Below are 116603 nucleotides of genomic sequence, written 5' to 3'. Positions count from 1 at the left end.
AACAGGAAGACGACTGGGTGACCGTTTCCGAGAATACCTTCGCGACGTAGAAAGGAATAACAAGGACGCGTCAAAACCAGTTGCTAGACACTTTAATTTACCTAATCATTCTAAGCAACATATGGCAATCTGCGGTCTTTCCTTACATTTAGGCAGCACGGAAAGCCGCAAAACTCTCGAGCAAAAGTTTATCTTTCAAATCGGCACTCTTGATCCCACAGGTATCGACGAACGCTTTTCATTCCACTAATTTATTCGTGTTGTTTTCGTTGCCATGTTCCCACCAATAGCGTAGCTCCGCTTTCTACATATATACCCAAGCACATAAGTCATCTTCTAATTATACGCCGTAACCGTGAGAGGTGAAATCCTCGTCATCGTCTCCTATCCCACAGTAACGCTAAACTATGAGGTATCGAGTAATGGCAGCCACGCATGGAGTTGCTTCGTACGCTCTGCCATTTTCTGGTCAAGAATATGAGCAACTTCCTACATCAAACAGTAATTTTGCGGTTCTTGTGAGTAAACTCGGCTATCTACAAAAAAATTATCAATTTAAATGGTTTGGAAACTTTGAAGAACTTATTTGTTTAATCAAGGTTCTTCTTGAAATCAACGATATCGGCGAATTCTCAGAAGACCAAACCCACAAGACGCTCACTTTTAGAGTTGGTGACATAGTTATAAAATAGTATTCGACCACTCACACGATGCAAACCTAAGGCTCTGATTCTGCATCATTGCGAGCAAAGCTGAAGAAAGCTTATTCGTCGAAAGATGAACTACTCGCCCTACAAGCTAACAACCTGAACGACTCGAACGTGCCTTCGGTTGAACTCGCTAATTCAGAGAAGCCTGCTGCAGCGGCCGTTCTTGACATCTCTTCAAATGGATCAAGTCCTCTGGTTTCCTGTGGATGCTGTTCTACGGTAAATTTACTGTTACTGCCTTCAAAAAATCCCTGCTGACATAGCAATTGCTTTTTGTTATAATTTTAACGATCTTCTTATTTTAGGATTTATTAGCTCTTATTTTATGACAAGTTGTAGTATTAGTTTTTAGTTTTAGCATTGCTGTTGGTATATAGTATTGGAATATTAGTATTAGCATAAGTTGTATAATTGTATTAATCAGTAGAAATTGTGCTGTTTTTAGACTGGTTATGAATGATTATTTGTATATTTAAGTTACACACGACTCGATGGAAGAGCATATTTTACATGAAATTGGTGCCGTGTATAAATAAAGCTGAATGTATGTATAGTATTTACACAGCCCTCAACTCCTCCATTCGCTCTGACGAAGGGCTAACGCTCGAAACGTCCGCCTTTTAACTCCTTACGGTGGCCAGTTTACAATCTCAACTTAGTTGATACAACCAAATTCTCCGTAAGAACCTTGTCTCATTTTTTTAATTTTCGAATGTGATCCCCATAACAAGTCACATAACGTCGACAACCTTACTATACGCAAGTTTTGAAGGAAGAGTGTCTCAGAGTTCTGATCTTTTTTCCCCAACCATCACATACATCGTTTTTCTGAGCCGCGGTGCTAATGGGTCAAAACAAGGTAGAAAATTATTTTTTTCAATGCTAAGTTGTGCTCAAAGACAGAAAGAAAACGTTCGAACATTGTTAGCTGAGCTATGAGCTCCAATTTGAAAATGGTGCAATATTAGACGTGGAATGAGGTCAAGATGATAGCGAGTATGGCTCCGACTACTGGTGGCGAAGGCATATGCTCGTATCTCCACCTTGACGGGATCGCGGTGCGCTTCAACTTAGACACTGCAAATATGATCAGTGCTGCTCTTCTTGAGCCAATGCAGGATTATAGCCCGCTTGCGTGTCTTCCTCCATTTTCCAACAACTCTGAAGTCTTAACGATCAGCCCATCAAAGGTCTTTAAGCTTCTTTGAGAGCTGAATCCGATAAATGCCGGTGGCTCTGATGGCATTAGCAACTGGCTCCTTCGGGAATATGCTGACTTTCTAACTTCCCCGGTTTGCGAGATTCTAAACTCATTATTCGCCGAGCAGAAGCTTAGTCGGTCGTGGAAGGATGCGATTGTTGGGTTGCGCATTCAGAGCGGGGTTGCTCGTTGGGTCTGTGACTTCCTTATGGACAGGCAGCAGCGAGTAAAGCTTTCAAGTGACTGTTTCTCGGAATGGGGAGCCGTTCCATCTGGAGCGCCTCAAGGCACCAAACTTGGACCCTGGCTCTTGACCCAAATGATCAATGATCTTCACACACTCGACTTCGAGGCTTGGAAATATGTGGATGATACAACACTAGCTGAGGTGGTCCCAAGGAGAGGAAACTACGTGCAATGCAAGTCGCTGTTACAGCTGTGGAAAAATCGTCTATCACAAACAAATTTTAGCTGAACCCAGATAATGGTAATGAAATACAAGAACACAGCACCAGTTTGATGTGATTACTGTCAACTCTAAGGAAGTTGAACGTGTAAACAGTGTTAAAACGCTAGGCGTAACAATAGCCAGCACCCTACGATTGAACTGTCATATTTCTGAGGTACTAACAAAGGCCAAAAAGCGGATATTCTTTCTCATATTGCTTAAGCGCGCAAAAGTTCTGGCTCGTAATATCATCAGTTTCTAGCATACTTGTATTAGACCTCTACTCGAATATTGTGCTCTTCTTTACCATCATGTACTTCCTGATTATTTAAGCAACGACATAGAACGTGTCCAAAAACGCGCCTTTTCTGTAATTTCACCTGACCTATCATATCTTGACAACCTTTCATTGTTTAATTTTACCTCACTGAAGAATAGACGTATCGGGCAAAGTAATAAATGTTTCGAGGCTGATAGTTTCTAAAGAAACGGTTTGGGGCTGCGTCGGTGGGGGTAACGAAATAATTTGAATATATCAACAAAGTTGAAATGGTAAATTGGCCACCGTTACGATTCTAAAATCTGACGTTGCTTTTCATTCCACTAATTTATTTGTGTTTTTCTCGTTGCCATGTTCCCACCAATCTAGTAGCTCCTTTTTCTGCCTTTAAAAGCACACACAACCCACAATTCCTCTATTCGCTCCGACGAAGGGTTAACGCTCGAAACGTCAGCTTTTATAATCGTAACGGTGGCCAATTTACCATTTCAACTTTGTTGATATATTCAAATTAATAAATATTTCGAACCGATAGTGTCCAATACCGAGCACAAAACTCATTTTTTTTCCACGAAGAACCATATTACTGAAAATCTTAGAAATAAACGTCTGTTTGTTAACCCAATAATGCGCACCAAGCGTTTCTCCCAGGTCTGTGTGTATGCATTATTCTTGTATTATTCTTGTAAATAATATCCTATGTGAACTGATAATTTAAAATTTTAGCCAGTATTCAATTGTAAATATTCATGCAATTCAGCCTCATTAGGCTGCCATCTGATTTTTTGATAAAGCTATTTATCTATCTATCTATCTATCTATCTATCTATCTATCTATCTATGTATCTATCTATCTATCTGTCTATCTATCTTTAGATTCGATCTATCTGTAGAGTCCCATGCATCCTATGAAACATAGTCTCCTGTCTTCAATTAACTAGATATCCAGTGGTAGCTTTATCTCTTTTTCCCGTTAATTTGATGTAAAAATATAACGCTTCCTAAGTAACACTCAATAACTGTAGTGGGTCAGAATGCTAGCTGGATTCGGCATCGTAGGATGGTCAACTTTGACATTCAGCGCTATCTTTCTGCAAGATTAATCAGCGTTTTTAGCAATCTCTCCTGCGATATGTTATTAAAATTGTTCCTTTGTCTTAAAAGATTATCCTGGATGTGAACACTGTTCACATTTGCCAGATGACTTGACATATTGGCAGATTATCCACATGATGTAAGAGAAACTCGCCTGCCGGAAATATGATGTATGAATCGTGGTCGACTTTACACGGTCTGAGAAATTCGGTTATAATGTTGCAAATTTATCTAAAAAGAGGATGTGCGGCTTTGAGGGTGATTTGCATGTTCAGTGGAGCACGTAGTAAAGAATTAGAATTAATTGTCGTAATTGCGAATTCGCCTCGACTACGCGCGGCGGGAAAATTAGGTCATGTGACTTATAATTTAAAAGGAACAATTTATGTTGTAACAGCATTTGAAGCTGGTCATCAACGGTCGTAAACGCAAGCATCAAGATCAAGCGTCGAGATAGCGAATCAAGGGTTCCAACTACTCAGAAACACAAATTGTAAGTTACGAAACCGTTTATCATTTCGACTAAGAATATTGTAGATAATAATGTATCCCGAAACTATTTAATTTTCAGTTGACTACGACGTAGCCACGGATGTAACGAGCCGTGTCTCACTCTAGTACAAATATAATCTGACAACGTTGATCCATAGTGGGCTAATCTTTAGAATAAGTAGCCCCTTCAACCATAGGAGCGAATTAGAGGGTATTGACGCACAATGAACTATATCCAATGAATTCTGATGCACCCTTGCGTACCATATACACAATATTTTGTTCTTCCTTTCAGGTTAAAGGGAAAAACCCCAGGAACATGCTTTAATAATAATAATGATAATAATAGTAATAATAATAATAATAATAATAAAAGTATCATTTATATATCGCTTTATACAGAAGTTCTAAAGCACTTCATATAAGAAATAGACAATAGAATAATAAAACCTACAATACCTAGGAGATAAGATAAGATTTAAAGAAATAAGTTTTTCGAGATGACTTAAAAGCATCGACACCGAGACTATGCCTAATATAGCTGGGGCATATATAAATTTTTAAAGGGAAAAAACCCCAGGAACCTGATTTTTCAGTTTCCTTTGTATGTATACCTGCAATCACTTTGGATTATTGTTTTCTTCCGAAGAACAATTAAGCACAGTTGGGAACTTTTAATTTAATCAACCATTAGTATAGAAGGTAAGGATTTTCGTCTGCTGATGGTGACAGTAAAGGCACAAAAATCTGCATAAAGGCAAGTATATTGATAAGCACTACAGGTATGCTTGCAACGAACGGGTTATACAAATTCGCTCCAGTAAAACCCTTAAAAACCTTTTGAAAACATTCGAAAACACCCGCGCTTCTTCAACTGTACAAGCTCTTGGATATATCCTTTTTGAGGGATCATTACAGATGTGCAACGATATCTTCGCCAAGCTTTCAGTACTAAATTAAGAGCGACTCTTTTTCAAGACCGCGTGAGAGGTTGCACATCGACCGAAAAGTGTCTATCCTCATATTTCAATCAGAGACACCTTATAGTAAACATAGAAACGTGGTAAGGTACTTTTTCCAGGACTTACTTCTTTGTCCTAGAAAATTCACGAAACTGAAGCGAGTGTCGGTAGCCATAAAATAGCGGAAATCAGGGCCCCGAGTAGAGGCAAATGAACTTTGTTCATGAAAATCAACAATGTTTCAAAATAAAAATATCACATTTCGTAGCAAATTTTCAATCATCATTTTTACCATGCGGTATAACCCAGAATCGGTTCAGGTTAAGCTCATGGTAAGTGAGAATAATGTTGTTTTCGGAGATGTAAAAATTAGTTTGGGGCTTTTCATTACCGCACGGAAAAACTAGGCAGAACTTTAAAAGAATCGCAAGATGGGCAATTACGTCACGACATAATCTAGTTAGACACCCTGTGGTTAACTCTAGACTTCCAAGTACATTTGAGCAGTTCACACTCTGTTCGATCAGAAAATCAATACAATAAGCTTGCCTAGTTTTAATCACTGCCTTCGTGTCAAACTTTAATCCATTTTCCCATGGCGAAGTTGTTTACAATATCGCATTCCGTAAGCCAGCAGAGGACGGCTGTTTTTCTTGGGATATTCGAACATATTTAAGTTTTAAGAAAGTTCTAGGGTAAAATTGAGCCTCATCGTGGACTTGAAAGACGACAGTTTAGTCATCGGTTGATCAAATGTTGTTTGCCGAAGACTTTGAAGACGGGAAGCATTCTGATATTGCGGTAGATGAAACACATTCAAGTGTTTGTCACGCAAGGCTGAAATTATTTCAATGTTGTTTCCATCTTGTAATTTTACAGCCACGAATAACCGTGAATAAGGTTTTAACAAACTTGTCAATGTGATCATTTTTCTTATTAGTAAGTCGTCACATGCAGAATTGAATGTAACTGAGTGATATCACACACTTAGAAGAGTCAGGAAGCAGAACACAAAACAACAAAAAACTATAACACAGCAAAGAAAAGAAAGGAAAATTATGATGAAACTAAACGCATAGCTGCGTGAACTTGGGCTTTCAATATCGCACATCTGGAGTGACCTTCAGGGGACTGCCATATTATCATTGTTATTATCTTCATGAAATTTCGTCATTGCTGGTCATAAATAAGTCTACTTGTGTTTATTTTTGTCAGCTGGAGTGTCATGAATTTTGTGATGGTACTAGACAACAATCAAAATAACATATTGCCATATAGGAGTAGGTTCCTACAGATGCCAAAGGTTGAAATTCAAAGACTTTTCAATGACTTTAAAGGCCAAGTTTAAGAAAATTGAAGTAATCTTGATGAATAATACCAGTGTAGCTCTTATTGTATTGAGGTTCATAGTCAGTCTCCACCACATTTTAAAGTGTGGCTAATTCTGTCTGCATTAAAAATGATTGTCTGGTTAACTGAGACAAATTTTGATACGACTGATTTCCAATATTCATTATTGTTGAGGCTATTCCTCAACAAGGTTTTATGTTTTAGTCCGTTCCATTTTTAATTTTTTTTTTTTTTTTTTTTTTTTTATGTCACGTAGACCACAATCCTTCAGTAGTAATTTTACTCGCTACCCCTTTTTCGCACGTGGTGAAGTGCTTGTAAAATTTTAGGTACGTAAAACTCTTCCTGTTCCTTCGCTTACAGCCCTTCACCGTGTGGTTTTTACGGCTCCCTGAGTCTCGTAATCTTTGATGAAAGGGCGACCGGATCGTTTTGTAAATATTAGTATTCTTCGCCGTCATTGAACTTGTTGGTCGAAGTGCTGTTCTGTTATTATTCGACATCTTCGCCGCTTTACGTGTCCAACCCTGATGATTATTGACACGAGATCATTAGCAGAATTAAGGCTGATAGTTTCGAAAGAAACTGTTTGGGGCTGCGTCGGTGGGGGTAACGAAATAATTTGGATATATCAACAAAGTTGAAATGGTAAATTGGTCACCGTAACGATTATAAAAGCTGACGTTTCAAGCGTTAGCCCTTCGTCAGAGCGAAAAAAGGAATTGTAGATTGCGTGTGCTTTTAAAGGCAGAAAATAGAGATACGTTATTGGTATAATAATAACGTAACTCCATTTTCTCCCTTTAAAAGCACACACAACCCACAATTCCTCATTTCGCTCCGACGAAGGGCTAACGCTCGAAACGTCAGCTTTTATAATCGTTATGGTGGCTAATTTACCATTTCAACTTGATTAGCAGAATTGATTCCTTGTTTGTTATTGTAAATCAAAGAGCAGAAACTCATTGCAACACATTGTTTTTCTGAGTTTGTCCAAATACCAACTCATTAGCTTGGCTATATGACGCCGCTACTGTTTTGCTAGGGTCGATGTACATTGGAGTAGGACCAGGGTTTTTCTCTATATCTGAACTCAGTTGAAACTTACAGTACTTTGGTAGGTGTGGTTGACTCTTATAAAGACACATGGGTCTAATTACAAGAAAACATTGATAAATACCCACTTGCTCTATATGCCTTTACAGAACAATTCAACAAATACTTTTTCTCGTGTCGTGTAACTTTATCTAATCTTACTCTCTTCGTATTAAGCTTACAAACATTCCTTGTAACTCTTCTAACCTTCACATAACGACGTAGCTAAGAGGACTTCGGTATGCTTGGACGAATACGCTCATAAACAAATTCGATTCCTTCAGTTTTCTGCCCTTTCTTCTGAGATGTTTTAGAGTAGCTTCTGGTACTCTTCTGGGTTCTCGTTCATATTTAAATACACGGTTGTGTTTACATGTAAACAGAATATGAAATAGCTCGTTTGATAGAGCAGCTTTCGTTTGATATTTCTCAATACAAGGTTCACTCGTCAAGGTCGCTCGTAAATTGACCTCTCGTAAAGTTCGCGGACCGACTAGTTCCTAAGACGTTCCACAAGTTTTAGCGTGGGTTTACCGCGAACAGTGTGTGACTTTGTATGTATATTGAGCGTAATAGCCATCGAATTTCTTTCGCGTGCATCAAGCAAGGAATTGTCCACGAAAGCAGCCATTGCTTTAAACCATGCACTCTGGGGTACATTCTACGCATACCCTTACACTTCGCGCATGCGCTGTAGTGGAACTGCGATTTTGTGACTGAACACACAGACACACACACGAAAAAAAACAACAACAAAAAACAACCGATTCTATACCTCGGGTGTTTCCTACGGAAAGCTCGAGTAAAAAAAGATTAGGGAAAGGATCAAAAGTTAGAATACAGAAGAAACAGAGGCAAAGTACCAAATAATTGAAATAGACTACCAAGGTGAACTAGAATTGAAGATAAATGTATAATGAACGCTTTGAAATTTGTAATCCCAAATATAAACAAAGAATCTTAGCTGAGTTAAGAAAGTTCTTCCCAAATTGGAAATTGTTCGCAAACTAAAACAACTGTATGGAGAAAAATATTATGCCTTTAATACTTCAGCTAATGTTACTTTAGCTAAATTCGTGCCGTAAAGTTATATCTGAACACCTAAAGGTTGTCAGCAATACCGATGTTGAGGCCCTAACAGATTTCATTTTAGATCTACCGCCAATTCCCAACACACTTCCAGCAGTCGGACTAGATCACCTGTTCTTTAGGCGTTGGATGAAGGAGAGGTCACAAAGATGCGATACATTCTAGAAGGGTTACTAGCCCTAGTAAGGCATCTTTTTAGGACAATTATTTAGCTAACCCTTTTTTCAGGTTTTTCTCTTCTAGAATTATTATTCTGAAGACGTTTACCAAAGTGTTGCAAAGCGCTGGTCTAGTCAAATCTTGCTCAAGATTTTCTTTACATTTGTTATTTTGCTTGTAAAAGGCTTTAGGAGGCAGCTTTCTTTATTACGGAGGCTGCGCTAAGGAAGAAAAATAAGCAGTTACCACAAAGAATAACTTCTTACTAAATTAGCGCGAGGGCCGTACTAAGGATTATTTCCCCGAAATCGTAGCAGTACGGAACGAGCGCAAAGAGGTGTGTACAGAAACTACCGAGGGCGGTATAACTCAGAATCGGTTCAGGTTAAGGTCATTTCGCCATGGGAAATTATATTGATTTTCTGATCGAACGCGGCGTTAACTGCTAAAATGTGTTTGAAATTCCGGAGTTAACCACAGGGTGGCTTATAGAATATGTCTTGACTTAAAAGCCGACTTTGCGATTTTCACAAATTTCAGCCTGGTTTTTCCGTGCGGAAATGAAAAGTCCCAAACTAATTTCAACAATATTTCCGCTTGCCATGAGCTTAAACTGAACTAATTCTGAGTTATACCGCATTGTGAAAATGATAATTGAAAATTTTCTACGAAATGCGATATTTGGATTGAAATATTGGTGATTTTCAAAAGCTTTCCGCGAACTCCAAATTAAATGAAATGGTCCCATTTTAGACTTGCACCATACCCCAGTCCTACTGATACAAATTCGTAAAATTGATGCGAGTTTGCTTTCTTTTGAGCTTTTCATGGACCAAGTCCATTTGCCTCTACTCGAGGCACTAATTTCCGCCATTTTACGGCTACCAACGCTCGTTTCAGTTTTCGTGAATTTTCTAGAAGAAAGAAGCAAGTCGGGGAAAAAAAACTTTACCACGTCATTATGTTAACTACAAGGTATCTCTGGGCAAAAATAGGAAGGTCTTCAATTAGTCGACCATGTGCCACACTTTTCGATTTTCACTCGGTCAATTCACAAAGGCGCTCTTAATATTTAGATTTTTCAGATTCAATCTATAACCTAAAAGAAATGGCAGTCAAACCCTGTAGTTGAGCTGATTATGTGCTGGTTACGCAAAACGCACCTAGCAGTTGTTATGACACTGCTCTTTCCACTTCTGCAGCTTTTCTTTGGTCCTTTCTAACAAAAGTAAGGCATCTTCAACCCGGTCATTGACTTGCAATCCTCTAGCACCTTTAGTTTTGGTGCTCTGGCTCATGGCCTCTGGGTTCTGTTGTCCATTAGATTTTAATCCAGGAAGTTTTGAATGCAAATCTTTTGGCCACCATCGAATCGATATTAAGTGCAAAGGAATATCGCAGTTACAAATGAAGTAGGCTTGGGGTAAACTAACAATTAAGGCTGAGCAACTTGGAACGTTATATCTTTTATCTTCGTAAAAGTATCGATTGGAGCAAAACAAGTTCATTAACTCTTTTGAAATTCGCTTTTCGTTTTTCAGACCGTTCGATGAAAATAAATATTGATATTAGCGCAATATAAGTTAATATTGATGATTTTAAACTAATTAGGCAGAATAATATTTGTTTTGCAACTTTAACATCGCCTGAAAGCAGACCCACCCAAAGCTTTACAGAGGTAACGTTTTTCTTTTCTTTCCAATTCTGACTATTATTACTAACATGCAGTGGTGGGTAATTTAGTCGACGCTTGAAATTACTTAATGCGGAAATGTTTTCCTTCGTTTAAATATTTGAATAATGACCCAGTTTGTTAGAAAGGACCAGAAAGAGCTTCATCCTATATTTCCATTCATCAGCAGCCTTCAAACACGATTTTTACAATCAATTCGTATTATACCATAACGTACATAACACAGCCGTCTCGTTTAACACCCTATGCTGAAAAAACTTTAAACCTATTTACACGCAGCAAATATACAAATTCCCTGAAGGATGGGAGGTCTTACATTTGGATCAATATGGTTTAAATAGACGTTCGAACAATACAGGTTCTCCCCTGGCATTTTAAACTTGCCTTAGCATACATGTATCTCGAAAATCATACATTATGCAGATAGTGGATAATTCATTTGTTAGTTTTCACTGGACATATACATGTATTTTTGTTTAAATTAAACAGATGAGCAAGGCATCTTCAATCCGGTCATTAACTTGCAATCCTTTAGCACCTTTAGTCTTGGTCCTCTGGCTCATGGCCTCTGGGTTCTGTTGTCCATTAGATTTTAATCCGGGAAGTTGTTGGTGCAAACCTTTTGGCCACCAAGGAATCAGTATTAAGTGCAAAGGAATTACAAACGTACCGCGTGAGCTTCCCCCCAATACGGCAATACTGTAAGTACCTTCTTGCAACTACGTTCTTGTATTAGATCCTGTTAGGAAACTGAAAGACAAAGACAATCGATAACCTTCGTCTCAAGTCAATCCTTTTGTACTACACTGCACCTTTATCAACTTTTTCCTCTTTAGGCATTTGTCAAACAATCAACTGAGCTCCTTGTGGGCTGAGGCCGAGGAAAATTTTTGTATCACACATCACACTGTAACATAAGAAGCAATCCTTTGCATAGCTGAGAGGGCTGAGCAAATGTTGTAATGTTTCGATCAATAGCGTAATCAATCCCGTACCCCTTGCCTGTTTCTTTGATTTTGTTGGCGCGATAAGCTTTTTTTGGACAACAAATCAAATCTCAAGTGTTGTGTTCATTTTATTAAGCTTCGAAGATACGTACCATTAAACAGGACTACGTCGTTCTTTGTGGCGTTTGTTATTGAGATGGCATTTCCAAGTTTTTATATATTTACTTATTTTCTTTGTTCCTAAGTACCAGCCTTTTTTAATAGTTCTAAATCTAAATCTATATCCAAATATCGTTATGTCGGCAAAATCGTTTAATACATCACGCCAACTCTAAGATAAAAATAAGTGAAGCTATACTAAATATACAACACTATTAAAAACGATTGAAAATTATTAAAAACTATTTAAAACTACTGATAAATAAATTTAAGTTAGTTTGCTTTTAAAAATACGGAGGGATTGGTTGGAAACAGTTTCTTTTGGGAGTTTGTTCCATTCAGTTATTGCCCTGGGGAGAAAAGAAAATCTAAAAATATCTTTATGTACTTTCAGTACAATGAATTTAAAATCATGGCTTCCTCGGGTTCTCCTTTCTTTGTTTGTTATCAAATAATCCTCCCAATCCCATCTAGGAGGCCGTGGCACATCTTGTACATAGTGGAGAGCCTTCCATGTCTTCTCATTGTTTCAAGTGCGTCCCACTGTAGATCTTGCAGCATTTCCGTCACGCTCGTTGTTCGATCGTAATTTCCAGTGACAAAGCGGGCTGCTTTCCGCTGTACCCTTTCTAGAGCGACTCTATCTTTCTGGTAATGTGGGTCCCATGCGCTACAGGCATACTGGAGTTTTGGCCTCACAATACACGGTTTCTTTCACTGACTTTGGACAATTCCACAGGTTTCGCTCGATAAGTCCCAGGACCTTATTTTCCCTAGATGTGATTGTTTTAATGTGTGGTGACCACCTCATTTTGTTATCGAGCATTACCCCCAGATAAGGGTGAGATTCCACTTCTTCTAAGATTTGTCCACAGAATACATATTCTCGCTTTGGATGATCTCTCTTGGTTGTAAAAGACATGATGTTACACTTTGAAGGATTAAATTCCATCATCCACGCTTGTTGCCAGTCTTCTAATCTATACAAGTCTTCTTAGAGATCGGCTGTGTCTTCATCACAACAAATTGTGCCCTATAACAATGAATCATCAGCAAAAAGTCTAACAGTAGATTTAAGAGTATCAGGTAAGTCATCTATATACATTAAGAACAGTAGCGGTCCTAAGACTGTTCCTTGGGGAACACCAGATGTCGTAACTACATGGGCAGATGATGCCCCCTCAATTACCACTGATTGGGTACGCTGTGTTACGAACGATTCAAACCAGTTAAGTAGTGGGCCACGAATTCCGTAACAAACAAGTTTCTTCAAGAGTCGGCGATGGCGAACTTTGTCGAATGCTTTTGAAAAATCAAGGATTGCGACGTGAATTGCTCAGTCACTTATTATTAGAAGTCAAAATTTGAGAAAGCTATTCTTATTTTTCTCACCTATAGCAATCTCTTCTGCCATAGCAATCTCTTAAGCGTGCCCAGGGCTGAACTTAAAGATTAATAATAACTGTACATCAACATTTCTGGACTTCTATTTTAATAGGATAGCAAATTTGAAAACTATTAGGGACTATAAACCCGAGCCTTTCGTATTTTTAGTCAATGATTCCTTTGTTAGTGGTAATTTTCCTGTGAAATTAAGATTAGCGAGGATTACTCCTGTTTTTAAGAAAGGCTCAAGATTTGACATAGAAAATTATAGACCAATTTCTGTTCCTTCTAACTTTAGTAAACTATTTGAAAAAGCTATGTGCCATTGCCTCTACACTTATTTGGAAGAATTAAAACTACTTTATCCACTTCAGTTTGGTTTCAGAGAAAAAGGATCAACTACCCATGCTCTTATAACACTGAATCTATTCGGCAGTCCATAGATAATAATGAATTTGGCTGTGGTGTATTTATAGATCTGAAAAAAGCATTTGATACTGTTAATCATACAATCCTATTAACTAAGTTTAACCATTGTGGAATAAGGGGTGCATTATGGAATAAGATGTGTTTTTTGCTTGATTGGTTTAAATCTTACTTATTCCAAAGAGAACAATTTATAAATGTTAATGGTTATAACTCATCTTCATTACCAGTGACTTGTGGTGTCCCACGACGATCTATTTGAGGACCCCTTTTATTCTTCTTATAAGTAAATAATTAGTCCAATACTTCTGGCTTACTAACATTCCATCTTTTTGCTGATGATACTAAAATTTACTTTTCTAGCAAAAACCTTGCCAACCTTGAAACAACCCACACACACACACACACTTTATACACTTTATTTTTCTTTTTCTTACAAAATGATTTAGATTATGTTGACCCGCAGATAGCAAATTTGCTATTCGAGGCGGGTCAATCATCAACAAACATTATTTACAATATATAAAGAATATTGAAAACTAAATAATTAGATATTGTTAAATTATAAAAAGAAGCATAGCTGGCAAATACATCAATAGTTGTTCAATAAAGTATAGAAGCAAATACATTAGTACTGAAAGCAATCGGATCAATTTGTTTTAATTATGCAGTCCTTAAGTTTAGAGGAGATCTTTTCAACATCAAGATAAGAATCTTCATTATCTAGTATCTGAAATAAAGACGTTTTAATTTGTTTATTAAAGGAATGTTTTGATAACGTTTTGAATTCTTTCGGTATCTTATTCCAAATTTTGACACCAACACGCGAGAAAGCCTTTTTTTGTAGGTTAAGTCTAGAGTACTTTGTACTAAAGAGCTGCGATTTGGATGATCGAGTATTGTAGGTATGAATATGAGATGTTTTAGTAAATAGTTTCAAAATATTAATGGGAGCCCTCTGGTTGTGCACGTCAAACATAAGTTTACTTACGGCTTCATAATATAGGAACGTAACAGGCAGAATTTTTGCTTTGGCAAATAAAGGGATGGCATGCTCTCTTCGATCGGTGAAATAGATTAAGCGCAAAACTCGCTTTTGAAGAACTAAAATCTTGTTTAAATAAGCATTTGACGCATTGCCCCAGGCAAGGAGTCCATAAGTTATATAAGGTAGAATTAATGAACTGTAAATATTTACAAGGATAGTAGAGGGAACGAAGTACCTCAGCTTTGCAATCATCCCTATTGTTTTACTTATTTTTACGATAACAGAGTCAACATGGTTTTTCCATGACAAATTTTGATCAATTAAAACGCCTAGATATTTGATATAACTTTTTTGCTCTAAACTAACTCTTCGGTTTGTCTCACAATCTAAAACACCTATTTGTGGAGAAAAATGCATTTTTTTCTGATGAGGACGAAAAATTAAGAAATTTGATTTTTTTGTATTCAATGTCAACCTATTTGTAGTTAACCAGTCATGTACGTTATTCAACTCTACATTAACCGTTTGCTCGATCGCCTTAAGATTCTTATCAGCATAAAGTATACTAGTATCATCCTGCAAAGAGATAAAATTTTAGTTTATCAGAACAAAGGTGAATGTCATTTATGTAAAGTAAAAATAGAAGAGGTCCAAGGACTGATCCCTCAATCGTGAACTAAAATCTGTTGCCGGATGGATAAAATGTAATCGATTAGCACTTATTAAAACAAAACCTAACTTTTTTTTTTTTCATTCCAGTAAAATTAAACCTAATCAGTCATTAAGAATTAAAATTGACGATGAACTAATTAATAAAGTTGACTCCACTAAGTGCCTAGTCATAACTCTTAACGTGATTTTGGATCGATACCAGCCTTGATTTATCAAAAGTGGTTTCAATTTTAAATCCTGAAAACAGCAAGCTATATTGTATATTGTTGTCCAATTGTATGAGGCAGAGAATAGTTTTGGTATCACATATCATACAGTAACATAAGACGCAACCATTGACATAGCTGAGAGGGTGGAGTTCAAATTTTTTCTCCTTAGAGACGTGTCAAATAAAAAGTTAAAACTTATTCTGAGAAAGCGTTCCAGAATCTGACGAGTTTAAACTACTTGTAAGTAGACAAAATATAACAAAGGGTAGTTATGCCTATAGACGGTTATACCAATCTATAGATTCCCATTAATTTAGAGTGACTTTCCATCGAAACTAGCCTTGATTTATCAAAAGTGGTTTGAATCTTAAGTCCTAAAAACAGCGAGGCTGATTGCACATTGTTGTCCAATTGTATGAGGCATAGAAAAGTTTTGGTATCACATATCACACAGTAACATAAGAGGCAACCATTGGCATAGCTGAGAGGGTGGATTTAAAATTGTTTCTCCTCAGAGACGTGTCAAATAACAAGTTGGAGCTTATTCCTGGGAAAGCGTTCCAGAATCTGACGCGTTTAAACCGCTTGTAAGTAGACAACATCTAACAAAGGGTATTTATGCTAACAGAAGGGACTACAAATCCCCTGATTTCCATTAATTTAAAGTAATTTTAGATCGAAACCAGCCTTGAATAGTTAAAAGCTGTTTTAATTCTAAATCCAAAAAACAGCGAGCGTGATTATTTATTGTTGTCCAATTTTCCGCAGTAGAGAATACTTTTCTATAACATATCACACATTAAAATAAGAAACAATCATTTTCATAGCTGAGAGGGTGGAGTTAATTTTTTATTTCCTTAGAGTCTTGAAAGGGAACATGTTGAAGCTTATTCCCGAGAAAGCGTTCGAGAATCTGACCAGTTTAACCTATTTGTAAGTAGACAACATATAACAAAGGCTATTTATACCTATAGAAGGAAATACGAATCAATAGATTGCCATTAATTTAGAGTGACTTTCCATCGAAACTAGCCTTGATTTATCAAAAGTGGTCTCAATTTTAAATCCTAAAAGCAGCAAGCTTATTTGTACATTGTTGTCCGATTGTATGAGGCATAGAATAGTTTTGGTATCACATATCACACAGTAACATAAGAGGCAACCATTGGCATAGCTGAGAGGGTGGAGTTAAAATTGTTTCTCCTTAGAGACGTGTCAAATAACAAGTTGGAGCTTATTCCTGGGAAAGCGTTCAAGAATCTGACGAGTTTAAACAGCTTGTAAGTAGACAACATCTAACAAAGGGTATTCATGCTAACAGAAGGGACTACAAATCCTCTGATTTCCATTAATTAAAAGTAATTTTAGATCGAAACCAGCCTTGAATAGTTAAAAGCTGTTTTAATTCTAAATCCGAAAAACAGCAAGCGTGATTATTTATTGTTGTCCAATTTTCCGCAGTAGAGAATACTTTTCTATAACATATCACACATTAAAATAAGAAACAATCATTTTCATAGCTGAGAGGGTGGAGTTAATTTTTTATTTCCTTAGAGTCTTGAAAGGGAACATGTTGAAGCTTATTCCTGAGAAAGCGTTCGAGAATCTGACCAGTTTAACCTATTTGTAAGTAGACAACATATAACAAAGGGTATTTATACCTATAGAAGGAAATTCGAATCAATAGATTTCCATTAATTTAGTGTGACTTTCCATCGAAATTAGCCTTGATTTATCAAAAGTGGTCTCAATTTTAAATCCTAACAGCAGCAAGCTTAATTGTACATTGTTGTCCGATTGTATGAGGCATAGAATAGTTTTGGTATCACATATCACACAGTAACGTAAGAGGCAACCATTGGCATAGCTGAGAGGGTGGAGTTAAAATTTTTTCTCCTTAGAGACGTGTCAAATAACAAGTTGGAGCTTATTCCTAACAAAGCATTCCAGAATCTGACGAGTTTAAACCGCTTGTAAGTAGACAACATCTAACAAAGGGTATTTATGATAACAGAAGGGACTACAAATCCCCTGATTTCCATTCATTTAAAGTGATTTTAGATCGAAACCAGCCTTGAATAGTTAAGAGCTGTTTTAATTCTAAATCCAAAAAAAAGCGAGCTTGATTGTTTATTGTTGTCCAATTTTTTGCGGTAGAGAATACTTTTCTATCACATATCACACAGTAACATAAGAAACAATCATTTTCATAGCTGAGAGGGTGGAGTTAATATTTTTATTTCCTTAGAGTCTTGAAAGGGAACATGTTGAAGCTTATTCCTGAGAAAGCGTTCGAGAATCTGACCAGTTTAACCTATTTGTAAGTAGACAACATATAACAAAGGGTATTTATACCTATAGAAGGAAATTCGAATCAATAGATTTCCATTAATTTAGTGTGACTTTCCATCGAAATTAGCCTTGATTTATCAAAAGTGGTCTCAATTTTAAATCCTAAAAGCAGCAAGCTTAATTGTACATTCTTGTCCGATTGTATGAGGCATAGAATAGTTTTGGTATCACATATCACACAGTAACGTAAGAGGCAACCATTGGCATAGCTGAGAGGGTGGAGTTAAAATTTTTTCTCCTTAGAGACGTGTCAAATAACAAGTTGGAGCTTATTCCTGAGAAAGCATTCCAGAATCTGACGAGTTTAAACCGCTTGTAAGTAGATAACATCTAACAAAGGGTATTTATGATAACAGAAGGGACTACAAATCCCCTGATTTCCATTCATTTAAATTGATTTTAGATCGAAACCAGCCTTGAATAGTTAAGAGCTGTTTTAATTCTAAATCCAAAAAAAAGCGAGCTTGATTGTTTATTGTTGTCCAATTTTTTGCGGTAGAGAATACTTTTCTATCACATATCACACAGTAACATAAGAAACAATCATTTTCATAGCTGAGAGGGTGGAGTTAATATTTTTATTTCCTTAGAGTCTTGAAAGGGAACATGTTGAAGCTTATTCCTGAGAAAGCGTTCGAGAATCTGACGAGTTTAAACCGCTTGTAAGTAGACAACATCTAACAAAGGGTATTTATGCTAACAGAAGGGACTACAAATCCCCTGATTTCCATTCATTTAAAGTAATTTTAGATCGAAACCAGCCTTGAATAGTTAAAAGCTGTTTTAATTCTAAATCCGAAAAACAGCGAGCTTGATTGTTTATTGTTGTCCAATTTTCTGCGGTAGAGAATACTTTTCTATGACCTATCACACATTAAAATAAGAAACAATCATTTTCATAGCTGAGAGGGTGGAGTTAGTTTTTTTATTTCCTTAGAGTCTTGAAAGATAACAAGTTGAAGCTTATTCCTGAGAAAGCGTTCCAGAATCTGACGAGTTTAAACCGCTTGTAAGTAGACAACATCTAACAAAGGGTATTTATGCTAACAGAAGGGACTACAAATCCCCTGATTTCCATTAATTTAAAGTGATTTTAGATCGAAACCAGCCTTGAATAGTTAAAAGCTGTTTTAATTCTAAATCCGAAAAACAGCGAGCTTGATTGTTTATTGTTGTCCAATTTTCTGCGGTAGAGAATACTTTTCTATCACCTATCACACATTAAAATAAAAAACAATCATTTTCATAGCTGAGAGGGTGGAGTTAATATTTTTATTTCCTTAGAGTCTTGAAAGGGAACAAGTTGAAGCTTATTCCTGAGAAAGCGTTCGAGAATCTGACCAGTTTAACGTACTTGTAAGTACACAAAATATAACAAAGGTTATTTGTACCTATAGAAGGAAATACGAATCAATAGATTTCAATTAATTTAGAGTGACTTTCCATCGAAACTAGCCTTGATTTATTAAAAGTGGTCTCAATTTTAAATCCTAAAAGCAGCAAGCTTAATTGTACATTGTTGTCCGATTGTATGAGGCATAGAATAGTTTTGGTATCAGATATCACACAGTAACATAAGAAGCAACCATTGGCATAGCTGAGAGGGTGGAGTTAAAATTGTTTCTCCTTAGAGACATGTCAAATAACAAGTTGGAGCTTATTCCTGAGAAAGCGTTCCAGAATCTGACGAGTTTAAAGCGCTTGTAAGTAGACAACATGTAACAAAGGGTATTTATGCTAACAGAAGGGATTACAAATCCCCTGATTTCCATTAATTTAAAGTGATTTTAGATCGAAACCAGCCTTAAATAGTTAAAAGCTGTTTTAATTCTAAATCCGAAAAACAGCGAGCTTGATTGTTTATTGTTGTCTAATTTTCTGCGGTAGAGAAAACTGTTCTATCACATATCACATATTAAAATAAGAAACAATCATTTTCATAGCTGAGAGGGTGGAGTTAATTTTTTTATTTCCTTAGAGTCTTGAAAGGGAACATGTTGAAACTTATTCCTGAGAAAGCGTTCGAGAATCTGACCAGTTTAGCCTACTTGTAAGTAGACAACATATAACAAAGGCTATTTATACCTATAGAAGGAAATACGAATCAATAGACTGCCATTAATTTAGAGTGACTTTACATTGAAATTAGCCTTGATTTATCAAAAGTGGTCTCAATTTTAAATCCTAAAAGAAGCAAGCTTAATTGTACATTGTTGTCCGAATGTATGAGGCATAGAATAGTTTTGGTATCACATATCACACAGTAACATAAGAGGCAACAATTGACATAGCTGACAGGGTGGAGTTAAAATTGTTTCTCCTTAGAGACGTGTCAAATAACAAGTTGGAGCTTATTCCTGGGAAAGCGTTCCAGAATCTGACGAGTTTAAACCGCTTGTAAGTAGACAACATCTAACAAAGGGTATTTATGCTAACAGAAGGGACTACAAATCCCCTGATTTCCATTAATTTAAAGAGATTTTAGATCGAAACTAGCCTTAAATAGTTAAAAGCTGTTTTAATTCTAAATCCGAAAAACAGCGAGCTTGATTGTTTATTGTTGTCTAATTTTCTGCGTTAGAGAATACTTTTCTATCACATATCACATATTAAAATAAGAAACAATCATTTTCATAGCTGAGAGGGTGGAGTTAATTTTTTTATTTCCTTAGAGTCCTGAAAGGGAACATGTTTAACCTTATTCCTGAACAAGCGTTCGAGAATCTGACCAGTTTAACCTACTTGTCAGTAGACAACATATAACAAAGGGTATTTAAACCTATAGAAGGAAATACGAATCAATAGATTTCCATTAATTTAGAGTGACTTTCCATCGAAACTAGCTTGACTTATCAAAAGTGGTTTGAATTTTAAATCCTAAAAACAGGGAGGCTGATTGCATATTGTTGTCGAATTGTATGAGGCATAGAAAAGTTTTGGTATCACATATCACACAGTAACATAAGAGGCAACCATTGGCATAGCTGAGAGGGTGGAGTTAAAATTGTTTCTCCTTAGAGACGTGTCAAATAACAAGTTGGAGCTTATTCCTGGGAAAGTGTTCCAGAATCTGACGAGTTTAAAATACTTGTAAGTATGCAACATCTAACAAAGGGTATTTATGCTAACAGAAGGGATTACAAATCCCCTGATTTCCATTAATTCAAAGTAATTTTAGATCAAAGGCAGCCTTAAATAGTTAAAAGCTGTTTTAATTCTAAATCCGAAAAACAGCGAGCTTGATTGTTTATTGTTGTCCAATTTTCTGCGGTAGAGAATACTTTTCTATCAGATATCACACATTAAAATAAGAAACAATCATTTTCATAGCTGAGAGGGTGGAGTTAATTCTTTACTTCCTTAGAGTCTTGAAAAAGAACATATTGAAGCTTATTCCTGAGGAAGCGTTCGAGAATCTGACCAGTTTAACCTACTTGTAAGTAGACAACATATAACAAAGGCTATTTATACCTATAGAAGGAAATACGAATCAATAGATTTCCATTAATTTAGAGTGACTTTCCATCGAAAATAGCCTTCATTTATCAAAAGTGGTCTCAATTTTAAATCCTGAAAGCAGCAAGCTTAATTGTACATTGTTGTCCGATTGTATGAGGCATAGAATAGTTTTGGTATCACATATCACACAGTAACATAAGAGGCAACCATTGGCATAGCTGAGAGGGTGGAGTTAAAATTGTTTCTCCTTAGAGACGTGTCAAATAACAAGTTGGAGCTTATTCCTGAGAAAGCGTTCCAGAATCTGACGACTTTACACCGCTTGTAAGTAGACAACATCTAACAAAGGGTATTTATGCTAACAGAAGGGACTACAAATCTCCTGATTGCCATTAATTTAAAGTGATTTTAAATCGAAACCAGCCTTGAATAGTTAAAAGCTGTTTTAATTCTAAATCCGAAAAACAGCGAGCTTGATTGTTTATTGTTGTCCAATTTTCTGCGGCAGAGAATACTTTTCTATCACATATCACACATTAAAATAAGAAACAATCATTTTCATAGCTGAAAGGGTGGAGTTAATTTTTTTTTTCCTTAGAGTCTTGAAAGGGAACATGTTGAACCTTATTCCTAAGAAAGCGTTCGAGAATCTGACCAGTTTAACCTACTTGTAAGTAGACAACATATAACAAAGGCTATTTATACCTATAGAAGGAAATACGAGTCAATAGATTGCCATTAATTTGGAGTGACTTTCCATCGAAACTAGTCTTGATTTATCAAAAGTGGTTTGAATTTTAAATCCTAATAACAGCGAGGCTGATTACACATTTTGTCCAATTGTATGAGGCATAGAAAATTTTTGGTATCACAAATCACACACTAACATAAGAGGCAACCATTGGCATAGCTGAGAGGGTGGAGTTTAAATTTTTTTTCCTTAGAGATGTGTCAAATAACAAGTTGGAGCTTATTCCTGGGAAAGCGTTCCAGAATCTGACGAGTTTAAAGCGCTTGTAAGTAGACAACATCTAACAAAGGGTATTTATGCCAACACAAGGGACCACAAATCCCCTGATTTCTATTGATTTAAAGTAATTTTAGATCGAAACCAGCCTTAAATAGTTAAAAGCTGTCTTAATTCTAAATCCGAAAAACAGCGACCTTGATTGTTTATTTTTGTCCAATTTTCTGCGGTAGAGAATACTTTTCTATGACATATCACACATTAGAATAAGAAACAATCATTTTCATAGCTGAGAGGGTGGAGTTAAATTTTTTATTTACTTAGAGTCTTAAAAGGGAACATGATGAAGCTTATTCCTGAGAAAGCGTTCCAGAATCTGACCAGTTTAACCTACTTCTAAGTAGACAACATATAACAAAGGGTATTTAAACCTATAAAAAGAAATACGAATCAACAGATTTCCATTAATTTAGAGTGACTTTCCATCGAAACTAGCCTTGATTTATCAAAAGTGGTTTGAATTTTAAATCCTAAAAACAGGGAGGCTGATTGCACATTGTTGTCCACTTATATGAGGCATAGAAAAGTTTTGGTATCACATATCACACAGTAACATATGAGGCAACCATTCGCATAGCTGAGAGGGTGGAGTTAAAATTTTTTCTCCTTAGAGACGTGTCAAATAACAAGTTGCAGCTTATTCCTGAGAAAGCGTTCCAGAATCTGACGAGTTTAAAGCGCTTGTAAGTAGACAACATCTAACAAAGGGTATCTATGCTAACAGAAGGGACTACAAATCCCCTGATTTCCATTAATTTAAAGTGATTTTAGATCGAAACCAGCCTTGAATGCCAGCCTGAAAAGCTGTTTTAATTCTAAATCCGAAGAATAGCGAGCTTGATTGCTTATTGTTGTCCAATTTTCTGCGGTAGAGAATACTTTTCTATCACATATCAAACATTAAAATAAGAAACAATCATTTTCATAGCTGAGAGGGTGGAGTTAATTTTTTATTTCCTTAGAGTCTTGAAAGGGAACATGTTGAAGCTTATTCCTGAGAAAGCGTTCGAGAATCTGACCAGTTTAACCTACTTGTAAGTAGACAACATATAACAAAGGGTATTTATACCTATAGAAGGAAATACGAATCTATAGATGCCATTAAATTAGAGTGACTTTCCATCCAAACTAGCCTTGATTTATCAAAAGTGGTTTAAATTTTAAATCCAAAAAACAGCGAGGCTGATTGCACATTGTTGTCCTATTGTATGAGGCATAGAATAGTTTTGGTATCAAATATCACACAGTGACATAAGAGGCAACCATTAGCTTAGCTGAGGGGGTGGAGTTAAAATTGTTTCTCCTTAGAGACGTGTCAAATAACAAGTTGGAGCTTATTCCTGAGAAAGTGTTCCAGAATCTGACGAGGTTAAAGGACTTGTGAGTAGAAAACATCTAATAAAGAGTATTTATGCTAACAGAAGAGACTACAACTCCTCTGATTTCCATTAATTTAAAATGATTTTAGATCGAAACCAGCCTTGAATAGTTAAAAGCTGTTTTAATTCTAAATCCGAAGAATAGCGAGCTACATTGTTTATTGTTCTCCAATTTTCTGCGGCAGAGAATACTTTTCTATCACATATCACACATTAAAATAAGAAACAATCATTTTCATAGCCGAGAGGGTGCAGTTCATTTTTTATTTCTTTAGAGTCTTGAGTTGGAACATGTTGAAGCTTATTCCTGAGAAAGCGTTCCAGAATCTGACCAGTTTAACCGATTTGTAAGTAGACAACATATAACAAAGGGTATTTATACCTGTAGAGGGAAATACGAATCTATAGATTGCCATTAATTTAGAGTGACTTTCCATGGAAACTAGCCTTGATTTATCAAAAGTGGTTTTAATTTTAAAGCCTAAAAGCAGGAAGCTTAATTGTACATTGTTGCCCGATTGTATGAGGCATAGAATAGTTTTGGTATCACATATCACACAGTAACATAAGAGTCAACCATTAGAATAGCTGAGAGGATGGAGTTAATGTTTTTCTCCTTAGAGACGTGTCATTTAACAAGTTGGAGCTTATTCCTGAGAAAGCGTTCCAGAATCTGACGAGTTTAATCTACTTGTAAGTAGACAACATCTAACAAAGGGTATTTATGCTAACAGAAGGGACTAGAAATCCCCTGATTACCATTAATTTAAAGTGATTTTAGATCGAAAGCAGCCTTGAATCGCTAAAAGCTGTTTTAGTTCTAAATCCAAAAAACAGCGAGATTGATTGTTTATTGTTGTCCTTTTTTTGGCGGGAGAAAATACTTTTCTATCACATATCACACATTAAAATAAGAAACAATCTTTTTCATAGCTAAGAGGGTGAAGTTAATTTTTTTTTTCCTTGGAGTCTTGGAAGTAAACACGTTGAAGCTTATTCCTGAGAGAGCGTTCCAGAATCTGACCAGTTTAACCTCTTTGAAAGTAGACAACATATAACAAAGGGCATTTATACCTATAGAAGGAAATACGAATCTATAGATTGCCATTAAGTTAGAGTGACTTTGCATCGAAAGTAGCCTTGATTTATCAAAAGTGGTTTGAATTTTAAATCCTAATAACAGCGAGGCTGATTGCACATTGTTATCCAATTGTTTGAGGCATAGAATAGTTTTGGTATCACATATCACACAGTAACATCAGAGGCAACCATTGGCATAGCTAGGAGGGTGGAGTTAAAATTTTTTCTCCTTAGATCCGTGTCAAATAACAAGTTGGAGCTTATTCCTGAGAAAGCGTTCCAGAATCTGACAAGTTTAAACCGCTTGTAAGTAGACAACATCTAACAAAGGGTATTTATGCTAACAGAAGGGACTACAAATCCCCTGATAACCATTAATTTAAAGTTACTTTAGATCGAAACCAGCCTTGCATCGTTAAAAGCTGTTTAATTCTAAATCCGAAAAACAGCGAGCTTGATTGTTTATTGTTGTCCAATTTTCTGCGGCAAAGAATACTTTCCTATCACATATCACACTATAAATAAGAATGAATCATTTTCATAGCTGAGAGGGTGGAGTTAATTTTTTATTTCCTTAGAGTCTTAACAGGGAACATGTTGAAGGTTATTCCTGAGAAAGCGCTCGAGAATCTGACCAGTTTAACCTCTTTGTAAGTAGACAACATATAACAAAGGGTATTTATACCTATAGAAGGAAATACGAATCTATAGATTGCCATTAATTTGGATTAACTTTCCATCGAAACTAGCCTTGATTTATGAAAAGTTGTTTGAATTTTAAATCCTAAAAACAGCGAGGGTGATTGCACATTCTTGTCCAATTGTATGAAGCATAGAATAGTTTTGGTATCACATATCACACAGTAACATAAGAGGCAACCATTGGCATAGTTGAGAGGGTGGAGTTAAAATTTTTTTTTCTCCTTAGAGACGTGTCAAAAAACAAGTTGGAGCTTATTCCTGAGAAAGTGTTCCAAAATCTGACGAGTTTAAACCACTTGTAAGTAGACAACATCTAACAAAGGGTATTTATACATATGATGCACGATCCTCGCAGTAGATAGCGCTATTTAAGGAATAGCGAAAATCAGACCTGAAATAAATCAGGCCTGTACGGGATTCGAACCAATGACTTCTGCGATACTAGTGCAGCGCTCTACCAATTGAGCTATCAAGGCAACTGGGAGCAGGCCTTTAAGTTGATTTGTAATAAACCCGTGAAAGTGATAAATCAGATACAATGAAATATATGAAGTTCATATATTTTGAACTGCGGTATTAGATACATATGATGCAGGATCCTCGCAGTAGATAGCGATATTTAAGCAATAGCGAAAATCAGACCTGAAAAAAATCAGGCCTGAACGGGATTCGAACCACTGACCTCTGCAATTGGTAGAGCGCTGCACTAGTATCGCAGAGGTCAGTGGTTCGAATCACGTACAGGCCTGATTTTTCTCAGGTCTGACTTTCGCTATTGCTTAAATAGCGGTATCTACTGCGAGGATCGTCCATCATATGTATCTCATACCACAGTTCAAAATATTTGAACTACATATATTTCATTGTATCTAAATGGTATTCATGGTAATAGAAGGGACTAAAAATCCCCTGATTTCCATTAATGTAAAGTGACTTTAAATAGAAACACAGCCTTGAATCGTTACAAGCTGTTTAAATTCTCAATCCAAAAAAAGAGAGAGCTTGATTGTTTATTGTTGTCCAATTTTCTGCGGCAAACAATACTTTCCTATCACATATCACAAATTAAAATAAGAACCAGTCATTCTCATAGCTGAGAGGGTGGAGTTAATTTTTTATTTCCTTAGACTCTTCACAGGAAATATGTTGAGGGTTATTCCTGAGAAAGCCTTCCAGAATCGGACCAGTTTAACCTACTTGTAACTACACAACATATAACAAAGGGTATTTATACCTATAGAAGGGAATACGAATCTATAGATTTCCATTAAATTATAGTGACTTTGCATCGAAACTAGCCTTGAATTATCAAAAGTGGTTTCAATTTTAAATCCTAAAAACAGCGAGGCTGATTGCACATTGTTGTCCAATTGTATGAGGCATAGATTAGTTTTGGTATCACATATCACACAGTGACATAAGAGGCAACCGTTGGCTTAGCTGAGAGGGTGGAGTTAAAATTGTTTCTCCTTAGAGACGTGTCAAATAACAAGTTGGAGCTTATTCCTGAGAAAGTGTTCCAGAATCTGACGAGGTTAAAGGACTTGTGAGTAGAAAACATCTAATAAAGAGTATTTATGCTAACAGAAGAGACTACAACTCCTCTGATTTCCATTAATTTAAAGTGACTTTAGATCGAAACCAGCCTTGAATCGTTAAAAGCTGTTTTAATTCTAAATCCGAAAAACAGCGAGCTTGATGGTTTATTGTTGTCCAATTTTCTGCGGCAAAGAATACTTTCCTATCACATATCACACATTAAAATAAAAACCAATCATTTTCATAGCTGAGAGGGTGGAGTTAATTTCTTATTTCCTTAGAGTCTTGACAGGGAACATGTTGAAGGTTATTCCTGAGAAAGCGTTCCAGAATCTGACCAGTTTAACCTACTTGTAACTAGACAACATATAACAAAGGGTATTTATACCTATAGAAGGAAATACGAATCTATAGATTTCCATTAATTTAGAGTGACTTTCCATCGAAACTAGCCTTGATTTATTAAAAGTGGTTTCAAATTTAAATCCTAAAAACAGCAAGGTTGATTGCACATTCTTGTCCAATTGTATGAAGCATAGAATGGTTTTGGTGTCAAATATCACACATTAACATTAGAGGCAACCATTGGCATAACTGAGAGGGTGGAGTTAAATTTTTTTCTCCTGAGAGACGTGTCAAATAACAAATTGGAGCTTATTCCTGAGAAAGCGTTCCAGAATCGGACGAGTTTAGACTCTTTGTAAGTAGACAACATCTAACAAAGGGTACTTATGCTAACAGAAGAGACTACAAATCCGCTGATTTCCATTAATTTAAAGTGATTTTAGATCGAAACCAGCCTTGAATAGTTAAAAGCTGTTTTAATTCTAAATCCGAAAAATAGCGAGCTCCATTGTTTATTGTTCTCCAATTTTCTGCGGCAGAGAATACTTTTCTATCACATATCACACATTAAAATAAGAAACAATCATTTTCATAGCCGAGAGGGTGCAGTTTATTTTTTATTTCTTTAGAGTCTTGAGTTGGAACATGTTGAAGTTTATTCCTGAGAAAGCGTTCCAGAATCTGACCAGTTTAACCGATTTGTAAGTAGACAACATATAACAAAGGGTATTTATACCTGTAGAGGGAAATACGAATCTATAGATTGCCATTAATTTAGAGTGACTTTCCATGGAAACTAGCCTTGATTTATCAAAAGTGGTTTTAATTTTAAATCCTAAAAGCAGCAAGCTTAATTGTACATTGTTGCCCGATTGTATGAGGCATAGAATAGCTTTGGTATCACATATCACACAGTAACATAAGAGTCAACCATTAGAATAGCTGAGAGGATGGAGTTAAATTTTTTCTCCTTAGACACGTGTCATTTAACAAGTTGGAGCTTATTCCTGAGAAAGCGTTCCAGAATCTGACGAGTTTAATCTACTTGTAAGTAGACAACATCTAACAAAGGGTATTTATGCTAACAGAAGGGACTAGAAATCCCCTGATTACCATTAATTTAAAGTGATTTTAGATCGAAACCAGCCTTGAATCGCTAAAAGCTGTTTTAATTCTAAATCCAAAAAACAGCGAGATTGATTGTTTATTGTTGTCCTTTTTTTGCGGGAAAAAATACTTTTCTATCACATATCACACATTAAAATAAGAAACAATCATTTTCATAGCTAAGAGGGTGAAGTTGATTTTTTTTTCCTTGGAGTCTTGGAAGTAAACACGTTGAAGCTTATTCCTGAGAAAGCGTTCCAGAATCTGACCAGTTTAACCTCTTTGTAAGTAGACAACATATAACAAAGGGCATTTATACCTATAGAAGGAAATACGAATCTATAGATTGCCATTAAGTTAGAGTGACTTTGCATCGAAAGTAACCTTGATTTATCAAAAGTGGTTTGAATTTTAAATCCTAATAACAGCGAGGCTGATTGCACATTGTTATCCAATTGTTTGAGGCATAGAATAGTTTTGGTATCACATATCACACAGTAACATCAGAGGCAACCATTGGCATAGCTAAGAGGGTGGAGTTAAAATTTTTTTCTCCTTAGAGACGTGTCAAATAACAAGTTGGAGCTTATTCCTGAGAAAGCGTTCCAGAATCTGACGAGTTTAAACCGCTTGTAAGTAGACAACATCTAACAAAGGGTATTTATGCTAACAGAAGGGACTACAAATCCCCTGATAACCATTAATTTAAAGTTACTTTAGATCGAAACCAGCCTTGCAGCGTTAAAAGCTGTTTAATTCTAAATGCGAAAAACAGCGAGCTTGATTGTTTATTGTTGTCCAATTTTCTGCGGCAAAGAATACTTTCCTATCACATATCACACATTAAAATAAGAATGAATCATTTTCATAGCTGAGAGGGTGGAGTTAATTTTTTATTTCCTTGGAGTCTTGGAAGTAAACACGTTGAAGCTTATTCCTGAGAAAGCGTTCCAGAATCTGACCAGTTTAACCTCTTTGTAAGTAGACAACATATAACAAAGGGCATTTATACCTATAGAAGGAAATACGAATCTATAGATTGCCATTAAGTTAGAGTGACTTTGCATCGAAAGTAACCTTGATTTATCAAAAGTGGTTTGAATTTTAAATCCTAAAAACAGCGAGGCTGATTGCACATTGTTATCCAATTGTTTGAGGCATAGAATAGTTTTGGTATCACATATCACACAGTAACATCAGAGGCAACCATTGGCATAGCTAAGAGGGTGGAGTTAAAATTTTTTCTCCTTAGAGACGTGTCAAATAACAAGTTGGAGCTTATTCCTGAGAAAGCGTTCCAGAATCTGACGAGTTTAAACTACTTGTAAGTAGACAACATCTAACAAAGGGTATTTATGCTAACAGAAGGGACTACGAATCCCCTGATTACCATTAAAGAGTCTTAGCAGGGAACATGTTGAAGGTTATTCCTGAGAAAGCGCTCGAGAATATGACCAGTTTAACCTACTTGTAAGTAGACAACATATAACAAAAGGTATTTATACCTATAGAAGGAAATACGAATCTATAGATTGCCATTAATTTAGATTAACTTTCCATCGAAAGTAGCCTTGATTTATCAAAAGTGGTTTGAGTTTTAAATCCTAAAAACAGCGAGGTTGATTGCACATTCTTGTCCAATTGTATGAAGTATAGAATAGTTTTGGTATCACATATCACAGAGTAACATCAGAGGCAACCATTGGCATAGCTAAGAGGGTGGAGTTAAACTTTTTTCTCCTTAGATCCGTGTCAAATAACAAGTTGGAGTTTCTTCCTGAGAAAGCGTTCCAGAATCTGACGAGTTTAGACTCTTTGTAAGTAGACAAAATCTAACAAAGGGTATTTATGCTAACAGAAGGGACTACAAATCCCCTGATTTCCATTCATTTAAAGTAATGTTAGATCGAAACCAGCCTTGAATAGTTAAAAGCTGTTTTTATTCTAAATCCGAAGAATAGCGAGCTTGATTGTTTATTGTTATCCAATTTTCTGCGGCAGAGAATACTTTTCTATCACATATCACACATTAAAATAAGAAACAACCATTTTCATAGCTGAGAGGGTGGAGTTTATTTTTTATTTCCTCAGAGTCTTGACAGTGAACATGTTGAAGCTTATTCCTGAGAAAGCGTTCCAGAATCTGACCAGTTTAATCTATTTGTAAGTAGACAACATATAACAAAGGGTATTTATACCTGTAGAGGGAAATACGAATCTATAGATTGCCATTAATTTAGAGTGACTTTCCATGGAAACTAGCCTTGATTTATCAAAAGTGGTTTTAATTTTAAATCCTAAAAGCAGCAAGCTTAATTTTACATTGTTGTCCGATTGTATGAGGCGTAGAACAGTTTTGGTATCACATATCACACAGTAACATAAGAGGCAACCATTAGAATAGGTGAGAGGATGGAGTTACATTTTTTTCTCCTTAGAGACGTGTCAAATAGCAAGTTGGAGCTTATTCCTGAGAAAGCATTCCAGAATCTGACGAGTTTAAACTACTTATAAGTAGACAACATCTAACAAACGATATTTATGCTAAGAGAAGGGACTACGAATCCCCTGATTACCATTAAAGAGTCTTAACAGGGAAAATGTTGAAGGTTATTCCTGAGAAAGCGTTCGAGAATCTGACCAGTTTAACCTACTTGTAAGTAGACAACATATAACAAAGGGTATTTATACCTATAGATGGAAATGCGAATCTATAGATTGCCATTAATTTAGATTAACTTTCCATCGAAACTAGCTTTGATTTATCAAAAGTGGTTTGAATTTTAAATCCTAAAAACAGCGAGGTTGATTGCACATTCTTGTCCAATTGTATGAAGCATAGATAGAATAGTTTTGGTATCACATATCACACAGTAACATCAGAGGCAACCATTGGCATAGCTAAGAGGGTGGAGTTAAACATTTTTTATCCTTAGAGACGTGTCAAATAACAAGTTGGAGTTTATTCCTGAGAAAGCGTTCCAGAATCTGACGAGTTTAGACTCTTTGTAAGTAGACAAAATCTAACAAAGGGTATTTATTCTAACAGAAGGGACTACAAATCCCCTGATTTCCATTCATTTAAAGTAATGTTAGATCGAAACCAGCCTTGAATAGTTAAAAGCTGTTTTTATTCTAAATCCGAAGAATAGCGAGCTTGATTGTTTATTGTTATCCAATTTTCTGCGGCAGAGAATACTTTTCTATCACATATCACACATTAAAATAAGAAACAATCATTTTCATAGCTGAGAGGATGGAGTTTATTTTTTATTTCCTTAGAGTCTTGACAGGGAACATGTTGAAGCTTATTCCTGAGAAAGCGTTCCAGAATCTGACCAGTTTAATCTATTTGTAAGTAGACAACATATAACAAAGGGTATTTTTACTAATGACATATGTTTCATATGTTTGTTGTTGTTTGATTTATCATCTACGGGTTTATATCGAATTAATTTGATGGCCTGCTCCCAGTTGGCTTGTTAGCTCAATTGGTAGAGCGCTGCACTAGTATCGCAGAGGTCAGTGGTTCGAATCCCGTACAGGCCTGAAATTTTTTTTTTTTTCAGGTCTGATTTTCACTATTGCTCAAATAGTGCTTTACTGCGAAGGATCGTGCTCATATACGTCTCATAACCGCAGTTCACACATATGTTTCATATGTTTGTTGTTGTTTGATTTATCATCTACGGGTTTATATCGAATTAATTTGATGGCCTGCTCCCAGTTGGCTTGTTAGCTCAATTGGTAGAGCGCTGCACTAGTATCGCAGAGGTCAGTGGTTGGAATCCCGTACAGGCCTGAAATTTTTTTCAGGTCTGATTTTCACTATTGCTCAAATAGTGCTTTACTGCGAAGGATCGTGCTCATATACGTCTCATAACCGCAGTTCACACATATGTTTCATATGTTTGTTGTTGTTTGACATTAGATTTTGTTAGACATTTAAGAATAAACACTAGCGAGAAAAAAACGTTTCGATGACTCCATGTCATCATTCTCAAGTGAGAAGAGAATAAAAATGAATAGTTAATTTATACCGTACGAAGGTGGCAAACGTAAAAAGTTTAAAATATTTAAAATATTTAAATAAATAATTGCGCGTGTTGAGTTCATAAATGTAAACTATTAAATAAATAGTTTCGCGCGTATGGAATCCGATTGTTTGTTCAAAGAGGGCTTCATCTTCTTTATGAAAAGCATTTCATGAACTAAACAGTCCAGTTTCCCGGTGCACTTTTTAAGTACGTTGAAATGCTTGGTCAGGTCGCCGATGGTTTGTAGGCCGTGGTCGTTCTTTAGATGTTTGCCGATGGCCGAATTACGGTGCTCATTAATACGTTGATGTAAATGCCGGCTGGTGTACCCAACGTACTCTGCATCACACAGATCACATTTATAATTATATACAACGCATTGTTGGCTAACTATAGGAGGTTTAGGCTCACGAACTCTGAGATCTTCACAGATTTTGCGACTCTTGAACACGGGATGAAGGGTGTGATCGATTTTGTTGCCTAGATCTGATAATTGCCTTTTCACTGCGTCAGCTGACTTTTGATCTTTAAAAGGCAAAACCACTCGGTGAACAGCATTTTCGTTGACGGATAATTGAGCTTGCACTCCAGGGTTTTCCGACCTAACTGAGGTGACAAAGTGAGAGATGGTGGAATTGATGAGGTGGTCGGGATACTTGAGGTTTGTAAACATCATCTTTAGATGATCACATTCAGATTTGAAGGACTCCCATGTGGACGACAGGCGGAATGCACGATTCAACATGGTCTTAAGTAGTGATTTCTTGTACCTTTTATCGACGTGGCTCTGGTGATGAAGCAATAGGCCTGTGTTTGTTGGTTTCCGATAAACACTAGTTTCTAGTTTACAGCCTTTCTTGAGCACTTCCATACCGACAAAAGGTAACTTGTTTCCAGATGCTAGCTCCATGGTGAAGTGTATGGACGGATGGCAGTTATTTAGCGTTGATAATAAATATTCTGCCGCTGGTACACTTGTGACAATAGCAAACGTGTCATCCACGTACCTTCTGTAAAATTCAGGGAGCTTGTTGTTTTGATCTAGTTTCTCTTCGATAGAACAGAGAAATGCGTTTGCCATAAGTGGGCCCAATGGAGAACCCATGGCCACACCGTCGGTCTGCTCGTAAAGATTGCCATCAAATTGGAATAGTTGATTCATAGTTGCAACTTCTAGAAGTTGAACCAGTTCAGGCTTTGTAATGCTGAGGTCGTGTGTAGTATTAAACCAGTTGTTTCAACTTCTAGAAGTTGCAACTATGAATCAACTATTCCAATTTGATGGCAATCTTTACGAGCAGACCGACGGTGTGGCCATGGGTTCTCCATTGGGCCCACTTATGGCAAACGCATTTCTCTGTTCTATCGAAGAGAAACTAGATCAAAACAACAAGCTCCCTGAATTTTACAGAAGGTACGTGGATGACACGTTTGCTATTGTCACAAGTGTACCAGCGGCAGAATATTTATTATCAACGCTAAATAACTGCCATCCGTCCATACACTTCACCATGGAGCTAGCATCTGGAAACAAGTTACCTTTTGTCGGTATGGAAGTGCTCAAGAAAGGCTGTAAACTAGAAACTAGTGTTTATCGGAAACCAACAAACACAGGCCTATTGCTTCATCACCAGAGCCACGTCGATAAAAGGTACAAGAAATCACTACTTAAGACCATGTTGAATCGTGCATTCCGCCTGTCGTCCACATGGGAGTCCTTCAAATCTGAATGTGATCATCTAAAGATGATGTTTACAAACCTCAAGTATCCCGACCACCTCATCAATTCCACCATCTCTCACTTTGTCACCTCAGTTAGGTCGGAAAACCCTGGAGTGCAAGCTCAATTATCCGTCAACGAAAATGCTGTTCACCGAGTGGTTTTGCCTTTTAAAGATCAAAAGTCAGCTGACGCAGTGAAAAGGCAATTATCAGATCTAGGCAACAAAATCGATCACACCCTTCATCCCGTGTTCAAGAGTCGCAAAATCTGTGAAGATCTCAGAGTTCGTGAGCCTAAACCTCCTATAGTTAGCCAACAATGCGTTGTATATAATTATAAATGTGATCTGTGTGATGCAGAGTACGTTGGGTACACCAGCCGGCATTTACATCAACGTATTAATGAGCACCGTAATTCGGCCATCGGCAAACATCTAAAGAACGACCACGGCCTACAAACCATCGGCGACCTGACCAAGCATTTCAACGTACTTAAAAAGTGCACCGGGAAACTGGACTGTTTAGTTCATGAAATGCTTTTCATAAAGAAGATGAAGCCCTCTTTGAACAAACAATCGGATTCCATACGCGCGAAACTATTTATTTAATAGTTTACATTTATGAACTCAACACGCGCAATTATTTATTTAAATATTTTAAATATTTTAAACTTTTTACGTTTGCCACCTTCGTACGGTATAAATTAACTATTCATTTTTATTCTCTTCTCACTTGAGAATGATGACATGGAGTCATCGAAACGTTTTTTTCTCGCTAGTGTTTATTCTTAAATATTTATACTAGTAGAGGGAAATACGAATCTATAGATTGCCATTAATTTAGAGTGACTTTCCATGGAAACTAGCCTTGATTTATCAAAAGTGGTTTTAATTTTAAATCCTAAAAGCAGCAAGCTTAATTGTACATTGTTGTCCGATTGTATGAGGCGTAGAATAGTTTTGGTATCACATATCACACAGTAACATAAGAGGCAACCATTAGAATAGGTGAGAGGATGGAGTTACATTTTTTTCTCCTTAGAGACGTGTCAAATAACAAGTTGGAGCTTATTCCTGAGAAAGCATTCCAGAATCTGACGAGTTTAAACTACTTGTAAGTAGACAACATCTAACAAAGGGTATTTATGCTAACAGAAGGGACTACGAATCCCCTGATTACCATTAATTTAAAGTGATTTTAGATCGAAACCAGCCTTGAATCGTTAAAAGCTGTTTTAGTTCTAAATCCAAAAAAGAGCGAGCTTGACTGTTGGGGAAGTTGCACGGCTTTGGTGCTAACTGAAAGTAAGAGATCAAACTGAATGCGCCTTAATTTTTAATAACTGTTACTTTATTGTCTCTCTGACTCCCTATACGAAGGTTCCTTCATGGAAACAGAATAAAGCGAATCCCTGATAGCGCTTTTAATTACCTCAAGAACCTGGAAATATTGTGAGTTGTTTATCAGTTTAAATGATCTAATTTACAAGGCTTCGCAAGTTTTTTTCCAGCTATACATTAATCATAGTCACGGCATGAAACCCACTGACGCATGGGTTACCTGTGCTTATGATAGGCTGTTAAATTGGCTTTCTTACCTTTTGGCTCCTTCGTAGGACACTGTTTTCGAACCCCATTGAGTCACTTCAAAATGGGACGTTTAAAGGAGTACCCACCAACGTCCAACTGTGAGTACATGCATCACTCAGTTTCTACCAGCGCTACATGATTAATTGGTCTTTTTTCATCGGGCTTCAGCTTTTGGATGAAGATGATGAACATAAAAAGTTGAGTACCTGAAAGTATCTCAATCTCGAAAACCCTGATAATCGCAATTCCTAGATGTCACATTCGTGGCTCAGCAAAATTAAGACATTTTAAAAAATCTTTCGCTTTCCTGACATATGTGCTCGAACTAGGTTTTCCTTTGTAACCAGGTTGTAATTAGCCAAGTTTGCCAAGGTTGAAAGCCAGCCTTTAAACTAGTTTATATTTCCCCGTTTTAATTACTGGGAATTTCTCTGCTGGGCCGATGGTGCTCTGTGTGAGTAAGGGTAAATATCATCTGAAGATTTGAATCTTCCATTGTTTTATTTTTTGCAGGCTTATTTCGTGTAAAAGTCTTCGTAAAATCCTCCCAGAGGCACACGGCCCTTTAATGTGAGTGACTTATTGCAATCCGGGTTTTCTGGCCCTGCTCACGTCATTGCGTAGATTCCTAGGTCGAGGATTTATAAATGAAAGTCTTAATAAAGCGCGTGCAGAGCCGTATGGATCATATGGCGAAAAGAAGAGTATTATGGCGAAAAGAAAAATTTAGATTTATATACAGATGGAGCATTCTACGATGCAAGTACCGCACTGACGTCTAACGAAAAGATAAATGAATGAATGAATGAATACTAGAGCATGTCCGTCGCAGGCTTATCTATCAAGTGAGTCTCGTTTTTTATCATTTCGTTGTTTATTCTGCAGTCAATGCGCTCCATCACCTTTAACGTATTCACTTTGCGGTGGTAGAGCGGGAGAAGCTGTGTTTGGCGGAGGACTACTTGGCTCAAAGTGCAGTCAGACAACCAAACTCAAGCCCAATGCAAAATGTTACAAATGCAGTTTTTGTTCAGCAGGCACCCGTGGCACCATCCGCTCTTGTTTAAATTGTCCCAAAGGTATAACCATGCACTTTTCATTTATATAATAATCGAGAACGATTTGACATTAAGGTCGGCACACACGAGGGGACTAGTCCCTGCGACTAGTCCGTGCGACTAGTCCCGGCGACAAGTCTTTGAAGGGTTTACACGAGGGGACCGGTAGCAGGGACTATTCCCTTAAGGTGTTCACACGAGAGCACTCAATTGCACAAGAACATAGGAAAATTAAGAGGCAAAAGATGTTTCTTAGTCTGGGGCGTTATACGAAAACAATGAAAATTTGGCAACTTTTCATTGTAGCACTATTAAACATCAACGCAAATGAACTACACTTATTCAGTCGAATTATTCATGTTTTTACGTTCCGTTTTTTATTTATTTATTTATTTATTTTTAACAGACACAGAGTCAAATAGGGTAAAAATTCCATCAAAACGGCTCCAAGACATCTGTATATGTTTACAAAACTAGAAATAGTTTTTTATTCTTCAGTTGTAGAAATCTAGAATTCAGGGAAAATTCATAGAGACTGCAATGTTTACAAATACCGGAAGTCACGCATCATACTGACCCGTGATTGGCTTATTTACCGTTTAGTCGCAGGGACTGGTCGCACAAACAGTTCACACGAGGGGACAAACATTTGTTTCATGCGACAAGTCCCTGCGACTGGTCGCACGAATTCAAACAAGTTTGAATTCGTGCGACCAGTCGCAGGGACCAAATTTTGGTCCCTGCGACCACAGAAATGTGTAGTTCACACGAAGGGACTAGTCACATGAAACTGGTCGCTGAGACTAGTCGCAGGGACTAGTCCCCTCGTGTGTGCCAACCTTTAAATTTGAACGGTCTTTGCGTAGATGGCACTTCGCAACAATTAAAATTTGGAATTTCGGTCTAAAGTTAGATCAAATGCAACGATTTCTTTTCAGGAGGCTTTTATCAAGATGAAATGGGTCAGACCGACTGTAAGAATTGCAGCACGGGTACTTATGTCCCTGAGAAGCACTATCCTGGAAAAAGTGCAACTGATTGCCGTGCATGCCCGTATGGTAAGAGACTTGGTAGATAACGATTACCTTTGAATTAAACTGTTATTCCGGAATCGTTTATGCTAAGTCGAGTAGCTTAACATTTAAAAACCATATGAAGAACCAAAATGAGTGCTTTTAAGATCAGGGATGTTCGATACACTGAAGTTTAAAGAAGGATATCCATGAATTATTAAGGACCAGTCATTATTGATCGCTCGGGGGATCAGGAGATTGAGGGGGAGGGAAGGGGGGAATAGGAGAGGGGTCAGTCGAAGCTAGAGGAGTAGAAAGCGGGAACTAAAGGATATTGACTATCAGTGATGGGAAATCTTTGAGAGACTGGCGGGGGAGGGGTGGGGGGAGACTCAGGTAAATCTTCTTGTGACACAACCAAAATCCTCTGACACCCCAGACGATAAATAGTTACCAGCCCCTTACGATCAAATGATTTCAAAGCTTTTTTATTAATAGGAAAAATAGCTATAGCCATAGAATGCGAATAATCCCTCATATTCGGCGAAGTCCGTCACGCAAGTCAAAAGAAAAAAGAAACGGTGAAAAATTACTTTCTTGACCTTGTTTTTTATCTCTCAAATGAATCTCAGAAGTTACTTAATGAATGTAAAACATAATCACACAAATTTCACTTTGCAATTTACCAACCTTTATACATAGCATGGCACTATACAGTTACACATAGCAAAGCTTATTGTCAAACAATAGCGATCTCAAAGTAAGCAAAATAATTATTTCCTTCACATTGTTATTTACGCGATTTGCGAAAAAATCCGTTGTACTTCATCACCGTCATTAACGGATAAACGAATAAACCTTTGTCTTTTCATCAAACAGGTACCCGTACTGACGAGTTCGCTGGATATCGTGCATGTAACTGTCTCAATAATTTCTTCCGCGTGGATCGTTTTGGGCCTTGCACAGCCTGTCCAAGCTATGGAATTGTCTGTGAGAATGACACCGCAATCTTAGCGCCAAACTATTTTTGGAAATGGAATAGCACTGAAAGAAAGGAATATTACACCAAATTTGTCATCAACATCCACACCCAAGATGTTAGTTATGACAAGGCCTTTTCCACTTTCGAAGGACCGTTGCCAAAGCCTGCAAAGTGCCCCTATCCAAACTCGTGTAAAGGGGGAATTAACTCAACATGCAATACAGGATACCAGGGTATCCTCTACGCCACATGTTCTTCACACTACTATCACAGATTCAACAGCTGCTTACGCTGTCCCAAGATGTTAGTTTCAATTATTTCATGTTGTGTGATCATTTTTCTTTTTGTCCTGCTGTTTGTCATTGTTTTCTGGGGCGACTCAAGACGCGCAGAAGACAATCGTACTGTTGCAGATGTCGTTATGTCCTGCATCAAGATCGTTATTGGATTCTATCAAGTTCTCGCTGGCATTTTCTCGGCATTGCTGCAAGTCCAGTGGCCAGTGATACTCCTTTCTATGACAAAATACTTGAACTTTGTTGAAGGAAACATTTTGCAGTTTGCCCCACTGAGTTGCATTCACCCTGTTCTCCGCCTTGATCCATTCATTCAGTTTGTCCTCGCTATTTCTATCAACATTTCCGTAATATATTTGATACTGCTTTACCTTTTCGTAAAGAAGCAGCTCGTCAACAGGAGGGAGAACTCTGCGGAGCTAATAGAGAACTTCACATTGCAAAACAACTCAGATAGTATGTTCTATTCCACTGAAGAAAACGCACCGCAAAGAATGGAGAATCGCACGGGTTATACGATGGAAAATTCAAAAAAAGAGAAAGTCGCCCAGTTGAAGAAATCCTGCTACCGAAACATCTTTCTATTCCTCTTGTTATCCTACCCAATGACGAGCATGAAGATTATAAACATTCTTCCCTTGCCTGGAGTCTGTGTGAACGTGTGCTTCGCCAACGATGACAGCGATTGTAGTTCTTTTCTGAAGGCCGACTATTCCATTCGTTGTTTTACTTCCCGATACGCCGACTTTTGGCACATAGCTGCTGGGTTTGCTCTCTATCCTATCGCCTTCCCAATACTGCTGCTGGCACTAATTTGGAAATATCGAGCTAACTCACAAGAGCATAAACAGATTGCCTTTGGCTTGAAAGTGTTCTATGAAAACTATAAGGACAAGTATTGGTTCTGGGAGATAGCTGAGATGTACCGGAAGCTGATCTTTAGTTCAGTCATTCTTCTCTTTGACTCCGAAAGCGATTCTCAAATTGGCTTTGCTGTGATGGCGGCAGGTGCGTCAGGAATTGTATACACCATCTTTCGACCGATAAAAGACAAGTTTGAAGATCGACTACAAACATTGGTGCTTTGGGTAATATTTTTTAATGTCTGTCTTGGTGCAATTTACTCGCAGCCAGCCGTCAAAGACAGCGTTGGAGGAAACAGTTCTACTTTTATAAACGTGATGTTCCTGATTCTTAACAGTGCTGTGCTGATCATGGTGGTTGGTAAGTATCTTACACCCTTCAGCATTACAAATTGCTGATGGGGTATTCAAACAGTGTCTTTACCTTGACGGTGATAATATAACTACCGCATACAGCTAAAATTTAAATTCTACATCAGTATTCAACAAAAGCGGCATTGTTCTACAAAAAAGATCTCTTTGGAATTTATTCGTGATTGTGCAGCACTTGAGAGTCGAAGAAAAATTGAGAGCACCAGGTCTAATTAGCTATAGAGAGGCACCTAGTATAAATCATTGTGTCTGCTGTGTTCTTGGAAAAGCAAATTTGTCTTTTAACATAACATAACATAACATAACATTTATTCAGGAAGCTAGAACGCAGATGTAAAAAATACATCCTGAAAAGGGAAAATCGTGAGGTTAGCCCTGTATAAAAACAATTTCCCTTACGAGAAGAGATAAACTGTCAAGTGTGAATTTCCTATTGAAAGGAAAAACTCAAGGGACTCGTTTCACAAAGACAGTAGACCTTACAAAGTTTCTTTAAAATTGTTTTGTTTTGTTTTTCAGTCAAAGGTCTTCTTCATCTGAAAGCTGCTTACCGATGTAAGAGGCACCAGAGATTGGAAATGATGGTGCCACTGACAGATGAGCAATCTGATGACGAGGAGTAATAACCGTGACCATGGGTCAGCCTTTAAAGTTAATCAGTATAAGCAAGCCTATGGTGAAGTTAATCAGTATAAGCAAGCCTATGGTGAAGTTAATCAGTATAAGCAAGCCTATGGTGAAGTTAATCAGTATAAGCAAGCCTATGGTGAAGTTATTTAATCACTTTCACCAGAGTGTGGTGAGGGTCGCACAACAGAGCGAGGCTCCAAATTAAGTGCGCCCTATATCCCACCCATCCCACCCCAGGGGAGGACATCCATCACACAGTAATCTCGTGTGTGGGAAATTAACGTCTCCTACCCCAACCCTGCAGGAGACGGGACCTCCATTTATTCGTCCCTATCCGAGAAGACTAGAATATCTAACCATTTCTTGATGTTATAGAAAGGTAGCAAATTCTTCTCAATTATTTTAAGACCCTGAGTGTTGGTCTGGCCGGGGCTCGAACCCTCGACCTCCCGCACAACAGTCCAGCGCTCTATCCATTGAGCTAACTGGGAGGCGGTTAAATCAGTATAAGCAAGTTAATCAGTTAATAATAAGTTAATCAGTATAAGCAAGCCTATGGTGAAGTTAATCAGTATAAGCAAGCCTATGGTGAAGTTAATCAGTATAAGCAAGCCTATGGTGAAGTTAATCAGTATAAGCAAGCCTATGGTGAAGGAGGCACGACCTTATCAGTTATAGATATACCGGTATTTGAAGATTTTCTGAAGGAAAGAGATGAAAACCCGTCAACGCACAAAACATTTAATGAAAGATTTTCTATGGGGATCAAACAAGACACATTTCCTGCTTTCCGACGAAAACTGATTTTAGTTGCACTCGAGGTGTCGGTCGTAAATTAAATAATTTTCCAAAATGTTCTTCTTAATTGAAAAGATGTTCCCTTCTCCAATTTTTTTTAAATGGTAATGATTTAATAATATTTATAGTGCGCAAATTAGCATTTGGATATGATCAAATGCACATCGCAACACTTTTCGGGGGACTTTGGCCGGACTGCATCAGCAGATTAAGATCAATCAAAAGAAACTTATTTGAATATGGCCTCTTCCCCCCAATTTCCAGTAAATTTTTCATATTTCATTTTATTTTATCATCGCTGAAAAAAGAGACACGAGGACCCTTGAGGCCATCAAACTTTCTAGTATGAAGCTATTATGAACTCGTTACCTGTTCCTTAAATTTAAATACCTAGCAATACCATTAGCATACGAAGCTAAAGCGGCTATAACAGTTAGTCCGCAGTAGCGACTAGGAGTACTTGTATTCCCCCCCTGGATGGAATGCCAGTCAATCGCAGGGTTACCCCCCTCCCCTCTCTTGGGTGAAGAAAGGCGCTGTGAGATGAAGAGTTAATTTTTTTGCTTTTGTCTCATTCGAATTTATACCATAGAGTCCTAAGCTCAATTGCAAACGAGCTAAAGTTATTGTTAATGGATAATTTTTAGAATAGAGTGAATTTCACTTATCAAAATAAGTAATGAAAATCCGATTTAAGAATAGACATTATTTTGGCCTTTTTTTTTATAACCGTTGGGGCCGTTAGTGAGCTAAACCTTTCCACTTGCAATAAATTAAAGAAAGCTGAAGCTCTTTTCTCGGTTTATTTTAGGAAGCGTGAACCATTCTTCTTATTCAGCTGTTTATTAGTGTGGCGATATTTCAAATTCCCCTCTTAGGATGGTTAAAAGTGACCACACTGAACTTCATTACCAATGAGTAACAATAGCCATTCCACACTATTTTAAGGGGGAACGGGGTAAGAGGAATAGTCGTCGACAGCAGGGAGGAACTCTATAAAATTGACCGCCAATTAGCTGCTGATGAGGGAGGGATCATAAGAATGTTACAGGGAGATCAAGTAAATTTTATCGAGACATAATCAAAACCCTCCGATTACCCCTTCTTCCAATCTGCCCCCTCCCCCTTTCCTTTTAAAGATGGTTTTTAAAACTATCGCGGGGTAAAAAATCTCGACAGCTGGAATAAAAAACATAAGAGTTCATTGAAGCCGTCAGTCCAGGTCATCGTCTGATAATGGTATCACCCTCAAGTGAAGCCTTTGAACATCACTTTTTACCCTTAATAATTGGTCATCTGAAGATGTTTTCTCAGTTTTCGAACTATGATACAAACTCTAGAGCTGTCTTTTTTTTTTTGTTTTCAACCCCAACAAATTTCATATATTTTGGTGTAATTTATTCTCCTTGGACTCGTTATCAGTCGAACCTTTTTGGTCTTTTCCCAATATCTTGCTGTAAAAGTTAACACAACCATAAGTGCGATTTATGGGCTGGACTCGATTAGATTTCAACTTGGAAAGGCATACGAGAGAGCTTTTAGAGAAAGAAGTCGCGACTGCGGTTGAGATTTGGTTATTTTTAATTTCTCGTCGCGGTTAGATTGCAATCACATTCTCATCCATGTGGGCTGATACCGATATCTTGCGGAATTTCATGTAAAACACAGTCTCTCCAAGAGCGGTCCGGTGCATATCTATTCAAAATATCGATTTCTCCTAACCTTTTCCCCATGAATCCGTCCTAGTCTAAAAATAATCGTAACCACCGTGCTTTTACCAAATATTGTCGAGCGAAGATCGCTTCATCGCTCATGGCGAGGGACTTATAGGATTTAGGATTTAAATCATAATTCTTAATTTTTAATTCACTATTAGTTAGGTGTCCACAATTAGTTTACGTAAATGTAAACTAGATTTACCTGACACGTTATAAAAGTTTTCATCTTTTTATCTTATCTTATCGTCCAAGTATCATTTCAGTCATTTCATAATGGCTCGAAACCAAACATGATTTTAAATCATTGCAGCGAAAACCAAACTAGAAAAGCAATGACCAGCGACTTAGGAATGAACAGGGAGTGACCTCACAACTAACCAGTTTCTGAAACAGATTAATTAAGAGGTGTTAGTTACGACATGTAATTATTCATCATAATATAAGTGGAGTAGCAGAATATAGACTTAAGAGCTCGAGAGTACCTGAAACCGCAAACAATACCTAGGGACTGAAATCCAACACCCATTAACCATGCCTAATTGCAAATACCAGCAACAAGACATCAAAGATTACTCGAATATTCTTTATCAAAAGCTTAAACGGAGTAAACGCGTGTTACATCTGTAATGAACAACGTAAAAATGTACCAAATACATGCAGCTGTTGAATCTGCTTTCGATCTTAATCATCACGAATGATGGATCCTAAATTTAATCAAAGTGACAGGAAGTGTTTTTTCTTCCCATTCCTTAAGTCGACAGATATACGGCGCGGCCAGACTCTCAGGATATTTTAAAACGTGTTATAGAGAGCGTTCAACTCTTGAAAGAGGTGAGTTGTTAAATCACATAATTGCAAACGCTAAGTAGGTGAATTTTCATGATAAAGAACGCTTTTCTACTGTACTTGTACCATTAAATTTTATAATCATGAGACTTAATTTCGAGAGAAAGATGCATTCGACAGTTTGATTGTAGTTTTTCAGTTTCTTATTAGAAAACAAACTAACATGTTTAGCATTCGGTCTGGTTAATGACACCCCTTAAAAAAAACAAAAACAAAGAAAAATGAGACGGGGAGAGGGTGGAGAGGGGGCAGAGGGGGCAGAGGGGCAGACGGGGCAGAGGGGGTGAGGGGGATAGGGGGTAAGGGGGTGAGAGGGAGAGGGTGGAAAGGAGGAGAAGGGTAGAGGGGGAGAGGAGGAGAGGGGAGAGGGGGAGAGGGGGAGAGGGGGAGAGGGGGAGAGGGGGATAGGGGATAGGGGAGAGGGGGAGAGGGGGAGAAGGGGAGAGGGGGAGAGGGGGAGAGGGGGAGAGGGGGAGAGGGGGAGAGATAAATATATACTTCAAATTTTTTGGGAGGCAACAGGAACAAAATTTGAAATGTGAAAAAAATAAAGAGTATTCAGGGTTAAAAAATTCGGGAGATGATTTAATTGAGTAAAAACCCTATTGTTCGTAATTAACTTTTCAGTAAGCTAATCTAAGCACTTGGACATAGTTTAAATCTGAAATGTGTCCTGCATCCTCTAACAAATCATCACTTCCTTGCTATTCATCCAGATACATCGCGATACACAGAACAGATTTATTTCTTTGCTTATCTTCGTGTTATAGTCTTGTTTTGATTTTATCCTAGGTTTATGCAGATTGAATTCATAAATCTACCCAGAGACTGAATCAGAAATGGGACAATCTCCACTTAGCAAATGAAAAGTCGGAGATAATCCAGGTTTTCATTAGGTTTTATATTTCTTTCAGTAAAACAGTTTGTACTAACGCTACTTGCGACCCTTTTCCAGTATTTAGCGTTAGGGTTAGATTTGGGTTAGGGTTAGGGTTTGACCATCCATAAGTCACGTGACAAGCATTCTCATTGCACTCCAGAACCCTGGGGCGACTAGCCACACGGCATTGGCCTTGCTGAGCCTAAAAAATTTTGCACTAACCTGATAATTTAAAAACTAAGCACACCCCTTAACTTCACTTTGTGTTGTAATCCCAAATTGAGCCCTGCAAAGCTTTTGACAACTACCCTCCCCCTCTAAATCCTTATCCTTTATTACGATTTGCACAAAACTTTCTAGTGTTACTAGTACCATAACTAGTTAACAGCTTGCATAGTTGACGACATCAAAATAGCAATATAGTGACAAAAGGAAGTTTTTATTAAGATGTGTGTCCTCTGACAGCCGCTTCAACGCAAAGAAACATGACACCCTCCTCGTTGAAAATTTTTAATACGATATTGGCCGTAACCTGAAATATTTAGAAAGAAAGTGAGAGTATGAATGAGTTTTTCAAATTTAGAGAACCAGAAAATCTAGTCATTTTGTAACCTTTCGATCATATTTGGTCTTTTGATTAACTTCAACGGAGATATAGTTTTAACGCGTGATCAAGACCAATATTAGTACGAGTGTATCTTATAGAAAGACAAGTTAAGGTGAGATTTGAAGTTGTCTTTTTATGACGGGTGGAAAGCTGTTTACAGAACACGTGAAGCGTAGATTTTTCCTAAATTCGTGCGTGACTCGGGATCAGGAGCTTTATTTTCTACCCTCTTGCTACTTTTGAGAAGAAGAAGAAAAAAAATATACGTTTTCGCTTAATTGCAATTTTTGTCAATAAATGTCTCATTCAAGAATTATACAAATCAATATATTAATGATAGGGATGTTAGCTTTTACGGCTGACGGTTCAACATTAGGGCTTATATTATTCAAAGATAACAATTTAAAACAGCTTTCCATTGTTGTTAACAACATCTTTTTAAGGTTAACTTCTTTTACAGCTAGCGGTTAAAATTTTTCAATGTTTTTGTTATATTTCATGAATACTCATGTAAGTCAGCGCATGCTCATTTGAGCGTTGTTTACCATGTGTTCGCTCGGTTCGACATGTTGAATCAAATCGTTGAGTTCTACTGTATCGTTTATATATTTCCTCCCGGTTATTCGAAACCCTCGACATTACAGTATTACGCCTAACCCCCAACTTTTTGAGCCTTTTTACGACGGGCGGGGGAGGGGGGGGGGGAACCCCCATTGAGACCCTCAAAAATTAATTCACTATCCTCTAGATAACTTAAGCGATATCAAGCAAGCTATATTTGGTAAGATAGGTCACTCATTCACTGGAAAGAATTGGACGAGGAGTGCATGACAAACGAACTTAGAAAGACAATCAGACTGAGACAGAGGAAAACTAGAATAAAATATATATATAAAGAAACTGTAAACTTCTGTGTCGAAGTAAGATACTAAAATAAATGAAAAACGAAAGTCCTCTTTAACTTTGCTTTTGTGCTATGCGTTTCACCGCTGTTTCGGCTCTTCAGGCATACCAAAGTGTGTTTATTGACTTATTGCGTCACAGATCTAATTGTAACTACAATAATAATGGCTATTGTAATTCGAAGTACGCGCGAGAAATTAGCGTAATTTCAAATCCTTAAGAACTTCCTCATTATCTTCGTGAATCATTCAGCATTTCGAATATTTCATCGGCGTAGTATGTGTGACCCATAACTACGACTGCTCCGATTTATCTTCAAAAAGATGAATCGCACGCCTGAGACACCGATGAAAGTCTGGCGGAAAATAAAAGTAACTTTTGCGCCCTTAGAAACAAGAACATTTACCCTACTGAATGATATAGATTTCCTTACAAAATTTCCACTTGAATAAATACAAGTGAACAACATCAAGCGTTCCAATCTAACTAAAGAGGAACACAATGCCCTACAGGAACTTAGAGGGGACTCTGAAGTAGTTATCTTCGAAGCTGACAAAGGAGGAGCAGTCGTAGATATGGACCGCACATACTACGCCGATAAAATACTCGAAATGCTGAATGGCTCACGAACATATGAGGAAGTTCTTAATGATTTGAAATGACGCTAATTGCTCGCGCGTGCTTCGAATTACAATAGCCATTATTATTGTAATTACAATTAGATCTGTGACGTAATAAGTCAATAAACACAATTTGCTATCAATCAATCAATCAATCAATTTATTAATGTCAAAACGTAGGATGGGGTTGCCCCTATCATCCGAGCCAGAAGCTCATGTATAAAACGTATGACAATAAAATACTAAGCTATGCCTGAAGAGCCGCAACAGCGGTGAAACGCGTAGCGCAAAAGCAAAGAAAAAGAGGACTTTCGTTTTTCATTGGTTTTAGTATCTTCATTTGACACAGAAGTTTATACTTCCTTTATATATATATTAAGTATAATTTCAGAGCTGAGCAAAGATTTTTCAGTACCCTGACGGTCGAGCGGTTCCTTATATGACGCTGTATAAACCGCTCCACGCGGTTTATACAAAATTTTATAATAAATTGTTAATAAATGTTACAAAAATGTTATGATTTTAGAAATTTCTGTTGTTCAGCTCTGAAATTATACTAAAACAATTATCCGCCTCAGGTTCGGTGAATATTGTCAAATAATCCCCGAGACGAAGTCGAGGGGATTATTCGACGATATTACAGTTTTAAACAGTTTGGGACGGTTCACTTCACAAGTGGAAGAATTAAATAGCCAAGTGATAGACCTCCCAAATGTTACTCTGCTAAATGACACTTATAAAATCTGGATTAAGAATAAGGCCTTTAGAATCCGGAGGAGCATGACCAAGATATGGCGTAATAATTTGAACCAAAGAAAGCAAGCCTTTTGGAACATGCTAAAAAACGAGAACACTATTATCATTTATGTTGATTGGTTTTCTAGGGACAATGCGATAATCCCGAAGAAATTCCAATCAGATACGTTCCCCAACGAGCCAGAGGAGCAGAAAAAAATCAAAGAGGCACTTTCATTGGAAAAGATGAAGGCAGAGACGTTGCAGAACGCAATAAAACATAATTCGAAGAAGGACGGAGAAATGCTGAATGAGATAAAAGAAATCTCTTCTGGCTACGTTCGTCAACAACTCCAAGAACTTTGGAGGAATGAGTGTATAGAGCAAAAGGAAAAATCTCAACCTGTGGGAAGTAAAGAAAAGCTGGTTTGAGAATTTCGAGTGCAACGGAGAAAATATCGCCACCTCGGAGGACACGGCACCTACCCCGTCAACAGATCAAGCTCAGAGACACAGAAAGCGCAGAAATGCGAGACAACCGCCAAACAGACGACGAAACGAAAGCCGCCCCAGAAAGAACAACCAATACTTCAATAATACAAATGACAGGAACAGAGACACCGCTAATTGTCGAAATAGTGGCAACAGAGTCCCGCAACAACGAAGAAAGAGGGGCCAACTGCGAAACTCAATTCAAAATAGCCGTCAACAAAGAAGTCGACCACAGGAAAGGAACTCTAACCGCAACACTGGAAACAACCGCAGGATTCGTAATAATAATCGTGTCAGCAATAATAATGGAAGGAACACCGGTAGGTCAAATTACAACCGGAGGCCTGTTTTAGGGCAGGGCCGGTACAGCAATCCGAATCAAACATGACGTCGGAGATGTCTAGAGAAATGACAAGTGAGGACTGTTTCTGGAATTTAAGGATAGTGAATCTGTCCTCTAAAGAACTTAGAAAAGGGCAGATCAAACTTTTATCGAAGGGTCTCAAGTTTACGCCGACTCCGAAAAAAAGACATGTGTGAAATTAGCCCAGATATACAGAACTTCTGCACGAAGTTACGGAAAAAGGAATTTTTTGAAGATAAATCGGACGCCTTACACACCGATGAAAGTCTGGCCAAAAATAAAAGTAACTTTTTCCCTCCTAGAAACAGAAACATTACCCTAGACAATTATATATATTTCCTCACAAAATTTCCACTCGAAGAATTATAAGTGAGAGACATCAAGCGTTCCAATCTAACCAAAGAGGAACATACTGCCCTACAGGAACTTAGAGGGGACTCTGAAATAATTATCTTCGAGGCTGACAAAGGAGGAGCAGTCGCAGTTATGGACCGCACATACTACGCCGATAAAATACTCGAAATGCTGAATGGCTCAGGAACATATGAGGAAATTTCCGCTAACAAGGACAAAAATGTTATGAAACTTATAAAGGAGTTAGCAGGTAATCACAGTCACAACCTAACGGAGAAAGAGATGAACTAACTCTGCCACTTTGATTTTAAAACTAGTGGTTTCTACTGCCTTCCAAAGATACATAAAAGCGAGATCATTTGCCAGGAAGCTAAAGTCCAAACGAAACCATACATCAGAGTTCTTAGGCAAGCAGATCTCAAATTCAGGCCCATAGTAGCTGGTCCTAGATGTCCAACGAGTAGACTCAGACATCCTTATAAAGCCGTTTACTTCACAAGTCCGAAGTTATCTGAGGGACACTATCGATTTCCTCAATTATTTACCAAAGACAGTACCGGAAAGTACAACATTGTACACAAACAACCACGAACTCGGCGTAAAGGCCATGGAATACTCGATAACCAAATATCCAGCAGACGCGTAGCGTGGTCATTTTTTCAACCACGCACAAGTACATATATCATCTAGAAACCTAAGTAAACCGAGCGAAAAATACTGCGTTCTTTATTTCTTGTTTGAAATAGTTGTGTGAATACAAGCAAAGAACAAAGCGTCTTGCCCTTATTTTGAGCAAACTTGGTGCAAACACAACATTGTTTTCAAATTTTTCTGGTCACTTCAAGTACGCACGTGCGTATATGCGTAAAGGACGCTACGCGCCTGTCCAGGGAGCCTTAACTCACGTTTCAGCAAAGAATTTATCATCGATTCAATCCTTTTAATATTGATGAATAATACTTTCACCTTTGATGATAGAATATTCCTTCAAAAGAAAGATACCGCGATGGGAACGAAAATGGCTCACAGTTATGCAACCCTTGTTCTCGGGTATTTGGAGAAAGAATTATACAGCCTGGTCTCTGAAAAAATGGGAGAAGAAACGAGCCATCATGTTTACACAAACTGGAGAGGATTCTTGGATGACTGTTATATAAACTGGCCTTATGGTGAGAAAAAATTAAAGGAGCTCCATGAACTTTTAAACAGCCTAGATGACAGCATTCAACTTACTTCTGAAACTAGCTGCAAAGAACTCCCGTTCCTTGATGTGATGATAAGAAAAGACAATACTCGCCTAACGACCGATATTTATGATAAACCGACGGATCCATTCCAATACCTCCCATATACATCCAGCCATCCAAGACACACCAAAAATAACATACCATACAACCTGGCATGGAGGGTATGTATCACTGTTGAGGACCAGGACAGAAGGAAACGGCGCCGCCTCCACGATCTCAAAAAAATCCAGCTGAGGAAACAATATCCAGCTGAAATCATTGATTACGGTGTAAACAAGGCCCTCACCCAGACAACGGAAGAGTTAAGAAGTGTGAGAGAACAAAGTACCGAAAATAACCTCCTTTGTCTGGTAACAACTTACAATCCCAACAATCTGCAAGTATTTCAGTTGGTCAGGTAAACACTTCCAATGTTGAACGAAAACTCCTCATTAAAATCCATTATGAGCAAGATTAAAGTAATCTACAGTCAGCGACAACCCAGAAACCTAAAACGGATGTCAACAAACTCCTACTTCTCTAAGCAAAAGGACACTGATCCGGAAGTTAAAATTTGTGGAACATAACGTTGCGGAACATGCCCCTATTTAAAACAGGGTAACGAATTCACCTTCTTCGCCACGAATGAAACATTTCCGATAAAACATTGGATGAACTGCACATAAACAAATTTGATTTACGTAATAACATGTGCAGGATGTGGACATAATTATATAGAAGAAACGGGTGATTTCCTGAGAAATAGAGTGACAGTCCACAAACAACAAATTAGAGACCCGTACACACGTATGCTGGGAGTCAGCAAACACATTGATGAATGTGCTGAAGGATTGACTCCTCAGTTCACTATCTTTCCGTTTTACAAGATTCTCGGCCTTCTGAGATCATGAGAAAGAACAAGGAAAGATTTTTTATTTCTAAATATAAACTCCTTCTTAATAATAATAATAATAATAATAATAATAATAACAATCTTTTATTAGGAAGCTCCATCACAATAGTGGTTTAAGTAGAGGTCCTAACAATGATTTGAAATTACGCTAATTGCTCGCGCGTGCTTCGAATTACAATAACCATTTTAATTACTATTAGATCTGTGACGTAGTAGGTCAATAAACACACTTTGCTATGCCTGAAGAGCCGCAACAGCGGTGAAACGCATAGCACACCTCCTGTTACTAGTCAGGTATGATGACCACTACACTATCAGGACAACCATGCTGGCAACACGGCAATCAAAGATGTGAATTACCTGATCGAAGACGTGGTCTCCCGGAAAATTAAACTTTTCAAGGTGACAGGGTAGGGGAAGCCTATATATATAACTAAGTGTAAAACGATGAAATATGAAGCAAACTTCTAACTGTTCCAGAAAAACTGAGAGGATTTTTAGTTTTTAGTTGTTATGTAAATACGTTCCACCTGAAGAAGGCCGAAGGCCGAAACGTCGCCACATTAAAGCTGAAACGGTTAGAAGTTTGCTTCATGTTTCATCCTTTTACACTTATTTAAAATTTACATTGAAGCACTGTATCCTCATTGGATCCTTCTACTGGGAGCTCATCGTTTGGTTTACTTATATATATATATATATATATATATATATATATATACATATATATATATATATAACATCTAGGTATTTAAGATGTAGGTTACTTGAACTTTTACTGCAATGATGTCCATAAAAATGCGAAAAATAAAATGTGAAAAAAGAACGCGGCTAATATCTAGCCATCTAGACCGAACAAGCTTGGTTAATAAAAGATTTATTATATAGCAAAATTATTTCGCTTTATTAACCATATTAAGAATGATTAATGACTTGTTTACTTCGAGAGCCGGGAAAGAAAGCCAGCTGTATTTGTAGCACAACAAACGCACGAGAGTCGTTTCTGTTTTCTTTCGTTTGGCTATCTTTTGCCGCTTTTTACCTTTCCTCGCCGAAACTGTCCAAGAATTACGAATTTAGTTCTAATTCTATTTTTTGATGCACGGGATCAATGCAGGCAATCCCGAGTGTGCAAGATGGGCCCATCTTGCTCGCTTGGATAGCCAATCAGAACACAGGATTCGCTTCATCATTCCCCACGTACGCTGCGAGCGATGTAATATAGTATTTGTATATTTGTGAATACATACGCAAATATGTCTTATTAGATGTTTTGGTATGTAGCATTGCTGATGTATTTTTACGAGTTGTGCCGTATTTTGACAAGCCCGCAGGGGGAATCAAAACTCAATGATCATGAGTGAAAACACTCAGCGACTGTACACACTAAAACGTCTAACAAGTTGTCTATTATCCAAATGCTTTATTTCATGCGCAGTCCTTAAAAGTGGGAAAGGCGAGGCAGGTAGATAAGCGTAGCGCGCGCAGCCGACCGGTTAAACCGGTTAAACCGGTTTGTGATACAAAATAACCAACTTGCCAATATCGCAGGATATTTGCACTCTACTTATTGCAGTTGGATAATAAATATGCATATCAGGATACATTACCTTAAATTGTGGTGGAATTGCTCTCATCTTGTCAGAAAAAGTCCAAAGAAACTTTTCTAGGAGGAACCCAAAAGGCACCCTTTTTTAATCTGGGAACTGACATCAATTAGCTCATTAAGTACGTCGTGGTGTTTTCTTTTAAAATCTTTGTATCTTCACTTTAAGTTCTGAGTCACCATGTTAATGAAAGAGTCTTGGAGTGACTACAAAACTAACAGGCAATTGAAAAGACCTAGTTATAAACATTCGAGAGGAAACCTGATTTTTCGAGATTTCTCTCTAAATATATTTGCATCACGTCTTTTGTTTTATGTCTCATTTCTGTCACGGTTCAATCTTCCTAAGACTGAGAAAGTTATAAATTATTCGCCACTTCGTGGCTAGAAATAGAGAAAGGTAAGATCTAAACGCGACAAGCTAAGGTGTGCTTAGTTTATGAATTGAATATTAATTCATGCCTTACGACATACTTACCCCCAGCCGGCAAGCCGCAGAACTGTGGGTAATGACCACAGACGTCATCTGACAGAATAGGTAACTTTTGTCCACCTGGCTCCGCTACGATTGTAATGTGTGCGGTCGCAGCAAAAACGTCGACTGCTAATAGGAAGAAACATGATATCACTTCAGGCAAAACTCTTAGGAATGCATTTCGTGAAAAACGGTAGTAACTGCTGATACTTGTTTAAGGGTCCTTGCTTCGTTCTTTTACCTTGGTCGTTGGAAGAAAAATTTCTATTGAGAGTGACTTATTACGAATAAGTAGATGTATTTAAGAGCTTTAACTTTTGCATTCTGGGTAATTGATCGCAAGCTGGATCAGTTAAACGACCTTACAAGCTTATAGCTATAAGATAATCGTGTTTAAAATAAAGATCGTGGTGCTGATGATGCTAGTAATGACAATGATAATGACAATAATGATGTGAATATGTTGATTAAGATTTCCACAGAAACCTCGTATTTATATCACCTTAAATAAAAGCGTTAAAACAAGCGGGATTAAAGATAACAGCTTACAATTTCACTAAATGTCATCTTCAGAACGAAACAAAATAATGAGTGCGACCGTTAAACCTGGTTAATCTTTCCTTTTGTTTTTCGTTTGGTGTTGTTTTTTGTTTTGTGTTGTTTTGTTTTGTTTTTTCGTCAGCTCAGTATCGTCTGTAGGGAATTTTGTTAATGTCGAATGAATTAATGAATGCTTGGAATCCTCGAAAAGTTGAGAGGATTGTACCTCATTCATGACATAATAATAATACAAAAATTACACTTTTTTTGCTCAATATTTATGTGTCTCTCCTGGAACAAATTATTAATCCAACCCTAAATAACATGTTATCAGATTTCAGTTGAGAATGACCATGGTACCTTACCAGGAGTAAATTGCAAAGTTAAGTTCCATGTTTTTCCAGACGGTATAAAAGGCCATGGAGAAAGTTCGATTCTTGCAGTATCGTCATGTGGACCTATCATAAAAAGAAAATAATAAAATAATAAACCGCCGCAGTTAGCCCAATGGATAGTGCATTGGGAGGTCGAGGGTTCGAGCCCCGGCCGGACCAACAATCAAGGTCTTAAAGTAATTGAGAAGAATTTGCTACCTTTCTATAACATCAAGAAATGGTTAGATATTCTAGTCTTCTCGGATAGGGACGAATAAATGGAGGTCCCGTCTCCCGCAGGGTTGGGGGTAGGAGACGTTAATTTCCCACACACGAGATTACTGTGTGATGGATGTCCTCCCCTGGGGTGGGATGGTGGGATGTACAGCCCCCCTTTAAACCAGCTTCAAGCTGAACTGGGCTGGCATGTCTAAATATCGTAAATTCATACAATACAATACATACATACATACATACATACATACATACAAAGACTTTAGTCAGCTTTAGCCCAGGACCCTAACCTTAAGCAAAGACATTTTTTATTGATTGCAATATTTACATTGTCATCATTTTTTTTTCAACTTTACCCCTTGTTGCTCTAGATTAAAGTCAGTAGACCTTATTTTAGCACCTTGGGGCTTACTGGTGCAATCTTAAAGATCGTTTTGTGTAAGCCCACGTAGCATACTCAGCAAGAGACACATTAACTTCTTCTATCGCTTAAAGCACTACTTCTACTTAGTAGAAGATGGACTACTAAGACCAGTCTGCAGATCTGAGTCACCATGCTGAAGCAGTTGCATTAACCAAGTGCAGCTTCAGCTGAACATTTTAAACCAAGTAAAATAAATTTATAACTTGATCATAAATTTTTGAAATGTTATAATATGGGAAAATCTTATAATCTTTCCGGAGATGAAGAAGATTATTCCTATGAGCTACCAAATCTCGAGCTCTAACTTTTTTGACGAGCCCAGCAGCTAATTAAGAGCTTTGAGATTTGGCCATATTTTTATGTGAAACGAAAGAGTTTTTAATTCTTGGTGCTAGAAAAGAAATGATAAGCGTGCAGCGCGCAGCGTGCAGCGTGCAGCGTGCTTTCGAAATCATTGAGTTATGGATGCACTCGTAAAGTTTGCTAAACACTCATGAGGCTAGAGTCATGCGGGACAAAAGCCGAGCGTGACCCTCAAGCTTACCTCTTGCTTGGCAACCTCCCGCGTGAACCGTAACTCGAAGGTTGCATGCTCCCTACTTATCATTTCTAAATTGATGTGATTTGGTAATCCTGTACAGTAGCTGCACTTTTTTGTTTAAGTTACGCGTACCCCAAGCTTCCTGTCGTGTGAAACTATTACGTAGATGTCCTCGTGCGAGAATGACCTTAGAAATGCTCGATTTCTGCTACCGTGACTTAGCATTGCAACTAATTTGAAATATTCTGCTTATGAATGAGGCGTGAAGATATGACGTTAAAATTTTAAAATCATTTTATATGTCTCACCACAAAATTGTAGGGTTTTGAATTCCAGTCCTTCTGGATTTCCTGAATCTCCGTCGGTGACGCAAGTAAAGAACCAAAGCATCAGAATTGTTTTTAAAAGTGACCGCGGAGTGTCTGACGGTGTCCTGGTTTTGAATACAGACATTCTGAGAGAAAACACCTGACGACATGGAAAAAAAAAATTTCACCATACGCAATTATAAATACACCAAGTGTTACAAAATTTGAGGAAACGACAAGACGGTAATGTTGCCCCTTGTAGTGTTTCTTGCATATAAGAGGTAGGTCATTCTAGATTTTTCGGTTTCAAGGTCTTCGTTTGGAGTCTGTTTTCTTGTCCTCCTTCCTTTTTAATTAATTCTTCCCTCTGTGGTGTTTTTACTGTCCAGTGCATCGACTGGGAATGGATCTTACCTTTTTGGGTACTGAATGACAACTGAGCTGTTATCGATGTCTGACCCGTCTAACCTTGCTCCTTGACTTACAAAAGCGTCAATAAATTTTGAAGGAGTGTCTATGTCTATGCATAGAAAATAACTCGAAACCAACGCCAACTACCTAGATATAATTGCTAGGGAAGTGATATAAGTGCGTAAAGTTCACTTTAAAGGGGTCTAGACATATTATGCTGGTAAGTTCATACGTCCTGTAGATTACTACTTATCTATAGATTTCATCTAGTATCGAAACTCACTCAAGCCACTAACTTGAGAGCTGAAGAGCTGAGTCAGAATACGTCCGGCTTAATTACCAATCATTAACAATTCTGAGAAAGCTTCTCTTGGCAATCTTTTTTTCATAGTTTCATTTCAATTGATCACGAGATATTTAGTGAATCTTATCTATCCATATCCAATTGAGTTCTCAGTATTTTTCCCAAGTATATTTTTTCTCATAGTTATGGCATAACCTGAGTGCCAATATATAAATGTGTCACTCTGCATCTCATCCTCTATGAACTGCTTTATAAGTTAAAAGAGAACAGTAAAGCAGGATTTATTTTTACTCAGGGTTCATGTACTACATTTTGCAAAATTTACTATTCATAATTGGATTTAAAGCGCAATAAAAAAAAAAAAAACAAGGACATTGATAATTGGAGAAGAGGAGCCAGTATGAAAGCTACGTCTATAAAAACACAAAGAAGGTTCATTCATATCTGGATGAATAATCATCCCCCTTCAAATAAGGTAAAACATGATATTCCAAATCAGGTCAAGGATCACTTGGAACAATTACCGCCATTGCAAAAAACGTTTGGTTGTTTTCCACAAGCCGTTAAGGGGCTCTTTGGACGAAAATCGTCAAAGCATCGGGACATGTGGTAAGTGTTTTCTTCCGTTATCGCTCGAATCCTTAAATTCTTCGGAAGTTCACGTAAAAATTTTTGCGGTACTGGTTTAATTCAAGAGAAGGAATTTCAATATTCTAGAGAGAAATACGGGAAGACGCAATCTAAATTTGATAACATGAAGTCGTGTTTCGCAGCTTCGACACACGTACATGATTATGACCTTTAAACCTTAGATTTGTTTTTGTTCCCAGGAAGTCGTTAAGTCTACTAAACAGCTATATCTTGGATCTTAAAACTATCCTTCCCGAGATTTTCTAAAGTATTAGATTATGGAGAGAATTACGGTGTCGTGTCGGAGAGAAGGAAGTGAGCGGTTTGGAATGTCAGATTAAATCAGTATCTATTTCGTATGTTTATAATCATCAAATGGAATTCAGCTCTTACGGTGTAATTACACGACCCAAAAAAAAGAATACTTCCAGTTTAAGATTTTTCCGAAATAAAGCTCTCAAATTAAACTTAATTAAGGTTATTTATGGCGACTATGGCTATGATATTTCAAGGAACGAAATATTCTTCAAGTTAGGCGGTTCAAACCATTTCGCATATCATATCAGACTCAGTCCGGAAGATAAGTTTTGTTAAAATAGTATCCATTCTCAGCTAGGAAAGGTACCGCGCTGTTATTAGCATCTGTCTTCCTTTGATTATATCTGGTTTCGATTATTGTTAACTAAGGTAGACAGAAAGACAGGAAGACTATTTCATTTAATCAGACAAAGATGGCAATAGTGGCGATGTACAATATTTCAAAGCAGGTATTACTGGTGACTTTGCTCATGGAATGGATCATGACATGTCAGGATTTTTGTCCGGACAAATGCAGTTGTAGTCCTTTTGGCAATACTCGGATTAAAGTAAAGTGTTCTGAAATTGAATATGTACCGAGTGGGATACCAACCAGCACAGTCGAGCTGTAAGTAATAAGACGCTGATTTTGATTCTGCCAGGTTTTGCCGTCGAATGAATCTCATTTGAAAGACTTAAATGTATACCTCCATCCTTTATTTATTTATTTACTTAAGGATTTGTACAAGCAGTACCGGAGCAAAAGCAATAGGACATAAGTCCCTTGCTAGGTTTAAGCTCCAACCCAACCCTCTCCTAAAATATTAAGTTATATAGACTAAATATTTCGTAATAGGCCGCTTACAAGTGCACGCAACAAGGGTATTTACCCAGCGACATTTAGGACAACTTATTTTCAAGGTACGAAAGTTGTCGCCATCAAAAACGTTGAAAAGTCTCTCGAAATAAAACGACTTAAGTTTACGCTTTAAAGAGTCAATAGACTCAGCCTGCCTAACATCATTAGGTATATTGTTCCACAAATTTGCCATCCTATCAAAATAGAAATCCCGAAATGTTGATTTATGATTTTTACTGAACTTTAAGTTCAGCCATGAGCACGCTTGACGCGTCTGACACATAACAAGGGAAAAATAATAATTAAATGAACGAGTTAAATCAATATGACCATAAAGACATTTAAAAGAGAAACATAAGTCGAGATATTCGAGCCAGTAATTAAGAGGAAACAACTTCAGTTTGATTAAGCGATCCTCATAGATAAGTTACTACTATTTTTTAGTAGAAAGCGTACAGCTCTTCTTTGCACATTTTAAACTAAGAATAAACTGCTGATAACAGACTGAGGTGCCCATAACTGAGAGTAATAGCAAAAGTGCGAACGCAGTAATGAACAGTAAAGATGCAACAGCAAACACTACTAACAATTCCTGCGCAGCTCCTTCTAATAAAGCCCAGTAACCTATTTGCTTTAGCAACTATCATGAGTATATGATCCTCCCAAGAGGTTTCATTTACGATCACTACCCCAAATCTTTTTCTTTCTTTTTTAAGGGACATTTCCAGTTGCCCGCTAGAAAGTATTTCAGAAGACTCTTTCATAGACCTCATACTATTAAAGAACCTGTAAGTAAAACTTGTGTTTTGGCAAGATACACTTGTTATCAAATTATTAATTTCATATATAATTTAACTCTAAAATCAACAGTAACCTGGGGAAACCAGTCATAAGACAGAATCAGGAATAAAGGCTTTTGAATGGTGCCAAATTTTTCAACGTAAAAAGGCGCTAATGCAAAGACAAAACCAAAAAAAGGCTGTTAAAGATTTGGAAAATCTGTCTTCACTACAATAGGGGTAAGATGTAATAGATACTTTTAGAAATCGACATACTATTAAGATCAAGTTAATTACCACAGCTTGTTTGCGTTAAGGCTTTACCTATTTTCCAGTTTATTTCTATTTTCCAGGAATCTTTCGTATAACCAGTTAGAGGTCATGCCAAATAACACCTTCAGGAATCTGTTATCCTTGAAGTTACTGTACGTAAGAACTCATGAAGAATACGCATAAATTGAATTATTTCATATAACCGACAGAGGCGCTAATAGTGTTCTTGGTTCTTTCTTATCTCATGATCATTGATTACTTGTAATTCATATATTCCAATTTCCTTTCTGTTGAATTCTCGTTGCAGAAATATCGCGGAGAACCACCTCAGAGGAGCCTTTTACCTACCAAAAAGCATTGTTTACATGTGAGTGTTCGCAGAATTTCATTACGCACGACTGAAGCCAAATAAAGTGAAAGGGATATAACGAGCGCCCTGATTGGTAAAAAACCTATCGTTCGAAAAGAGAAAGTAAAATTAAAAGTCATGGCACTATGGTCTATCATATTGCCTTAGCCATAGTTTAGTTACATACGAAAGCTGCTTACAGTAATTATTGTAAGCAAAACAAACTTGAATGTAAATTACATTTTAGCAAAACGAAAAATTTCTAGTCCGTTAAGTTCACCCCAGATTGAACGAGGAGATTATTAAACTATTTACTAAGATGTGTCCCCAGGTTATTGTTGTTGGCTGACTCTTTTTTTCACTTCTTCCGTTTTCTAAATTTGTTTTTTGTTTCTTTCCTTAGTGACCTGTCCGACAACCAATTTTCTCTTGGCGACTTAAAGGTGATTCTGAAGGGACTCAAAAGGCTTCGACATTTGTGAGATATTGCTCAGTTCTCCTCTGCTTATGTATTGAATTGTCACTTTGATTTTGTTGCCGAAACAGAATGTTGCTAGAGGGCTCATTTCTTATCTGGCTGTTGTCAAACCAAACCAAAACATTGTAAAATGAAATATGTACTAAAATTCGCTTTATGGAAAAGAGGACTAAGCGAATGCATTCGTATGAATGACTTTAATCAACTGATTAACAAAACAGATAAATAAGTTTTATTTCGTGCTCATAAAACAAGATAGGCAGAAATAAATAACTGCGAAGGCAGGCTATCATCCACTTCACTCATAACTTGAATTATACAACGAAGGGACTGACGCAAGATCAAACACGACTAGATCATGAGCTGGGGTTTATTATGCATAGAAATCAAGAGTAAAATAGTTTAATTATTTTGGTGTAATCGTTCAATAATGCGTCGATCAATTCCAAGCTTCAGCATCTCCCCCTGGGTAAACCTCCTGAGCATTAGAACTTTTGAAGATTTGCTCGTTCAAATATCCGAAAAAAGGTTGCGTTTAAATGTCCCACCCAATTTTTAAAGATTCTTTGTATGAGATAGAATAAATATATGAAGTTCATATATTTTGAACTGCGGTATTAGATACGTATGATGCACGATCCTCGCAGTAGATAGCGCTATTTATGCAATAGCGAAAATCAGACCTGAAAAAAATCAGGCCTGTACGGGACTCGAACCACTGACCTCTGCGATACTAGTGCAGCGCTCTACCAATTGAGTTAACAAGCCAACTGGGAGCAGGCCGTTGAGTTGGTTCGTAATAAACCAGTGAAAGTAAATATTTGAACTTCATAAGAATAAATATATGAACTTCATATATTTATTCTATCTCATTTATCACTTTCACGGGTTTATTACGAACCAACTTAACGACCTGCTCCCAGTTGGCTTGTTAGCTCAATTGGTAGAGCGCTGCACTAGTATCGCAGAGGTCAGTGGTTCGAGTCCCGTACAGGCCTGATTTTTTTCAGGTCTGATTTTCGCTATTGCATAAATAGCGCTATCTACTGCGAGGATCGTGCATCATACGTATTCTTTGTATGGTTAACAAATGTTGCAGAATCCTAGCGTAGTCGCGTATTTTTGGTGCCATTGTTGGATTTTCACTTTAAAACATCATTCTATGATATGAAAATTGTCTTTCTAGGCCATTCAATTATGAAAGCTGTTACGAGGATCGAATTATTTTTACTGAATCTGTGACGCAATCCCAGACTTTTCTAGAATTATCTTTAGTCTGTAATATTCCAGAAACTTCTTTCATGTGACTCAGCAGTTTCCAAAAATAGTACAACTTGTAATACGCTATAAATAGTAATAGAACATTCTAGATACCTAAAGTAAATGTGTAAAAGCTGGCTTGTGAGAAGTACAAAAAGGATTTGCCCAAGGGCTCACCCTGACTAAAAGTTTGGGCCGGCTGACTAAACTTTTGGAAACTATGATGTGACGAGGCTATGACCTTTTGACCTTGCGATATCCGGAGAGAAGAAAGAGAAGAAAAAGACGATAGCTGAGAGAGGAAGGAGATAAAGAATTTAGAGTTCACTATGAAGTCCTCCGGAAGAATTTGTGTACACGGAAAGAAAGCCGTGAATTAAGAAGCCAAGCGCTGTGGTCTTCAGTCGGCGGATGTTGGAATTGGAAGTTGATCAAGATGACGAACACTTACACGGCATGAAGGATTGTAAGCTTACTTTATGAACTGCTTAACTTAATCTTTAACCTAAGTAGATTAGACAGTGTAAAACTAATTAAATAATAGTTAAAATAGGTAACTGCTTGTTATTACATTTTTGTTGCGTGCCATATATTGTACTCGGGAGTCTATTTTTATGTATGCTTTGTTAACGGACATCTGTTGGTCATTCGTGCACATAACAAAGCAGACCGTTTATCTTTAGAATCCTTCGTGAAAACACTGTATTACGCTGGGACCACCACGCAAGGTTCAAATTGTCCCACCCCCCCCCCCCCCGACAGTGAAATGTTTTTGGCTTGCGGGGGGAGATGTTGAAGTATCCAATTGACCGGCACATCTATAACAAGATTTCCTGTTCCTTTAAGTTACTTGTTTTGCAGCCGCACAATGCTAGAGTACTAGAGTAGCCAATCAGATTGCAGCATTTGTGATTGAACGCTGGTAGATTTAATTAAACTAAACATGTATAACTGAATTCGATTTAATGCAGTGTACATTGTAGTTTTTTTTTTTCTAGTTTTTTCCTCTAGTTATTAATTTGTATCAAATTTCTTAAACCTTTTGCAGAGATGTAAGTGGGAATTTACCACTTGGGCCTACTCTCACTACAGACATTTTTGCTGGATTTGAAGAAATGCGTTACCTGTAAGTTTGCTTGTTTCCTTGTATTTGTCGGTTCCAAGGATGACGAAAAAACAAGACACCCTTTAAGGCTTGTTGGTACGCGCTGAGAACCATGATAAGCTCATCTGCTCAGATTTACAGTGTCCTTAGAATTTTTCAGCAGACAAACTCTGATAACCGAGCTTTATGATCAAAATGCTGATCCTTGCTTATCAAATAATGACTCTTTAAATCTGTTCATATCTTGCATATTCATATACAGATACATACGCGATTGCAATTTAGAGCATATCGAGAGTGGAGCGTTTCGAGCGATGCGGAGTTTAACATATCTGTGAGTAAAGCATCATTTGTGAGACAACTTTTTTTTTCAACAACTTTTTTTTTCAACAACTTTATTTTTCAACAACTGCGACTACTTCACTTGGAAACATCAAATGACGAGTTCCTCTGCTACGTTAAATAAGATTCATCCGTTGGAAAAAAATATTTGCACTTGTTTCAGATCAAAAAGTACATTAGCTTGATTTATATGTTGCATCAGCTGATTTGTAGCCAGCAGAATCGGCGCATTTTTTTGGCATTTTACAGGCGAACGTTGACGAAAGCTAGGTGAGCGCAAAACACGAGTGACGCGACAGGGGAGGGTTTTTTTTTTTTTTTTTTTTTTTTTTTCGCGCCCATGACTCGTTTTTTGCCCCCATCTCGCTTGCCACTTGCTGCAGCAGCAAGAAAACAAAACAAGAACAAGCGAAAAAAGGAAACGAAAAAACAATAATAGAATAGATCAAACAGGCGGAACATTTTCACAAACTAAAACCCAGACTTCAAAAATCCAGTGTGAGATGTTTTTTTTGTTTGTTTGTTTGTTTTTGTTTTTTGTCTTTTTTAAGATGAAGTAATAAACAACAATTATCACATTTTATTGGATTTCAGTGAAATTTCATGGAACGGACTGAAACATCTACAGCCTGGAGCATTGGAAGGACCCGGTGATCAGTTGCTGAGTTTGTAAGTAAATCAGCGTAAAGCTCTCCATAATGATGGCGTCCCTCTTGTTTTTCATCCTTGTCTTGTACTCCTTCCTTAAAAATCTTATTGGATTCTTTGAAGTCATCTTCTATAAATAATTTTGAGGATCTGATTTCTTAATCTTCTACAGAATACTGCACAAAAACCATTTACAAACAATAGCCGATGGAACTTTTGTACGCTTTAAGAATCTAAGTCGGTGGTAGGTCATTGTCAAAACCTAATGGGTTTATTGCTACATGTAAAGCTTACAGCATTTGCTCCTGCCATAGATTGCCTCTTGCAAATGGAATGCTTAGATCTCTATGAACACGACAGTGGAGTCGTGTATTATTAGAACAATTGTGGTTTAAGTCCTTCTAATGCATGTCATTACCAGCAATGCGAGTCATATTGCGTCTCAAATACCGTACGTCAATCAAAGATTACTTTCAAAATGGCTTCCCGAAGATACAAAGAAATGTATGGGATCTGAAATAAAATCTTATTTTTTGGCAGTTTAAATAAATTAAATTCTACGTGCCGACCTCTCGTTGATAAATAATATGCAACTGCACTACGAAGCGAAAGTTTTTTCACCGTTTCGTTTATTCGTCGAGCCGCGGAATAGAGGTAAAATAACAAAGATCTTCGGTTGTACTTCCTTTATAGTTTCATCCAAATACCTTCACTTACCTTCACTTCCATGCTTTGAGCTGTCCGTGTGTTTCATGCTTTCATCGGTGCCGACCCCTCAAAATTTTCTTCAGTTTACGATCTTTCAAATACGTTAAATAAAGCCTTCCATGATAAAATAGGAGGCCGCAAATCAATCTTGAAAATAGGGCTTTTTCACTATTAGACGTAACCTTTACCTGAGCTCGCGAATGTCCTGTAGGACGCGAAGAACGACCACTTTCCATCGTTTTCTTCGTGAAAAAAGTCGCCATATTTACTTCAGCTTAGCAGCCTAGCATTTCCACGCTTTTTACCGCTGTTTTAACAATCTGCAGACTCCTACAAGCGCCAAATCGCGCCAATTATAAAAAACAAAACTTGTATCACTGTGAGCTCATTCCAGTCTGAATCGTCAAAAAATGTCTGATGTTTTGCTCGATTTCGAAAAGAAATCCCTAGAATTTCAACTTAAGGTCACTGAATCTCCTCTTTCTTATATAAAACAGCAATGCGTTCAAGAATCTCGAATAGCTCTGGCAATATACATCCCGTATCCAATTTTGATGAAATGGCATGAGCTTGTTGGAATAAAAGACGAGAGAGGAAATGAGTTAAACTACATTGACCTTCTTAATTTTTGGATTCCTGGTCGATGGTTTAAAGTAAGCAAGGAGAACGGATCAAGAATCCACGGAAGATTGAGACGTGAAGCCGGTGCAGTTGTGAACAAATACACTGGGAAGAAAGTTAGTGGAAGTAAGAGAGAAGAGGCAAACAGGAAAGGGCTAACCCTTAACATTTATGAAACTGAGCTTGTGGTGCCTCATGAAATAGAAGAGAATCTGTCTGCTGCAGAGCAAGAAATAAAAGAATGGAAATTGAGGTACAAGGATCTTGAGAAGGAGAAGGAAAGCTTGGCAAGGGGAATGATGGAAGCAATAAGAAGAAAAGAAAATGAAATGGGAGAAACGGTCAAAACTACAGAGGAAAAGTTCAGAGATATTGAAGAAAAAAATAAAGAACTTTCTGAGTACATACAAAATTTAGAGAAAAAGACTGGTTTTCTTTGCCAAGGGAAAACTATAGACAGTTTGGGAAAAAGACAGCAATCGAGAAGACTGAAGGAGCTGAAAGAAAAATCAGAAATTGCCCTCTGGTTTCTTGAGTCACATGGACTCAAGCTGTCTTTTCTCAAGGTCCAGGAGGCAGCAACTAATGAATTTCACACCCTGGAATTTGACCAGTTGTCAGCTAATGAGACTGACCAGAACAACCTAGAAACTCTTCTATTTTTACTGGACAAATTCTGTGCAAGTGATGAACTTTACCATGAGTTGTCTCTTTTGTCTGAAGATTTACCAAGGACATATTTGATCAAACAAAGGAGGAATGAACTGAATAAACTCTGTCATATTGAAAGAACACCAGGTCAATACCCTGGTGCACAACTTTCATTTTCTGAAACTCTACAAGATCACATCAAACAATTTTTGGAGTCAAATTCAAACCACAAAGGTGATGAACCAATAAAGGTAAAGATCAGTTGTGATGGTGCGAAGATGTCGAGGTCAGCAAATTTTATGATAATGTCATTCTCACTCCTTCAAACAGGGGATTTAGTTATGTCATCAAAGGGCAACAGGACAATTGGTGTAGTCAATGGCCCTGAAAAATATGAAACAATTGAGACATCATTTTCAGAAATTATCAATGACATAAATTCTGTGAATAAAAATGGGAAGATCAAGGTTAATGACAAAGAAATAGCTGTTCAATTATTTCTCGGTGGAGACTACAAGTTCTTGCTGATGGCCATGGGGATGTCTGGGGCTACCTCAGACTATGCATGCCTTTGGTGTAAGGTGCACAAGCTTTTCAGGTGGGACATGTCCAAAGATCTGTCCCATTATAACGAAGAGCTCAAGAGAACACTCCAAGAAATTAAAGAGTTAAGTTCCTCTTCAAAGAAATTTTCATGTGTGAAAAGTCCATTGTTTACTATTGAGCTTGACCACATTATTCTTGATGAATTGCATTTAATGCTGAGAGTAACTGACAAACTGACTGAAAATTTAATCACAGAAGTAATGGAGAAGGATGCAAAGCAAGATTTTAACATGGCTCGGGGTAAGGAAAAGGGTGTAAACCTTGACATTCTCATTAAAACAATCAATGAACTCGGCATAACTTTTTCTCTCTGGGAGAAAAAAAATGCTGATGGGAAAGGCAGTGGAACATATGACTGGACTAGCCTTGTTGGGTCTGACAAGAAAAAGCTGACAAAACTTTTGCCAGCAAAACTCGAAGAACTAGATATCCTGTTCCCAGAAACAAAAGAAACAGTCATCAAACTCTGGAAAGATTTTTATACACTCTACAGTTTAATCAACTCTGATTCAAATGCTGGTGACTTTTACCTTGACATTTTCCAGAAATCTAAAGACTTTGTAAATTTGTTTTGTTCACTTGGTGGTGTTCGAATAGGATATGAAAAGAAGAGAGTGACTCCTTACATGCATGCATTAGTATATCATGTACCAATGTTCATCAAAAATCATAAAAACTTCAGACAGTTCACTGGTCAAGGCATTGAAAAAAATAATGATGATGCCAAGAAAATATACTTTCAAAAATCAAATAAGTGGGATGCGGCTCAGGATGTTCTGCTTCTGGAACACAGGCAGGAGGCACTAAAGCACTGCGAGAGAGAAAAAAGGCAGTACACCAAACGAAAAGCAGCTTACTGGGAGGATGGCATCATCGAGACACGAAAAAAAAGAAAGAGGGCATGTTTAAGAGAACTACAAAATGACCACAATGGAGCTGATGTACAAGGAAATAACTTAAGCGAAGATAAATACAACAAAATGACTGTTAAGCAGTTAAGACAGGAAATCAAATCTATAGGTATTAATGTGAAAGGGATTGCAAAGCTGAAAAAATGTCAATTGGTTGAGATTTTGAAGCAAAATCAGTAACTATGGCAAGCAAAGGAACAACAGATATGCAGACATGTATCACAAAATATATTTTTTAATTTGATTATTTGCAAAAATATCTTGTGAATAATTTTTAATGCTAATATGAATACTAAACTTTTGTTTGTTTATATGCTTACAACAAAATAATAACAATAATTTTGATATAGTGTATTTAATCATAAAGCATATAACTTTCTTTGATTTTCAATTGTTGCAATCACATATTCCACTAGAAATCTCTGCAAAATTATTTTGTAGATTTTCTTGTTTTATATTTATCTGTTCTAAGATAAATTAAATGTTTTTACAATCGCATGCTTTCCTGTTGACATATATCATAACTTTTTCAACTGGAAAATTTGGAGCAATTTTGACCTGACCACTGGATAAAACGTAACGTTTTTTTGAATTGTTAAGGACAGTTTTTAACTTAACAGGAAAGTCAACTGCTATTCCTTGTCCAAGTTGATTGAAATAATAGTACCAATATGGTGGAAGTTCAAATCGAGTAAAATCATTTTTTTCATAGAGTATACTAACTCCGTCTTCTGCTCTTTTACCTTTTCCTTTAAAAACGTATCTCACAATATCATGATCCATTCTAATTTCAGTGGAATAAAGAACTTTAACCGCATTCGATTTTAGGATTGAAAGAATGCCTTCCAGAAATGCAACTGATGCGCTCTGTAGTCTTTCCACGGTAACAGTGGGGTTGCTGTATGCCCTAGAAAGTTTTTAATGCAGAAAACAAAACATAAGATTGGAATCGAAAACGTGTTACGGTTAAGACGATCAAACCATCTTCTATAATGAAGCTCACATTTAAGCTTAAAATCACCATCGAAAACAAACTAAATATACCTGATAAGATGCTCATTCAAATGAGCCGAAGGCTCCCACGTGCTTGTCCACAATGGCCAGTCCTTCCATTTTACTAGGTATTCAAAGTCCTGAAATTGTCAGAGATTGATTAGAGCTGTTTATGAACTTACTTCGATTGTAGTATAAATTTCATCCGAAGTAAAATATAGCTGCAGGAACATAAAAGGGTCAATACACATACCTCGTTCTTCAATCTTCGCCGGCTGATAAGTCTCTCCACAAAATAAACTTTAGATCCGCTTTTAAATTTTCTCCTTCCTTTCAAATGAACTTCTAAATCCACTGTAGAAAGAACATTTAGTGCTTTATAATCAACTCGATTCCTCCGCGGAAATCTACTTCGCTCCATGTTTACATGAAATCTGACGCCATAGCGCATGAACAGTAGAACCTGAAGAAACTACTGACCTCGCGGACCGCGGGAGTAAAATGTCTCGGATTGCTGGTAATGCCTACCCCAGGTCTTTCTTCCCTTTTCATCATTATCTTTATCAATATCATCATGATTATTATCACTACCATTAAAATTATTGTTGTTTCTATCATTATTTCCATCATTATTATTAAAATGATTAACATCATTCGATCCTTACCATCATCATCATTTCAATTATTACTATTACTTTCGCTTTCCTTATCACCTTTCTTTTTTTGTCGTCACTGTTGTGGACATTACGTATTATATTCATCATCAGACTGTTGTTTGATTCATCTGTTTTGACTGATCTTCGTAGTTAACACTATTAAAGAATCTGAGAGGTTAAGTGGATTTTTTCTCCCCTCCTTGCACTTTAATCCTACAGCCGTCTGTACAACAACTTCTTAAGATCCGTACCGGATTTGACTGGTGTAACAAGAATTGTGGAGTGGTAAGTGATCATCTGACTGTCATATGTTTAGATGATGCCGTCGACCTTGCCACGCGTTAAGTTTATAAAAAGAAAAATCAAGTTTTAGAAGTCGCTGTTGGTTCATTTACAAGCCCCGATCTTTTATATATCCTTGTTGATGCTCTGAATAGAACATTCGGAGGCTCAGTGATGATAAAGGAACTGCTGGCATATTTTCCTCAGTGAGGCATCAAGAAGTAGAACGGTGTCCTAGCTCTACAAGCTTGTCAAAATAGTCATTATAGTTAGGGAGGAACCCGGCGTGTTGAGAAGTAATGTACAATGTGATTATATTCTTTACAGGAGATTGGATCGTAACCTCATAAACGACACGTCACAACTTAAAAAATCAAATTTCAAGACAATTCTCAACTTGTAAGTGTTAGAAACCAATGTCATACTGTGATATTGGAATGTGATCATAACCTATTATCAAATTTCCAATGTAACCAGCACAATAGCTCATTTACCGAATGCTCGTGTATTAGAGAGCTAGTGTTAAAATCAAGGCACGAGAAGGAGGCTAAGTGCGCAGTCGCTTTCGATGGCACCGAACATGACGGCTCTCAAGAGGAATTTTCTGGTCTTTGTAACGAGTATTGCGTATGAGATTCTTGCGGCACCAATTGGAAGGATAATCGACCAGATTTACTTTACCTTTCCCTTCAACTTGAGAATTGAAAAATTCATTTAAGTTCTACCGCAAAAGTCTACACAAACCAAGATAGCGAAGACTGGGAGCTCCAACAACTTGAGGATATTTAGCACACATTTTGTACCAAAGAACTTGGAAAAGTAGAGGCAAAAATCTTAAATCAGCTCTGCTAACGATTTTCAAATCCCTCATTAATAATTAGGAAGTACGAAACAAAGTTTAAATGATGACATCAAAACAATTCGGGGGGGCACGCAGATTACGGTCTTTTCGTCCAGAAGTCTTTTCGTCCAAGCCTTTTCGTCCAAAAGTCTTTTCGTCCGAAAGTATTTTCACTAAAGTCTGTTCGTTTACTTGTTTAGTCTTTTCTCGAAGCAAATAAACAACTTTTAGAAGGCTAGATGAGGCTATAAGAAAGAACTGGTTGCGAGCCATTCACGTAGTGATGTTACACTTCATTGCCCTTTTACGCTCACTAGTAACAACAAGCTTAATATTCCCATTTCTTTTGCCACTATGTAATAAAATATTTTGCGTTACAACTTCATTCGTTCTCTGTGTATTTATCGTAAAATTCCCGACGTTGAATTCGTAAACGAAGATTGGTGACTAAAGGTATCGGAACCAAAATGGCGGCGGCTCGCAATTAGTTCTTTCTAGAGCCTTATCTAGCCTTTTAAAAGCTATTTACTTGCTTCGAGAAAAGACTTAACAAGTAAACGAACAGACTTAGGTGAAAATACTTTTGGACGAAAAGACTTGGAAGAAAAGACTTTTGGACGAAAAGACTTGGATGAAAAGACTCTTAGACAAAAAGACCGGACACCACGCAGATGCCGAACAAGAACTCGGAAATTTTGTACCTCCACGCAGTTAAAGTTTTAGGGTTTGGCAGTTTGCCTTCAGTTTTCTGTAAGTTCTCATCCAATAGCTTTTTCGTGGTCCTCGGTAGAATCAACTAGTTCAGTTTTCTGCTCCAATGTTGCCACTTTCTAGGATAAATTAAATATTCTGCTTCAAGCTTTCCTTTGTTATTAAGTATTTAGCTCAGTATTTAGCGTGGTGGGCTCGATACCTAGTTCCCCCGACATTTCAAGTCATAACACCTTTGCCACTATCATGAATGCCTCTCTCTCGCACACAATTTTAATTTTCCCATATTGAATTTCGAGAAGTTTTCGCTTGGTGTTGTTTTTTACCCTGAAAGTATCTATATTTCATTAACGCAGCTTCACTATTTGCGGGGCAAACCATTTTAATGTCTATTGCTCCGGCTCAAATTCTCACATTAAGTATTAAACAATAGTCCTTTTGTTCTTTGTGAGGGACTTTGGCCGAAGCCACGCGAAAAAGTTCGCGACTAATCGGAAAAAGTTTTCGGCATGACAATTTAGCTATTTTTGGAGGGTGGGTAGCGCATATTTGCACACGACAGGTAAACTGTCACCGGAGTACCCCAGGGGAAAATTAACCGCTGAATTAGCCGCTTCGGGGAAGTGGGTAGCGTAAATTTGTCTCGTCGAGTCAACTCTCAATGGTCTACCCCAGGAAAAAATTGACCGCTAATGTGGGTTAGGGTATACACACATCGAGCATACACACATCGTGAACTCAATATACGTTATGCGACTCATTCAGACCACCTCTCTCCAGTACAGTAATTGTGCGTCTAAACCAAATTCGTCATAGTCCTAAACTAAATTCTAGTCTTTCCGAGCGTTTAAATTTCCCGCTCGTATGCTAATAGGAAACTTCGAGAAATTCCTCGTGTGTGCTGAGGCTGTTGCGCCATTGTTCAAAAATTGCTATATTGAGTCATTTTCGCTTGTATAACAAAGCCTAATGTTATCAAAGTTGAGCCACTTTTCTTGATACGATCATGTACTTTTGTAACAAGAATTTTCAATTATGTATGTCTGTAGTCAGAATAAGAATAGAGGATAAAGTTGTTGTTGTGCATTGTTTGTGCAGTCGCAAGCGACTTCGCACCTAGCCTTGCCCTCGCGCGTCTATTTCGGCACCAGGTCTCTCACTCTTGATAAATCGGAAATGAGCTTTTTGATATCTTAATGCATCCGTAATCTGCTTATACAAGAAGTGCGTGGTTAGAAGTGAAGTGCCTAGGGAGGTAGCTACGTGTGTGAGTAGGTAGGTAGGCATAGGTATGTATGGGGGGCGGTTAGGTTGGTAACTAGGAAGCTAGGAAGCTAGACAAGAGCTAGTTCGGCTGGAAAATATAACGGAAGATAGGTAGGTGGGTAGTCATCGTATTTCCTCGAATAAGCGCCCGGGTGCTTATTTGAAATTTTAGTTAAAAAGGGGGCGCTTGTTTGAAGGAGGGCGCTTAGTCGGGAGAGGAGGGTGTGCTTATTCATTTTTCCTCTCAACGACCTGTAACTTTATTGTAGATAAATCATAAATCATAGAAAGACAAAAACTACAACGTTATCCACGTAGGCGTAAAGTCAATATTTTGAATGTCTTCCATTCGTTTAGACGCAGGGAAAATATTTATTAGCTTAAAAGACGATAGGGAATAAGCCAGAAAGTATTACGACAATGCAATTGGAACTTAAAAAGTGAAGCATGTACCTACATGGCGCTGGAAGCTTAAAGCTTGTTGGGCACATTTTGATTGAGATACCATTCCTGGTCAACTGTTTTCTTCCAACGCATCCCAAGAACTTTATTGTCATAGAAATTACTAATCCCAGAAGGTGAGAATAGCTAGATAGATGAGTAAGTAGGTAAGAAGGTGGGTAAGTAAGTGGTAAAGCTGGTAGGAACGAAAAACTGCACGACTAAAACGTTGAGATGCTGTCAACTTTCAGGTGGTTGGATAACAATCAGATCGAAGTGATATCAAGAGATTTATTTTGGAGGTTACCCATAAACGGAAGCCTGTAAGTTAAAAAACAAAAATTGAACGTAATAGCTTTCACAGGCCTTTTTGGGGTTTCCGGGTTTATCAACTGATAGATCTGATTTGTCTGTGTATTTCCCTGTTTCTGTCGTCATTTTTCCCTTTGTGCCTCTACCTGTGTCTTTCCCTCTGCTTATATCCCCTTAGGCATACTTCTGCAGTAGACGAAATTCCGTATGTTTAATATGAAATGAAGCTCTGTACCGCTTACAAAATATATACATTTGGTCGATTTCTTATCATACTTTTCTGGCAGTGACTTGTCCTTCAACAATTTACAGTCAATACCAGACGGAGCATTTCTTGGATCCTCGAGTTTAACAAGCTTGTAAGTCTTAAAAGGAACTATAAAACAAGCTCCGAACCAAACTACCATAACATATTATAACATTTTTAGTTTCTACTTTGCTTAGTTATAATATTGGAATTAATATAGTTTTAAGTGGCTTGGAGTCTGGTCATCCGTTTTACCACAAATTCTTTCGTTCTTTCGTTTATATGCTTGGTTCGTTTTTAGTTAGTTTGTTGATGTTGATGTTGTTTGTTTTTTTGTTTTTTCTTCTCATTAAGGAACAGGCGAGTACTTTTCTAAAAAATGTCCTCATCAGTTTGTGAATGCTCTCTGTATAAAGCTTTTGCTATCTTTTTAGGTATTTAAGCTTCAACAAGATTGCTTACATTGGCCGCTATACGTTTGCTGGATTAAAGAGTCTACATCTTCTGTAAGCTAGTGTTTCTTTTTATTCCGACGTGGTGGGGTCATGTTCCACGGTCTAATCTTCAAATTCTGTGAAAAGCATTTATGAGTTCATAGCCTTATTGGTCAACGGAGACGATCATCCCAGTCATAAAATAACGATTACCCGACTTGCTTGAATTACTCTCGGAATGGCTATTTTCCAAAAACATTATAATAACAATAAAAATGGAGAAAAATTAACTTCAACGTACCTATAATGGGAACTATAAAAAAGCGTTCTAAAATAAACCAAAATTCCCTATCTTAGATAAAAAAATGATGGATACCGCCTCCCGGTTAGCTCAATTGGTTAGAGCGCCGGGTTATGTTGTGCGGGAGGTCGAGGGTTCGAGCCCCGGCCGGACCGATACTCATGGTCTTAAAATAAGTGAGGAGAATTTGCTACCTTTCTATAGTCATGAAATGGATAGATATTCTAGTCTTCTAGGATAAGGACGTATAAACCGTAGGCCCAGTCTCCTGCAGGGTTAGGGGCAGGAGACGTTAATTTTCCACGCACGAGATTACTGTGCTGTGGATGTCCTCCCCTGGGGTGGGATGGGTGGGAATTGGCCCTGAAAAGCCCCCATGGGGAGTGATCAACTAACATATGTATTTTTGTATGTATGTATGTATGTATGTATGTATGTATGTATGTATGTATGGGTGGGAGCACGAGGCACAGATGTGACGTAATATAAACATCGCGTTGATTGATATCTGCGCATATGGTTTAGATCTTACATAATTTGTCGATTTTAAATTTGCAGGGCGCTGATAAAAAACCGGATTAAATTCATCCCTGATTACGTTTTTGCAGAAATTCCCCTGCAATCTTTGTAAGTATGAAAATACATGCAGCTTGACTTAACGGCGAGCAAGAAACTTATGCCAAGTTCAGAATCATATTCAAATACAATTAAGTAAACTTTGGTAAACATAATTACTTTGGCTGTAGCTGCCGCCGAACGTTGCACTTGCGTCCGAAGGAGTTTCAACGATAAAAATATTACCATTGTTATTAGTAGTAGTAGTAGTAGTGAACTTTATTTACGTGTCGTGAAAACCTAGCGCATAGCACTAATTGGGGACACAGGGTAAAAGCTTTAAAAATAAGAAATCTAGAACCTATTTACAGAATTATTTACCTAACCTATTAACAGTTAAAATTATTTATCAATGTCCTAGAGTTAAAAATCAACTATTACAGAGCGCACATTTTTGGCACCATCATCAATCATGATAGTCATGTCCGTTCTCCTGATTTTGCTCTTAAATCCGTTCAGGCTGTCTTCACTGCGTAACTCTTTTGTAAGTTTCGACCAGAGGAGAGGGCCATAGTATCTTATAGAGTGTTTACCATATTAGCAAGATCAACACTTTAATCTTTAGATAACAACTTAAGTTCTCCTTTACAAATGCAGATGGCCAGAGGGTTACATTGATGGAAAACTACGCATCACACTTGTGATGAGACGAAAACATGACCGCCCTCGTGGTTGAGCTGTCACCCGGCAAATTGGTGACAACCGCTGACCTTACTAATCGCTTACTACAGTACCACTGTAGTAACATTTAGCAATTTCTGTAATTCTAAGAAGAGATGAAATTGTCTGCTTTGTCTATTTGTTGTCATTCTGTTACCTTTAACTTAAATTTCCCAGGCGAAAGATAACAGAGAATTAATATAAGTTATAACTCTGGCCTACTGTTCCCTGGGCTTCATCAAAACATATTTCTAACTTAATAACTACCTGCAGATTCCTCCATAGCAATGCCATTGAACATGTAGATGACAATGCTTTCAGTGGACTTAACAACCTTGACTTTCTGTAAGTTGTAATGATATAATCTCATTGCAAGAGAGGATTTCCTCAGCGACAAGTAGTTCCTCCATTGAAGAATACTGTTCCTTTGAGTGCGGACTCTCGGCTCAGTCACCTTAGTCAGCTTCTTCCTTTCTCGGTTTCATCCATAGTTTGTTTGTGATGATTCCCGTTCACTCAGTTGGAGCCGTCACATCCACTTTAATCTGACTGCTCGGGATCTTCTTGATTAAGTGCTTTTATAAAATAACACTACCATGGATTTACCGGAGCAATAAACAATAGATTTTTGACCGATCAGGGCGTTCGCAATATCTCAGTTATTTAATAAACATGCATAGCCCGTAGATGCATCTGAAATCAAGGCACTCAGTTGCAAACGAATGTACTTCAGAACATTAAAGAAAAGTTGCACTAGATTTTATTCTTATTCTTTTTTTAAACAAACTTATCGAAATAAAATCAGGGCGGCAAATATGTTGTACCTTATACTGATAAGAAATTGTCTTATAAGTGATTAATCTAGTCGAGGAAATCATTAAATTAGCTTGGATTACTTTGAAATCTTGAGCATAATTATCTTGTAACATTACAAGGCAAGCCATGCTTTGATGTCAGTTCGTTACCTATCCATTTACAGGCATTGTTATTTCTCTTTTAGAACACTATTTGATAATCCTATAGAATATTTACGCGAGGGTTTATTCAGTGAAATATCGCGTAATGCTACGGTGTAAGTATAACATGAAGATAAACTTCAATGACTAGCTGACTGGACTATCCGCATCATGATTTGTTGTCACACCCTTGTTTTACTTTTTATAGTTGTTCTAACTAACACTATTCCGACATTTTTGTAAAGATGTGATTGTTGGCATTCTCTTGGAGACCTTCCATTTGAGAGAGGAAAGCGTACATGAGGATATTTGTACTGTATGTGTGTATAGTAGAGCTGCTATTGAAAAACCTCGGGGAATCTTTGGATAGAACCGGGTCTTTTAAAAGAAATCCAGGCACTCTCGGGATAAAGATAGCACATATTAGACTTAAGAGACTGAATTAGCTGATATAGATACCAATGTTGAGTCTAAATCATTGTGATCATAAATCACAAAATTCATTATTGCGTTAACTTTATTAAGGTCCATAACGTGTCAGAAACTTCGCCAACTTCCCCGAGGGAAATATACTACAATGACAATGCAAGTATTCTGATTTGATGTAAACATTATGAGGAAAAATAAACTGATCTCAATGTATGATCTATGTATAACATCGCCCTTTTTTCCAGCTTGATCGATCAGCAAGGACATTGGATTCAGATATATAATGCCTAACCTGATTTCCTCTCATCCTGAACAAATCATGAAACTGGCCGTGGGGAGATAAGGAAAGTTGATGAGTATGAGAAACAGGCTGTGCCGTTAAAGTGCAAGGCCAAAAGGATGCAACTGGCGTTCATAATTAAGCACACTCACCTTCTTCCCTTCTCCATCTTTCTTAATTCGTTGTTGTACATCAAGTGTTCATTAACCTTGTTTCCTTGTGTAATTCCCTCAGTGACTGTGCTCCTTCCACGACATTTTATGTGTTGGTGTTCAGTGAAGAAGTGGACTACACAGGTGGCCTTAGAAGTTCAGGATTTGTTTGCAATCACTGTAAACCTGGAAAGTTAATCGACTCTCGATGTGTGAATTGCAGCCTTTGCGCTGCTGGTTTCTATAACGACATTGATGGCCTTTATGGTTCGTGTCGTGTGTGCCCTGCAGGTAACTGAAAGAACAGCCATCGATTAAGATAATCTGGCAATACGAGTATTTTTCGCTGGCGAGTTAATTTAAGACTGTGAGCAAAGCAAGCCGGCGAGAGGTCTGTAAGTGATCGGTGCAAGACCATTTGCAGACCTCTCGGCGGCTAGCACAACTCAAGGTCTTAAAGCTACTCGCAGGCGAAGACATCTTCGTGATTAAGCGCCGGCAATGAGGGGCTGCTCGCGGGGTAGCATCGATTTAAAAAGCAGCTTTTTTAGGAAATAAGCAAAAATAAGGTGTTTGTTGTTAATATTCCTAGTTGTTGCTTGACAACTTCTGGAAGAACGGTTGGGGGTTTTTTCAAAGAGGAAAACACGTTCTTCAAAGTTGTACTTGTTGATAATTTGACATTGGAATAGCGAACGATCTCGGCAAAAACGATAGAAGGTGCGCCTGCTCGAACGTAACGAAAAGATTTGTTCGTTTCTGGTAAATTAGTTGGTGCCGAAGTATACTAGAACTACCGAGCTTTGCTTTATTCTTCACGTATACAGGAGGTTTCTATCAAGATCAAATGGGACAAGTTGATTGCAAGAGATGTAGCGTTGGTACGTTTGTCTCTGAGGAAGCACATCCTGGCACCAGTATCAGTGATTGCTTGGCATGTCCTTATGGTAAGAAAATGGACTGGGAAGTTCAATCCTTTTAAAGAAAATTCAATTAAATTATTATCGACTCAAATAGAAGTAAACAAACGTAGAAAGAAACTACGCAAGAGAAGTACGTTACCGTAAAATAAGTTTACCGGGGCTTGCAAATGAAGAAAGCCTCCAGACGCGCGCCATAAGACGCACTGAAACGTATACCAACTAGGTAACAAACCTGCTGAGGAAATGTTTCGAAAAGAATTGTTTAAATCCTCCGGCTTCTCACTAACTTCACTGCAAAACAAAATAAAAACGAGACTATTATGGCGAACCGAGAGAGAAATATCGTCTAACTGTCGGAATTAGTAGTTGGTAATTTCTCCGCACATGAATATCGCACATGAGAGAAATTTCCTCATACCTTTGTTTATGTTCTAGCCCCCCTCCCCCTCCCCCTCCTCCCTCCCCCTCCCCTCTCCCCAGTATGCCATATGTCTAAACACTCATTCTTAATTTATCAGGAACGTTGTCCAATGAGACCGCTGGTTATCGAGCATGTAAATGTCTCCAAAATTTCTACCGCTTGGATCGTTTTGGCCCTTGCACAGCATGTCCACTAGACGGCTTTGTTTGTAAGAACGATACAGCAATACTTGCACCCGGTTACTTCTGGAAATGGCCTAGAAAAACAGAGAGAGACCAGTACAAGAATTTTGTCTTTAACATTTACTCTTACGGATCCAATTATAATAGTATTTCCTCCAAATTTCCTGGTTCACTTCCAAAACCACTAAAATGTCCTCACATAGACTCATGCAAAGGTGGGATTGACTCAGAATGCCACGAAGGATATCAAGGGACTTTGTGCGCAACCTGCACTGGTGGCTTCTATTTCCGATTCAACTCTTGCTTGAAATGTCCTCGGTTATCTGTTGCGATAACTTCATCCGTCTTGGTAGTTGTTTTGTTTGTTACTGTGTTTCTAATGGTTCTTTGGGGCGACTCCAAACGCACAGAGAATTACCGAACCATTGCTGATATCATCATGTCGTGCTTTAAGATTGTAATTGGTTTCTACCAGGTCATTGCTGGTATTTTCTCGGCATTGAAGAGAGTTCGATGGCCTGTGGCTTTGATTTCAATGGAGGAATACCTCAAATTAGTCGAAGGAAACATTCTGCAGTTCGCTCCGCTAAGCTGCATCCATTCTCAACTGCGGATTGATCAATTCGTGAAATTTGTGGTGGCAATATGCGTGAATGTATTGGTTGTTGGTTTGATTTTTCTTTATCTCATCCTGAAAAAGCGTTACATCGAAAAAAAAATGGATCGCCCCAATAGTGACAAAGAAAGGGAAATTTTGAGCTTGAAGAAGTCTTGCTATCGGAACATTTTCCTCTTTCTTTTGACTTCACACCCTGCAACGGGCAAATCAATAATTCAGATCCTTCCTCTCCCGGGTGCCTGCGTGAAAACTTGTTTCACCGACGACATGAACGATTGTATTTCCCTCTTGAGAGCCGATTACTCCATCCAGTGTTTTACCCCTCGCCATAGCTTGTACTGGCTTATTGCTGCAGTTTTTTCATTATATCCTATAGGATTTCCACTTCTGGCATTGTTTCTCACTTACAAATATCGCGAGTCACAGGAAAATGAGGCGATCAAATTCGGACTGAGAGTGTTCTTTGAAAACTACAAGAATAAGTTTTGGTTTTGGGAGATTATAGAGATGTATCGAAAGCTGATACTGATCTCGTTGATCTTCCTCTTTGGATCTGAAGGCCTTTCTCAAGTCGGCCTTACGATCTTGACGGTAAGCGCGTTTGGAGTTGCGTATACGTTCTTCCGACCGTTAAAAAGCAAGTTTGAGGATCGTCTACAAACATTTGTCCTGTGGATCATATTCTTTGATGTCTGTCTTGGTGCAGTGTACACAAATTGGGATGTCCGAAATACGCAGAATAGAGACAACTCCATATTTATGAATGTCCTCTTCTTGACCCTTAACGCCTCTGTGTTGTTACTCGCCATTGGTGAGTACATGAAATGATTATGTTAGTTTCGCAGTAATGTTTGGAAATTCATGAAATTGTGTAGGAAACAGGGATGGCGCATTGGTGAGAGCGCTCGCCTCCCACGGGTGTGACCCAGGTTCGATTCCTGGACCTGGCGTCATGTGTGGGTTGAGTTTGTTGTTGGTTCTCCTAGGGTTTTTCTCTGGGTCCTCCGGCTTTCCTCCCTCCGCAAAAACCAACATTCCAAATTCCAATTCGATCTGGAAACACTGGACAAGAAGAGCCACCCAGTGGAATGTCCATTGCTTAATTATTTATTATTATTATTATTATAATTATTATTATTATTATTATCATTATTATTATTATTATTATTATCATTATTATTATTATTATTATTATCATTATTATTATTATTAAAATTTGTTGTCTTTAAGCACCTCCGTACGTGGGTTACAGGTTCTAACAGCGCCTGCAAACTGCACAAATTACGAAACATTTCTGCTAATGTCAGTTCATCATTTCATTTCATTTTCTTGGTTACTCGATTTCCAATTGAATTAATAGATAACAAAATAACCACTACATTATAAGAATTACTAACACCTGCTTCCTCGATTGAGATGTAAGTTTACAGAAAGATCGAGGCTTTTGGTTAAACGCTGCCACAATGCTGAGGCAGACGAGGAAAATTAAGTAAAAGAGGGCCGAAATGTCGTGGTGATGACAAACGCACAACCTCATTTCTTATTATACATCCACCCAAAAGACTTACTGATAAAAGGGAGAAAACCTAAATACTACAGGGAAAGGAAGACTTCGGCCCAGTCCCCAAGGCTCCCTCTATTTCTCCCAGGCTATGTTATTGATCAAAGTTGCTGCAAATTTAAAATACTTGGCAATTTGCGGCCGTAAAAACTTCTGGCTGACACTGATCGTGTTTTGAACGTTATTGTTTCTAATAATCGGTATCAAAACCGTTTACACAATTCAATCTCTTCTATACTATCTTATCAACACATTTATGCTTTAAAACACCACGATATAGTGAGGTTTAATATAATAAATATACTGGTTGATTACATACATAAATGACATCTACTTTAGAGGTGAGGCATGACAAAAGAATACGATTTCCTGTGAACATATCTAAAGATGAGTGACACTGATTCAATGTTTTTTTTTCTTTCTTTTTTTTTTTAGGGAAAGGATTCCTTCATTTGAAGTCTTTTTGGAAGAAAGTTTACTTGTGCCCAATCTACAGTTTCAGTTTCTGTCGCCGTGGTATAGTTCGTCTGAAAAGCGGTGTGGTTGCCTTCTTTCGTCGATTTTCATTAAAAGGAACAAGATCGGAATCGTCCGATGATGCACTTGTTTATTTTATCCAAGATTAAACGGAATCGTAGCCCTAAAAAAGTGACCGTCCGTTATAGCACGATTTGGAACAAGATCGTAATCGTCCGATGCACTTGTTGATATGATTCTTCGACAAGAGACTATAATCTCTTATCAAAAACTAAACTGAACCTTAGCTCAAAATAATAATCGGTTTTACATCTGCAGTACAATTTTTATCCAAATATTAAAGCTATAATGAGTTTGCTTGGCTCGTAAGACGTTGACTTATGTTCAAGTATCATTGCATCAGATATAGTAATCAGTTGTAACGAAAGATCCTCCATAACAGGTAGACTAAGGAGGTATTAGAAAGAATCACTTCTACGACTGAAAGAAAACAACTAGAAAATAAGTGTTCCCTTTTCACTTTCTGCTGTATATGCAAAAATTTGCCTTTTTGAACATTTACATTTTTTTAAATCATAGAATGCGAGATTAAATTTGACTTTAGCATTAGTTCACTATTATCTTTGATAAATTGCTAGAGATCATTCAGCTTTAGCTTGAACGATGTTCCTCTTAAATGCATGTGTAACATTCTTTTATGTTGCACAAAAGGCGAAATATAAGGATTTGAAACCTAGAAAATCCGAGCTGGTTTGGGATAAAAACGAACTAACCTCGCTTTTGTGTTCGTTTCTTCGAATCTTGTCTGTGTCCTAAACTTATTTGCTTATTAGCTCCTTCTTAGTTTCGTCGCTTCACCCGACCCTCTATAGTTCCAGGGATGAGTGTCGAGTGACCCTGCGTGAAAGGATTTTTTTTTAATATTTAAAGAAGCGTCAGTAAACAGGGTTAAGTCGTTCTTCGTTCTAAAAACCCACCAAAGACCACCAAATAACCCGAGAAAACACTGAAAATCAAAAATGATTGAGCTTCCAAAAGTTTTGAGACTGTCATTAAAGCAGTAAAGCAGTGGAACATTATCCGCGATCGCTTCAAGCAAGCCGGGCTTCTCATGCTGATAAATTCTTATTTGGCAAACGCAACTGGTCTCAGCCATTCACGAGTGGGCCTCCATTCTTAACATTAAGGGTCAAGCTGATGTTATCCAATTCGATTTCAGCAAGGCCTTCGACAAAGTATCTCATCCAAAGCTCTTATATAAGTTAAGTCACAATGGTATTCAAGGCCAAACCTTATTATGGATAAAGGGTTTCTTAAGCAACCGCTCCAAAGTGTCAGTGGAAACGGCGGACACTCTGCCCCGTGCAAGGTTATTTCAGGTGTTCCACAAGGGTCTGTCTTAGGCCCCACGCTTTTCTTGATGTACATAAATGACATCGTGGGTGATATCAAGTCAAATATTAGACTCTTTGCTAACGACACCATTATGTATGGACAGGTTGTATCGCCTGCGGATCATTTTATCCTTCATCAAGACCTTGACAGACTAACTTCATGGGCCTGTCTTTGGCAGATGGAGTTTAATGTTATGAAATGCTACCACATATCCTTGACCAACAAGCGAACCGTTGTCATACTACCATATTACATGCATAGTCAGGTCTTGGAACATGTAACTTCCTATGATTATCTGGGTGTTAGATTAACGAGCAAGCTAAATTGGAAACAACACTGTGATAAAACTTCCAACAAAGCCAATAGGGCTCTCGAGCTGGTCAAACGGACTTTACAAGCGTGTACGCCTGAAGTCAAGGAAAGAGCCTACAAAGCAATTATTCGACCTTTACTAGAATATGCAAGTGCTGCCTGGAATCCACACACAAACAGGGACACTGAAACTATCGAAAAAGTCCAGCGACGGGCTGCTTGTTTCGTCGCGCATAATTACAAGAGATCTACAAACTCACAAGATCTTTTAAATCAACTTGGTTGGGACTCCTTGGCATCCAGACGTTTGCTGGCCCAAGTGACTCTTTTTTATAAAATCAACAACAATCTGCATAGATCTTGAATTCCCATCTTCTATCCAACCCGCTCCTAGACCAAGGATCCAACATGCCATGCTCCAGCCCCACTCAAGTGTTTTGGCGCACAGTTATTCTCCGTTTATACGAACTGTTCGAGCATGGAATAAACTGTCAACTCAAACAGTCCAAGCTAAGAACATTACTTCTTTTAAATTATTAGCCATAAGGGACATTCAGACCATGAAGACCCCGAACCACCTGAAAAGATTTTGAACTATTTACATTTATTGTTTCTTTTAGACCTTACATATTTATTGTAGATTATTAGCACTATTAATTAGTTATTCTATATCTCCCAGCGTTAGCTCAGCTATTTGGGAGTATAAGTTCCAAGTTCCAAGTAGATGTTGGCTTTTTCCTTTTCTGTTTTTGCTTTTTTCCGCAACAAATTTATTTCAGTTAGGTGTAAATCAGGGAGTAATATCGAGCAGGGCATTTCTATTTAAAAAGAAAACTGCATCCGATACAGTTAATTTTGGGGTAGACTGGTACCCCTTTCTACCTCAGCAAAATAGATTTAGTTTCCTTCTGTAAATAATAATTATGTAAAAACGATGACTGGGGAACTGGGAACCGCGAACAGGACTCGTTACTAGACCTCCAGGGGCGTAAGATCAACAAAATGGCGAAGTGACGTACTCCGAATTGTTGATGGTGGTTTTTTCATTTCGATAGCTAGCGCAGTTGCCCACAAGAAAGCCAATAATGGCTGATCGGAGTAGAACAAGATCCAAAATTCTCGAGAGGTTAAATAATCCTGAACTTCGCTGTAAAACGGGGTAAGTTTCGCACTCACATCCGCTGTGCTGACACAATCCTTTCCATAACTAGTGTAGTTCAAATCTCCGAAACTAATCTTTTTCGCAAGTTCACGACATTTAAGGTGTAAGGAAACGTTGCGCGTTTCTTTTCAAACTGCAAAGAGAATATTTGTATGCGGTCTTCATGGTGTCGTAGAATTTAAAAAGATGTGCTCTAAGAAGCGAGCGAGTTTCTACACCTATTTCCTGTATTTCCTGTGCTTTTTTTTGTTTCGTTTTGGAAGTGCTACGTCATTTTGTTTGCCGGTGCTCAAATTAGTTTCAAAATTATTCTTGTTCGCTTGTTCGATCACAAGTTCCTGCGAATGAGTGGCATAGATGGGTTTTGTTGTATAGTATCCCTGTTTCGTAATGTTGGACAGTTAGAATACTGTGCAAGAAGCAATGAAATTTGACCTCTCATGACTGTCATGATTCTCATGTGATTTGCTGCTACTTGGATCGGTTAACATTAATAATTATTGCAACAATCTCTTTCATCTTTTGCGTATTTCGGTATTTCTGCTGTCATCTTTTCAAATTTTCCTTATCTACTTATGTGAAATCTAGTCAGCGAAATAAATTTGTTTCTTGTTCAATGTTTTGGATGCAATGACATTTGACCATTTAACGAAAGTACAGTATATTGTAGCTTTATCCACATTTGTTCAGTTAATTTATAGAACTGTTATTTACCCAGTGATTATCAGGCATGGTAATCCCTTGTGTTCAACAGTATTGTCATGTTGGAGGGCTGACTGTTATAACTAAAATATTTTGCACTACAACTATACATCTTTTCTGGTTGCCAAATTGGCAACTAAATTATTTCCTGAATTGCTAAATTCAAGAAATAACTTACCAGTCAGTAAGTCTTTAAAAAAACTAACTTGAACTTGTACACATGTATGTAGGTTAACAAATTAAAGCCTGTTTACCAACATGTAGGTTTCAACATACATGTACAGTATGTGTGTAAATCAGTATGAGAGTATGAGTAATATGTTTATATTTGGTAAACAATGCAAAATAACAATCTATGCATCTAATTGGGCCTGTCTAAATTTTACATGTAATTAACCAGGTTTAAAGTAATGTACATGAAAATTACTTTGGTTGAGAGAAGAAAGACTCTAAGGTGAGGCGAGGTGTGATTGAAGTTTGGTGACCATGTTTTGCAGTTAAAATTGTCTTGCTGTCAGAGGCAACTGGCTTCCTTTCAGCTGGCAATGTAGTGTTTGACCTCTTTCATGCTTGTCTGTTGGTAACCCACAGCTCCTGAGATTTGGTGACTGCATTGAAATGAGGACCATTTCACAACACCAATTTTAAATCCACGGTTAAAACTCTATCACAACACTTTTTCTGCACTTCACTCGACTGATAATTATTAGTGCTCTGGTTTCTTTTTGTAACATGAAAAATGGTGTTAATGAACTTAATGATCTTTTTGTAGGTGTGGTTTCTATGGAAATCCTGCATGGAGAGGCTATTGTTCAGTGTGCTACAGAGAGGTGTATCTAAAGCAGCAGAGGGCTCGAGCTGCCTCACAAAGCAGAGAAGATGCACTATCTGGTGGTTCTCACAATTTCCAAACAGAAGGTATGTACAGTAACTTCAGTTGTTATTCCATTACTTATGCAATGTCTTTGATATCTGTTCCCAGTTTTAACCTCAAATCTGTCTTTCAAATGATAGGTGTATTTTAATATCTGAAAGTTTCTCCTTATTTCTCCTCTCACGGAGTATGTACAGAAATGAAATGATTCTAAAGAGGCACAAAATTTGCTTTCAAGTAGTTGAAAAGGATTTCCTGGTGGGGGTTATTAGTGCTCTTAAAGAGAACTTAAAATTCATGCAACAAATATAGGTAGAAAAAAATTAAATTTGTGTTAATACATTGGCCCCAGTTTCATGTGCCTACTCACCAAAGTGTTTTGTGTGGGTATTCGTAGGTTTAAACCCAGAATTCTTGTTTCTCATTTAAACAGAAGGATCAATAATCAATCATGCATTTTCACTCATTAAACTTAAATCCCTGTGACACCATCCTTGCACTTTTAGTTCTTGAGCTCTACATGCCATTCATTTTTAGTGGCACATGAAGAGGAAGAATCAGGAGGAAAACTCAAGTTCAATAAATTTGAAGAGAAAAAGAGGTTTCAATTAGAGTCCAAAAAGTAAGAGTAAATACTGCTGTATGTTTGTGTTCACTTGCATGTGGAAATTGGTTTAGCAGGGAATCTGATTTTTTGAACAGGTTTCTTTATTAATACAATCAGCATCAAGATAACTGAAAGTTTTTTTGAATGGAAGATTTTTCTTTCAGCTGACATGGCTCAGTAGCCAGGGTTAGAGAACTTGTACCAGGTATACCAAGGACTAACCAGCAAGAGATTTAGATTCTCTATGATTAGCATTATTCACACCTAGATGTAAGTGCTGTACTTTACAGTAAACCACTCTTGTATCATTGATTGGTTAATTTGCAATTTGTTTCCTGACAGACAAAGTGTTAAGAAATTATTCAAAAAGAGTCCAGGCAGAGCTTCTGTACCAGAGGCTGGAATTTTTAGCCCATCTCCAGGTGAGAGTGGATGGTGTGTACTGTCATTGTTCTTGTACAGGGTGTTTGCTATGGTTCTAATCATTTCGTGGTCACCTGGATAGAGTCTAGTCATTAGAGTGGTCTTGAGTGCTTCATTTTGTTTAGGACACAGATTTCACTCGTCTCCTATGCATTGCAAGACATTCATGTACTTATTACCTTACACCTGTATACTAAAATCACAATCCAATTGAAGGGTTTTGCTTTATTTTCCTGAGGTTTAACTGAAGTCAAACCTGACTTGTGGGAGTGCTTGTTATGTCCCTTTGCTTGTCAGGATCAAAGTGCCTCAGTCAATTTTTAAAAAATTTATCCTAAATTTGATCAGTTTTCTTGTGTTTGACTCTGGAAAATTGATAGGGGCTCATTTAAGTCTTCCTATTGGCTTGTTTTAAACTCAGTGAGTACAAAAGTTGATGCATTGGATAAGAAAGACCTGGTATAAATGACAGTGGTATTAGTTTTGAACTGAATTTCTCAAACTTTTTTTTTTTTTCATTTAATTAATTGTCCTTTAAAGGTGCATCAACTTCAGGTCTTGATAAACATCATGATACTCTCCAGGATTAAGGAGGTATATGTTCATACAGCTGGGTCAGATGCAATACATGTTTTTTCACTCGCACAATATTCATATATAAAGTATGTTCCAATTATTTAATCCCTTTAGTTAGTAGTACTTAAAGCATTATGGGTTTGTTTATTGTAAGTTGTAATCTTTTTTAGTTGAGCCTCAAAAGACTGGTTCAAGTTTTCGGGATTTCTTAAAGACCTTAAAGAAACCAGCAGCACAAGATGTCAATCATAAATGCAACGTGTGAGTAATTTTCAATTTCAAATGCTTTCAATTATTTTTACAAGTAGTACAAAGTTCTTTCATTGACATGGCTGTACTCTAGGTGTTCATCTCTTTTATATACATGTATATACATGGAAGGCTATTGTACATTGTGTTGTTTTTAGGCTGTTGGCATTTAAATTAAGGAAAAAATCTATTGATTCCTCTCAGTGATTCCTCAGCAGTACATATTCATTGCAAGGGTAATTCCCCAAGCGAAAATCAATCTTGATCAGTTTATTGTCAGTTAGTTAAAATATATTTAACTACAGTGTATTAACAGACTGCATGTCTGTTTTATTTGCTCGTAAGCCAATGTGAAGCAGTTTATTAACAGTAGCTATCTGAAAACAGGTTGGTAAAGTGTTTAAGGTGTTGGATTTTGTCTTGGTTGCCACAGTTCAAATTCAGCCATAATTTATAGGCTGGGTTATTTCGTGACAGTCGATTCAGCTCCTCATTCACACTTATAAAAATATTTTGCAGATTTTTTTCCCTGCCAGTTGAGATTTTGGTTGTCACAAGGGTGAATCGTTTCTTACATTTCCTTTTTCTGTTGACAGGTTTGTTGAAACGATTTTAAACAACCCATCACTGAAGGTAGAAGAACAGAGTCAGATGGTTCATGACTTTTATGGGGTGAGTTTTCAGCAGTTGTGAATCATGTGTTTCATTTTGAATTATTTCAGTCTGTAATTTATTGTTCCTATATGTGAACTCTAACTTACCATAACAGTAATTCTGAAATTTAAACTTTAAACTTTATTTAGGGTACATAATTACAGTAAAAGAAACTGTACCCTCCCTTATGGCTCTTATTAAATTATACAAAGTTTTAACTAAAATGCTAATTTTCTAAGACACTTAAATACTAAAATATTAAGATACTACACTATTACAACGCTAAGATGCTAGAAAACTTAATTAGAAAAAAAAATAGAAATGTACGGCATTATTCTAAACCCTTTTCATTTGCCATTTTAGGCAATGTCAGAGCACCTACAGTCTCATCAGTTGTTTCAAAATCAACCACAAGAAGGGATTGACAGAACATTGGATGGAGTAGAAAAATACATCATGACAAAGTTATATAAAGTGTATGTACATGTACAGTAAACATATCTTATTAGACATTTTGTTGTGTAGTATGGCTGAGTATTTTTTACAAGGTGTGCCGTATTTTGATGAGCCCATGGGGCGAGTCAAAATACAAACAACGAGTAAAAATACTCAGCCATACCACACAACAAAACATCTAATAGAGATTTATTATCCAACACGCCAAATTGTTTTTTCAGTGCAGACGAATTTCGCGGATATTTCTGGGGTACAAATATCGTAACTGTGATATTTGTACTAGTCTTGCGCATTATTTGTACTCTACAAAGCACGTTTGGATAATGAAAGCTGTTCTTTTAAAGTGACATTTAGAGATTTTGAATGTAAATGTATCAAGTAAACTGCAGAGAAGTCCTACTGCTGTACATCTGTATTTCGTTGTACATCCCCAATTTATTTATTTATTTATTTACAAGATTTGCTGACAGGCAGGGACACCGCAACAGCTTGCGCCAATCACTGCGGGCCCAGTAACCACCCATCCCACCCAGGGCAGGACATCCATCGCACAGTAATCTCGTGCGTGGGAAATTAATGTCTCCTACCCCTACCCCTGCAGGAGACAAGACCTCCATTTATTGGTCCCTATCCGAGAAGGCTAGAATATCTAACTGTTTCTTGATATTATAGAAAGGCAGCATATTCCTCTCAATTATTTTAAGACCTCAAGTGTTGGTCCGGCCGACGCTCGAACCCTTGACTTCCCACACAACAGTCCAGCGCTCTCTCCATTGAGCTAACCAGGAGGCTGCCTTTTAATCTCTTACACTCTAACATTAATGCGTATATTCTCCATACTGTTCTTCATACATTTCCTAAGTTTTTGACAAGGAGAATTTCTTTGACAATCAAGAGCTTCTTTGGTTGGGGATCATTTCTTTTATTGTAGGGACCCTAATGTGTGATTCATGGGTGATATTACGCCAGGGAAAAATAAGATGCTAGTTGCAGGCAGCAAGGGTTAAGGTGCTGAAAAACATGAAATTTAACTGGCAAATTGTGTGTTTACAGTGTTTTCTGTCCAGCTTCCACGGATGATGAAGCAAGAGATTTGGAAAATCAGAAGCGTATGCGAAGTTTTAACTGGATAACTCCTCAGCATCTGGATGCTGCTATAAATCCAGATATTGATGCAGTTCAGCAGTTGATTGATGAAGCACAACAAGGTACAAGTCATTTTTGTTTTAATGTCTGTGGGTATTTCGTGTAGACTGAGCTGCTGTTATTGTGGCAAGTGCTTATTATCTTGACCAAGTTTTGTAGTCACCATATGGGATGAGGAAGATTGAATATGGAGTGAGTACTACAGGTCTACATATATTAGAGAGGTGGTAAGTGAGAACGACAAGTTCCTTTTACCAATCTAGTATGGTGGCTTCAAAATGTTGCCAGAAAATTCCCTCTGCAGTGCATGATATGGCAAGTAGTCATAAGATTAAACTTTGTTGGAATGGTGGCCTGTGTTCATTCACTTTGCTTTTATCAGAGAAATTCAGAAAAGTTTCAGAGACTTCCTGCAGCATTTCTTTGAGCAAAGAGGATGAATTGACATGTCCACAATCAGGCCATGCAGATAGTTACAAGTGATAATGCCAACCTTCGTTATAGCACATTATACTTAGAATTTTAAAACATGGGAAATGTGCAATTTTTGTTTCTTGTATATGTATGCTCAAACTTTGTTTTTCACTTAATCTTCATTTTTCCTCCCAGATCTGGTGGAAATAAACACAAGGAGAGCTCCTCAGGATAAACTAGCATGTGTTGTGCGTTGCTGCAAGAACATATTTAGTATCCTTTAGTATTCTTACAATCTCTGCCATTTTAACATTCTGATTTAAAAAGTGAAACTGCTTGTAATTCTTGAAGGTGATAGTATGCATCAGCAAATAATTATACATTTGTGTGCATTTTAAACAATGTTGTATTTCCAAAATTTGTTTCTTGTAATCTCTGTGAATTAAGGCTTCTCCATGTAGTAATAATAACTATATTCCCCTATTGATTCAATTGTCAGTTAGGAATATTCTATCAAAACAATCTGCTTTGATTGATTGCATGTAGAAGATTTACAGACTTGGGCATCTGTCCTCTGCTGCCAATCTTCTTAAGACAATTGCTGCAATTTTTTTACCTTAATATTTTGATAGAAATTATTCATTCCTCAACACCCGATGGTGGAGCAGTTAGTGCCGACGATTTCCTTCCTTGCCTCATTTATGTCGTATTAAAAGCAAATCCCACAATGTTACATTCCAATGTTCAGTAAGTACTATGTGTACAACCTATTAACATATGTGTAATTCAATGTTGATATCATTACATGGGTTTAATCGAGAACAACTTTATTTCATGGGAACTTCCGTGCAAATATCCACTTCAATGTGCATTACATGCAATAATGTAAATGAAACTTTGTTTTGTCAAATATGTGTAAATTGTACTTTAAACATGCAGGGCTTGTTCTTTACACAATGTTCAACCAAACAGCAGTTTTACGCAAGCAGTGGCCGAGGCCTTACGTATTCTCTATAGGAGGTTTTTTTTTTTTTTTTTTAATTAAATAAATGTCCTTCCATAGCTAGCTTTCGGCCCACTTGACACTGTTCACAAAAATAAATGTTCAGATAAGAGATTCAGCTAAATTCATGATAGTAAGTTTAGAACGCGTTTTTATTAAACAACAGCTAAAATTTGTTGAAATAACTGGCCCTGAGAGATTATCATGCATATAGGAGATGGGAAATAACTGGTCCTGAGAGATTATCATGCATATAGGAGATGGGAAATAACTGGTCCTGAGAGATTATCATGCATATAGGAGATGGGAAATAACTGGCCCTGAGAGATTATCATGCATATAGGAGATGGCAAATTCATTGCTATGTCAAGTCATGCATGCTCAGTACATTTCTGGATTGAGGAAAAATTTATATATCTCTCCCTTTTGATGGTTTATGCGTGTGCCTTTTTAACAGATATATCTCCAGATTTTGTAATCCTAACAAACTGATGATGGGAGAAGCTGGATATTACTTCACGAACCTTGTAAGTAGGATCCTCCTGTAGGAGTCTTTTAATTTGTAACTTTTTGTAACTGATTACTAGTTGTTTTGTTACTTTAGTAGTTCTGAATCGAAAGTGACTTTCAAAAGTCTTAGAAGGCCTTTTTGTCTTCCCATGGAGACGCAATGGTTTGACGTTCTTAACCCGCTGGACTCCGGGGCGAGAGGACTGGGTTCGAGATGTAGCCGGATTTCACTTCTCTCAGCTCTCAGCTACCCTCCCTCCCCCTGCCTCCCACCTAGCTTGAGTAAAGACTTCTAATTATCTTCTTTTCTTTTTTTTTTTTTATCTTTTCCTTTCTTTAACTTTTTTTTGCCAGTGTTGTGCTTTATCGTTTATTGAGAAGCTTGATGCTCAGGCATTATCCATGTCTCAGGAAGAGTTTAACAGGTACAGTGTAGATAATCACCCTTACAATGGCAGCTGTAGAAATATTTCCACACATTGTACCAAATCACTTTTTAAAAGAGATTATTCATATTTTAACCTTTTTAGATTCTCTTGTTGTTGCTTTGTTGTTTTAAACAGAAACGCTTTGAACTCTGAAATAATTTCTCTCATAGTCGTATTTCCTCTGCTTTGTGTTTTGATAGAGAGGACAAACTCTTGCAGTGTGCGCCACTCGTACTTATGTGCATCTTTATTAGATTACTAGACACACTTTACGTCTCCTGGAAGCATTCTTGCAGCTTTTTGTCATGCAAAAACAACTGTTCTGTTGAGTTTAGAGTCGCATAAGTGAAGAAAACCTCGCATTCTGATTGGTATTTAGCGTGAAATTGTGAGTTGAAAACGAGACTAATAAGTGATATTGTTTCAAATCTCTTGTTTCGCGCTCAGGAGAACAACAAACAATATTATTGCTGTTTTTCTTTTTTTCTTATTTTTATGCAATTATACGATTCAAGGAAAATCCATTACCTGACTCGGGAATTCCGAGTTAAATTGCACGCAAAAACGATATCGCGCGAATGGCGAAGCGATGAGAGCAATATCGGTTCAAGCGTGCAATTTTACGCGGAATTCCCTCGTCAGGTAATTAATTTTCTTATACTATTGTTACATGTAAACTACATCGCCATCGCAATTTTCAAGCTTGTTGAATCTGCTTTATGATAACTTACTTCCTCTTTTTAAAGAAACATGTATGGGGATGAAAGTGACGGCGCGGAGCAAACCAAACCCAAAGCAGAGCTTCCTGTGACTTGCAAGGGCCTGGAACTCATGAAGGTCAGACTATAAGTCCACTTTATACGTCGCAGCGCTCGTGGGCTAGATCAAGCAAATCCTGTGTTCTGATTGCTACTCGAGCGGGCAAAATGGGCCATCTTGCCCGCCCGGGATTGCCCGCATTGATCCTGCGCATGAAAAATTGAATTAGAACGATTTTCGTAATTCTTGGACAATGTCGTCGATGGAAACGCAAAAAGCGGCAGAAGTTAGACTAAACAAAGAAAACAGAAGCGACTCTCGCGAGTTTGTTGTGCTACAAACACAGTTGGCTTTCTTTCCTGGCTCTCGAAGTAAACAAGTCATTCTTAATTCCTAAGAAAGCGAAATCTTTTTGCAATAGAATCCAAGGTTGTTCGGTCAAGATGGCTGGACATTAGTCTCGTTCTTTTTCGCACTTTTATGGACCGCGACTTCGTCTTGGTTCATAAAAATGCAAGAAAAGAACTCTGCTGATATCCAGCCATCTTGACCTTACGTTTGGAACGATGCCCACATTTCAGAGCCTGCTGCGAACTGCTAATGCGAATAAGTTGGTGAAACCCTTGCAGCCTACTCTCACGTATATATGTTTATGTATCAATTGTATCCTATTTGATTACGTAAATATACATTGTATCACAGCATTAAGGGAGCTGGAATGTTTTCAACTTGGCACAATGAACAAACAATTTTGAAACTTAAGTTACCTGTAGCAATTTGTGCCTTTCCTCATTGTGTGTTTGTCAGTTTTGAAGAACCTTCTTGCCACGGCTCGTGTAATCCTTACCATGGATTACTTTTAGCCAACCAAGAACCTTGTTTACTTGAAATGATTTATTAGAATCTCGAGCCTTGTAATCTTTCAGGCTGTAATCAGTGAAAGTGTTACAAAAGTGATGCAATATTTGAAATAGTAATTTACAGTTTGTTATTATTTGCGTAATGTTGACGTCTTTGTTTGTTTGTTTGCCCTCTCAGTCCAATCTCGAGGTGCTTGGCACTTTAAGGGAACGCCAAGTTAAGCTTAAGGAGGACGCTCTTTTATTACAAGAACAAATGACAGAATTCAGGAACAATATAGTAAAGGAGGTACAGTGAAAATGCCATTTGAATGATCAGTTTGTAGGAGACTGCAGCTGTGAAAACAAGTAAAAATTAACCGCCAACCATTTCAGCAGCTTACTTTAGCAAACACAGTCCTTTATACCAAGTTTTACATTTTAAAAAGGACAAGTCCGTTTTCTACTACAATTACATTGACACGAATCGATTGTCGTCTGACAACTGCACAGGAATTTCAATAAAAGCCGGTTAGACAGTAGCCAGTTTAATCGTCATCTTTTCCGCCTTATAGCAGGTTGTGGTGTTTGGTTTTTTCCCTCCAGCCCCTATTCCGAGCGCAACAGCCTTTCATAACCTCTGCAGCCGCTTATGGAAAAAGTTATTAAAACCCCTTCGACTACAGATATCCTCTTTTCCAAACCACCTGCATAATTATCAGTTACTGTAAGGTGTGGTCGTTTCCAATTGTGTTGTTGTTATTGTTGTTGGAGTTGTCGTTCTGATTTCTCATGCCAATTTTTGATGTCCACTGCTGCTATTGTATTTTTGTAGGTCGACGCTATCTTAGCCGGAACAAGTAAAGGAAACACGTATCTGAAACCAGCTTTAACAGTAGGCGAGCCGCTTGAGACAGGTGTGACTGCGAGTTGATTAACCAAACGCGACACATCAAGGAAATTTGCAACTGAGACTTGAATCAGTGCAGAAAAGGGGCATCGATCTGTTACACGTTACACAGTTCTATTTTGATTCATATTTTGCACACACCTGTTACTTAGGCGAAGATAAAAACAGAACTGTTCTACGCTTCTTACGAAGCGACAAATCCACGCAACAATCCAAAATTAGTTTAATAGCAGGAGCATTTAATTTTCTACTATTTCAAGACGGATTTGCCATGAAATTTTTACCGCTTCATAAAATATTTAAGAAATTGTGTGCGCTTTCATCGGTTGATCGGTATGATTAGATGCGATGCGCAGATGGGTGCATTCTCGCGCCTATTTTTAAGAAAGGTTTTATAATAATAGAGGACTTTTATCTTGTGTTTACATTAGCGGGCAATCCCGGCCGGGGGGATTGGGAGAGTTTTCGAAAACTAAACAAGTCCTTCATTGCATCTCGTGTTCGTTTAATTTTCTCAAATTCTCCCAGCCTTCTCTCCCCCCCCCCCCCCTCGTCCACCCTCGTTCTATTGTGTCCAGATACAGCTCTGTATTCACAAAAAAGTCTTCTGTTACTTATAGGGACTATAACATGCAATTTTGCAGTGTACTTAATTTTATTATTGTAATCAACCACTTAAGACTGAAGATTCGGGAAAAAGACAATCTGCAATTTATAATGTATAAGGAGATTACAGACGAAAAGTTACTCACATGAAAGACCACGGACAAGTTTACTATAGAAATTATGTAATTATGTATAATGCAGAAATTGTTATTTATACTTGAATATTACAATAAATTATATATGTTATATATTTCAGCAATATGCTTTTTACTCCAACTGCAATGTGTACATGATCTTTGCAACCGATTTCATTGCAGTGTGTTCTCTCGTGCTTTCTAAGCTTCCCCGCGTGCATCCTTAACTCAGTATACGTACGCGAAGCGTGAACCAATTCTTTCTATCTCTTATTTAGCCATAAGCTTACTTTCAATTACTTCGATCAGTGAAAGGTCAAGTTATCCGAGCTAAGTGGCCCGCCCCCGTCGCACATCGTGGCGTTTTCCGTCTTTTGAATGTTGTCATGGTAGACTTTGTAACAACACTGCTCGTAAGCAAGAGTTACGCGAAGGGTCGTTTCGTGTCAAGAGTTTCGGCTGCTTATGTTTAAGCTTGAGCAACTTTCTAGCCGTCGAGACGTCTGCAAGTAGACTGCCACTGCTAATCCCCGAGTGACCTCTTCTCGTCTCGTCTCAAATCCTCCCGTGGACTGAGAAACGTTCGTCATTGAGCGCTAACAGTGAAGCCTGTTCGAATTTTTAATGCAGGTCTCCCACGGAGCGCCTAAGTAACGATAAAATATCCTTGTAAAGTAGTTTTGAGCGTGAGCGCCAACCAAGCGTATCAAATGCCCTCTTAGAACATCTAACTTGAGTGTCACCTGCTCGGAAATTCTGTCTAAGATCTTGAGAATTATAGTAAGTGTTACATAGCACGCTGGATTCAGCATTTTTACCACACGTTTCATTGTAATAATGAACTGGCCGATACACGCACAAAAATGTGCCATGAAAGGAATGCCGTACGTTCAGATGGTGGGTGGGTCAAATTTTGAAAAATGCAGTCTTTAAACGAGTTTGTAACTCATAATAGGTCATTTTCTTTCCGTCATATTCCAAAGGTTGTCCTAACATTCCATCTGTTTCTCAGCGATTGATTTTGGGCGAGTCGTGCAAAAGGGCAACGTTCTGTTGACTTCCCAAAAATGACGTCAAAAACAGCATAACATCGCGTGACTCGCTCTTTCATCGATATTGCTCAATATTTCGCGCTGCACGTGACAAGTTCCCGATCGTCATTTGAGTGAGGTGGGATTTCGTAATCTTGGGAAACTTCAGATGCTGAGAACCAGAAAACACGAGTGAGCGTATTTCATATTGTTGGAACATTGGCAAAGAGGATTTCTTTATTATTCAGTACAACTATTAGTTCTAATCTTTACAGGCTCAGACAAAGGAAAGGAATGCCATATATTTCAGGACAAACAATTAAGCGGTTCCGAATCCTTCTCAATTAATTTTTTTATAACGAATGAATAGAATGGGAAAGCTTTTTTTGTTTGGAATTAGGTCAAATTTGTGGCTTTGATTATGACGAGGTGTATCTAAAAAGATGTTCAGGTAAAATCGTTCCTGGGGCAAATGATTTTAAAATACTACAAGGCGCGTTCAAACCCTAAGTGATCTTACTCAGAGGAAACAGATATCTTCTTGTGAAATAAGTGGCAGTCAGCTTTTGTAAAACTTTTTCCACTCTTGGAAGGAGTAGTCTGTTCTATAACCGATTTGTGATAAAAAAAAAATTGGATCACAGAGTTTTGCGTGGGTGACGGTGAGACGGCGTGGGTGACTCTTCCCAGTCTCGTGCTCACAGTCACGCTCACCACAAAAGATATCGTGACTCATGTCTTCGCAATAGAAAAATTGATATGATTGGCCAACTTTGAAGGAGGCATTCTGTATCAACAAATGCCATTGGTCAATTAGCCATCAAATAATTTTATAATGGCGTCAGCTGATAAATGTAAAAGATTTGACTTAATGATGTGAGCGGGAGAATGGTACATGTGCAGTAGATTAATGTCGAAGGAAGAAGAAATTTTGCTTACCGAGAAGCAGTTCTTACAACAGAATATTGTGGAAGGTCTGTTCTTTTAACGGCTAAGCCATAATAAGAGTTTCGCACTTAAAGAAGACACCAGGGAATGGCCAGGTTGCGGCAAACGACGCCAGTATTCAAGGAATCGCCATTGCCGTGCGCCCCTCCGCCAAGCCCTGTGTTGGGTTGTCGTCGGAATCTTGGGTTTGCGGTGCTTTCGTCGTCTCCAGAGTTGCAGGAAACTCAAGACATTGCAGAAATGAATGACTCATTAGTAGTTGCTCTCTCAAGAATGCGAGTGGAACAGTCCTCTTTGAAGAGAAAAAAGCACTCTGAGCACGAACTTCCTCCGGGACTTGAAAACCACGATCGTGCACAGCATGAACAGAAAAGAGCAAAAAATCACCAAAGACAGTCAGGTAGTTCATCGATGAAAAGACAAAGTCTCTTAACCCAAAGCTTACCCACGGCCGCTGTGAATACTTCATTTCCTGTTCCAAGTACGTAAACTTTACTTTGGTGTCTCTGAACAAGTAAAAATTTCGAGCTTTCATCTCTGTGAAAATGAAGAAGACTTAAAATTCCTGCTGAAAATTCTCTTTCTCGTGATAGATAACTCACGCTATCGTTTCACTGACATTTTACCATTGGAATATGTGGAAATTAATTTTGAAAAAGTTATCCTCTGAATTGGTCGCGATTTCATCGGCTAATGACAATGACTGAAGTTTCGTGGCATAAATTCCTGACTGTCAAGGTTTGAGAGGTGTAAATATATCTAGCTCCTTTCTTGTCACGATTTCACTATCAAATAGTGGGTAAAATTGTGTATGGATGTCTTTTGAGAACAATTTAGCAAAGACATTTTACGAAGGAATTAAATGATTATTATCGGAAATCTATAAAATTCTCGAAATTTTCCTAAAATTTAGGAGGAATTGAAGACAAGATGGCGTTTGCTTGATTCAGCTCACCGAAAGCCTGCCTGTGCAGGGTGAAAAATTGTCTTCAGTAAATATTGTAGATGAAAGACATATTTATATATTTCTTGTAAAATTATTTTAATACGAAAGTAACAAAATATATTGCTGTATGAAATGTATAGGTACGAGGAAAGATGTATTTTATGTTGTAAGATAAATCCACGAGGGGAATATCTGTGTCATTAAAATATGAAAAAGATATGAATCGTGGTTTGAAATTTCATATCGAGGTCATGATCTATTTTGCTGCCTTGCCTGATATCTGATTAGATTTATCTTTTATCTACTAATCTTAAATCTCCTTTTCCACACCAAATGATTTGACGAACAATACTCTTCTTGTCTTCTGGCTAAACAAAATAATGTAAAAAAATCCAATTATTGATACATAATAATATTGGTTCTCAAAAAAAATGTTTTGATAGTGGAAGGTATTTCAAAACTGTCTACATATTAATTGGGGTCAGTTTTTAAGAGTCCTCTTTGCGAAGGTATAAAGCACTATTTTTCTTAAGAAGTAATTGTTTTCTTTTTTCTATCCATGGGTGAAATATTGGCATGAAGGAAGGCTACATTCATTGAAGACAAAATTAAAGCAATGAGTAAGGCATAGAGATGGGGTATCCTAGACACAACATGGACCATGTGTGAAACAGCTTACGTATAAAGAAAGCTGGAGATAACTAGATTATATAACCTGCCAACATCTAATCTTCACTAACACAGCTCTGCACTGCATGCCACAAGAATAGTTAAATTGTCAAACCTAAAGGAGATTTGACAGAGAACAATGGGGATGTTCAGTAGACAGCAGACAGGGGAGGTAACTGTGGTGAGATTTTAGAGGTGGCTCACTTATACTTTGTAAATTCTTCCAATATAATTCTCTTGCAAGTATAATTCTTAATGAAAACCATGCAAGCAGTTGATTAGAGTAGAGATGGGTTAAGGGATGTGTTTAATTATTTGCATGGACAAGGACAGGAAGATATTGGTTGTACTCAACACATCCACAAGTGAAAACAAGTGAGAGAATGGAAATACTTTAAAAGGTAGTTAAAGTTGTGAATGGCAACAGACTGACACATTTTGGTGTTTTTCACAGAAATCCAGATTAAAACTCATCACAACTATCCCATTTTTTACACACTATCAGTTACTGTTTTGAACAGGTATTTTTTATGAGTTACGCTTTGTCTATTTAGAAGTAGCAGAGCAGTTTGCAATGTGTGTGTGTGTGTGTGTGTGTGTGTGTGTGTGTGTGTGTGTGTGTGTGTGTGTGGGGGGGGGGGGGGGGGGGGGGGCAGAATTTTACCCAGCCATGTGTACACCCCTAGTTAACTCGTCCCAAATGCCCTTTGTGTTTTCAGTTAGCACAAAGCAAATCTAGCTTGGCAAAGTTGTACTCACTGAATCACTGACTTTGTTTCAAACAAAACTGCAGACTTTAATTTATGGACGTTAAGTCCATTTAGAATATTTCTTAGTTTACTATGTTAATATGGTTTACAATTAAATTTTATCCTGGCAACTGAATTGAGATTGCATTTTATTGTAGCTAGCAAATAGTTCCTGGATTGTACAAGTCATTTCCACTTTTCTTCAAGGAATTGTCATGCATAGGGCTTAACCTCACAATTTCCACTCCAAGAGGTATTTTTCTTTTTTTTTCTCCTGAATAGAGAATTGTATTGTATTGTATCAATTCACTGACTGTTTTGTAATTGATTTGTGACGTACTTTCATTTTTTTTCCAGCACAGTCAATTGGGTTCCTACAGACAAAATTAAATCCTCTTCTTTCCTATAAAAAGGTTGTCTTGTATTTAATGGCGAACTCACAGCTGCAGTTGATAAGATTCTCGAACACAAGCCAGAGCTGTTAAAAAAGAAAAGTTTTACAGCATCTTTGTATGCCAAGTGCAATGCTGATAAAAGGATATGTGTAAACATCACAAGATTGAATATCTTGTCAATTTTTACATTGTGCAATATTTTCAGCACCAAAATGTGGGGGAGCTGTGCCCATATGGCCCCTCCTTATCCACCTCCTTGCTCTGCTACGTATGCTATCATCTGCCAAGGACCATGAACTGAATCAGCCTATAATTTGAATAAGGTTTTTTCATTCTTAATCCATTTCGTGCACCGGTACTCCTTGATTGACTGTATTTCTATTTTTTGCAAACTGGATTTTAATATTTGTCCTTAATAAATGCATGTTGTTTTATTATAACCAGATCTACATTACCTCCTTTGCTCATAGGTGTTCTCCACTTCATTCACTCCAACATATCATTATTTCTAACTTAAAAGTACATTCCTTTCTTTTAATGTCAAGTCCTACCCACTATGCTCTTCTTTACAAAACCACCATTCAAAATTTTATCCCCTATCTACTAGTACACTCTCGTGGAATAAAAATTCTAGTCAACTTATTATTCTACCTGGTAATTTTGGTTTTATCAACTGAGTTGATGATTATGTAACTTGGCCACTGTAAACAGTTTCAGAGCTTTGAAACTCTTTACAGTGGCTAATTTACATCATCAACTCACTTGATAAAACCAAAACTACCTCACTGAGTTATATACTCCCCCACCAAGGCAACATCAGAGTTTCTTTAAAAGCTTACCCCCTTTATTCATTTATTATTCTACTATTCTGGCCACAGCAACAAAATTGCACAATGGAAAAACTCTCTAAAGAGAATTTAAAAAATGTTCTCTTAGGATCAGCATCACAACTGAGCAACTGCATACCCCACCCCTCCCCTAACCCAATAATGGTCAGCTGATAATAAGTTAGGGTTAATGTTACCTTGGTGGGTAATCCTGCACAAAAAATACTAATGGAAATCAGAGGTAGGGGGGAGTCTTGCTTTGCAGTGGTACTATTGATTATTTTCTTCTTTATTAGTTAGCAATTTTCTGTGGTATTAGTTTGTTATTTATTGCTCCATAAATTCTGATAACCTGAACCATTAGACATTATAGAGCTGCTGTTGATTGCAGTAACTGCTGATTTAAGTGAAGATTGTACCATCAAATTCCGCTGCTTAATGCTCCTTGTGCATGTGGTTACATTAATTGACCCATGGTACTAACGCCTCAATTATATCAAAATTGTAGAACTGCCGGCTACCCATAGATCCAATCTTTGATTGACAATTAATGGACAAGGTTCAGCAATTAAACATAAGCAAGAGCTATTAATTAAGCTCATTAAGCTCTGACAATATCTACTTAATGAAACAAAAAGCTGATGGATAACTCAATTAACCATGCTTTTATAACTGTGACTGTCACGTGGAAAACTCTAAATCCAATTGTTATTGTTTTCGTTGCACAAGCAAAAGTTTAAAACTTAGAATCTTATCAAAGTATTGTAAAGATAGAGTTATTCCTATTTTTTTGGTGTGAAGGTTATAAATCATAAATTATGAAATAATTGGTATTCCTCCTGCAAGTCAATATACTCAAGTATCTTTGCCATAAGTATGATCAAAGCCACACCTTGCCTTTCATTGAGGTCAGAAGGATAAATTACCAGGGTTTCAGGTTACTTTTAAGAATGAGTGATGGATGTGATATGGACAGAGCTGTACTTCTCAGTCCCATCACCATTGCCCCTCCCCCCCCTCCCTCTGAACCTCAACAATCCATGTTATTAATGTTAATTAATATAAAGCAATCATTTACTGGTCAAGCTCTATGATTCCTTCAAGGTGGTTAGGGCTGGTGGAAGTGATCATGCTCAATATTTACCAAACCCTCACTTTGCCAAAATGAGGGCAGTCTCCCATCTGAAATGGCAAAAATGTATATCTTATCTTGAACCTTTTTTTATAAACTTAGGTGCAAGTCAAATAGATAGATACAGTAGCTGATCTAGGGGAGGGATAAAGCACGGGATTACTGTGTGATGGATGTCCTCCCCTGGGGTGGGATGGGTGGGTTGTTGTCTTGCGTTTCATACATGAACCTCTGACTCGGGCACTCGGGTAACCATGCCCCACGTAAAGACGTAAAGACATTAAACTTTGATTACGGGTGGTCAGATTTTTAAAAGCATAGCATTGCTGCAATCCTTTCAATGTTTTCCTGGGGACTGTCTTACCAAGGACTTTCTTCTGCTGTTTTGGTGTCCACTTTCCGATCAAAATTTCTTAACCTTCTAATAGAACAAGGAAATCGAGGAACAGAAGCCGGTTAAACGCAACTTTTGGGCAAACATCATCATATCAGCTCTCTTTTCAAACTAGTGCAATACTGGCCCTCTCTCTGCACTCGCATTATGGCGTGACACTGACAGAGTGAGGAAAATTTTAAAAACCAGCAGTCAACCAGCGGTTGTTTTGTATGTCTGCCTGTGGCCTGGCACCTACTGTTTGCGTTTTCTTGCCTGGATATGTTGTCGGATATAATGCCGTTCATTACATTTTTACACTAGCACTCTACTATATGTTACCAGCTGGCAAGCCTGTATGGATCGTGAAGTCGCCATTTTGGACATTCTCAGTGACCACGCAACATTAGCCGCTCCTCTCTTAAGAGGAAACCAGGATTAAAAAAAACCGCTGAAATCAAGTTAAATCGGTAAAATAACAACACGCGTACAGAATAAACCCCGGGCCCTACAACAAGCTAATGTAACTAAATTCCTTGGGGTCTATATTGACAATCATCTCACCTGGAAATACCATATCAGCTATGTATGTAAACAAATCGCTAAATCAATAGGCATTATATTTAGGTCTCGCTTTTCCCTATCCTCTGCAACCAAACTCACTTTGTATTACACCTTAGTTTATCCTTATATCGTCTATTGTAACTCCGTCTGGTCGTCCACATACGTATCTAACTTAAATAGAATTTATTATTTGCAAAAGCGAGCTGTGCGGGCTATCACCAACTCAGACTATCGAGACCACTCTGCCCCTTTATTCTCCAAACTAGGAATTTTAGATATTTTCCAAGTCAATACGTTTGAAATCGCCAAATTTGTGTTTTATTTCAAAAGTAACTTATTGCCCCCATTGCTTCTCGATCTTTTTGTAAGGAATAGCCAAATTCACAACTATGGTACCAGAACAGCCAGTAATTATCGAACGCATTTGTGCCGTACAAATGTCAAGCAGTTTACAATTCTCTACCAAGGTCCTAAAATTTGGAACTCTCTCCCTATTTCAGTCACTCGTTCGTCAAACTTTCTCAGCTTTAAAACGAAATTGCAAGAGTTTTTACTTAAATAATCACTGAATTGGCCAAGCCGCACATTCGCAGCACTTTTTCTTACCTTAATTTATTATTGTAAGTGAGGTAGCTCTCTCGTAAGCCTGGTGGCTTCTTGGGTCCCCCCCGCCTTCTAACTGTTATCGCTGTAATTAACTATTTTTTAATTGTTAAAATAAGGCAAATAAAGATGATAATGATTTAAGGTAAGCCATTTTTAGTTAATATTTTCACTTTTAACTATCTCCATGGATATCTTGTAGAAAATCCCGTACAAATCCTTATAAATCGATATGCAAATTGTGTTTCTTGTGTGGTTCTTAAAGAGAGCTTGGGCGGCCTGTGGTGGGTGCTGGAAAAAATGAGTATTAACTCTGTCACGTAATTATCAGTTCAGTCTTGGTAAACCTTTTTGGTTAAAATTTTGTAGTTTGGTTTAAAGTTGTTAATGAAGTCGACAATATTTATTCATTTATCAATTGCCTTTTTGGTTCGTTACTGACAGGACGGAAAATGCGTGCACTGTAAGTGCACTGCAAGTGCTCCCGTTGTCTCGTACAAAGTCTTAGAAAGGTTTTCTAAGATTTTGTATAGGACACCGGGAGGTACTTACAGTGCACACGTTTTCTGTCCTGTCAGGGCCATTTTCTAAGAAGTACTCGAACGCAAACGTGTCAGTGAAACACGAAAAGTCGAGCGGTATAACCCCATCTTACTATTATCATTTTATTTATTTGCCTTTGCTTTCCTGAAATTCTCCAGTGTTGTTGCATAGGTAGCCAGCGAGCAGTTCTACACTATGAATGCTTTAATACGAAAGTTTCGTCGCCCTTCAATGCGGGTGAGGCCTTAAGAAACGCTAGTTGGCGAGAAGTCTAGGTGATTATGTTCTTGCATGATTGGCCGGCCAGACCCCATGAAGGAGGCTTGTGTCCCAGCGTGAAGGAGGCTTGTGTCCCAGCGCTAATAATGAGGGTTTTCTCGCAAACTACTTCAGTAGCAATCTGCAATGTATTACATGAGCTATCAATTTTCCTACTAGTCAATCAACGGAGATAGACGTGTCAGCCAGTTAACGACATTGCCTAATCAGAGACCTAAGTGAAGTCACGCCCTTTGTTGCCCTTCCTGTGTTCCGTGTACACGTGTCACTGCGGCTTTTGTTTGCGAATTTACAAGCTTATCGGTATTGTAGGATCACAAAAATAATCAGTTTTAGGGAAACCCATTTCTGAACCATTAGATGACGACTGGTTTCTTTATAATGCATTATTTGACTAGAATCAGTTTGTTTTCAGAAAATTGTAAATATGAGACTATATGACTATCCAATTCTCTTAGTCCGGTTCAGACGCTATTCTTCACTCGACCCGAACTGGCTAAACACTGGTAACAGGAGTTTTTCAAATTAAATTTTTCTCCGACTTTGTAATTGATTAACAAATGTTTGTCTAATTAATTTGCCTTTCCTTCTTTAGTAATATTTTATAGAGAAAGCGCAATACAAATAATAAATGTTATTGGTATTGTTATGGTTATAGGAACGATGTCATTCGACGAGTCAATGGCCAAACTATCAATAACAAATTCAGTGAAGCAAAGTGGCCAAACAATATTAACACTCGATCTATTGTAATTAGTACATCTACGAGCAGCTAAAATAGAATGCTGACACGCGAAAAATCCTGGTGAAGGCTCGAATAACAAAGATTGTTCACATACGTTTTATAAACTTGGTACAGTGTTGAAAAATCAGTCCTTTAGTGGGTCAGTTTCAGCAATCACCTGAACTTGCACCAAGTTTATCGAACGTAAATTCGCGATGAAATATCCTTGTGAAGTTCTTCTCCTCGCCTTTTTCGTGAAGGCGCTTTCAAACTCAACAAAACTGTCGTCTAAACCAGCAAAAACCGATAACGATACGAAACATCACCCACAGTGTAATATAAATAAAAACTACTGATACGCTCAGGGGGTCCGAATTCCAAGAAAATAGAAAATATGTTTCCTGACATTCAACAAAAATTGACCAAACTTGAACAAGAAATTCCAGCATGAAGAAAAACCAAACTAGTGTGAAGAGAGACAAGAAAGGTTGGTGAGAGTATTACTTTCAGATTGAACAAATACGATTTCAGTTGCAAAATTCAGTTTGAAGTTACAATTTAAATTTCTCTTTTTTTCTTTCCTTTTTTCTTTTTTTTTTTTCAGCTGTTTATTAAGAACTGCGCCGAAGTTTACAAGTCAGATGATAAGATTAGTGGTGCGTACAAAATCGATTCTGATGATTTGGGAGAATTTGAAGTCTTCTGTGATCAGAAAACAGCCAGTGGAGAATGGACGGTGTTTTAAAAAAGATATGGTGGTACAGTAGATTTTTTCCGCACTTGGAATGAATACAAACTGGGCATCTGCAACCTGAACGGCGAGTTTTGGCTCGGAATGGACAAGATTCACCGCTTGACTGAGAGCAGCAGCAGCAACAAGCTTCGTGTTGACTTGTAAGACTTACATAGTAAAACAACGTTTGCAGAGTACAGTTCATTTTCTGCGGTAAGCGAAAGGGTGAAATTAAATACCTGCTGGGTTTGGAGATCTATTCAGGTGAAACTGATTTAATTTAAGAGTGGTTTTAGTGAGGAACGATACTCTAATAAACTTTGCAGGTAGAATTGAAAGCAGTTTCTATGTAAAAATAATCATTTTGTTGGCAAAACTAGTGCTAGTGCCGGAGAGGAAAAGAGTTAAAATTGAAGTGTTTTATTTCATTTTCTCTTCATTTTAAGTTGAATTCTCCAAATATGATTTTAGGAAAAACAATTTTCTTATTGGGGTCCTCGGAATTGATTATTCTAATTTTTCCAAGTCGACTCATTATGCGGAATGTTTTCGTTCACGTATGCCTCCTCATATAGAAAGCAGTCAAACAAATCATTCACTTATACAGCTGTAAGTGAATTATAATAAATTCGCACTTTTTCTTCTCCATGTACGGTTGGTGATTCTCTCAGTCATCATCGTGGCTCACCATTCACCACTAAAGATCAAGATAATGATACCTACTCAAGCAAGAACTGTGTATCCCTTTAAGCAGGCGCCTGGTGGTACAAGAAATGCCATAACTCAAACCTCAATCAGGCGTGTACATGAATAGTAAAAAGGACGGTAGGGGAATGGCGTAGTATCTCTGGAAAAATAAGTTCTGAGTCCGTAAAAAGGTATGAGATATTAATCCGTCCAGACGACTTTTAAGGTCCAATATGGGTACTTTAATAGTGTCAGCCAAAATATGAGTGAGTCCGCGGGAAATACATTTAGGGTGCAGGCTTAGATCTGTAAGTAAAGTTTTCAAACAACTCAGAATTTACTGTAGTGTTTCGTTATTCAAAGCTTCAGTCACTGATAAAGCCTTTAGAACACTTCTATCAGTGAGATTTATTTTTAGCTAAGCTTGCGGTTTCAATAAAGATGAAGCAATGAAGAAAAGAATGTGCTTTGCTGTAATATCAATATCCCGGCGGTCCTTGACCGCTAAAAAAATAATGATAATAGAATGCGACCCTAAATTAATAACAGTGACACAACAGAAACTCTGTGTTCATATTTTGCCATTCAGGAGAAAAAAAAAAAGAAGTAATAATTCAGAACTAAAACCTGAGGAAAAAAAAACCAAAAAAACTTAATCACAGCAACAAAGAGAATCTACACATCAGTCACGTGATAGTTAAACGGGCGTAAAAAAGAGAGGATAGTCCTTCTCACCGCTCCTCGCGTGTGCCACCTCTCACCTGCAAACTGCTTCAAAATTAAGACTGTTCTGAAGCCTAACACATTATTACGAAACGAATTGTTTCCTTTACACCTCTTTGACAAGCTCCAGTTACGTTTTTGTCCTCTCCACCTCTACCGATGCAAGTGTGCAGGTGGGGACGAAAATAGCTTATGCTACCTTCTTCATACGACCATGCGAAGGGCAATTGGGATATTATACTCAAAGAAAAGTATGACCGGAGTTTTGTTTGCTGAGCTGCACAAATCCTAGCTTATGCTACCTTCTTCATACGACCATGCGAAGGGCAATTGGGATATTATACTCAAAGAAAAGTATGACCGGAGTTTTGTTTGCTGAGCTGCACAAATCCTAGCTTATGCTACCTTCTTCATACGACCATGCGAAGGGCAATTGGGATATTATACTCAAAGAAAAGTATGACCGGAGTTTTGTTTGCTGAGCTGCACAAATCCTAGCTTATGCTACCTTCTTCATACGACCATGCGAAGGGCAATTGGGAGATTATACTCAAAGAAAAGTATGACCGGAGTTTTGTTTGCTGAGCTGCACAAATCCTAGCTTAAGGAATAAATTGAATAGCGGCTGCGGTGTCATCAATTTTAATATGCCCGTAGTGTAAACCTAAGAAATTCAGACACATTTTGATTTTTCTTCTTTAAACCGACGTATGTCGTGGCATTTTTTTTTTTTTTTTTACGTTTCCTCCCACTGCATAGTTTTCGACTAGAAGGTGATTATTGGATGGAGTGAACGAATTTGCATAACCATCAGCCTGGATTTCTCCCAAAAAAAATCTAGTGGTTTTCACAACTATTCTTTAAATCCTGCCAAAAGATTATAAAAAAGTTTCTAATCTCTTCACACTACTTTTAAAAGATAGGTAATTAACCATCATCTAAACCTTTGGAACTAGTTCAGTAAACCCTACTCGTGACAAACTGCTTTAAAAGTGATAGTATTTTTTTACGCATTAATCGCCCATCTGAAAATTTATTCTAGCTATGGGAAATGTATTCAAAAACACGCTAACCTCATAGCGCAGACGGACTAAAGTTAAAGCTGTTTGATGAGAATTTCATTGTTACCAGGTTGCCTTTCCTAAAATGTATTTTACTGGGCAGTTTGCTAACGCCTCATAGGTTGTATCACTCAACATTTGGTGATTACGTCAGAAGAACTTGATCGACCTCTAGTTGACTAACAAGACATAAAGGAGTAAATCGTTTCAATACAAATTGAAATCCGAATCGTTACAAGTCGATTCAAGAAAAACTGAACTTGATTCGATACAACGACAAATCGACTCGATACCCGCCAAATGTCGATTTGATACGACTCGAGTTATCTCGATAAAAAGTATAGAATAGTTCTTTTCAGCAAGGAATTTCCATGTTTATCAAATTTCCTGACGGTTTTGCAATCAATTTGCATGTTAATCGAGGAGGTTATGGTTTTTTCAGACTGGGAAAAAGTTCTGCCACAAGGAAATGAGCTGAAAGATACGGGAGTGAGGTGGGGACAAGCATTGTATTAAATTTCATGATCATCGAGCAAGTTCGTCAACTGTCCAGGTAGGCCGGGACAAATTGAATAGAAAAGAACTTGGAACGGGGCGAAACCTCTCGCTACTATCTCGAGTGTACCTCTTGCAATCAGATTTTAACGTTTTAAATAAGAGTTAACTAATTTTGGAAGAGCAGATGTTTGAATTGAAGATACAATTCGGAAAGGAACGACACCCCATAGCGAAAATGTGTGTCGTATGACCTTGGTAATTGGGCTGTTGTAAATTTCTAAAACACTCAGTGGTTATTTTGAGCTGGCCTACTGGATATTTTAATTTCACAGCATGATTTGGGCATTAAAGAAAATGAAAATCGATGTGAGCCTTCACGAATGATGTAAATATACTTTATAAGGTCGTAAACTGGACCATGCCCCACAGCCGGTGATTTAGCCAAAGCGCATTTCAATGATAGGCCCCTCAAAATCCTTGTCACAACAGGCTCAAAGGTCCGATTGTTTTATAACAACCTGAATAATTAAAACGGCTAGCAGTAATAAATACCTTTATTTGTTAAAGCCACGCTATTGAAGGCTAATTTTTCAAGGCCTCGTTGAAGATCTTGGAGGCGACGAGCAACTTTTTGTGGTCCGAGAAAACTCAACGCTTGTCTCAAACGCTTCAGAGGGAAGCAACACCATGCAGGCTTTGTGGATGTCTCAATTGCTATTTGTAATATGTAGGGTGTTCCTGTTAGTTTGGTTTGTTGAGGCGAGCGATGACTTTTGTGGAAGAGTTTTTGAGACTCAAGTTGGTAAGTTCAAACCTCGGCTCATTCAAGCCGAATTACCTCTTATTAAATTAAAGCTAATTGCGCGCACAAACTTCTTTTCGCAGATCATGCCTTAGTTGGTCACGTCATGACCAAAACTGATGTTCTTGACGAGTTTGAAAGCCAGCTAAAATGTGTGGCAAATAACAGTTGCAAGTCGTTTAATGTTCATCCTAAAGGCAATCATGCGAAATACATTTGTGAGCTGAATAATAGAACTCGCCAAATGAAGCCAGGTGACTTTAAGCGGAAGAAAGGATCGACATATTTTGGCTCTGTCCAGGTCAGTTAAATGTATATTTTGTGATAATGATATTTTCAAGTTAGATCTGAGCAAGGTCTCGACCATGTATAGGATAGATGTGAATACTCTCCCGCCCATACCTCTATAAATGCTATGGAATTAATAGAGGTTGGCGAAGGGTTTGTGTGTTTATTTAACCATAAAAAAATGAAAGAAGAGTTTCTAACAAGTATTACTTAACCTGACTCAGGCCACCTGTGTCGACGTTTCCTAGGAGCAAAAAAGACAAACAAAGAGCGGTAAGTGTCATCCGGAATACTCAGGAAAATGGCGCCACAGACGTAAGTAATAATTACATAACTATTCTCAGACTACGAAATTCGACGATATTTTCCTTGCTATATTTGGTAAATTCACTCGTTTCATCTCCGCCCTGAGGCGTCAGTTATAATGCTTCAACACCGGTTTGCATGCCGAGAAAATGGTAAACATACCTAAACCTAAACAGCTTACATATACAACATTAAAGGGAACCAACTTTCGCAAACGTGCTTCTTTGCTATGTCTCCTACAACTTTTTTTCAATTTGTTTGGTTGTTTTTCCTTTACGGTGCTGGGTGGTTCGACTAATCTTTCTTCGAAGTCACCCAACTGTAACGTCAACTACAATTTATAAGCCGGTCCTAACTCCAAGAAAATCGAAAATATACTCTCTTTGGTTCAGCAACAACTGGCCAGGCTGGAACAAGAAATGAATGCATTGAAGAGGAACCAAAACTGTACGAAACAAAACGGTAAAGATATGCTGCAAACGTTAGCTTTGAGTGCCGTAAACTAGTCTTTTTTTTTAAACTAATCATGATTAATAACTACTTGATTGGGAGCTTGGTATTATTCATGCAGGCTTCATGTGATAACAATTTTATTTTATTTATAGTTTTTAAGAGCTGCGCCGAAGCTTACAAGTCTGGCAGTGGAGTGTATAAAATCGATCCCGATAGTTTGGGTGAATTTGAAGTCTTCTGTGATCAGACAGCAGCCGGCGGAGGATGGACGGTGTTTCAGAAAAGAATTGACGGCTCCGTAGATTTCTTTCGAGACTGGAATGAATACAAGCGAGGCTTCGGTAATCTGAAAGGCGAGTTTTGGCTCGGACTGGACAAGATTCATCGCCTAACTGCAAACAGCAGCAACAAGCTTCGTGTTGACTTGGAAGACTTCCATGGTAAAACGGCGTTTGCAGAATACAGTTCATTTTCTGTGGCGAGTGAGAGAGCGAAATACCTTTTAAGTCTGGGTCGATATTCAGGTAAAATTGAATTTTAATAGCGAAAGATTTAGGATAACATTTCATAGTAAAACGTAGCTCGATTAAAACATGACGTTTTGGCGATACGTCACCATTATCAAATGTAGATTATGGGTTATGCTATCTAAAGAAAGGAAAGTGTGAAACTACATCTGTTCAAAATGAGATGGAGTAAGAAAAGAGAAAGTACATAATTAAATGAAGAGATTCATTGGAATGGAGCCTTTTTTAGTATTCAGAGTCGGTCTCGTTTTCCTTATTAAAAGCATCTCATAAATGAGGCACTTAAACTTTCTACGGCTCTTCTTTAGGATGGCAAAGCTCGTGAAGATTGTTTGGTCTTTGATTGTGTTCTTCCTTAAAGTGTTTAAAACGATGTCGAATATTTATGCTTCTCAATACTAAGGTGGAAGTGATGGTTCGTGTAACTTCTGTGGTTCGCATCACACAAATTACATTTAGATTCATACACAACGCTTGTTGGTTTACAAGTGAGGACTTTGTTTCCGTGACTTTTAAATCTTCCGAGGTTTTTCTACCTGTGAAAAGTGGTTGTAGTACACGGTCGATTTTCTTTCCAAGGTCGCTTAGCTGTCTGCGCACGGTGTCGGCGGATTTCTGATCTTTGAAAGGCAAGATAATTATTTTCTGTGGCGAGTGAGTATGCCAAATACTGGCTGGGTTTAGAAAGTTATTCAGGTAAAGTTGAGTTTTACCTGTATACATTTTGTCTATATCGTTATTTCAAATTCATAACTGGAATACTTACTGGGCAGCTCGTATGAACCGCAAAGCGCTCATCATTCTCAGTCCAGGGTTGTTTTTCGAATTCTCTGGTCAGTAAGGGCCTATGGTGTTGATATGATAAGTAAAATAGAACTTGAACATGGTCGCCTATAGATACAGATTTATCATGTGAATTTATCATGCAAGTGACGAATTTTTAAAATTTGGTTTTCAGGCACGGCTGGTGATTCTCTCAGTTATCATAATGGCTCAGCATTTACCACAAAAGACCAGGATAATGACGCCCACTCAAGCGCTAACTGTGGCTCTTCTTATAAAGGCGCCTGGTGGTACAAGTATTGCCATCGCTCAAACCTCAATGGCTTGTACCTCGAAGGCAAATCCGACTATAATGGAGTTTGTTGGTATCACTGGAAAAGCAGATGGGATTCCCTTAAGAGGTCTGAGATGAAGATTCGCCCAAAGGACTTCTAAGGTTCAGTATTGGTTACTTTGTGTCGAACAAAAGATGAGAAGAAAGAAACTAGAAAGAGAGAAACTACGAGGACGGTTGCTTTTGCTTTAGCTTTGTTTCTCATGTTCTTTTAAGAAATCGCAAGCCGGTAGGTTAAAGTTAGAGTTAAAGTTAAAGTTAGAGCTGCTGATAAAGCATTGAAAAGAAAAATAGTATATTTTTAGCTGCGTTTCTGGTCCTAATTAAGGCGAAAGAATGGGGAAAAAGAATTTACAGTCTCTGTAACATTTATTAAAGTCACCGAGGTGTTGAAGAGACTCGATATTTCTTGAAGCAGCGCGTGATAAGCTTTTTTAAAATGAGCCGCTGAAATGTTCTTTGCGAGGCTTAACAATTCATGTCCATGGAAGAAACTGAATAAGCACAAGAGAGTCAAACGAATTTTGCTTTTTCCTTTGTAAAATGTTTGTGTATCGCTTTTTTCCTGATTTCGTTTCATATTTTTTGAGCCATCAACAATTACTGAGTTTACTCCAAAGTTTGCATTATCGCCACGAAAGACCATTGGGAAAGTGCATATTTAAGTTTGGCGTAAAACTTCAGTGCTTCTCGTAATAACTCTTTTGACTAACTCTTAAACTTCTTTTTTTTTTGATCCGTGCTCCGACAGCCCTCTGTCTTACTGGTCTGTAGTTCCCTATCCACTATGGCATGACAGCTTCCCATTTCTTAGTCTCAGACGACTGGAGTTCAATATAATGGACATACTAGAAATGCATAATAGACTGCGGCACCAAGTATTATGAGCCAGGGTGAGTATTCAGGATCTAAGAGGAGGGGGTCCAGGGGGCCTGGGGTCCCCTATTATTTTGGTTAAAAAATAAACTCAGAGGGAAGAAAAACTGGAAGGTGTACATACACATACAAAACTGCCCCTCACCTTTAGCTCAAGGTCTGGATCCCGCCCCTGGTATTGCACTTGGCCGCCCACTCTGCGTTCCGCCTGACTGACTACTTCAAGATGCTACAAAGTCAAAGAATATTGCAGGACGCTAAAGGTTCCACGTATAAATTTGAAACGCTACGGAGGCTGACTCATTTTTGAAGTCGGAAGAGCTTGAATTCATTTGAAACGTATAAATTTGAAACGCCAATTTTAGGCCCTTTGACCGCTGACGTTTAAACCCCTTGAGACCCTCTAAAGATGGAAGTTAAGTCTATGACATAAATATCTAAAGCGTATATCTCCGTATGTTTCATATAATTTGAAAATTACCCGCTTTGCTTCAGCTGTTGCGGAGAGGTTGCTCAGAATTACCTTTTACATAGAGCAACATTGCGGTGGACTTGAATTCTGTGGGATAGATAGATAGATAGCTTTATTAGAACGTAAAATCATTGCAGCCCTCGGGCCGACTGAAATACGACTTACTTTACAATAGGAACAAATTATCTCTTACTCGAAGATAACTACAATAAAAGCCGCAAAGTGTAATCTACAATAAAATACAATAAGAGAAGTATCAAAAACCAAAATACAAATAATTAAGATAGCTACTAATAATTAAAACTGTTCGCCATGATGAATGTGTTTTTGAACCTATTTGTCTTACAAATCGGTATCTTGAAGTATCTCTGGCTGCGGGTGCGATGGGTGGACTCGTTGCGTGGAGGCAGCAGATCATGGAGCTTGTGGCTGTCGTCCCTTACAATATGAGCAAACAGAGTATCATACAAGATCTCCCTCCTCTCGTACAGTGACGCAATGTCAAGAGCTACTAGAGCCTCAGCATAGGATAAGTCAGGTTGAATCATCCGCAACGCGCGTTTTTGCAATCTTTCCATTTCATTAGACAGATATTGCGGAAAGAATGATGAAAAACTGGGCACGCATATTCTAATACAGGGCGTATACATGTTGTATAGAAAAGTAGCATATCCTCGGATGAAACTTTAGCGCGCTTTAGCTTTTTTAGGAAGTACAGACGCTTCGAAGCCTTTTTGCATATAGATTCTACATGTGCGTTCCACCTGAGGTTGTCCGAGACTATCACTCCTAACAACCTTGCGGATGAAACAACTTCGATTTGCTTGTCATTGATAGTCATGATATGATCAAACAGACTACCTGATCTGGAGAATGATATTCTCAGTTCTTTACATTTAGACTCATTGAATTGGAAACCATCAACTTCTGACTGTCTTACAAGTTCATTTACACGTAATTACTTGTAGCTAGACTCATTCTTCAATACTGATTCGACAAGAGTGGTGTCATTAACGTATTTCCAAATAATTGTGTCTGCTACAGAAAGATTATTTATCAGGGGGAGGGGGGAAAAGGAAAGAGGTTCAACACTGATGGCCTGTATCTTAGTATTTGTTGCTCTCTACACGAAAGCAGAAGTAAAACTATCTTCTTTCAAACCGGCAGTCTAAATCCCACAGGGATCAACGAACGCTTTTCATTCCACTAATTTATTCATGTGTTTCTCTTTGCCATGTTCCCACCTATAACACAGCTCCATTTTCTGCCTTTAAAAGCACACACACAACCCACAATTCCTCTATTAGCTCCGACGAAGGGCTAACGCTCGAAACGTCAGCTTTTGTAATCGTTACTGTGGCCAATTCACCATTACAACTTTGTTGATATATCCAAATTAAAACTATTAGAAACAAGCTGGAGCAGATGAGAGATGTTTCTCCTCCTTGGAGATAACAACGGGTTTCGTGTTTTCATCACAGTTATAAACCGCGACTATGGTCTTGCGTCGGTGGGGAGTAATCCAAGATAATTTGGTTTTTAGAGCGTTTTCGATAGAGTTTCCGTAGAAGCCAAAACCATAGTAATTACAACGGCCAAAAGACGACAGGAAAAAAAGAGCCAATGAGAACTCAAAGAAAAGCCAAACAAATTGCATGGATCAATCATAGAACTAACTAAAGCAATTATCATTATCCTTAATCGATTATGGACCAAAATCGTTTACCAGTGTCAGCATTGCAAATTGCTTTTGTAAAAAACAATAATTTTTCTCAGCTTTGCGATTCTTGCGATATCGGTTTTCACTTGCAATTTGACGCGGAATTCCCTCGTCTGATAATAAATATTTCCTCATTATTACGTTCGCTTCTTGTACATTGTTACGAGCAAATTTCGAAAATGTTGGCTCGCTATGCTAGAGGCTCGCCAAAACTTGAACGGGGACAGACACCATGTATTAAAAGCCTGGAAAGTTCATCAGATGGCACCTAGAGTTCATTCGAAAATGAATGACAAGATGATTCCGCCTATTTTCATTACCAACATGAACCAAGTTTTTAATTTCTATAATCACGAGAATTATTCCCATTGACATGTCTTTTCCCAGTAACTAGTTTATATAAGGCTAATTATGAAACTTGTTCTAGAGCAAGACATCTGCAGCGCACCGTCAGAGATGTCTAAGTTCTTCGCCGGGGGGATTAGAAACTTGCTATCTAAGTTTTACGGTCTACGCAAAGTTGTACGTAGGATGAAGTAACATGAATTTTTTGCGGGAATAAGCATTAAAAATTGTCACACTTGTTACATAAAGAAGGGTGTACCATAGCGAATGTGCGTTTCTCGTGCGGTCGCAAACGAGTTAACCCAGCTTGAATGTCCAAGTGTATAAAATTTCTTTACGGTTTCGCAACCGTTAATTTGCATATTAATTGAAAAAAAATTATCGCTCAGAGATGGAAAACTTTGATCTTTCGCTAGGAAGCAAGTTAAAAGATACAGGCGTGAACCGGTTAAGGTTGGGGTAAACCTTTTACATTTGATGGGGAGAATTCGTCAAGGTATCAAAGGTATTACTCTTTCCAGCGCGCTTCCCTCAAACAGATGTTACTAACTCAAATAAGAGAGAACTAATTTTGGGAGAGAGGATCATTGTTTGAATTGAAAATATTATCAAACTCACGGAAAGGACGCCGATGCACCGTCGACAAAATATCTTTCGACATTACATCACACTTCATCTCCGACAAATATATCAGGCTTATGCGTTGAATAAAATTTCCAAAATATTTTCAATGCTGACTTTTAAGACTAGGTGTTTTCGTTTATTAATGTCATTTATGTTATTTAACACAAAACTCGATAAAATCTCCCATGTTCCCCCAGGAATGATGCAAAATAAACTATATTAGACTCCAAACTTTGCATAGCTAGATTTCACGTGACCACAGGATGGTTCACTGTCAGAAGTTCATTGTCGACCATGCCCGGTTGCCAGTAATGACCCCAAAGCATTCACACGAGAGCTTCTGCTTTGTATTCTTTTCTTTACAAAACGTATTATGACCAACCATTCATAAAAAAAATAGACTAAAAGGCCCGATTGTTGTATATCAACCTAAATAATTCAAACGGCTATCAATGATAAATAAACTTCATTTAATGAAAATCATTTTTTCGAAAGCAAATTGATCCAATCCTCGTGGAAGTACTGGGAGTCGACAATTTATTGTTTTTTTTTTCTCCCAAAAAGTTC

At 37.7% G+C, this 116603-nt stretch overlaps 8 protein-coding genes, 2 long non-coding RNA genes and 2 pseudogenes across 13 annotated transcripts in view; 9 read left to right on the top strand and 3 right to left on the bottom strand.

The window, feature by feature from the left end:
• Positions 1-23806: 23806 nt before the first annotated feature.
• On the top strand, positions 23807-25060 carry LOC148733784 (uncharacterized). The gene is made up of 3 exons (XR_016000470.1): positions 23807-23925; positions 24200-24271; positions 24893-25060. It is a non-coding gene; the product is annotated as an uncharacterized LOC148733784 (long non-coding RNA).
• Positions 25061-29765: 4705 nt separating this feature from the next.
• Positions 29766-31725, top strand: LOC148733783 (uncharacterized). Its single transcript, XM_088758034.1, has 5 exons — positions 29766-29821; positions 30097-30168; positions 30443-30514; positions 31288-31359; positions 31634-31725. The coding sequence occupies exons 1-5, from the start codon at positions 29766-29768 to the stop codon at positions 31707-31709; spliced, it is 348 nt and encodes a 115-aa protein (XP_088614160.1). The 3' UTR covers positions 31710-31725.
• A 616-nt stretch (positions 31726-32341) lies between these two features.
• Positions 32342-33619, bottom strand: LOC148733782 (uncharacterized). Its single transcript, XM_088758184.1, has one exon. It carries the CDS (start codon positions 33548-33550, stop codon positions 32480-32482), a length of 1071 nt encoding a protein of 356 aa, XP_088614310.1. The 5' UTR covers positions 33551-33619; the 3' UTR covers positions 32342-32479.
• Positions 33620-33644: 25 nt separating this feature from the next.
• Positions 33645-34867, top strand: LOC148733781 (uncharacterized). Its single transcript, XM_088758183.1, has one exon. It carries the CDS (start codon positions 33648-33650, stop codon positions 34716-34718), a length of 1071 nt encoding a protein of 356 aa, XP_088614309.1. The 5' UTR covers positions 33645-33647; the 3' UTR covers positions 34719-34867.
• Positions 34868-35110: 243 nt separating this feature from the next.
• Positions 35111-42499, top strand: LOC148733780 (putative leucine-rich repeat-containing protein DDB_G0281931). Its single transcript, XM_088758182.1, has 8 exons — positions 35111-35223; positions 35490-35561; positions 35726-35797; positions 36213-36269; positions 36585-36778; positions 37696-37815; positions 38650-40272; positions 40803-42499. Exons 1-8 carry the CDS (start codon positions 35126-35128, stop codon positions 40904-40906), a joined length of 2340 nt encoding a protein of 779 aa, XP_088614308.1. The 5' UTR covers positions 35111-35125; the 3' UTR covers positions 40907-42499.
• A 2260-nt stretch (positions 42500-44759) lies between these two features.
• LOC148733779 (uncharacterized) lies at positions 44760-56565 on the bottom strand. Its single transcript, XM_088758136.1, has 5 exons — positions 55872-56565; positions 54356-54448; positions 53454-53579; positions 52980-53035; positions 44760-45687 (listed from the first exon to the last, which is right to left on the bottom strand). The coding sequence occupies exons 1-5, from the start codon at positions 56014-56016 to the stop codon at positions 45598-45600; spliced, it is 510 nt and encodes a 169-aa protein (XP_088614262.1). The 5' UTR covers positions 56017-56565; the 3' UTR covers positions 44760-45597.
• A 229-nt stretch (positions 56566-56794) lies between these two features.
• Positions 56795-81461, top strand: LOC111347414 (uncharacterized). The gene is made up of 22 exons (XM_088758137.1): positions 56795-57195; positions 59089-59160; positions 59505-59576; positions 59732-59791; positions 60177-60251; positions 62560-62637; positions 62879-62950; positions 63553-63627; positions 63779-63850; positions 68972-69037; positions 69362-69433; positions 72545-72616; positions 72893-72964; positions 73287-73358; positions 74146-74214; positions 75136-75207; positions 75863-75934; positions 76344-76403; positions 76762-76970; positions 77507-77626; positions 78121-79635; positions 80821-81461. Exons 1-22 carry the CDS (start codon positions 56987-56989, stop codon positions 81009-81011), a joined length of 3447 nt encoding a protein of 1148 aa, XP_088614263.1. The 5' UTR covers positions 56795-56986; the 3' UTR covers positions 81012-81461.
• LOC148733778 (uncharacterized) lies at positions 67319-68619 on the bottom strand. Its single transcript, XM_088758135.1, has 3 exons — positions 68350-68619; positions 68148-68236; positions 67319-68010 (listed from the first exon to the last, which is right to left on the bottom strand). Exons 1-3 carry the CDS (start codon positions 68545-68547, stop codon positions 67581-67583), a joined length of 717 nt encoding a protein of 238 aa, XP_088614261.1. The 5' UTR covers positions 68548-68619; the 3' UTR covers positions 67319-67580.
• Positions 81462-83548: 2087 nt separating the features above from the next.
• Positions 83549-94446, top strand: LOC111347415 (rab5 GDP/GTP exchange factor). 2 transcript variants are annotated; one of them, XM_022954666.2, is made up of 15 exons: positions 83549-83728; positions 85206-85351; positions 85845-85929; positions 86257-86336; positions 87084-87174; positions 87759-87834; positions 88180-88292; positions 89326-89480; positions 90028-90105; positions 90465-90579; positions 91293-91362; positions 91700-91770; positions 92520-92610; positions 93571-93681; positions 94207-94446. In XM_022954666.2, the coding sequence occupies exons 1-15, from the start codon at positions 83655-83657 to the stop codon at positions 94303-94305; spliced, it is 1455 nt and encodes a 484-aa protein (XP_022810401.2). In that variant the 5' UTR covers positions 83549-83654; the 3' UTR covers positions 94306-94446. The 2 variants fall into 2 exon arrangements, with proteins under 2 accessions (XP_022810401.2, XP_022810400.2); XM_022954665.2 differs by having other exon boundaries at positions 86242-86336.
• A 10573-nt stretch (positions 94447-105019) lies between these two features.
• LOC148733777 (angiopoietin-related protein 7-like) lies at positions 105020-106870 on the top strand (annotated as a pseudogene).
• A 2161-nt stretch (positions 106871-109031) lies between these two features.
• On the top strand, positions 109032-112646 carry LOC148733776 (ficolin-2-like; annotated as a pseudogene). The gene is made up of 5 exons (XR_016000731.1): positions 109032-109308; positions 109392-109609; positions 109821-110364; positions 110508-110879; positions 111841-112646. The product of XR_016000731.1 is annotated as a ficolin-2-like (transcript).
• Positions 112647-116502: 3856 nt separating this feature from the next.
• Positions 116503-116603, top strand: part of LOC148733775 (uncharacterized) — a 1583-nt gene continuing 1482 nt past the window's right edge. For both annotated transcript variants that reach the window (XR_016000639.1, XR_016000638.1), the window contains exon 1: positions 116503-116603. This exon is cut by the window's right edge and continues 719 nt beyond it. This is a non-coding gene — a long non-coding RNA (uncharacterized LOC148733775).

The sequence above is a fragment of the Stylophora pistillata genome, chromosome 4 (genome assembly GCF_964205215.1).
Source record: "Stylophora pistillata chromosome 4, jaStyPist1.2, whole genome shotgun sequence".
NCBI lineage: Eukaryota > Metazoa > Cnidaria > Anthozoa > Scleractinia > Pocilloporidae > Stylophora > Stylophora pistillata.
This window is presented reverse-complemented; position numbering and strand designations above follow the sequence as displayed.

What these genes read in the sequence shown, in the direction of transcription:
- LOC148733783 (XM_088758034.1), top strand. Translation starts at nt 29,766, where the DNA reads ATGTTGAAGGTTATTCCTGAGAAAGCGCTCGAGAATATGACCAGTTTA. An exon ending in ATGACCAGTTTAACCTACTT is followed by an intron (nt 29,822 to 30,096) that starts GTAAGTAGACAA and finishes TTTTCTCCTTAG; the next exon opens with ATCCGTGTCAAATAACAAGT. An exon ending in CTGACCAGTTTAATCTATTT is followed by an intron (nt 30,515 to 31,287) that starts GTAAGTAGACAA and finishes TTTTATCCTTAG; the next exon opens with AGACGTGTCAAATAACAAGT.
- LOC148733782 (XM_088758184.1), bottom strand. Translation starts at nt 33,550, where the DNA reads ATGAATCAACTATTCCAATTTGATGGCAATCTTTACGAGCAGACCGAC.
- LOC148733781 (XM_088758183.1), top strand. Translation starts at nt 33,648, where the DNA reads ATGAATCAACTATTCCAATTTGATGGCAATCTTTACGAGCAGACCGAC.
- LOC148733780 (XM_088758182.1), top strand. Translation starts at nt 35,126, where the DNA reads ATGGAGTTACATTTTTTTCTCCTTAGAGACGTGTCAAATAACAAGTTG. An exon ending in GTACCCACCAACGTCCAACT is followed by an intron (nt 35,798 to 36,212) that starts GTGAGTACATGC and finishes TATTTTTTGCAG; the next exon opens with GCTTATTTCGTGTAAAAGTC. An exon ending in TGTGCTGATCATGGTGGTTG is followed by an intron (nt 40,273 to 40,802) that starts GTAAGTATCTTA and finishes TTTGTTTTTCAG; the next exon opens with TCAAAGGTCTTCTTCATCTG.
- LOC148733779 (XM_088758136.1), bottom strand. Translation starts at nt 56,016, where the DNA reads ATGTCTGTATTCAAAACCAGGACACCGTCAGACACTCCGCGGTCACTT. An exon ending in CAAAACCCTACAATTTTGTG is followed by an intron (nt 54,449 to 55,871) that starts GTGAGACATATA and finishes TTTTTATGATAG; the next exon opens with GTCCACATGACGATACTGCA. An exon ending in AACTTTGCAATTTACTCCTG is followed by an intron (nt 53,580 to 54,355) that starts GTAAGGTACCAT and finishes TCTTCCTATTAG; the next exon opens with CAGTCGACGTTTTTGCTGCG.
- LOC111347414 (XM_088758137.1), top strand. Translation starts at nt 56,987, where the DNA reads ATGAAAGCTACGTCTATAAAAACACAAAGAAGGTTCATTCATATCTGG. An exon ending in CTCATACTATTAAAGAACCT is followed by an intron (nt 59,161 to 59,504) that starts GTAAGTAAAACT and finishes TCTATTTTCCAG; the next exon opens with GAATCTTTCGTATAACCAGT. An exon ending in GTAACAAGAATTGTGGAGTG is followed by an intron (nt 69,038 to 69,361) that starts GTAAGTGATCAT and finishes TATTCTTTACAG; the next exon opens with GAGATTGGATCGTAACCTCA.
- LOC148733778 (XM_088758135.1), bottom strand. Translation starts at nt 68,547, where the DNA reads ATGCGCTATGGCGTCAGATTTCATGTAAACATGGAGCGAAGTAGATTT. An exon ending in GGCGAAGATTGAAGAACGAG is followed by an intron (nt 68,237 to 68,349) that starts GTATGTGTATTG and finishes TGACAATTTCAG; the next exon opens with GACTTTGAATACCTAGTAAA. An exon ending in TTGAATGAGCATCTTATCAG is followed by an intron (nt 68,011 to 68,147) that starts GTATATTTAGTT and finishes AAAACTTTCTAG; the next exon opens with GGCATACAGCAACCCCACTG.
- LOC111347415 (XM_022954665.2), top strand. Translation starts at nt 83,655, where the DNA reads ATGGCTGATCGGAGTAGAACAAGATCCAAAATTCTCGAGAGGTTAAAT. An exon ending in GTCAATCATAAATGCAACGT is followed by an intron (nt 87,175 to 87,758) that starts GTGAGTAATTTT and finishes TTCTGTTGACAG; the next exon opens with GTTTGTTGAAACGATTTTAA. An exon ending in ATGTTACATTCCAATGTTCA is followed by an intron (nt 90,580 to 91,292) that starts GTAAGTACTATG and finishes CCTTTTTAACAG; the next exon opens with ATATATCTCCAGATTTTGTA.